At 43.3% G+C, this 137971-nt stretch overlaps 1 protein-coding gene across 1 annotated transcript; it reads left to right on the top strand.

Moving 5' to 3' along the window:
- Positions 1-59285: 59285 nt before the first annotated feature.
- Positions 59286-123607, top strand: Enpp1 (ectonucleotide pyrophosphatase/phosphodiesterase 1). Its single transcript, XM_032894897.1, has 25 exons — positions 59286-59496; positions 88211-88283; positions 89564-89680; positions 90811-90936; positions 92172-92232; positions 94581-94678; positions 96680-96759; positions 96903-97022; positions 97639-97748; positions 99448-99513; positions 99839-99911; positions 102618-102726; positions 104090-104221; positions 106200-106231; positions 106899-107026; positions 108391-108460; positions 109559-109646; positions 110455-110621; positions 111623-111674; positions 113119-113273; positions 114705-114834; positions 116020-116100; positions 116999-117131; positions 118813-118975; positions 122173-123607. The coding sequence occupies exons 1-25, from the start codon at positions 59311-59313 to the stop codon at positions 122341-122343; spliced, it is 2721 nt and encodes a 906-aa protein (XP_032750788.1). The 5' UTR covers positions 59286-59310; the 3' UTR covers positions 122344-123607.
- Positions 123608-137971: the final 14364 nt, after the last annotated feature.

Here is a 137971-nt window from a genome sequence, read left to right as displayed (position 1 = left end):
AGAATGGCTAACTGTTCAGTGCTAGACTTAGAAATACAAAGGCCAATCTGAGGAAAGCTCACATAAAGCTGTACCTTCTTCTGTGTCTCACTATTCCATTACAAGGAAACATGTAGGTCACGGGGTGGTACACACCTTTAACATGTGCTTGGGAGGCAGGGGCAGGAGAATCACTGTGACTTTGAGGCCATCCTGGCCTACGTAGTTCCAGGCTGGCCAAGGCTACAGAGTGAGACCCTGTCTGATAAACAAACAAAACAAACACCTCAGAAATATGCAACTCTGGGCTGCAGCTCTGTGAGGGTCGCATACGTGGCCTGCTGTATTTATGGCCTGGGTTCAGTCTCCAGCATGGTTGGCAGAAGAAAAAAGGCGAGAAAACAAGGAATACAACACATGGGAAATATTATTCTGGAAGAATAAATATCACGCTTTGAAGGACCATGGACCCTGAGGGAATTGAAACTTCAGCTATGATTTTCAGTATGACATCCTTATTCTACAATAAGATCTTACATTTTAAATCTAAGATATAAACACTACCTAGAACTATTATTTATAAAGACTATAAAATACATGGAAAAGCTGCAAAAAGAGCATAAAATATTCTTGTATGACATTCACTTGAGCTTCGCCCATTGTGAACATTTAAACTACTCCATAAGGATGTATTTACTCTATGTGTATATACGTTAAACATTATGTAAACACACTAAAAGAGCTTTATGACAGTACATTGTAGTCATCTGGCCCATCTACTCCCAAGACTTCCATGTATAATTTTCTAAGATCCAGGTACTAACACAATCAGGAAATTTAAGGTCAAGACTCTACTGACATGCACGTCATTGAGCTATGAAACTCCATCTTTAAATAATACCCTTCACGACATTTTCTCCGGTCTGGGATCTGAAGCAAATGTCACTGTGCTAAGCAGTCTCTGCTGTTTGGTGTTAGGAACGCAGCCTCATTTCTCAGACTTTGACAAATAGCATGGATGTTTTTGAATGTTTCTTCAGACGGCCTTCCATTAGGGTCTGTGTGACATTTCCTCATGACAAGGTTCCTGCTGTCCACTTAGCACCAGGACATTACACTGGTGACATTCGTCCTTAGTATTTGGCAGAAACATGTGGTGTTGATGTCTGTGGTGGTTTCTGAACCAGAGCGCTCACATGGTTGAGCTGGTGTTTACAGACTGACTATTGAGAACCTTGCATTTACGTATAGGTCAGTCCCAACATAATTACTAAGATACAGCAATGAATAACGTTGCAAATACGCACTTTTACGTTTTTGGGACATCTATCTTACAGGTGAATTCCATAAAATGGGTAATTTCTATTTCTATGTCCACAATTTAAAATAAAATGAGTATGTTGCTACAGATCTCATTATCAGGACTATGTTTTCAATTCTGAGTTCAGTGAAGCATGGTTTTCAACCCATTCAAAACTGAAAAGTTTCATTTTTAAAGTGGTATACACTCATTGCAAGACTACCCATACTATATAAATATGGAGTGTATTAAATACAAATAAATTATACATTTACATATGTAAATATTAAACTCATATGTAATCTTACCAACCAGTGTTTACAATGATTAAAACCTACTGACCCATGGCCCTCGGCTTGGCTCTCCTTTAAAACATAGTTTAAAATATGGGATTTAAGGGGTTGGGGATTTAGCTCAGTGGTAGAGCGCTTGCCTAGGAAGCGCAAGGCCCTGGGTTCGGTCCCCAGCTCCGAAAAAAAAAAAAAAAAAATATGGGATTTAGGAAAATGTCTGCTCAGATTACTATGGCTTAGAAGCAAATGTTTTTTTTTCCCCCTCAGATAATAGCTAATTTTTAGGAGAATGTGTTTTCAAGATTTAGAAATCCCTTTTTTAAAAAATAAAAAAAATAAAAGGGCCTGAAAGTAGAAAAGGGCTGGTCAGGGAGAAGGGATGGGGTCAGGGAGAAGAAGGGGTCAGGGAGAGGGGATGGGGTCAAGAAAGGGCCATGGAGTAACTATGTTGAAAACACATTGTTCACATGCACAGAATTTCAAAATGAAGTCCACTCTGTATAACTGATGTATGTTCACTTAAAACTTGGAAAAAGAAAAGAAAGCCCATTCTATCAAAAAAAAATTAAAAAAAAAAAAAAAAGGGACTTACTGAAGAGAGCACAGCAGCTGCCATGTGACATTTCAGCGAATGACTTGTGCTTTGCAGTCTGGTCCCCAAGACCTGTGTGGTAAGTGCCACATGTGTGGTAAGGAAGAATAACTTGAACATCCCTAAGGATCATACCTTGGTCTTTGCAAGTTGATATTTTACTTTCATAGAATAAAACTCAATAATTTCAGACAACGGGGTTTTCCTTTGTTGTCTGTTGGCAGTAAAATATGTAACTACGCAAATTTCGAAAGGCTTTCGTTTTTATTCTGTACAGAGTTTTGCCTCTGTGTACGCGCATCCATGTGCCACTTGATGCCTGGTACCTGTATTGAACAGAAAGCATCAGGGGGATCGCCTGGAATTGGAGTTACTGATGGTTGTGAGCCTCCGTACAGGTGCCGGACATTTTGAACCTGGATCTTCTGGAAGAGCTGCTGGGACTCTTAACCCTGAGCCATCTCTCCAGCACCCTTGAGAGGATGGAATTTTTTATAGATGGAATTTAACACAACTGAAATGCCTGCCATGGAGTAAGAGGACCATGTGCTACCGGTAGTTTTGGTTATATGTAGTTTGATAAATAAGCATATACAAAAGGGATATTTCTATGAGCTCCTATTTTACTGAATCAAAACCACAATGAAGCCCAGATATGGCACCCGCCTTCAATCCCAGCACTTGGGAGGCAAGTGGATCTCTGTGTATTCGAGGCCAGTCTGGTCTACAGAACTAGTTCCAAGAAAGCCAAGGCTACACAGAGACATCCTGTCTCAAAATTCAAAAACAAGAAATTACAATGAGTTATCATTGTAGAGAGGGGACTTTTCTAACGCGAGGATGTCAGCTAAGGTCTTGGGAAAAGAGTCAGAGAGAGGAGAAACTCTAAAGGTTGACTTATTTTCTAAACTTAGAGTTTTGAAAAATGTATTCTCTTGGCGAAATTGTATCCTTGGGGAAAAAAGAAACAACCCAGAAATGAAAACCAAAAAACTTCCAGGGACAGTTTTCAGAGTCATAATTTGAGAAAAGAGTCTGTTCTTCTGCAAAGACTTAGATATAACGGTCACTGGTTTCTGATCCGGGAAAGAGCACCTTCCCTGCTGTGTGGTTGGGTAGACAGATGAGGAAGGTGGGTAAAGACGTGTGCCTGTTCACATAAAGAAGCTCATTATTGGGGCTGGGGATTTAGCTCAGTGGTACAGCGCTTACCTAGGAAGCGCAAGGCCCTGGGTTCGGTCCCCAGCTCCGAAAAAAAGAACCAAAAAAAAAAAAAAAAAAAAAAGAAGAAGCTCATTATTGACCACCAGCGCTATCGGAATCTGATAGAAGAATTTCCACTAGTGTGTGACCATGCAGTATGCATAGATGGGGTTTCTGGAGGCCATGTTTATGCTTGTAAACTGGGCTGATCTTAATGCCTATGCTCCATCTGGTTTGGGGATTTGAGTTTATTTCAAATTAAATTGGGTTCGCTAAAAACATCCTCTTGCTCTGGGGAAATCTCTTTCCTCCTCTTCCATCCACACCCCCACATCACCATGGCTGTCGTCTGTTTACTTTTGGAGGGCAGGATATGGGAATGGAAATGGATTATAAACTGAAACAGTTGTCAAAAACACAAACAAGGCTCTCGGAGGAAATGACTTCCTCTTTACACTGTGTCCCTGGTGGACCACAATCACTCCCTCAGTCAGGGGACTGGGATTTGGATAAACATCCAGACGGCAGCAAACCTCAGCCCTTCAGTGACAGAGAATCGGGGCAATTTAGACTCATCCCAAACCCACAGGATGAATGTAGCTGGAATAACAAGTAGTAAAGTGTATGTCCCACTGGATGTGGGGCTAAAGGAGCGGCTCTATTCTGTCGTTTTCATGTTTCTTAATGAGCAAATTAAGGTTCCCAGATTTAGAAGTCTGGGGAGGTCACTGAGTGCATGGCTGAATTGTCAATGACAGCGCTTTCTAGGAGTGACAAAGGACTACAGGACAATTAGTTGATTGTCCTTAAAGTTAAGAAAATTTGCCATAGACCACTGCAGCGACTCCTTCTGTTTTGTCTCCTTACATGGTACCTGCCCTACTTGTTGCTAATAATCTCCTAAAGACTCCTCTAGCACGGCATCCTCACTTGAGCGCCAAGTGACAGCAGTGACTAGATCAGTTGTCCTCAGTCTTCCTTACGCTGTGACCCTTTAGTACAGCTCCTCACACCGTAGTAACCCCCAACCATAGAATTATTTTCATTCCTACTGCATAACTGTAATTTTGCTACTGTTATGATTAATAATGTAAATATTGGTGTTTTCTGATGGTCTTAGGCGGCCCCCCTGTGAAAGGGTTATTTGATCCCCGGGAGGCTGTGCGTTCATCCCTAAGTTTCAGACAGTGGATTGGGGTTAAATTCTGTCTCCCCATTGTAGACTCCTTACCTAGTACAGTGGAGTTTTCTCTTTTCCACAAAAGGTGATTACTTAGTATCTACTTCACAGAGAATGAGTTACTAGACACAAGCCAGGTTCCATGGGTATTGTATACACTCTTGATAGCGTAAGAAGCTTTTAGAGAGGAAACCAGGGGCGTCCCTTCAGCGTGGGTTAGGCACAGTGCCAGCAGATGTGTTGATGGTGCCTGTTGGTTGCTGCCTTTGATTTGGAAGTTTGACTCTCTTACTTCCTGTAGGATGAGTCAGTCCATCCTTACTGCTTGTGGTGGCCCTGAACTTTTCCTTTGGTCAATCTTGATGACAATCCCTCGTCACTGGTATATCCTTAAATCCTAAGGACAACTTTATCCTCCACATTCAGAGGCATAATTAATCCCATCACTTGAACATATTATAAACAAAACCACAAATTTACGCTGGGTCGGGCACTGTGGTTCAGACAGACTGGACACAGCAGTCGATTCAGATAAATCTTTCACCTCACCTGGATCGCCGCTCTGTAAACATGTTTGTTCTGCAAGGGTTCCCCCAGCTCTTCCCTCAGGTTCTGCCTTCAGGCTGACAGAGTTTAAACTGAACTTTCATACATCAAGAGCACCAATTTAGACTCAAGTCTTCAGTTGATGGCTACGATGAGAGGAATCCGTTGGAAGACTCGGTTGTCTGCCTCACTGACTGGGGTCATCTGCCTCATTCAATCCTCCAGCCCATGTCTAGCCTAGCTACGATTTTGTTGAATCTATCGCTTCTCTCAGTGTTTATTGAATAACTTGTATTCTGGGCACTAGGGGAGGGAACCTGGGAGGTACTGGGAGAGGAAAAACTAAAGTAGAAAGGCACAGTACTTTTAGACATAAAATATACTAGAAATGGGGCAAGCCAATTTTTAGTATTATTTCGTTAGTGTAATGGGAAATTCTTCTGGGAAGATTTTTTTTTTAAATGTCTTTCAGAATTTTCAAAGTGTGTTATGAAAACTATTACAGACTGACAAGAAGTTAAAAAATAATTGCTCAAAGGGCTGGGGTCGTTCTTTGGCCAGCTTCCCCAATGTTCACACCTGATGGGCCTACTGTACATATCAAGCCGTGGAAATGACACGGTACTGCTGATCACTCCATGGCCCTGTGCGGATGCCTTGTTGTTATACGCACTCACAGAGCTTTTGTGTCTAGCATTTATACAACACTGAGAGATAGTACAGTTGAACTAAATGAGGTTCAGAAAACAGAGGACCGTGCCTCAGTGTGCAGCCTCCTGCACTGAGGGCATGGATGTCCTCAGAACAACTTGATTCCATTGCCCTGAAAGCTTTTTCCTGGGAGCTCTCAACTGTTCCCATATAAGGTTTCCTACATTAATTTTAGTTCTTCCTGGCCCTTTTGGAAATGCATATTTCTTTAAGAAACTAGTTTTCCAGTTCTTATCTCCACACCCCTCATCAGAATGGATGCCAGCTACCTAAGAGTCACAGATGAGTCTGTGATGAGAGACGCTACCACTTGATAGTTGTATTTATCAAGGACGTCCAGCGCAACCAAGCAGCTAATCCACACTGCATAGCCCAATTGGTTTTGAGAAGCGATGGCTCATAAGAAGTCAAGTGTTGAAATCTAAAGTGTGTCTGTATTCTGAAGCAGGAGGAGCAGAGGTAACCTGTCAGCATATATCCTGAAACACAGAAATAGTGTGGGAGAGGACAGAAGAATAAAGCCATGTCGTGTTACGGGGACCAGTGAGAGGAGGCAGCACAGAGCACCCGAAGACTGGAAGCAGTTGTCAGAGTCAGCAGCAGGGCCAAGGCATGGAAGAAAGTTTCCATATAACTTCAGTAACCAAGCAGAGTCAGGATGACTCAAGCCCTGTCTGCAGTTCAGACGGATTTGATGGAAACTGCAGGCTAGGTTTTCCTCCGTGGCCACCCTGACTTTACGAGCCACGGCCCACATGCTTGGAAACGGTAAGTGGACAATTACTAGCCGGTTGTCGAGTGATGGCATAAATGGCTGGAAAAAAGCTCGAATTTGGATATGTGACAGTTGTCAAGGTAAATCTTTTTACCCTTTGGTTCTACGTAGCTTTAGATGCTGCTTGGCCTAGAATGGTTGCAGATGAGAGGAAGCTGTCTCGGTACTTCTAACTACAAGTCATCTTGATCAGCCAGAGGAGATATATAACAGTGTAGGATATGAGTACACAGCAGTGTAGGATATGAGTATACAGCAGTGTAGGATATGGGTATACAGCAGTGTAGGATATGAATATACATCAGTGTAGGATATGGGTATACAGCAGTGTAGGATATGGGTATACAGCAGTGTAGAATATGGGTATACACCAGTGTAGGATATGAGTATAGATCAGTGTAGGATATGCATATCTAGCAGTGTATGATTATAGGAACATAGCAGTATAGGATATGAGTATAGAGCAGTGTATGATATGGGTATAAAGCAGTACAGATATGAGTATAGAGCAGTATATGATATGGGTATATAGTAGTATAGATATGGGTATACAGCAGTATAGGATATGGGTATAGTATGTAACAGTATAGGATTTTTTTTTTGATTTCTTAAAAAAAATAACTGTTTTGAAAGGTTCCATGTGTTCTAAGAAACACTATTGCAATGTACTTTTTAAAACACTAACTATACTGCATTGTGTATCTCTAGCTTATGTGGAATATTTTGATGTACAGGGAAATAGTTACATAGTCAGGAAAGTTAATGTGTACATTGTCTCATATGACAGGAATGTGGATTTTCTCTCTTTAAAAAAATCCTGAGTTTTAAGACTCTATACAGGACAAGATTTCCGCACAAAGGCAGCTTAAGTTAGAAAGCTCCATCTTGTCACCTGGAGCTCCCAAGCTGTCAGTTCCAAAGTTTGGGGCAAGGGGAGGCTAAGGTCAAAGCTGAAAGAGTCCTTGTCTGTCTTTAAACTGGTGCTTGTCCACGTGTGTCTATGGGTATATGAGCGTCTGTATGTACCCACTTGGTGAAAGTAATCTTCTCTTAACTACAGGACTTCACTGCCACTACCACTACATACAGACACAGACACAGACACAGACACAGACACAGACACAGACACAGACACAGACACAGACACACACAGACACACACACACACACACACATACACAGACACAGACACACAGACACACACACATACACAGACATAGACACAGACACACACACAGACACACACAGACACACAGACACACACAGAAACAGACACACACACAGACACATACACACACACAGACACACACACAGAGACACATGCACACACACACAGACACACAGACACACATGACACACACACACATACACACATAGACACAGACACACACAGACAGACACAGACACACACATACACACACACATGTACACAGTCAAACACAGAAACAGACACACATACACAGACAAACACACAGACACATAGATACAGACACACAGACACACACACACACACACACACACACACACACACACACACACACACACACACATGTACCACACTCACACATGTATTTTTATAGCACCTATTTTAAATTTTATTTTATTGCCTTCCCCATTCGTTTTTATGTATACTTCAGGGATAGACTTGATTGACGAAAAATCATTAATTACTTATTTTTGTTGCAGTTTTGATGAGTGCTATTTGTGAAAGTCACTGTTGGCCATCTGCTTGGCTTTCCTTCCAGTAGCTAAAGAGCTCCAGTTAAAGACTGGATTTGAATTTAATAACAGCGGAAAATATTTTCTTTTTTGATGGGCAGAAGAGAGAAAGGAGTTTGGGGGTGAGCAGGAAGCTTAACTTTTCCTAGATTCGTGTGGGCAATGTGTGATGTAATTTATCTGCCTCGCCCTCATCCGCCTGACCCCTCACCCCTCTCTTTAGGCATTCTTCGTGTGACTTACAAAACGCATAGGATGTTGGAGTTGTTTTAGAGATGTAGCAAAGGGCCAAGTTTGCCTTTAGGATGGACTCATGGTGAAAAGGGCTCTTCCAGGGAAGTTAACGCACATCTGGGGCCCTTCGACATTAAACCAGCATTCCAATTCGTTTTGATTAAGCTTCTGTGGCTCTCTGCCATTCAATCCTTCTCTGTATTTTGGGAGGTGACTCCTTTCCCAGAACACATGCTTTACCTTATCCATGTCATTAACAGAAACTCAAACATGTTTAATTTCTTATGAGGAAATGATACACACTACAAAGGGGGCCGGTGAGTAACAAACTGGGGGAAATCAGAGTTAAAAAGACATGAATTTAGATACCTAGACTGAATTTAAAATGTCATCTTAAATCTAAAACTAACATTGTTTATTATTATTATTATTATTATTATTATTATTATTATTATTATTATTAACCAGAAGTAGGCAAAAGAAGCAAACACTTGTAATATGAAAGCAGGTGACTGCCAAGAGCAGCACCTACACCTTTCTGGTGCTACTCTGTCACTATATAAACACTTAACATAAACCGTGCAGCTTTAGTGAGCTACACGCTTTTCCATCATTTTGAAATCTATGAACTCAATTTAAATCTCAACAGACATCCACCCTGTTCAGGAAGTGAAATGATTCAGGAAGCTTTTGCCAAGTAACGTTATTAATGGCAACAATCTCTGAAGTGTGACTCACCTCCTAAGTCAGTCTCTCCTCTCTTACTCTACCCCTGCAGCCCCTTCCCATGTGGTTCCTTACCCATGATTCACTCCTCCTAGAGAGTCAAGTGTACCCTAGAAGGAAGGAGGCCAAGAGGAATGTGAGAGGAAAGAATCAAGATGTAAAGGAATTCCTGCTATTTAATTAATTTTTTAAAAACATTTATTTATTTATTTATTTATTTATTTATTTATTTATTTATTTATTTATTTATTATGTATACATCATACAGCTTTCTGCCTGCATGTATGCAACTACAGGCCAGAAGAGGGCACCAGACCTGATTATAGGTGGTTGTGAGCCACCATGTGGTTGCTTGGAATTGAACTCAGGACCTCTGGAAGAGCAGGCAGTGCTCTTAACCTCTGAGCCATCTCTCCAGCCCTTTAATTAATTTTTAACTACCAGTATATTGTCCTCCTTTTCTGCTCTGTGATGGGAGGTGGCTTACTCTGCAATGCAAGCCACCGGAAGCCATCGGATCAGTGGAAGCCAACTCTTTTTAAGCAGCTAACGATTTTCATGTGCCTAGAGGCTTACCTTCTAAGAAGCAATCTTTGAAACCACATGGCCACAATTGAAGGACTGCTTTATAAAATGTATTATAGCCTTTCCTGCTCCTTTAAATTGGCTGTTCTAAATATACCCAAGCATTTTGCCCAAGCCCCTGTTCATTAACACGAGTTGGTTCTGCCTTTGTTTAGTCTCTGTCTTCTACTTTGTTGTTGTTTTTTTTTTTCTCTCCTGTGCATACTTTTTCCCCCCTTCTGTATTTAACTCCTGCAGGTATGCTCTCTCCTTGTCTTCGGGGTTTTTGGGTGTCTCTCTTCTCCTTGCTTTTGTCTGATGGCTTGTACCCCTTGCCTCTTGTTTTTCTCATTTTCACGGCAAAATTGAGCCAGAGGCCCAATACCGTCTCCATCTAATTCTCTACATTAAAAGTCTTAATTAATGGGACACTCATCTGAGACTACATTCAGATACAGAATCTTTAGAGTGGTTATTAGTGACCATGAGCTCATTATGGTGGTCTCAAGTCAGTACAACTACTGTCTTATAGACAGATGTTGGACATAGATGATGATAGATGACCCAGTACACTTCTGTCTTATAGAAAGTTGACACGGATGGTTATAGGGTGGACAGTGAAGGGTGACAAAGCAATAGATGACCATGTACAAGGTCACGAGGCACCTCAGGGCCCTCAGGAGGCACCGACCCTGCCAACTTACCTCACAGTGTTCCCTAGACATGTGGGATAATAAAATTCTATTATGTAGGTGGCACAGTCTATAGTGATTTAATACTATAATTTAATTTAATAATATAAGCAATCCATATAGACTGTCTTAGAACTCATATGGAGCCTTAATGCCATGATAATGAATGACAAGCAGACATTTTTATTGGGACTACTGCTCTGAGTAGTTCTTATGTGCCTCAGAATATGAATATTAGTGACCTTAGTCATATTTTAGTGCCTTCTTAGGTGGTAGGATTTTCTCAAGAATTTTTTTATTCAATCAATGCATACTTATATCCTTTCTACCTGCCAGTCATTGTACCAGATGTAACATGATGAAGGGTTGGCAAATCCTCACGGACTTCACAATATTGAATGTGGGTGGCAGCCAAGTAGGCACTGGAAAATATTACAAGTACACACAGGACGGCAGGGAGGAGCAAAGGAGATGTGAGCACTTTACTGAAAACTACTTACAAAAATGATCATTCTTGGGCCCACAGGGGGAAGAGAGGAGAACTGAACTATACTCCTCTGACCTATGCATTAAAGCCCTAACCCTCAGTTGGTGGAATTTATAGACAGGCACTTCAAAGGTAATTAGAATTGGATAAGGTAATGAGAGTAGGGCCTTTTATACAAACCAATAAACTCCTGGCATTGAGAATACTGAGATGAAGCCACAAAGAGAAGCTTTGTCAGAAATTGGTCATGCTGGTACCTTGAAATAGGACTTTAAACCTCCAGAACTTGGTGCTAATGAACTCCTGCTGCTTGAACTACCCAGTCAGTGCTGTTTTATGGCATCGGTCAAGCTAAGAAAGGCCAGAAGCTAAGCCCCCAAAAGAACTCATGCCTCTGGGTTGAACTCTTATTCCTTTGTTTATTCAATTGCTCCAGCCTGTGTCCGTTTCTTGTCCTTCCTTCTAATTACGAACCAACCAATCACGATCAGAAACTGTCAAGGACGCTAAGGCGGTAGATAAGCAGGACTTGCTCTCATACAATGTACATTTTAGTGGAGAGTTAGACAGTAAACTGTATGCAAATGCACAAGATGTATGGATGCGTGACAGTTGTGAGAGTGCCAAGAACAGAAACAGGGACAAGGTGAGGACTCTGGAGTCCTATAGCGAGAACACACAGGGTAGGTCTATCAGAGGAAGACAGTTGATCCTGGAAAGTGAAGAGTTAGGTGGCCAGTCGTACATGGATCCGGGAGAGTATCAGACAAGATAGAACCTGCCAGGTCGAAGGCACAGTGAGAAATAAGCACTCTGGCAACAAAGGCATTTATATAGAGCCAATCAAAGGGTAGGACAGTGCAAAGGAGAGACAAGCCAAGTCCAGAGGGCTTTGTATGCCATCTTAAAGAACGTACAACAGGCTTCCGTGATGACTCAGGCCGGGGATGATGAAAACTTAGAAAGGAATGAAGACAGAGATTAAATAGAAACGATTTCAGCAGCTGCATGGACACAATGTGACATGAACAACAGGGACATCCCATCCAAGTGTGGCCATCTGATCTTACATATCTCATGAAAATAAATCTCGGAAGCGATGTTGAAAGTTTTAACAATGGTGCTATTGAAAAAGATGTTAAATAAGAGTACTGGAAGAATAAATATCACTTATTAAAATGTGTGCACTTAATAAAAGGTGTAAGTCATGTGTGACATAAACATTTGTGAGGGGAGATAGAAGGGGTTAAGAGGTGGTATATGAAAGTTTCTGCTATATTTATAATAGTTTATTACCTTGATAAAGAGGTAAATGCTAAGATTTATTGAAGCTGGGTTAGTGTATGAGGCTCTGGGATATGCATTAAGACTGCACTGTTATAGCAAAAATACCACTGACTGAGAAACAGATGCAGAAACAAGCTCCACATGGCTCTGGGGCCTGGAAAGTCTACCATCAAGGAGCTGACCGTTGCTATCTCTGAGGGCTACACCCTCGTAGACAGTCTTCTTCTCTAATCCTCATATAGGGGAAGGAGCTACAGGTGGCCTCAGCCTGTCTTATAAAAAGGATGGACTCCTCATTTGTGAGGCCTCCACCTCTTGACCTTGCTACATGTTAAAGAGCCCCGTCTTTGAATTCCACCTTGGAGATTAGGGTTGCAACATCTGAATTTTTCAGGACTCAACACTCAGACCATTAAAAATACAATGGCACAGGGCAGAGATTATAAAGTTGAAAGACTGTAAGGAGTGGTGGTAGCTTGTCATCTGAGGTCCAGAGGAATGTAGGATTGCAAATGGTTTGTGTACGTAGGTGTAAGGTGTGTGTGGGGGGCAGAGTCAGGGTATGCGTGTGCGTGCACACACATGTGTATGTTTTTAGGACGAGAGAGTCAGCCTCCGGCTGTTTTCGCAGCAGAGTAGAAGAGGCCTGCACAGGCTCACTTGTGTGAGTGGGCATATCAAACAACAATGCAACAATGGGTTTGATTTTTCCATCAAGTGCAGAGAGACAAGAAGGCAAGTTGTGGTGAGATTTAAGAACAAATTCTATTGCTCATGGAATAAGAAGTTGTCTAAAGTTAAGAAATAAAGCAAGGTCTTGAATTGTGGGGACAAGTTTATCATGCGGCTGAATTTCAAATACATGGAACATTATATGTGAGTCGACTATCCATTAGATCTGCCTAACCAATGCCCCCTACACACTTATGTCTTCCAACGTGTCTGCTTATCTTCTGTAAATTTATGCATGATTTCCATGCCAGTTGGAAGCTCACAAAAAGGAAAGAATAGGCATGGAGTTGAAAATAGAGAGGAGACGTCAGGCAAACAATCGTGCTCAGATTCTGGCTCCGACTTAGTGAACCCCAGAACCTTCAAGCTGGTTGTTTTACAGACTGAAAGCTATGACATATGTCAAAGTGTCAAAGAACTTCAATTTCCCAGCTCTACTTATTGAAGGAGCAGATAGGTCTCTGCAGGAAATGGGGTAACCGAAGTTGATGAATGACGAGTGAGACCAAGAGTAAACTGGATGCGGGGAGTACATTGCTATCTAAAGTCATTTTAGTTATTTTGGGTATGAAGTGGTTTTCTTTTTTTGTGGGTAACGTTGTTTTCTTCATCTTTCTTTCTGTGGCTCTCCCAGTGGGATAGTGTGCTTCCGGCTTACTGGAGATTGGACCTTTCAGTGTCCCTGGATGCGGACACTGTTGAGAATAATTTTAGTGGGATGGGGGACATCTAGTGGGCAAAGCAGCTTTGTGGTTAGACGCAGGGAGTCTAACAAAGTACTTAGCCTGATCTGGAAAAAAAATACTAGGATCAAAACAATCATCTTTCTTGTTATAGGATTTCTATGAGATCAGAGAAGTTTGAGATTTATAAAGCAACCAGACAAGAGCTGCCATTTAAGCGATGAATTGTGTTAGATTCGCATGTAAGTCTGTACCTCAGACGTGTGGGCTTTTATACTGTGAAAATCTTATCTGTGCTTTCGTCCTATGCTCTAAACAGTAGCGATGTTGTTCAGATCGTTGTGAGCTGGCCACTGCTCTGGGATATCAACTGTCTCTACCACTGTCTCGCCTCACAACTTTGAGATGAGGACACCAGAGGGAGAATCGTTTACATCTGGTGTGAATGATTTAGTCCTGATGTCAGTATATTGAGAGTCAGGTTATGATGAGACAGAGAAACCCGGCTTGCTAGCTCTGTTAGGACTATGTGGGGACTCTTCAGTTTGCTCTGTTCTTTTGAAAGGTCTTTATGCCCCTTTTCAGGGCTAGTGAAACTATTAGTGAATACCGTCTTTCTCTGGAAAGGTATTTCCAAAGCCTTAAATTAGTGTTTATTTTGAGCTTTGGCAATTTATCTTGAGGAGAGAATTTGGCTTAATGCTGCATGAATAACAGTTGTTGAGATGTGACTGACTATAACAAGGAACCTGATGATATAGGATGGTACCTAGGTTTTGCAGTTTGTAGGGCTGCAGCCAAAGAAAATGTGTAACCTTTTATGTGGAAAGTCAGACATGATGTGTTGTTGTTAAGCCAAGGCCATGTATAAGAAAAGGCTGCTATGAATTTGAGAAGGAGTAGGAAAAGGCTTGGGAATGTTTGGTGGAAGAAAAAAAATTATTATTAAGAATAATAAATATAATAAACTAAAAAAACAATAAAAGCTTTAAAGATGTATAAAATTACTAATGGCAATTGTCTCTGATTTCAAGTTTCCTATTTTTATGGTATTTATTTTCTGTACCTTCTGTAATTAATTTGAATCGAAACATACATATATAGATACATAAGAACACGAGAGGAGAAAATGCTTTGAAGGGGAATGCTGTTAATTGGGCTAGTTTGGGTCATTAAATTATTTGAGGGGCAGAGTTTCCACTTATCTGGAGGGCCTTTGATCACTACATTGTCCTCAACTCTCTGGTGAGAGGAGGTGTCTGCAGCTTGTGCGAAGATGAGGGGTAAAAACACATGCTAACCGTGGAACAGTGGATGCTCACATCCCCCTTCCTCCCCTGCACCCACATCATTCTCAATGGGAAGGAGGATATCTGTTTCACATGGTCAAAAGTACTTGACTCCCTGAGGCCTCCAGGGGGAAAGAAGGAGAGAGCCACACTTATCTTAACCCAGCAATCAACTGTGAGGTCTAAACCACAATGGCTCCTTTGTGCTAAACCAATTATCTTGGCGGAAAGGCTACCTTTGAGTAAGGCCCAACAGATGAGGCTCATTGATCCCCAGAAGAGCTTGGAGCTTTTGGCTAAGGACTCCTCTGGTGCTGCCAATACAGTTCCTAGGCTGCTGTCAGGCCCTTCTGGCAGATTTCTAAAGCTCAGAGAGAAAGAATAGGAAGGATGCGTCCTCCTTCAGCACATGGAAGCGGCCCGGAGCGCCTGCAGACTGAGAAGCCAGCTGTGGAAGCTGATGAATCATCCAGCAGGCTTGATGTCACATCTGTGGCTTATTATGATTCCCATCCTGGGTTTCCCTTCATTTCTAGTGGCTAGACATCCCGGGTTCCAGTCATGCAACTCCCACCTGGGATTTTCCTCTCTTTAAAATCCCACAGGTTGAGTCCAGCTCCTGGGTCGAGCTTAGGCAGGGGAATCTCAGGTGAGAGAAGCATGTGGGTGTGTGAGTTGACATTTCCAGGATAAAACGTTCTACAACAACAAACAAAAAGCATTCTACAACTCCGATAAAATAAAAAAAAAACGAAAACAACAACAACAAAAAAAAACCAAACACTGGTTGCAGAAAGCTGCTGCAGGGGCTGGGGATTTAGCTCAGCGGTAGAGCGCTTACCTAGGAAGCGCAAGGCCCTGGGTTCGGTCCCCAGCTCCGAAAAAAAAGAACCAAAAAAAAAAAAAAAAAAAAAAAAGAAAGCTGCTGCAGGCTTAGAATCAAATTATCTTGAACTTTAAAAAAAAATATTAAACAATTTTATACACATACATAAAATGTACTTGAGCATATTCCATTTTCTTCCCTTTCCCTTCTCCCACAGACCTGCTTCCTCTTTTTAGTTTCTCAATGTCATTTGGTCATCTACACAGGCATAGGTAGGAGGTTATTTACTTGAGGGAGGACAATTTACCAGTGACTGAATCAAGCAGGGCTATTGACTTCTACTTTTCCATCAACCATTAACTTCCAATGGCTCCTCGGAGAAGTTGGGGTCTTGTAAGCTCCTCCAATATCCATCCTGACATATTATTGGACCTAGTTTTGTGGAGCTCCTATGTGGATAGCCACTGATGTTGAGTCCGTGCGTACATAAAACAGAGGTCATGTCTGGAGGACAGTGCTTTATGGTATTCTTCCTATTCTCTAGAGCTTACTTCTTTCTGCACTCTTTCCCATGATAATCTATCTTAGAATACTTTTAGGTAGTTATTATTGTCTACCATCTGTGTATGGTCCTTGTAACTATTAGTAAAATGCTAACCTAATCCTTAGCTTCTCCCAACCCAAAGGCTGACAATGTCATTGAGGTCTACAAAGTCATCTGAGGCCCACAGTAGAGACTTCCTGGCTTGGCTGTAATCCACCTGGCTGTCTTAGTTACTTTTCTATTGCTGTGACAAAACGCCATGACTGATAGAACTTATAAATGAAAGCGTTTAATTAAGCTTACTGTATCAGAGGGTTAGAGTCCACGATGGTGAAGCAAAGTTATGGCGGCAGGAAGGGTTGAGAGCTCACATCTTGATCTGCAACCAGGAGGCAGAGAGGATATTGGGGATGTGGGAATGGTGCGGGCTTTCAAAACCTCAAAGCCCACACTCCCAGTGACACACCTTGTACAAGTTCACACTACCTACTCCTTCCCAAACAGTTGCACACACTGGGGATCAAGCATTTGAACTTACAAGCCTATGTAATACCTGGAATTAACCAGTAAGCCCCACGTACCGAAGGAACTTCCGGGAATCCTGGGATTTGTAGTTCTTGAAGAATAACAAAGCTTCATGGGAAAGTATGGTGGCCTGTGGGTTTGTTCTTATAAATGCCTGCAAAATGTGTCTCAGGCCGCTCAAGTAGAAGTTCCAGGGAGTGGTCGTGACCAAAGACCATCTTGGTCAGTGTTTAATAAAGCTTGTTTCAACTGGTTTTTCTACAGCAAATCTCAGGATTTACACCTGTAGGGCCATTATTATTCAAACCACCACATTGATATTTCACCGAAGTATTTGTTAAGATAAAAGTTCCATAAAACTGTTACTATGTCGAAACATGGATTTTTGGATATTCTGAATCTGTACTTCTGTGCATAGTCATTCTTATTTGGCTCCAAATTAGTGATCTTATTCCCTTTGAAGTGAGAGCTATGTTTTTGCATGGATAGGGGATAACAGTGCCAGGCTCCCGGCTTGCATCACCCCTGACTAATCATTGTCTGAGTGAAACTCTTGGTCTCATTCTCTGCCCTTGTAGAAGCAAGGAGAAAAATGGTACCCACTTCGAGGAGTTTCTGTGAACACCGAATTTGCTTGCAAACCTAAGGTGAATAGCACAATATTTATTTATCAGAAGTCAACATCAGCGATGAACAACTTTGGAGTACTGAGGGGCTGACTGGATTCAGGTTAGAAACCCTGCAGAAAGATGAGTGGATGGTCTATGGCCAGAATCAGCCATATTGGTGTTAGTCTCAAGATGTCCAAACATCCACAATTGAGTTCAACCTGGACTACAGGGGGATTTCTGGCAGTTAGATAAAAGCCAGCATTCCCGGGGAACCGGTGAAGTCAATTCCCATCTGCCAAATCCCGACCCTGAGTCATTTCCCTTACCCCTGGCCAGAGGGGACACACGGCACCTAGACTTGTGTGTCAAAGCTCACATTAGCTTCCAGTTCCTTCAGTCCCTACTCACGAGGACTGTTAATACATTTCAAAGACCTGACTCCAGCCCCTGATCCTTTTCACCTCTGTATGCTTCCTTCCTCCCAGATACCTGTTTGCTCTCTTCACAGGGCAAGCCCTCCCTCCCCTGGTTCCTGCTATTTTTCTTCTTTCACAGATAGCCCTGGTCATACACAGTCAGCTTTCCTTTTTCTCTGCTCTGTACCCTTCCAGATGCCTCTGGATTTTTTTCTCTCTTTTACCCATGATATGAGTCTTCCCCTTAACCATACCACAGACTGGACATGTCCTTGGTTTCTTTGCTCTGCCACTGTGCATAATTTCTGCTGCTGAAACTCTCACATAAAGTTGGAAAATGTGATTCCCTTCCTCTGCATCTGTCTAAACAAGGTCATCTAGGAAGACACTCTTTTAGTAAACACGACACCTTCCCATTCCATACCCACAAAGTTCAGTGTTTTAACAGCACTACCATTTAACAAAAATGAGGGTTTAGATATCTATTTTCTTAAATGTGTGCCCAAGAGCTCTCTTTTGCCACAGATCCTCACACATGCAGAACCCTCTGGGAAAAGTTACTGGAGGAAAAGAATACTACTTCTTATGTTGTTGGTCTTCCTGTAAAGCAAGCAGCAGGAAGAGCAGGATATTTGGTTTATTTGATAATAGTAGGGGGAAAAAATGAACTATTAGAAACTAAAAATAAAGCTAAGCCGTTCAATTCATTCAAACTGAGCCCTGTCGCCAACAGCAGCTGTTGGAAGGCAGTTTCCAGTGCAGGGCTTTCAAAGAATCTTTTCATATATTTCCTGAGGTCTTTTTGAAAGGGTTCCTTTCTTCTCAAGCACTCCTTCCGAGGAGGCGTCTATAAACCAAAACTAATTTGAAGGTAAGCACACTTTTTAAAGGCACAGAAGCCCAAATTCAAAAATGTTTATCGAAGATGAGTAATCGAACTGACCTTCTTGTCCGGCCATAGCAGGCTACCCATTTCCAAAGTGTAACAGGCATTGGAAAGTTCTGGAATCCCATTTACGAAGCAGGAAACAACTGCCACAGTGTGTGAGAGGTTTGTGCTGTGTCGTTCTATATTTTGGTGAGACTGGGCCACCGCGGGTCTGTAAGTGACATTTATAAGTTCTGCCTTCTATGTCCTTTCTTTTTTCTTTCCTCCTCCCTCTCTGTCCCTCCTTTACCCCATTAATCCTGAGATTCTCCAGAGAAATGCCAATTCCACCATTTTGGGCCAAATGTGAAACAAGCTTTATTAAATGTTAGATTCTGACCAAGAGATGGACTTTGGTCAGGATCATTCCCTGGAATTTCCCAGCTGTGATGGCCTCAAGCCATGTGTTGAAGGGATTTTTATTTTCCCAGAACTACAATTCCCAGCATTCCAATTCCTAGGCAGGTGAGGCTTACAGGTTAATTGGGGGCTGCTCTACCACTGAGTAGCACTACCAACTTTTATACCCTTTCAGTTCACAAAGTCACTCGAGATCACAGGAAGTGGGTTAGCACCCACACCCAAAGGGTCCGCCCTTTGGGTAAATAAGTTTCCTCTGGGGACAGTTTTTTTTTTTTTTTTTTTTTTCTTCTCTTATGTATCCTATCATAGACTGGCTCAAACTTTCCATGTAGCTAGCGAAGACTAACTTTGAACTTCTGACTTTCCTGCCTCTCCCTCCTCAGTACCAGAATGAAAGGTGTGCGCCACCCTGCTGGGTTTTATGCTGCACTGGGAATCTAATCCAAAACTAGGCAGGTGCTCTACCCACAGCTGCAGTCTAGACCTAGGAGTCTTAGCACGTCACACTTCCACAGTGAGAACCAATTGAGAGAGAAGCAGTTGGTTCCCAGCTCCGGCAGGTGGGTCTGGATACACAAGAGAGGTAGCTTTCAAGGACACAGGCGCTTTAAAGAGCCGTAGTTCGGGTCTTCATGCAGCACATGAGGATAAAAAACGGATAAAGCCTCTGAGGTGTTCCTTCCTGACACAGATCTCAGTAAACATCCAGCCTTTAATTCCACCTGAAGCACCCACTTTTTGTCCTGGAAACATAAAATTCCCAAATCTTTTTTCTTCTCACAGGCAAACACCTGGGCTTTTCTTTCAGCTGCGCTTCCGGGGCCAGACTCTCCGTACGTGGCATCCTCACTGTCCACTCCACTTGACAATATCAACTTCATTTCAATCACGCTTTCGAGCTGACCTCGATTCTCCTGTGAGACCTGCTGAGGTGGCCTTTGAGCCTTCTCTGAGCACGACTTCTCACACACAGACCTGTGTCACCTTCATGGTATACTCGCTGCGCTTCCGATCTACACCGAGGCGAAGCCGTCTCCATGTTTCACCACGCATGAGCCAAGGGTGTGTTATTTGCCAGGTCAGTGGAGACGATAGCAGCCCTTTGAGTGGCCCACAATCCTCTATGTCGAATATTTTTTCTTTCTTTCCCTAGTGTAATGGGAGCATTACTTTTATTTAGAGGCTGATAGAAAAACTCGTGGAGTTATTTATTGATAGGTAGGAAAAGGTACATTTTAATAAACCAACAAATTAATATTTTGCCCATTAGATGCAAGGAGATTGACTTCTTTGTGCACTTGTCTTAATATATTTGAGATTTTATTTTGGACAATTGTATACCTATATCTAATGCACTTGATCAATATTATCCTCATTCCCTTCTTTTAACCCCCTTCTAACACTTCTGGACCCCTCCCATCTTCCAAACACATCCCTCTCTAGGTCATATCTTTGTGTGTGTAGGGTTTAGTTAGTTTTCCTGAGAGAGAATTGCTACTCTCTCCCTTGCTGGAGCTAACTGCAGATAGCTCCTAAAGGAGCCTGTGCAGCCTCTGATAGGTCCATCTTGTGCTGGTTTTATGCAGGTAACCACAGCTGCTATGGGCTTATTTGGCTAACTACTATACCGTGTCTAGAAGACAATGTTTCAAGCACCGTGCCCTCCCCATCCTTATGTTCTTTGTACCCCATCTTCTATGACCTTTCGAAAGGGGTCAATCAATGTAGCTGTCCTGTTTATGGCTGAGATTTTAACAGTCACTTATTCTCAGCACTTAGGCTAATCATAAGTTACTGCATTGATTCTGCACCTTGTAAAAAGATGCTTCTCTACCGAGGTTGAGAGTAGCACTCTTCTGCACATGTGAACATGAATATTTAGAAGGCAACTGTGGTGGTTTGAATATGCTTGGCCCAGGAGGGGCACTACTAGGAGGCGTGGCCTTGTTGGAGTAGGTGTGGCCTCATTAGGAGGAAGTGTGTAACTGTGGAGCGAGCTTTGAGAAACCTTCTGCCTAGCTGCCTGGAAGCCACTCTTCTGTTTCCCTTCGGAACAAGATGTACAACTTTCAGCTCCTCCTGCACCATGCCTGTCTGGATGCTGCCATGTTCCTGGCTTGATGATAATGGACTGAACCTCTGAACCTGTAAGCCAGCCCTAATTAAAGGTTGCCATTTATAAGAGTTGCCTTGGTCATGGTGTCTCTTCACAGCAATGGAAACCCTAAGACAGTGACCTAAGTGGTTTTTAATAAATACATACTTTACTAGTTCTGTGGGCTTCTATTATACCCTGTGATCAGCTTAACACATGACTTAAAGCAGATCTCTTGACCTGCAATTTGCTACTATAGCGTTAGCGGTTCTGCTGTCCTTGTCTACTCCTGGACTAACACATCTCAGTCCAGTTCAGAGATAATAAGCAACTGGGGCTAGAGAGATGGCTCAGCGGGTGAGAACGCTTGGTGGTTCCTCATACGTCGGCTCATGACTGTCTATGACGACAGTTCCAGGGGATCTGACATCCTCTTCTGGCCTCACTGGTCAATATGTAAAGTTGGTGCACATGCACGCCTATAGGAAAATGCTTATACATATGAAGATAAAGTGACAAGGGATGGATCAGAGATCTAAGGAGCACAATTCTGCTTCACCTCTTGCACCACCACGTACCATGGTTTCCCCTCGCTACTACTAAAGTTGGCTCTACTCATCTTTGCCTAAAGCCCACTCTTCTTGAAATGAAGCTGAAAAGAAAAGTTGAACCTGCTTCTCTCTCTCTCTACTTCCTCTGTTGTCTGTCAACATTGCACAACACGCTGCCAGGAAATAGTCCCGTCTCCTGTTTCTCAAACTCCGAATACTATTAACGACGCTAGTTTGTTGCTGCAGGTCCTGGGGACTTGAGTAAATCTATCACTGGATGGTTGTGTCTTCCGGCTGCCATCTTCCCAGGAGTTCCGTGAGCTGCCCAGACTCTTTGGGGGAATCTGGAAGACTCTGGAAGAATTTACACCCTGGTTGAATTTGCTGGTCTGAATGGCAACTCTTGTGCCAAAGTGAGTCATTTTGAGTATTCAAACTACATTAAGTGACCGAAACTAGTTTGGGGAAAAAGGTATAGCATTGTATGTTTGAAACATATTTATTTGATGGCCTGATACACTCCTGGTAGCATTCTATGTAGCCAGGGATGACCCTCAACTTCGTACCCCAAGTACTGAGTTCACAGGCATACATCACCCTGTGCGCATTTAATGGGGCATTGGGAATGGAACCCATGGCCTTTTGCGCTTTACCAACTGAGCTACAGCCACAGCACAAAGCATTATTTTGTTTAAGATTATGTGCATAGTAGTGGGTATCGAGCCCCAAGGAGACAGGAGTGAACACGAGAGGAATCTGGGCTTGGGTAGTGTGGTAATAGATGACCATGTTAGAGGGAGGGTAAGCCTCAGTGGATAAGTATCATGAAGATTTGAAGAACTAAGGGAGGGAAAAGGGAAGCCGACCTCTGGTGACTGTAGTCAGATGAGGTGGCAGAGCAAAGACCGAAGCCCATGTGTGTCTGGCACTTCCTGGGGTAAGCAAAGAAGGCAGAGTGTAGTGCAGAGAATGGGGACAGGGGAGCAGGACATAAGTTCAGAGGCCGAGTGAGGCCCTCATCTTGTGCAGGACGCTGTTCTTTGAATTTAATGGGGGACCCGTAAGAGTAACTTTTATTCGCCTGATGTAAATTGTGCCGAGGCTTACTGCTGAGTAAGCTCTCCCTCTCTAGTTCTTTCTGAACTCTGGCTGGCTGGTTCAACTCAGCTGCCCTAGCTCAAAGCTCCTCTCCAAGCTGACTGATTCAATCCCGCATCTCTCAGCTTCTCACTGAATTGTTCTTCATGGCCTAAAACTATTTCTGAATGAATTTATTCCAATCCAGCTCATTCTTATTCTTTGGCTTCAACTGGCTCTGCCGACCTGCACTGAACTGATACAAAGTCCACTCCACTGCACTGCCTCTTAGCTCACTGACTTAGCTGAACTGACTGATTAGCACTCAGAGCTACGCACACCTCTGTCTCCTGAGTGCTGGGACTAAAGACATTTGCCACCTCACCTGGACCCAAGATTTTCTTTATCTGAAACTTGCTCTATACCATGCTGGCCTTGAATTCAGAGATCTGTTTGTCTCTGTCTCCCAGGATTAAAAGTTTGTCTGCATTCCAGTGGGATCACACAGATCTAGAAGCTCTTTGGATGTGATCCTTTGCCAGATCAGCCATGTTGCTGGATTAAAATTCTTCTATTCCAATTCAGTTTATAGCAGGTCCAGCCCATCATGGGGACAAAAGGTGCAAAACTACCAAGATTTAACCTCTGTGGCCTAAACAAAAGAAAGGAGGGGGGGCAAAATCTGCATGTTCCACCAAGAGGATGTCTTGGATCCACAGAAGAATTAGATGTAAGGATAGTGAAGCAAGAGATGTCTAGGGACACAGAGTTTTGTCCTGGGCAACTGATGTGATAGAGTCGGTGCCAATTAAAGACAGAAGAACTTTGAGGACTTCAGTCTTGGCATTTAAGCTTAGATGATGATTAGGCTTTTTTTTTCTGTTGTCCTATATTAATAGTTCCTGGCTGGTATCTTTTTAAAAAATTTTTATTAGATATATTTCTTTAATTACATTTCAAATGTTATTCCCTTTCCCGGTTTCCTGTCTATAAGCTCCTCTATGCTCTCCATCTCCCCTTCTTCTGTACAGGGTGTTCTCCCCATCTACCCCCACGTACTGCCCACCCCAGCGACATTCTCCTACACTGGGGGTCCAACCTTGGCAGGACCAAAGGCTTCTCCTTCCACTGGTGCCCCAACAAGGCTATTCTCTGCTACATATGCAGTTGGAGCCCAGGGTCAGTCCATGTATGGTCTTTGGGTAGTGGTTTAGTCCCTGGAAGCTCTGGTTGGTTGGCATTGTTGTTCTTATGGGGTTGCAAGCTCCTTCAACCCTTTCAATCCTTCCTCCAATTCCCCCCAAGACGATTAGGCTTTTAAATAGAGTTATGGAGTGATTAGGAGCTTTTAGGACAATGCATATGCATCTATTATTGCTTATCGACACAAATTATTTACATTATAGCTTAAATGATTGTTAACTTGGGATATCCTTTCTTTTTAAAAACTCTCTCAGGTTGGGGATTTAGCTCAGTGGTAGAGTGCTTGCCTAGGAAGCACAAGGCCCTGGGTTCGGTCCCCAGCTCCGAAAAAAAGAACCAAACAAACAAAAAAAAAAACCAAAAAAGCTCTCTCCCTCTCTCCCTCTCTCTGTCTCTCTCTCTCTCTCTCTCTCTCTCTGTCTCTCTCTGTCTCTCTCTCTCTCTCTCTCTCTCTCTCTCTCTCTCTCTCTCTCTCTCTCTCTCTCTCTCTCTCTCCGTCTTCCCCTCTCCTCCCTCTCTCTCCCCTCTCTCTCCCTCTCTCTGTCTCTCTCTCTCTCTCTCTCTCTCCCCCTCTCTCTCTCTCTCTCTCTCTCTCTCTCTCTCTCTCTCTCTCTCTCTCTCTCTCTCTCTCTCTCTCTCTCTCTCTCTCTCTCTCTCTCTCTCTCTCCCTCTCTCTGTCTCTCTCTCTCCCTCTCTCTGTCTCTCTCTCTCCCTCTCTCTGTCTCTCTCTCCCTCTCTCTCTCCTCTCTCTCTCTCTCTCTCTCTCTCTCTCTCTCCCTCTCTCTGTCTCTCTCTCTCTCTCTCTCTCTCTCTCCTCTCTGTCTCTCTCTCTCTCTCTCTCTCTCTCTCTCTCTCTCTCTCTCTCTCTCTCTCCCTCTCTCTCTCCTCTCTCTCTCTCTCTCTCTCTCTCTCTCTCTCTCTCTCTCTCTCTCTCTCTCTCTCTCTCTCTCTCTCTCCCTCTCTCTCTCTCTCTCTCTCTCTCTCTCCTCTCTCTCTCTCTCTCTCTCTCTCTCTCTCTCCCTCTCTCTCTCTCCCTCTCTCTCTCTCTCTCTCTCTCTCTCTCTCTCTCTCTCTCTCTCTCTCTCTCTCTCTCTCTCTCTCTCTCTCTCCTCTCTCTGTCTCTGTCTCTCTGTCTCTCTGTCTCTCTGTCTCTCTGTCTCTCTGTCTCTCTGTCTCTCTCTCTCTCTCTCTCTCTCTGAACATGCATGACATAGCGTGCATGTGGAGGTCAGAGCACAACTTTGTAGTGTTGGCTCTCTCCTTCTTCCTTTATATGGGTCCTAGGGATCCAACCGAAGTAAGTTCACCTCAGAGCCATCTCACCAGCTCTGCTCATTTCTTTGTAGCCACTATTAGTTTATATGTGTTACTTTGATTTCTTAAATAGTAACTACCACCTAACAGCAATATTAGACCTCCATGGGCAAGGGGATCACTGGGTTGCCCATTAGTCATTGTCTTCCTGTTGCACGGCATCATACCTGGGAAGAGGCACATGCCAGCAACCCAATGGATATTTGTTAAATACAGACATATTTAATAAAAGAACAGATTTTCTAATTAACAATAAGGACACTAACATGTATTGAGTTATTTAAAAACTTTAATTTTTTAAAAAACTTATAAACATGTTATCTTATTAGAGGCGTCTGCCAAATTTAATTCAGAATTAGAAAATTATTTTATCAGAAATTATATTCTTCTTAAATATCAGATACAAAAAGATGAAGTCACATGGAAGGCCTCGTGAAGCTCCACTCCTCCCTGAGTAGCTCTGGGTAGTTGATTGTTGCTCAGGGGAAGAGAGTTATTTGTTAGTGGTGGAGCCAAAGGTGCTCCATCTTAAGTAAATAATTCCCCACATATATTCATGCAAGCAACCTCATGAAATACAACAGGACACAAGTGTGCTAGGGAGTGACAGAGGTTGGAGACAGAGTACCTGGAAGGAGTTGGAGGATGTGGCGTGGTGTGTGCATGTGTATTGCAATTCTATTTCAATTAAAGACATTTTTTTAAAAAAGAAAAGGGCATTAAAAGGAAGGGGAACATGATCAGGTATGGGTGGGAGAAGACAGAAGAGAAGCCCCGAGGGCCAGCAGAATGAACGGAAATATGCAGCCTCTCTGGGGTGGGTGGTGGGAAGTGGGGGGATCTGCTACCAGAGACCTGGGAGGTGAGAGACTCTCAGGATTCAAAGGGAGGGACCAAGGATGAGATGCCCTACGGTGGGGAGAGGGAACTTGTAGAGTTTACCTCCAATAGAAAGATAGGACATCGAGTGGAGGGATGGGGTTGCCATCCCATAGTCAAAAACCCTGACCTAGAATTGTTCCTGTCTGAAGGAACTGCAGGGACAAAAATGGAGAAGACACTGAGGGAAAGGAGGTCCAGTGACCGCCCAACTGGGGATCCATCTCGAGGGGAGGCTCCAAGTCCTGTCGATATTATTGATGCTTACAGACAGGAGCCTAGCACGGCTGTCCTCTGAGAGACCAACAAGCAGCTGACTGAGACAGATAAGGATATTTACACCCAAGCATTGGACTGATGTCGGGGACCCCTGTGGTTGAATTAGGGAAAAGCTGGAAGAAGCTGAGGAGGAGGGAGACCCTATAGGAAGACCAGCAGCCTCAACTAACCTGGACCCCTGAGATCTCTCAGACACTGAGCCACCAACCAGGCAGCATACACAAGCTGGTCCAAGGCCCCCAACATATGCAGAAGACTGCATGGTCTGGCCTCGATGGGAGAAGATGCACCTAACCCTCAGGAGACGTGAGGCCCAAGGGAGTGGGGAGGCCTGGTGGTGGTGGTGGTGGTGGTGGGGACATCTTCTTGGAGACAGGGGGAGGAGGAATGGGGTGAGGAACTATGGGAGGGCAGACTGGAAGAGGGGGGTGGGCAACGACTAGATTGTAAAAAAATAAAAGTAATAAAATATACAGGTGAAAATAAATAAATATCTTTCTCAGTTTACTCAGCTGTATCACTTCGTGACATATGCCCAGAGGATTTGACATCCTACCTCACAGATAGCTGGTCAGCCATGATCATTGCTGGTGTATTCACAGTAGCTAGGGTTTGGAAGCAAACTAAATGTACTTCAACTAATGACTGGATAATGAAAATGTGGTGCATATATAATATTGCAAAGAAGTCACATGCAGATAAGAGTAAAATCACAAACTTTACAGGTAAATAGATTAAATTATCATAGGCAATAATGACTTACATAACCCATACTCAGAAAAACAAATGTTAGATGACCTTGTGTAAAAGAATTCAAGCTCCATACCTTGAGATTTGAATACACAGCCTCAAATAACTCCAGGAACCAGGAAAGTATAAAATGCTTGGCCCAGGGAGTAGCATTATTTGCAGGTGTGGCCTTGTTGGAGTAGGTGTGTTACTGTGGGTGTGGGCTTTAATACCCTAGTCCTAGCTGCCTGGAAGCCAGTATTCTGCTAGCAGCCTTCAGATGAAGGTGTAGAACTTTCAGTTCCTCCTGTACCATGCCTGCCTGGATGCTGTCATGTTTCTGCCTTGATGATGATGAACTGAACCTCTGAACCTGTAAGCCAGGCCCAGTTAAATGTTGTCCTGTATAAGAGTTGCCTTGGTCATGGTATCTGTTCACAGCAGTAAAACCCTAACTGAGATAATGGGCTTCTCTAACTAGGGTTGGGGAGGTAGATAAAGGCAAACGAGGAGTGAGAAGGGTAAAATAGTAGATTTCATTTCTTTCTTTAAGCAGAATAAAATGACCTTGTGAATGTGTATACATTTTCTTTATGTGTTCTTTTGTTCATGGATGTTCATGGCATCTATGGAACTTCCACTTCATTTTCATTGTAGAAAGACTCTATTTATGGGAGAAATGCAAAATAAAATTGCCTTTATAAACCACCCAATCAAAATGAGTATTATAAAAAAAATTCTGATAACAAATGTTGATAAGAATTTGCCAAAGAGGAACACTTCATCCTTGCTGGTGAGAATGAAGATTAGTGAAACCACTGTGAATCAGGATAAGAGATTTTTTTTTTAACAAAATGATCTATTGTATGTATTACTCGGTTATACTGTTTCTGGACATAGATCAAATGGATTCCATATCTTAACACAAAGGATTGCTTGTTTCGAATGCTCTCGTTCGCTCATTGTAAACCTCTAGGAGTTGGCCACTTTAAGCATGATCTTCAAGCTAACTGTCTCCTTTGCTAGCATGTATATGTGTTAGCAGCTCCTGGGACACGTGAGTGTTTCAGTTCTTAGTCTTTCCATCATGTTTATAAAGCATTTTAAATATGAATTAAAAAATAACTTGAATTTGCTTTTTTGACTAACATAATTTCCATAGTTTAAAACAAACGTAAAATAAATGTGAAGTAATAGATTATGAGCAAAAATCAAAAGTGAGAAATGTTTGTTAAATTATATGTAATGTAACCACATTTATTTATTAAGAGTGTAGCCCAATATCAAAAGGAAAATGCCAACAGTAAAGTTATCATGACTAAAAAAAAAAAACATGAAATATCAAAAACATTTAAAAGAAAGGGTTAAAAGAATGTGTACACATTACACACAAACACATATATACAGATATGAATTAGATAAAAAGTGTCCCCACTTTAGAATGAATTTCTGAAATAACAATGTATGGCGATGGAAAAACATCCATTCAACTTATAAAAAATCACAAGCAAGCAATATGGAACTTTTTAGAGCGCCACACAGACATACCTGAGATTTAGTTTTCTGTGAATGTGATGAGTTTAAGTGGAATTCAGTAAGCCAAAGAGTGAGGATATATTCAGAGGAAGTGTGTGAATGACCTTGTGGCAAAAGACTCTAGGAGTTTGCATTCTGAGATGCTCAAGTCTGTTACAGAAAATGATGTAGCTTTGCAAAACAATTGCGAGCAGTCCCAGGTGAAAACCTTCTCTGTGTTACCTGTCTTTGCTAATGAAGTGCAAGCTTTTGCTTGGGGAATGATGCAAAGACAAATGTCTACGCTTACTCAGTACCTTTTCTGGGTGATTTTAACACATGGTTGGTTGAATCTGTAGAAAAGCTGCAGATGGAGTGATTCATCACAACAGGCTTACCCAACGAGCCCACAAGGCTAGAGAAGTGTGTCTCTTGGAGTTGATCAGTGTCTCCCACCAGGAGGGCTTCTAGAGTCTCACCACCACTTGTCCCATGTCTACTGCGGTTGAGGGGAGAACCGTTCTCATCCTGAGTACAGGAGAAAGCTGAGTCACGGGTCAGTCTCACCATACACTGCCGCTGTGCAGTGGGGAGCGTCTCAGTCCATTTAGCTTATTTTCGTGATTTTTCCTCCTGGGCACAAAATTCTGAGCTTTTTGGTCGATACTGGACTCAGTAATGGAAAAACTGAAATAATGTGTCTGTGTTTAATTTTACAAGGCTCTCAAGCCAATTGCAGCCTATAAACCACAAACAAACCAAGGTTTCCTACAGCTTTGCGGCCATTGCTGAGAACATATCCCTCACCCAGCAGAGAAATCCACGAGGCTCTAACAATAGTTCTGATGATATCCATTTGTTTGTTACGTCTTAGTGCCTTGCTGTGTTCATTTAGCGTTTCCCAAGCCTCCTTCTGGAAAAGGAGGTGTAAGTGTGTGTCTTTAACTGTATGCAGTGCTTTGGAGTCCCGGGAACACTCCCTAAACATCCAGACATCACAGTTTTCATCTGTAAAATGTCATAGTGATACCTAGAGGCTGTTTAATAAATAAGTTAGTGCACATGAAGAGTTAATGCACGCTTCGCACAGCATCTGGGACAGAAGAAAGTCTTCATAATAGCCCTTAGAGTGGACACATTTTATGAAATGCTTGTGACTGTAAAGACAGTAAGGTAGACTTATAACACAGAGCATAAGTAATTGCTGTCTGTCTTCTAAATTCGGTGTGGGACTCAGAGTATTTAAGGGTTCCTTCCTGCAGGTACATGCAACCTACAACAGAATAGCCGTGGGTGTGGCCCAGTACAAAAATCATACATGCAGTTAAAACTTTTTGAGTTTCCTTTTGACTGTGTGGTTCTCAAGCTTGGACTTTGTAGATGACAACATTGTAATATCAAAAGGTTGGACATACTTGGATACTGTAATGTTATCTGGATACAATGAAACATGACATTAAAATCCCTATGGCATCAAAGGGGTTTGAGGGATAGCAAGCATTTTTATTTTATTTTTTCGATAAAACAAGATCAGGTAATGTTTTCCCCTGTTGACCCCATATTCTTAGGCTCGAGTGATCCTTCTTCCTCAGCCCTCCAAGATCGGGCAGCATTGAGCAAAGTAGCAGTCTTAACCAGTAAATGTTACTATTGTCTGGGAGGCACATATGTATTTAGTGTGGTGGCAGCATAATGGCTGTAAACACCAGGGACACCCTCAGGGACACCCTGTCACAGAGTCAGTGCAATTGGAATGAGAATTCTTGGCTTGCATCTCTCTTCTGCTCCAGGTCTGTTATCTCTTGTTGAATGACTTGATACAAAGTGCTTATCTCTAGTTGCAAATTCTCCTGGGCCCCCTTCCTGCCCTTGGATTAACTGGCTGTAAAACCATCAGCAAACAGTCTTCACAAGCTTCTATCTCCATAGCAACTGAGAGCAAATAAGAAAATACTTGTAAAAACTTGACTTCACTCCTATTCAAGGGACCAAGAAATAAGTTGCCTTAAATGGGAAAAGGGTTCAGTTAGGGGAGATGATCTAGATGTGTACAGTGAATCCTCTGGCTGTCGCAGAAATGAAGGATGGGAAGTCTCACTGGCTTCTCAGAGAGTACTGAAGAAGTATTTGGAGTATTCAAGATTTAGGAGGAGGAGGAAGGGGAAGGTCAGGTTGTTACTCTTGCTGGTCAGATTGTCTTCCAAGGGCAGCCTCTTTATCTCTTTCATCTATCTGTTTATCTTATCTATCTGTTGCCTGTCATTCTGACCCGCATTCCTGACTATCAGGCTGCACTGATCATCTGTGCAGTTCCTGGAAAGACCCAGCTGTTCTGCAGCCTTAGAGCTGTGCACCTGATGGGCACTGCTTCCTGTAAGTCTTCCCTTGCTGAACCTCCCTCCCCTCCTTCAAGCCTTTGATATCTATCACCTTCTCGGTCTCTTCCGGCTATCACAGGTAAAACTCCAACCGTCTCCAGCAACATCCTTGGCTCCCTCCCACTTTAATCCATTGAATTTACCACTTGTCGAGTGGTATGTATTTGTTGCCTTTCTACCCACATCTCCTCTTACCCCAATGGTCACTGCAACATTTAAAATGTCAACCAACATTAGGCTTCGATTACTTATCTGTCTGATCTGTGGTTGGAAATAAACATAAAGAGTTCACTGGTGATGGGAGCCATGAGGTAGGAGGACTGAAATACTGAGAATATCTGATGGGCAGCGTGAGATTAAACCCATTTCCAACCTGCTAGTTAGGAACTGGGAAGAGACTCACATACAAACAAAGGGTAGGTTGCATCCTAGAGTGGTCGCCACCAGAGCGAAGTAAAACAACCTCAAAGCTGGTGGCCTGGGAGTACAGGAGTTTCAGATGCAGAACCACAGGCTGTTAGAATGAAGGCCACACAGTCTTCGGATGGTAGAGGGCAGAGAAACACAGAACGCAGCAGAAACCAGGGCACCTGACCACTCAAGGAACTTGGGGACACCATTTCATAGAAATCTGGGTGTTCTAAAAGCAGTTCTGGATCCTTCTGGGAAACCTTTCTCCTGATCATCCGCCGTGGGCTTCCCTGAAACTCCTTCCACCACTTGCTTCGCTGGACCACATTAGATCTGGCTTTCGTTTTTCTCGCTTGCTACTGTTATTTTCAAAAGAGCATGGTGTCAACGCAAGTCCCACACAAAGTGAAACCACATGTGCAGATTGATTCCATCATCCATGGTGGCCCCAATTGTCGGATAAAAATCCAATGATACTTTTTCCCCCTTCATGTATTAGATCCCAAGTTGTCACAATCTTTTATTATGTGGAAGCACTAGAAAGGATGTATCATATTCCAATGAAGAAGCTTTGCATTTCATAGGTACAGTGTCAAAGCTAATCAGTGGCATTTGTAGTACAGCAATTTTGTGTTCCTAACATTAATGTGTTGCTAATGGGATATTGGAGCCAACTTTGGCTTTTAGGTCTAGGCCAGCATGCTACCTAGATGAGATGAGGCCAGCCTTGGCTAGGGAAGTTAGATCTGCCCTTTTTGAGGTTGGAGGTCTCTGTGCAGTAGAAACACAGTTTCTAATCACAGAACGTAAAGACCATAGGGTCACCTCTAATCATGGAGGAATTTCAGGGTTAGTACATCTTAGCTACAGAAAGATTTAGGAAGCTATAGAAAAAAAAAAAAAAACACTAGCTATGTATGATGGCTAACTAGTCATCCCTTTTGTGAACCAGAATGGATAATTCTGTCAAAGAGTAGAGATGTTCATTTTGATTCCCCGGCAGTGAATGATCAGACTAGAAAATATAGAGAACATATAGAATATGTAAAATAGTATTATAGATATAGAATGCGTGGTCCAGCCTTTCCTAAGTTTCCTAGTAGATATGACTTCAACTTTCCTATGGTTTTCTGAGACATTAGTACATTCTTATTCACCGGGCTTGCTTCCAGGACGTGGAGAGCAAAGAGTGATTAGAGAGTGATTAATCCTGCTCAAATGTTTCTGAGCACAGTAATGAAGTCTGGTTATGATGAATTTCCTTACGGTTACTTAGCAAAAGGCTTGCATGTGGACACACGCCCCCCCTCCTCTTCCCTTCCTTCCCTTCTTCTCATGGGTGATTGCCACCTCCTGGAGTCTCCTCTGTTTGCTCTACAGATACATAGGCTAGCTTCTTGTGTGGCCCAAAGGTGCTGGGGCCACTGAGCAGCAGAAAGAGGAAAACGAAGGGCATTGCCGATACAGACCTGGGCTCTGGGATGAAAACCATTCCCACAAGAAACTGAAAGGAGGGAAAATATTAAGAGTATCTCAATGTTCCAAAAGCCAATAATCAATAACACATTCACTTAGTTTCTCCAAGGTAGAACTGTATTACATCAATTTTTTTTTCCTACAAATCTACAGTCCTGCACACATTCTTTTCAGTAGTCTAATAACTACGGTATTCTACATGAGATTGCCGGTTTAAATACACGTGATCTCAGTGTGAACCCCAGCTGCCCCTGGGATCCTGGCCGTGGGAGAAGATGAGGACAGCTTGCTAGTTTGCTGCTCTCCGTTCAATCCACCTTGATTAACTCTTGGCATCTGGGTTCGTTCATGACTGCGTGGGATGCCAGGCAAGAAGAGGGACTTGGCTGTCTCACTAACGATTGGATTAAGGAGAACAACCAACTGGAATAATTCAATTTGGTACACATATTTCCTTCCTTCCTGCCATTCCCATTTGCCTGCTGTTTGTTAAATAAGGCAGATGAGCCCCAAGTCTACAATGTGGAAAATTTAGATGGAGAAGATGCTATGTAAACAGATCATGCGTTTGCTTAATGATTTTCCACGGTAAGCTTCTTTTTAAACTATTTATGTAGCCTCTGTCCAACTGCACATGTGTGTGCACATGTATATGTGTACTCGTGTATAGGAGAGGCCAGAGGAGGATGCCTTGCAACCTGAAGTCTCTCACTGCGCTTGGAGCTAGGCTGGCAGCCAGCACATGAGGGCTGGGGATTTGAACTTATGTAGGATGGTGTCATTATACAGGTGAAGGCAGGTATAGGATAGAACGAGGCCTGTCATTGGACGAGAAGGAAGGATGGGCGGGAGAAAAGTTTTAGAGAGCGGGAGGCGACTGGGGCGAGAGGAGAGGAGAAGCAGGGAGAGAATATGGAGGCAGGTGTTAAGATTCCTCTCTGCGCATTTACAGGTTGTTATGAATATTCTTTTTTTAAAAAAGATATTTATTTAAAGTACACTGTAGCTGTCTACAGTTCAGAAGAGGGCATCAGATTTCATTACAGATGGTTGTGAGCCACCATGTGGTTGCTGGGATTTGAACTCAGGACCTCTGGAAGAGCACTCAGTGCTCTTAACCGCTGAGCCATCTCTCCAGCCCTGTTATGAATATTCTTAAGGGATGGATGTGTACAGGGCTTTGTATTTCTAGGTGGGCAATTATATCTTATCAGTTGGATCAGAGGTTATTGTGTTGTGTGTTCTTTCATGTGGCGATTTAATTGAAGAGAGTATGTGGCGGCTGGAGACACTTGGCCGCCATGGAATTGAAATGTGTATGTCTGGTATGGTGGCAACCAGTCTTGGGAACTAGCCCGGTAGAGAGATTGCTGCCAGGCTCAGAGAGTAGCCATTGGCAGTGTGATATGGGATGGAGCAGAGTGGCTGAGACACTTTGCTGACTGAGATAACGATATCTAACAGATGTCTTGGGGCACAACAGTGCCGGATCAAGCGCAGGGGTAAAAGGCAGCATTTTCTTTTAATTTTACAGCAACAAACTTATGTCCTCATGTTCTTGCAGCAAGAGCTCTTACCCAGGGAGCCATCTCTCCTAACTTATTTTTAGCTCCTGGTATACACAGGAGAATCATTTCAAAGCATCATTTCACAGCAAAATGGCAACTTATAAGGACAAACAGAAAACCAGACCAAAACACCAACACGCTGAGATGAAGACAAGGCCACAAACAGGCAATGTCCCAGGCCAGCCTGGAATAACAGACCCAAAGGAAGCCAGGCTGGGGACACAGCCAGACAGGCAAGCAGCAAGGAAGCTTTATATTCTTTCTTTAGGAGTGGAGATAATTATAGTGTGTGTGTGTGTGTGTGTGTGTGTGTGTGTGTGGGTGTGGGGTACACACACAAGGCATGCTTGCACATGGGGATGGGGGGGGGTGGGGGGGGAGACTGGGGTGGGGTGGGAGGGAGGGGGGGGGTAGGGGTGGGGTGGAGGGGGTGGGAGTAGGGGTGGGGTGGGGTGGAGAGGGGGGGATGGGGGAGGGGAGAGGGGGGGTGAGGGAGGGGTGGGAGAGGGGGGGGAGGGTGGAGGGTGGGAGGGGGGGGGAGTGGGGGGTGGGAGGGGTGGAGGGTGGAGGCTGGGGTGGGGTGAGAGAGGGGGGGCTGATGGTGGGGTGGGGGGGGGTAGGGATGGGGTGGAGCAGCTCTTTATTGTAGCCCAGATCTCAGAAGAAAGCACTTTAAAAAACATATTCGAACTTTACAATGAAATAAAGGATCCTTTTCCTGCTCAGCATTCTGTATAATCATAAATTTACTTTGGATCTTCAGAAATGTCAAATTTACACCACCATCACCTCAGGGTGGAATTGCAGTTTGGAGTGGTTTAGAAAAACTAGCTTGCCTCCTTCATGAGTGCATAACCAGGGCATGGCCACACAGGCCCACAGTCCTCCTCTTGGAGGTTGGAGACAGAAGAATCAGAAGTTGAAAGTCATGCTCACAGACATTAAAAAAAAAAAAACTTTTCATAACATGAAAGTAGAGAAGATTAAAATGATATAATGCTCACATAATCCATTTGCCAAAATTTATGTAGTTTGAAACATGACAAAGTTTGAGGAATTTTAGAGGAAGTCAATGCCACACCGGAGTACAATGCTGTCTTTGGGAACTTTGCCTGTAACTTGAACTGCTCAGTAGTGACTGCAGCAGGGACACCATGGCTAGTCAAATTGGTTCTTAAATTTACAAAGCTGGTCAAGGGTAAAGCCAAGTCCTTGCTGTGAAGTCATATGAGGACTCAGATGAAAAACCTGGTTTCAGTGAGGGATCTGTCACACTAAACAAGGTGATGGTCCCTGAGGAATGACTTCTGAAGCTGACCTTTGACCTCCACACGTACCGCCACCCCACGCTTTCATATACCCGATCTTTTTTTGTTGTTGTTTTGTACTGCTGGGGGTCTAACAGGATCTAATGTAACTGGCGTTCCTCATATGTGCTAGATAAATGCCTTACTGAGCTACATCTCCAGAATCTTAATTATTCTCCTTTTTAACTTGTGGAAATCAAGTGAAAAATGAAGTCAAATGTCCTGGTTCTGGGCTTGCAACTGCTCTGGAGTATGGAGGACTTAACCCTACTCTGACTGCAGCTGTCACCTCATCTGTGACATTCTTTACTTGCAACGTTGTCAAGGAAACCTCTAAAAACAAGGAGCATGTCAGTTAGAACCCAGGGATACTGGGCACAACCTAACAATACCTCCATCCCTTCCTGAACCTACCTCTCCTCTCCTCTCTCTCCTGAAGCTAAATCCCCTAATTAAATACATATAACCAGGACAGTGAGGCGACCTAATATAGGGACATTTATTGACTTGACTTGAGTTCAGTTTCAGGAAAAGGTGATAGGAAAGAACTGAATGTCACGTGTTGTTTTATGACTTCCCAGCATTTACCCTCATACACACACACACACACACACACACACACACACACACACACACACACACACACACACACACACACACACACACACACACACACACCACACACGCACACACACACACACACACACACACACACACACACACACACACACACACACACACACACACACACACACACACACACACACACACACACACACACACACACACACACACACACACACACACACACACACACACACACACACACACACACACACACACACACACACACACACACACACACACACACACACACACACACACACACACACACACACACACACACACACACACACATAGGCACACACATATACATAGAGAAACACACACAAACACACACATGCACACGCACACGCACACGCACACACAATCTTTTTAAAGATCTACAATGAAGTGAGAGGGGTGTAGGAGTAGCAGTCAAACTGCTCACAACACCAAGACCTCTGAAGGTGGTTAGTGGAGCATGGTGTTCCTGGAGCTAGGCAAACAACAAAAGTACACCCCACAGATATCTGAACTGCAAAGGAAAGAACCCCAAGGATGAATGCAGACACCCCAGATCCCAGACATGTCACATCTGGTATAGTTGCCAGATCCAAGTTAATTTTAGAAATGTAACTCACCGACTTAAGGCTTAATCTTTCTTTTAAATGGTTTCTTTGACAACTTCATATATATATCTACAATGTATTTTAATGATATCAAGCCTAATCCCACCTAATTTCGTCTAGATCACCCTACCATATTTCCCTCTGTGTTCCAGTCAGGGCCGTCCATATATGTATGGATATAAAAATCATCCTTTGGATCAGCTTATCAGGGACCATTTCTCTGAAACAACTGACCCTACCTGCCCCAGAAACCTTCAGTTGCAGAAGCGCTCCCCCGTTAACGTTGCAGTTTTGACTGGTTTAGCGTAAAGTGCCTTCTCCATCCATGTTGCAATTTTAATTGGTTTAGTCTCGTGCAGGCAACCAGACTACCATGAGTTCCTACTGGCTCATGATGGCCCACTGCATCTACACAACACTGTTTTGAAGGAGTCTTCCCCAATCTCTGCTTCTTAGAATCTTTCTTCCCTCTTCCACAGTGTTTCCTGAGTGGGGAGGGTGTGTGATTGATGGGTCTGCTTTATGAGTGGGGAGGGTGTGTGATGATTGGACAGGTTCCACTTGAGGTTGGTATGTGACAGTTACTTCTACGCATTGTCATCAGCTGTGAATTTCTGTAGTCATCACCACGTACGACAAAAAGAAGCTTCTCTGACGAGGAGTAAAAGCTGCAGCAATCTGTGGGGTGTACAGATATTTAGAAAGCTGTTTGATACTGTGTGTACATTTAACAAAGTAATTGCAGTGGATTTTCTGGCAGATAGCCTAGGGCCTATGACTTCCTAGTCATGACTCACAGTATTGGGCATGAGTTTTACCTTGGGGGTGGGGTCGGGGGTCTTAATTTAAATCAGAAAATGGTTGGTTATCCTCCTTAGCATTCATGTCACTGTTGTATCAAGGGAATACTTTGCCAAGTTGGACATAAGTGTAGCTCAAAGAGTTCACAGCTGGATAAGACTATTGGTGACTGTCTTTGTTAGGGTTTTACTGCTGTAAACAGACACCATGACCAAGGCAACACTTATAGTTGCAACATTTAATTGGGGCTGGCTTACAGGTTCAGAGGTTCAGTCCACTATCATCAAGGTGGGAGCATGGCAGCATCCAGGCAGGCATGGTGCAGGCGGAGCTGAGAGTTCTACATCTTCATCTAAAGGCCACTAAGAGAAGATTATTTTCAGGCAGCTAGGAGGAGGGTCTCAAATCCCACACCCACAGTGACATACTCCCTCCAATAAGGCCACACCTACTCCAAATAGGGCCATACCCCCTAATAGTGCCACTCCCTGGGCCAAGCATATTCAAACCACCACAGTGATTTTTTTCCCTCAGCATCCTGTATAGCAACTTTTAGCACCAGTAGGAAAGAAGTTTCCCTATCAACACCAGACTTGATTCTCTCCTGTGACAGTAGCCATGTCCATTTTAAGAAATGTGATTACTGGGCAAACTCCTGGCCCTGATGCCTGCAAGGCAAGTACCTCATCAACTATACTATGTCACAGAGTGGGTCTCTCTAAGCTGATGAGATAAGATACCAGTGTCCCCTTACAGCAGGTCCATGTATTACTGGTTTTGTACAGTTGTCTTCTAATGAATCCACATCCATTTACTCTGGGGAAACAAAACCACCCAGACATTCCAAGAACAGTCAGTTCTATGTCTTACTTGACACCGCTATCCCAGGCCCCATCTCTCATCCTGTCCCATCAAGGTCTTGCCAATGACGAGAGCTCATGATGCCAAACAATAAGTGGGGTCTTGGCTCAAGACTGGCTCATGGGGCCAATGAATTAACAGTATACGTTTCGAAGTATCTTAAGGTTTAATAAGAAAGAACAGATGTGGCTGTCTCACAATGTTTATGTGAGCTCAGCTTATGCAGGGGAAAACCATCACACGATGTAGGGTCGAGTGACAACCTATGATGCTGCATATCTACATTGGCATCATGGAACCCAGGCAATGTAACCCCCAGGAAAAAAGGCAGAAATTAGGGACCACCCTAAGAAAGCCAAAAGATATCTGGGTAGTGGTCTCTTGATGGTCTTGACTGGTTCATGAAACTCATAGTCCAGTGTAAATCCTAGTACAAAATATCTCAACTGAATTTTCTGCTTTACTTGAATAAGTAGCTAGTGGTGGCTTCTCTTTGTGCCTTAAAGGGAGCTGAGAGTAATTGAGAGGACAGGAGTATTCAAACATAGGACACTGAAAAGTTCACATAGGCCTGCCATGACAAAACAGTGACAGATATTCCAAAGAACAAAATGTTAGAAACTTTTAAAAGTAACTAGTATAAACTGGATAACTAAACAAACAACTCAGAGGGAAGATTCTTTACAATACAGTATGATATAAAAACCCGAGGCCATAAAACTCAAGATTAAAGGTGTGATCACAAAATTAATAATAATAATAATAATAATAATAAGAATTACTTAGTCAAAAGACCAAAACAAAACCATGGAAGCATAGAGTTCATATGTCCAATCTAGAGTCATTTCAAAAATACTAGCTACTCTACTACTTATAAAAAATTTGATAGGGGTTGGGGATTTAGCTCAGTGGTAGAGCGCTTGCCCAGCGAAAGTGCAAGGCCCTGGTTCGGGTCCCCAGCTCCCAAAAAAAAAAAAAAAAAAAAAAAAGAAAAAGAAAAGAAAAGAAAATTTGATGAGCAGTAGCCCAATTTACAGAAAGAAATATAAATTCTTGCATGAAGGTTACTCCTTATAAACTGGACACAAATGACCATATATGGTCATCCTCTCCACTCACTTGCCAGGCAATGAAAAAACTTGAACAGGATAACATCAGATTTCAAGGAGCCCGATCTGGAGTTGGAAGACTGCTGGACCAACTTAACCCACCACCCTGGACGAACCTGGTTTCTAAAATTGTATTATGGCTACCACCATGGGTGTGTGTGTATGTTTGTGTGTCCCATGGTGCACACGCAGAGATCAGAGGACATCTCTGTGTGGTTGGTTAGCTCTCCCTGTCCGCCTTTGAAAAGGTTTAGAGAACCCTGCTCAGCCTGTTAGACTTGTAGCACTTGCCTTTACCTGCTCAGCCATCTCTCTCTGGCACCAAAGACCATTTTGTTATTATTTATTTACCTCAGTTTCCTCATCCAAGAGCGATGATGATAACAAGTTAATGTTGTACCTACTCCTCAGAATGAAGTGATTCGATGGACATCGGCCATTGAGGGCAATCACAATGACATAGAAAGCACCCTCGTTGCCATTTTGCCATATTGCAAAGTTGGAAGCTGCCACAGAAGCCCTCCTGCACTGCTTATAAAAACGTATCCTTAGAAATCAAAGATATGATGAGTAATTTGTCTGCTTGTAAATGTGGATGCAACCAAATAATGTTATACATGTAGGACATATAGCAGGCAGAGGGGGGTTGTTCTAACACGGTACTCCTAAGAGTGGAAATGACCTAACATCTGAGGTCCATGGGTAAAATGGATTGCTGTGACACTGCTAAGCACAGTTTATTCTCTGTGTGAGACGATGACCCATGCTGTGAGCACAAGGCTGACAGCTGCTGCACTGGTAAAAATACCAAGTATTCCAGAGTAAAGTCTAATCCCACAACTTAGCCCCAGTGTATGGTAGGTGCCTGACAAAGTGGTAGCTGGTATCATTTTATTATTTATCATTATCCCACAAGGCTCTTGGGAGCATTCATGGTTGTTTATCTCGGTTCCTAATGAAGTCATCTTTTCTTGGCTTTGCTCCAAAACGTAAACTGTATCTCATGGTTGCCGGCCAGACTGTCCTCCGACCAGTGGCTGCTTTCCAGCTGGCCTTAGTTAAGGCTGACGGCCAGAAAGCAGGCTTGAGTGGATCCTTAGAGTATTTTCTGTCTCTGTTCACCTCTGCTCACATCGGTGTATCTGCAAGAGGCAACCGTTGAGGAGCTGTTTGCCACCCATCTCCTGCGGTGGCATTGTCTCTGAACGGAGTCGGCTGCTGCTGTGTGGACAGAAAGAAACCGCCTGATACTGTGACTTACATGCTCCACATTCTATGTTTTGAAAAGCATGCCACAAATGTACTCTAGAAGACAACACAGGGAATACCCTTCGAGAAAGTGGAGCATGCAAGGTTTTGAACAAAACACCAATAGTACAGGAACTACCCCAAGTGTCAACAGGTGAACTACAGAAATACAGAATGTACAGCAAAGGGAAAAATCAGCAGAGTAAACAGGCATCCCATACAGAATGGGAGAAAATCTGACCAGCTACGACTCAGAAAAGAGTCGATCATCCAGTCTTTACAATGGGACTGGGAGTTATGGCTTTAATCCCAAATCTTGGAAGGCAGAGGCAAGTTTATCTCTGTGAGACTGAGGTGTAGGTGTACAGAGTAAATGCAATGAAATCTCAGACTACACAGAGACATCTTGTCTCATATGAACACACACACACACACACACACACACACACACCATACACAGACATCATACACATACGCACACACACCACACAAACATACACACCACACACAAACACACACACCACACACACACACACTCACACACACACACATCACACACACACACACACACACACACCACACACAAACACACACACACACACACACATACACACACACACACACACATACCACACTTTGCAGAATCCACAAAGAACTCCTGAAACTAAATGCTAAAAAAATAAAACTGCCACTAACAAATGGGCAAATGAACTGAAAAGTCAGTTTAGAAAAAAGAAAACAGGGTTGGGATTTGGCTCAGTGGTAGAGCGCTACCCAGGAAGCGCAAGGCCCTGGGTTCGGGTCCCCAGCTACTAAAAAAAAAAAAAAGAACCAAAAAAAAAAAAAAAAAAAAAAAGAAAAAGAGATACATGGGCCAATGGCAGTTCTGAAGTTTCAGGTCTCTATCAGGGAAATGCAAATTAAAAATACTTTGAGCTACCTTCTCATCCCAGTCTTTATAACTACCAACAAATCTGATAGTAAATTCTGGAGACGATGTGGAAAGGAAGGAAGGAAGTCTTATTCATTGTTAATAAAGGTGTGAATTAATACAGGCATTGTGGGCATCAGTCTGGAGATTTCTCAAATATTTTAAAATAGAACTACTGCATGACCCAGCTATCATGCTCTTGGGCGCATATACAGAAAGCTCCATACACTACTGTAGAAATGTTTGCACCCATGCTTTATTATTTAGAGCAAAGAACTTTATTACATATAGGTGTTCATTAAGAAATAAATGGATAGGGCTGGAGAGATGGCTCAGTGGTTAAGAGCACTGACTGCTCTTCCAGAGGTCCTGAGTTCAATTCCCAGCAACCACATGGTGCCTCACAGCCATCTGTAATGGGATCTGATGCGCTCTTGCGGTGTGTCTGAAGACAGCTATAGTGTATATTTCATATGCATAAAATAAATAAATCTTTAAAAAAAGAAATAAATGGATAATGAAAAATTGGGTGCTCCCCCCGTGTGTGTGTGTGTGTGTGTGTGTGTGTGAATGCTATTCAGGCTTAAAGAAAAGTGCAATAAAAATTTGTATAAAATTTGATGGATTTAGGATGTATAATATTAAGTGAGGTCACCCAGTCTCAGAGAGAAAATACCACAGGGTCTCTTTTATATGTAGAATCTACCATTAATATACATATATATGCAATCAGCTGTGAATATGGGTACAGTAGAGCAAAGAGAAAAGAGAGAGCAAAATGGCTAAATATTAAGGGAAGGGGGAGGACTGAGTAACGGCTGGGACTTACAAGAGAGGACATAAACCTGCTTCCCTGACTCTGTCAAGGAAATGTCTCTGTGTGCCTAACTTTTACTGTGATGTCCTTGGTTTCAAAATACACGTTTAACATAGATTCATCCGCAGACTCATGTTCGATGAAATAGATTGAGCCTTACATGCAAATAACATACTTGAAATATTTGTGCAGCTTTCGTTGTGGTGACAGCTCCCAATTTGTGAGGTTTTCCTTCAAGACGGTGTGCAAGCAGCGTTCTTTCTGTCGGAGTCTCACCTATATGCACCCGTTTCCACGTTAGCATCAATAGCCAATAATTGCTTGAGACAAGGACACTGCAAAGTAACACAGTGGTTTCAAGCATGGCCACGGTGGGTTAGCTAGAGGTGGCCGATTGGCAGTTGGGTGTGCTGAATGCAGTTTTTTTTTTTTTTCCAGCTCGTAGTACTTCCAATTTATAGTGTTGCATTAGGATATAGCCAGCTAGCAAGTCATGGAGCATTTATGCTTGAAAGTGAGCCTTATCTATTCCCAAATGTGCATTTTACATACCATCATGGCTTTGACACCGTGCCTAGCTTTTTAACATGCATAAACTCTGAATCACTTCTCAAAGGTATCTTATTATTTCCTGCCCTTTGAAGTTTGTTTACTGATGGATTCAAACACCTCCTTTCTCTGTGATTTCCAAACTGTTCCTGGAGATGTTTGGGGCTAAACTGGGCAGTGGTAGCACAAGCCTTTAATCCCAGTATTGGGAGGCAGATCTCTGTAAGTTCAAGGCCAGTCTGGTGTACAGAGTGAGTTTTAGGACAGCCAGGGGTTCATGGAGAAACCCTGTCTCAAAAGTGAAAAGAGAAAAAAAAGAGTGGGAGCTAAGAAGTGAATCTTCAGTTCATGACTCACACATATTGAACCTGTCTCACTTTTCCTGTGTGCAAATTTATGTCTGTGCTTCTGTTTGTGCTTCCTTTATTCAAGTCTTATATGGCACTCAAATCTTGGGTCAAACATCAGTCCTCTAACCACAGTCTACCCTGCAGACTGCAGACTGATTCAGACATTCCCGAGATATGTTCGTCTCGCCCATTGCACTTTCTTACCACAGTGTCACAGCCTATGAGTTGTAAAGTTATGTTTTCTGTATATAATTCAATCTCTTTCCAGCATGCTCTAGTCTCACTGTGGGGCTGATAGTCCTTTAGTTAGAGCTCAGACCTGGGTCAGCTCTCTGCCTACCATACAGACAGTAAATGTAGGGCTTGGTCTTCATGTGGGTCCCGAACACCTGGAGCAGGGCGATCCCAAAAGCTTGCCTGTCTGTGGGGTATGTTCTTCTAGCTGGGCTGCCTTGTGTGGCCTCAGGGGGAGAGGAAGTGCTTAGCCTCTCAGAGACTTGAAGTGCCAGTGTGTGTGTGTGTGTGTCTGTGTGGTGTGTGTGTCTGTGTGTATGTGTGTGTGTGTGTGTGTGTGTGTGTGTATGTGTGTGTGTGTGTGAGTGTGTGTGTGTCTGTGTGTGTGTGTGTGTGTGTGTCTGTGTGTGTGTGTGTGTGTATGTGTGTGTGTATGTGTGTGTGTGTGTGTGTGTGTGCGTGTGTGTGAGTGTGTGTGTGTGTGTGTGTGTGTGTGTGTGTGTGGGTGTGTGTGTGTATGTGTGTGTGTGTGTGTGTGTGTGTGTGTATGTGTGTGTATGTGTGTGTATGTGTGTGTGTGTGTGTGTGTGTGTGTTGTGTGTGTATGTGTGTGTGTGTGTGTGTGTGGGTATGTGTGTGTGTGTGTGTGTGTGTGTGTGTTTATGTGTGTCTGTGTGTGTGTGTGTGTATGTGTGTCTGTGTGTATGTGTGTGTGTGTGTGTCTTTGTGTGTATGTGTATGTGTCTGTGTGTTTGTGTGTGTGTGTCTGTGTGTGTCTGTGTATGTGTGTGTGTGTGCATGTGTATGTGTGTGTGTGTGTGTGTGTGTGTGTGTGTGTGTATGTGATACCAGGGAACCTGCTCAGAGAAGGAGGGATGGGATTTTATATTTTGGGGTTACTGGGAGGGGGGCAGTGAGCAGGATGTAAAGTGAATAGGTAAAAAAAAATGAATAAAATTTTTAAAAAGGAGAATGAATAAAAGGTGAAGATTAATGAACAAGACTGAAGTTTTTTTCAGCAAAGCCATAGTGTGGTGGTTTGAATAAGTTTGGCCCATGGGACTTGGCACTCTTAGGAGATGTGGCCTTGTTGGAAGGAATGTATCGCTGTGTAGGCAGGCTATGAGGTCCTACACTCAGGCTCTGCCCAGGGCAGAAGAGACCCTCCTCCTGGCTGCCCGTGAGACAATCTCCTGGTTCCCTTCACATCAAGATGCAGAACTCTCAGCCCCGTCTCCAGCACCATGTCTGCCTGCTGCCATGCTTCCTGTTATAATTATAATGGACTAAACCTCTGAACCTGTAAGCCAGCCCCGATAAAACGTTTGCCTTTATACGAGTTACCTTGGTCATGGTGGTATCTCTTGAGAATAAACCAGAAAACAAAGTCTGCTGGGCTTTTTTGACATTTCTTTTGTCAATGCAATGAATTTCTTTACCTCAGCCTCAGGCAGACGCTTTGGAAAAGGGCACAAGGCAGCATCATTCTTCACCTATGAATGATGTCCAGAGTTCAAATCACCCTCAGCACCAACGTCTTCCCTACTCCTACCAGGATGGCCCATTAAGTCCCACTTAAAGCATTCCATGACTTTCCAAACCCAAAGTCTCAAAACCCACACACCTCCAAACAAAAACATGGCTTGGCCTATCACAGCAAAACCCCAGTCTCGGTTGGGGATTTAGCTCAGTGGTAGAGCGCTTGCCTAGCAAGCGCAAGGCCCTGGGTTTGGTCCTCAGCTCCGAAAAAAGGAAGGAAAAAAAAAAAAAAACAACCAAACAACAACAACAACAACAACAACAACAAAACAAAACAAAAACCCTCAGTTTCTGGAACCAACATCTGTCTTAGTAAGGGTTTCCATTGCAGTGAAGAGAGACACCACGGCCAAGGCAACTCTTGGAAAGGCAAGCGTTTAATAGGGGCTGGCTTACAGGCTCAGAGGTTCAGTCTGTTAGTCAGCAGGAAGCACGGCAACACACAGGCAGACGTGGTGCTGGGGGAGGAGCTGAGTTCTGAATCTTGAAGTGAAGGGAACCGGGAGAAAAGTGTTTCATGGGTAGCTAGGGGGAGGGTCTCTTCCTCACCTGAGATAGGACCTCGAAGCCTGTCTACACAGTGACACACTTCTTCCTAACGGGCACCTCCGTTTCCCAGGGCCCAAGCTTATTCTACCCACCACAGACAGCTGCCGTGGTTGTCAGTTTCCATCCCGAATCTGCTCGGTGTGGTGGGAATTCAAGTGTGTTGAACACACGGCTGTCATTTCTGAAACTGAAAGTGTATATTCCCTCAAGTACTGTTTCTCACGGTTTAACTTTTCCCTGCGTTGTGTGAAGGGGAGATTGAGAGAGGAAGATGCCGCATACGCTTCTGAGTGCGTACGTGTGAATCGATGTTTTTAGTTTCATTTCATTACTGTGAGAAAATACCTGAGCAGGGAAGGAAACTTTCATTTCGGATTACAGTTTCAGAGAGACTTTGTCCCATCGTAGCAGAGGAAGGCATCAGTTTGTGACAGCCAGGGCATGTGGTAACCAGACATTTTGGTGGAAACTTTCCTCAGAAGGCAGCTGACCAGGAAGAATAAAGCTTGGTAGAAGTAGGATTGGATTTTCTCTTCAAAGTCTGAGCCCTGCCCTACTCCCCCCCAACCCCCTGACCAGGACGTACTTTCAGAAATTTACACAGCCTTTTAAACTGTCCATCAACTTGGATATTCAAATCATAAGACTGTGGGGACATTCTAGAGGCAAACCATAACAATATGTATTTATAGAGAGTAAAGTTGAAGTGTTAGATAGACATATATGTGAAATAATTTTATATATATTATTAAGTAGTATTGTATATTAAAATACACATTTGCTTGAGTTTATTTGATTTCACCAATACAGTTAAATTTTGACTATAAATTTTCTGTTTCCATGTGGTGGTGCGTGTATATGTTTGTGTGGGTATATATGTGGGCTGATGGGTGTGAACCTGGACGTACACTCGTGTGAGACCAGAGGTAATATTAGGTGTCCTCCTCAGTTGCTCTTCATCAGAGTGTTTGAGACAGGCTCTCTCACCAAGCCTGAAAGTAGTGGCTTTTTGGCTAATAAGTTGCAGACATCTCTTGTCTCAACTGTCTCAGAGCTGGGGTCATAGGCACTGTGGTGCCCGTGTGGGTGCTTGAGGATTTGTACTCGGGACCGTCTACGTACAAGGCGAGTACCTCAGCGGCTGAGCCACCTTTCCATCTCTTGTTTTATAAGTCTTGGTAAGCAGACCGTTACGTTCAGCGTTCTGGAGCTCTGGAGGCAGAGGCAGGTGCTTCTCTGCGAGTCTGTGGCCAGCCTGGTCTGCGGAAAGAGTTCCAGGACAGCCAGGACTATGTAGTGAGACTCTTTCTTGAAATGGATAGGAAGAGATCAGGGGGAGCGAGGGGGGAGGAAGGGAGAGAGAGAGAGAGAGAGAGAGAGAGAGAGAGAGAGAGAGAGAGAGAGAGAGAGAGAATGGAGGGGAGAGAGGAGGGAGGGAGAGGGGAGAGGGGGAGGGGGAGAGAGAGAGGAGGATGGGGAGGGAGAGGGAGGAGAGGGAGAGGGGAGAGAGAGAGGAGGGATGGAGGGAGGAAGAGAGGGAGGGAGAGGGAGACACAAAGAAAGAGAGAGAGAACTATCCGTAACAAATGCTAATTGCTTATGAAATTTCCATGTAAATTTGCTATTTTTGCAACTTTAAGACATCTTTGAAAGAAACATAATTATCCAAATTATCCAAAATGGGAGACTTGTAGATTTTTTTTCTGTTCTGTTAAATTGATTTTAATTTCTGTCTCAGTGTTTCTCTTTCTATGATAAAATATCAGGGGCGACCTGGGGAGGAAAGGCTTTATTTCGTCTCTCACTTCTACACCGCAGTCCATCCTGGAAGGAGGCCAGGGCAAGTACTCGAGGCAGGAACCTGGAGGCAGGAAATGAGCTAGAGACTATGGAGCAATGGTGCTTAGCATCTTGCTCCCCATGGCTCGCCCAGCCTGCTCTCCATGCCCCAGAGTGGCACTGAGCATGGTGAGCTAGCTCTTCCCTTACCAGTCATTGATTAAGAAAAGCCCACAGGCCACTCTGTTCAGGACAGTTCTTCTTAAGTGGCTCTAGCTTGTGTCAAGTTGACAAAACCCAACCATCACAATCTTGATCTTTAATTTTTTTTTTGATACCTAGTAATCAGAGTCTCCCGATTTAGAACCCCATTGGAGATTTGCAACCTGTGAATTATTACCGTTCCATTTACCTTATTCTTATTTTTTAAACAAATTTACATAGTTATGGCTCTTTAATAGTGATAGTTTGAAAGCTTATTCTTCCTCTCCGAGATGATTTTCAAAACGGAATATTTTTACCCACGGCAACACTAACGCCAACCTTTCTTGGGGAGTCAGATTATCACAGCTTATCTTTGTTACTTTATCAGCCTCTTCAGAGCTCCTACTGTAGTTTTTGAATTGTAGAAGGAGATGTGTGAGGAGGTGGATGGCCTCATTCAGTTACCCTGTTCATTCTGTTCCTAGGGTGCCAGCCGCACATTCTGGTCTCTTCTGTCAAGCAGAAACAGGCGTCAACTGTGCCAAGTTTTGTCTGTGCAGTTCCTGGGGCACTGTGCCACCTCACTTCTGTGAGTCTTCATGTCTGCTGTCCCTTCCTTCCATTCTTTGACTAAATCGCACTGGCTTTTTAAATTTACCCAGAAGTCACTGCCCTCAGGAACTTTGCCACGACCTCTCTCGTAGTTAAGATTTAAGTTTTGGAAAGGAATGAATCCAATAACATTAGGGCATGGCAAAATAGAAGGGTGTGGTTGTAGGAGTAAAGGAAGAAGAAAATCCAAAGACAAGGAGCAAGTTAGGGAGGAGTCCTGTAGGATCTGGGTAGAGCACTGAACATCAAGGTTCTTCCTCGTCTGCTCTCGCGCCAAGCGCCCTTCCTTCTGCGCTTCCTGTCCTGTGTCTGTGAGACTCCTTTGCTGACTCAGTCCAATACTGTTTCCGCTTGCCTCGGTTTCTGCGTTTTGGCTATTGTGATGCTTTATGGAAAATGATCAGGAGGCAGCAAATTCCAGAGCTGAAGACAAACAACAACAACTACAACAGCAGCAACAACAACAACAACTACAACAGCAACAGCAACAACGACAACAACAACACTTAGTCGCAGCCAAGTCAGTCAACTGTCCAGATCTGTGAGGCTTTCTGAGAAAGTGGAGGCTTCTCAATGCCCTCCTTAGCTTTGAATAACGACACGAAGACCTGTATGCTTTTTAATAAGCTTCAGGCATTCTAGCTGGGCCGGTTCTGAGCTGTTCTAACTGGACAATGCTGGTCTTAGACTACAGCTCAGCTTACTTACAAGCCACGTGTCTCCATTATCTGACAACCTAGTATCACTTCTTCATTCATGCCCTGCTGGCGTCCCTCCCGAGACCCTCTCCCTTTTTCTGGGCTTGGAAGGCCCACCTTCTCCTCTCCTGCCCAGCTATTGGCTGCTCAGCTCTTTATTTGACCAATAGGAGATGGAGGAGTTCAATGTTTTTACAAAACACAGAGTCGTAATAACGACAAAGCCAAGGTCCCGCAACCACATCTCCGTGTACAGAAATCAGCATTCGAGTGCACAGTGCACAAGAACATCCCTTAATAACATTCGCTGCTCTTGTTAGTCATGAAAGTCGGCACAGAGCCGTGGTCCAGAGGGCATGAGGCACCTACTCACGGTGACCAGTTTTGGAACCGTTTTCTAGTGCGTATGACACACAAGATAAGCAATAATGACCACGAGACCTGTGGCCCTCACTTTGGGATTGGTTACTTTCCTGTGAGTTCCCAACAATGCTTTCCATCGTGTGTCCCTTCACGCACTATAAGAACCTTTGCAGGCATGCTGGGCTAGAAACTTCAGGAAAAGGAAAGATGATCTTTTGTTTTTCAATCTTCATCGTCTCCCCAGAGTCCTTGGTATTCTACAGGAAGTAAATAGATGTGCCTTCCAAGGCGAGAGCGCTGACATTTATTTATGAACACTTACATCATGATCCACATTATTTTGGTAGTTTTGCAGTAATTAATTAAACATGTGAATATAATAATTTATTGCCTGTCTGTTGTGGAGTCTAGGAGCCCACAGGCTGTTTTATTCTGTGATAACATTCTCTACAGAGTGTCGGTTTTCTGCTCACAAAAGGGATATAGAGTCAGGCAGAATCTCACCTTCAAACTCCACTCAGTCAAACTTTCAAGCAGCTTTTTTTCCTCAAAGGCTTCCTCCTAACGAAATATGAGGTGCAGACTGTTCTGCATATAAATCTGGTTACATCTGGACTTTCTGTACTTCTGGTACTTTAGCTTGAATTAACTGAAAGTAAAAACAATGAAGGGACTCTCACAGACATGTTCTATATGGCCACCATTGAGCTGATATCCACCAGACGTGTACACACAGAAGAAAAAGAAGCTAGCTAACGTCAGTGCCAACATTCTTTTTTTTTTTTTTAATTAGATATATTTCTTAACCTACATTTCAAATGTTATTCCCTTTCCCGGGATTCCTGTCCATAAGCTCCCTCCCCTACCCCTCCCTCATACAGTTGTTCCCCCCATACATCCCCTTTACTGCCCCCCATATTCCCCTGCACTGGGGGTCCAACCTTTGCAGGAACAAGGGCTTCCCCTTCCACTGGTGCCCTAACAAGGCTATTCTCTGCTACATATGAAGTTGGAGCCCTGGGTCAGTCCATGTATAGTCTTTCCGTAGTGGTTTAGTCCCTGGAAGCTCTAGTTGGTTGGCATTGTTGTTCTTATGGGGTTGCAAGCTCCTTCAGCTCTTTCACCACTTCCTCTAATTCCCCCCCAAGGGGATCCTACTCTCAGTTCAGTGGTTTGCTGCTAGCATTGACCTCTATATTGGACAGGCTCTGGATGTGACTCTCAGGAGAGATCTATATCCGGTCCCTTTCAGCATGCATTTTCTAGCTTTATCAATCTTATCTAGTTTTGGTGGCTGTTCTTAATGTGGACAATCACAAGCAGAAGAATACATCGAGTCTTATCATTCAGTTGTTATAACCTTAACTCAAAATGGGTTAAATACAATCATGTGATACCTAAAACCAAGAAAACGGGAAATGTTTCAGAACATTGGGACGGGTGAAGAGTTTCTTGGCTGAGACTCCAGAAGGACAGGAAACCAAGGCAGAAATAGAGAGATGGGAGCAGGGAAAGTAAAATGCTGTAATTCTCAGGCCGTGATCCCTGGAGTGACCAGACAAGCTGTGAAATGAGGAGAATGACTGGAATTCTGCATCCAACAGTTGAAATCTGGAGCACATCTGATGGTTGAAATTGGTGTGTGAAAGAGCTAGAACTCAATAGCAAAATAACAACACCCCCGACCCCGGTACTCCTCAAAATAAGACATTTGAAGGAAGAAAAGTATTTAAAGATGACACACGTTGCTAATCACCAAGGAAACACAGACTGAACCGTATGCCGATATCCCAGCACAGCTTTTAGGAGTGGCCGTAGCCAGCCAAGAAGTGTGTGGAGAAAGGCAGCCCATCTACTTGGTTGCTGATGATATAGCTTAGTCCATGCTTTACAGGAAATAGTTGCTGAAAAATTAAAAAAAGCTAAGTGTGGAGGCTCCTACATTTGATCCCAGCACTTGCGAGGCAAAGGTAGGTGTATCTGTATGAGGTCAAGGTCAGCCAGGGCTCGTAGTGAGATTCTGTCTCAGACAAACTATAGAAAAGGGAAACGTCCATATGAACCAGAAATCTCACACATATAAGTATGTACTTAGGAAAGTCCAAGCAGTGTGTTGAAGAGACATCTCCATGACCTTCTGTGTTCATTTTTCACACGGGATATTGTGATATGGAAGTAGTACCTTACGTATCTAGTCATTGAAGAATGTGTAAAAGAATTATGGTATAGACAGACACACAACGGATCGCTCTGTGGACATAAGAGAAAAAAAAAAACCAAAATCTTGTCATTGTGACAGTGCAGTTGGTTGGAACTGGAGACCATTATGTTAAATAAGCCAGAAGCAGAAAGACAAGGGCTGCAGGAACTCATTCCTGAACTGTGAAGAACATGGATTGCTGAAGGGACCACAGGCTGAGGAGGGGAGAGGGGAGGGAGAGAAGGACAGGCAGAGCTTGATGAGTGGACACCAAGTCACAGCTAGGAGCAAGTCATCCGTCTGTCCTCACCAGCCCTGCACAGTAGGGCGGGCGTGTGTAACAACATCAACTGTATTATTTCCAAAAAGTACAAGGAAGGGTTTAAGTTGTCAACAGGAAGTAGACACTTTAACTGATTTCAACATCATACAATATCCAATGCTTCAATATTAACTAACCTAAACAAACACTAAACTCATACAGTATGGCGTCCATTCAAGTGGACGACTTTTATGTTTTTACATATCTGGTAAAATATTTACAAATTCAGGGGGAGAGACAATACTTTGTCACCCATTCTGTCAAAATAGTTGTTAGAATGGGGTGGACCAAAAACTACCGGGTGATTCTTAATAATCACACTTTCTCTACACACAGTTACAGTTTGTGTGTGTGTGTGTGTGTGTGTGTGTGTGTGTGTGTGTGTGTGTGTGTGTTTACATTTTCCTTTCAAAAGTTTATTTGGTTGTGGAGTGTGAGAGTGCCTCCCCCTTTGCATTTTGTTTTAGTCACGTATTTTCAGGATGTAAGGAATGGCCCCCAGTGAGTCCCTGCTCCTGTGGACCGAGGGAAAGTTGAATCTTCACTGCGTGTACTGTGACAAGCAGTTCCGTGAAAAGAGTTAGGGGACGCCCTCAGCTGCACAGTTTTATGGAGTCTTTAAGTAAGATGAGCTGTAGATTTAGGGTTATTAAGTACATTGAACAGAAAGCTAGGGCCTGTCATGTTTTCTCCTCTCATTCTGAATGGGCCCTCTTGGAGGGGCGTCAGTTCCTGTCCTCCACGGTGAATGACAGGTTGCTTCCGCTTAAGGCGTAATGGCGCAGTGCGTTCCGATGGTTCCTGAGGCAGAACTCTGTGGTGCACATTGAGTGCTCTGTAGGAAGAGAAGAATCTAGACGTTCCCACGTGCAGTGAAGGATTTGGCACGCTCTCAGTTAGGGCTTATGAAATAAGACTGGATCTCAGTGTTCTAGACAGTGATTCTTGCACCAAGGGTCAAACCTGACTGCTCAGAGTAGGGTAGGATGGAGGGCGTGGCTTCACCCAGAAGCACCTGCCGCTCTACCACAAACCGAGAGGGAGTGCAGTGAGCTATATAATATTTCTGAACCTTGGTGGGGCCGAGAAAAACAAATCAGCCATGACAAGAATCATCTCCGAACTATTGCTCATAGATCACATCAAACCAGATCCTGACTATAGACAGTGAGAATCTGTAGCGAGACACATAGAAATCTGTGAAGGAATCAAGGAAAAGACCACCTACTACTGCGTGAGAGCCCTGCCCAATTCTTGCATGGAAACATCGGGGCATCATAGAAACAGATAAACTAACAGGAGAGACTAGTATATTTATTTCCCTGAATAACTCTAAAGAGATCAACAGATGTGAGGTAGTGACATAACTCTTAATCCCCATTCAATCTCTGGTGATTCAGGAGGACAGGATTTAAAAGAAATAACTGGATTGTATGCAGACTCCTTAAAACGTCAAAGGATCTCCAGAGAACAGGCACAATGTCCACCATATGTATAAAATGAACGGTGCTTTGCTAGCGATTTCTTGTCCCAGGTAAAGCTGCCCACGGAGACTGAATTATGCTCAGAGCATTCCGACTTTGAATGAGGAGTCAGAGGTTATAGCTGACCCTGGTTATCTTTGTTATCTAGCATGAAACCCTCATTGTTCCAGAACAACACACTAGTTATACAGTGGAGAACGAATCCCTCCCAGTCATCTCCAACCTCAACTCGCTTCCACACATTTGCTTGGTAATTCCTAGGGGTCACTCTAAAGACACAGAAAGGGATCCTGACAACGTGAGTCTGCCCTTTCAGAGCAGAGACAGGTGTGGGCAAAGAATCCCTAGCCTAGATTTAAGATGAAGACTAAGGGGACACGATTTCTCTACAGGTCCACTGGGTCATCCCTAGGACAGAGTTTGACTTTTGCGAATCAGGATCTGTTGCTGTCATAGGCACTCTTTGTGGATATCCACTATATTTTGAAAATATTGCCTATGTTGTGAACATTTAAAAATTGAAACAAATATAGAAACCACCTGATATCCAATATGTAAATCTCTATTGTGGATTTTCAAATGTAGAAGTATGAAAAGATCAACAAATTCTCTCCCCCCAAATCCAATATAAAAAAATGGACAATACTCAGTTGGGCATGGTGGCACACACCTTTAATCCTAGCACTTGGAAGGCAAGAGCAGGCAGATCTCTGAGTTCAAGGCCAGCCTGGTCTACAAAGTTAGTTCCAGGACTGCCAGGGCTACACAGAGAAACCAGGTCTCAAACAAAACAAACAAAGACAATATTCTCAGTAACTACTATTTTCCCTTCTAGTTTGTATTATGTATATTGCATATACATAATTTATATAATTATATATATATTAATAGATAATATATTATGTATAATTTATCCATGATATATAATGTATATGGGTACAGTGTAAAGTCTATGTTAGAGAGAATTGGATAGCTACAGAAATTTATGTTTAGGAAATCTTAGGACATCTATTAAACCAAATCAAATAAAACAATCAAAGCCAGTAAGTCACAGGTTACAAATAAGTACACAAAACTCTCTCGTGTATTGCAATGAACACTTAGGCCATTTTAATTAAATGTGCAACTAAAAAATGATTCCAGTTATAACATAAGAATATGGATTACTTAGGAAAAATAGTCAAGCAAAAGGGATGGAGACTGAATGGAGATGACCTAAGGGCAATGTCCATCCTGAGAAGAACTGAAGGCCGCCTAAGTAAGCAGAGGCCTGTGCGCATTCACAGATCAGTTGACACAGCAGGTAGAGCACAGTTCTCCTCAGCATGATTCAAGGGTAAGAATGATCCCATCAGAAGAGGTAGACTTCTTGAGAACAGAAGTTGACAGTGTGTCCTTACACTTCATCTGTGCACTGATAAAGACACCTTCACTTTACTAGATGCTTTCCCAGCCTGCTGGGTAACCTTGACTATCAACTTGACAGAATGTAGAATTATCTAGGCACACCTCTGGCCTATGCATCTGCATTTTTTTCCCCAAAGAGGTTTACCTAAGGGGAGGATCTTTTTTGAATGTGGGGAGCACCGTCTCATCGGTTGGAGTCCTGGACTGGCTAAATAGAAGACAGCAAATACCATCATTCATCCCTTCCCTTCATGGATACAATGTGACCAGGGACCACGTGCTCTTGTGCCACGCTCTCCCAGCCACTCGAACTCTGACCCCAAGTAAACTCATCCTCTTCTTTTCTCTGTCCGGAATTTTATCACAGCAGTGAGAAAAGTAACTGACACAATGAATCTTTTATGTGTCACAATGACAGTTTGACGTCCTGCTCAGGAATCCCTTTTCTACTCCTGGTTGTTTACTCTGCAGAAATAGAAATACCAATTCTCAAGGACATACTGTGAGGGTCCACAGCAGCAGTGTTAGGCAAAGTGGGAATGATACAAACATGCAATGGCTGGTGAAAAGATACAATGCGGTAGGTACATCCTCTCAGTGTAAAGAACCGCTTATATATATACATATATATATATGTATATATATATGCACAGATGGACTATTAAATGTTTTTTCTGAGTGAATGAAGTCGGACATAAGTTACTGTAGAATACTATTTATATGAATTTCTCAGAAAAGACAAGCTCACAAATGAAAAATAGAGCAAATCCAAAAGTTAGGGCTGAGGTAGAAGCAGTATTTTTAGATTTATTAGTTGAACCCCCTTGTTGAACCCATGGCTCAGAGGACCTCTCTTCCACAAGATTATGAATAAAATACACACAATTTATGAGATAGTTCTGGATTCGTGTAGGCATGGTGATTGGGTGATTTAACTGTGGAAAGAATAGACTGGAAGTTTCAGATAAAGTTGGGGGAAATGCAGAACAATCTCTTGGCACTTAGAGAGGAAAGTGAAATTTCCTATCAGATTGTAAGTGAAGGAATTAGGGATCAGAGACTAGGAATGTGTTCACACTCACCCAACCTGAGCTGCAGAGGGATTGCATTTAAAAATAAAGGAAAGAAAAATAAAGATGTCATACAAAATTTTAAAAACGAAAGCCACGGTATTATTTTTTCCTGGACCTCATACAGATGAAAACCCTCTGTGGCTTTCTTCTTTTAGGCCTGCCTTGATGTTTTCAATGCTAGATTGGCCAAGAGGACAGAGCTGCCGCTGCTGCTAAACTCATCAGCGGCTTTCAAAGTTGAAAAGCAAAGATGTTTCTCAGCCTTGGGCTGGCACAGTTCCAGGGCAGATGGATTGGTTCAGTTTGGTGTTTTGGCCTTAGCAACATCTATCACTTCAGGTGCCAAGATGGGCAAATGTAAATATTTACAAGTTACAATAAGATAAAAATATTTTCCATTCTTACAGTACCATCTCTGCTACTGTGCTAAGTTGAGTCCTTAGGCCCAGAAGCCAATGATTTAGGCCCAGAGACCAAACACTAATTTTTCACCTTTCGTGTACCCGGAGAAGCCATGTTGATGTTTTATGGGCCGTGATCTTATTATACTTTGGAATAAGGTGCTGTGGCCCTAACCTCTCAGCATAAACGAGACTAAGGCAAGACTTTATCAAAGGCAGTGCTATGTCTGTGGCTAAACAATATGAGGGCATGGTGGACATGGCTGTATTCTGATTTTACGGTTTTAATTAGGTTTTCATAACTATCTATAAAAACCCAAATGGTGCAGGCTAGAAGTCACATCCTGGTGGCCTGTCTCCCAGGTATTTGGTTTTCAAAGTGTTTAAAAACTCTGTGTGTGTGTGTGCGTGCGTGTGTGTGTGTACACAACATTTTGTGATCTAGAGAACTCACAACAACATTTAAATTTTCTGTTTGTTTTTTAAAAAAAATCTGAGTCTCCCCTAATCCTTGTATAACCCTGGCAACTGTTGCTTACAGGCCAATATGCTCACTGTCTTGTCTATAGGGGGCGGCCTTATTCCTTAACGGTCCCTGGTTGTCCCCAGATGCTTGAGACATTGCAACCTTGCAGATAGCATTGACTTTTCCAGTGAGGACAGCATAAATGTCATTGATTGCTTTGGGTTGCCAACAATACACTTACTCCATTTTTCTTTCAGACTCAAGGCCACTTTGGAAAGTGTCTGTTGAGCGCTTTTAGAAAATTTGACGTGTATTTGGCCAGATTCAATGGAGCAAAACTTTGGCCTTTAATCTGGTTTCTGGAAACATTCTAATTAAAAATCAGAACCAAGTTTGGGGTAAAAAAAGTATGTTTGACTATGAAATGGTGAACCTGCTTCTTGTGGGTGCTTGGTAAGCTGACTCAGTGGTGATGAGAATAAAAAATAAACTAAAGATTGCTTTTGGGGTGGCTTTTTCTCCCACTGTCAACCATTGGTTCTACTAACCTTATACTCCATGTGTGGCTTGAGGACCTATATGCAGATCCTTCTCTCTACTGTTGATCCAACTCTGGCTAGACTTGCTTGACTGACGATATATATATTCATGTTTTTATACATATGGCATTCAAAATGTTGAAAGTTTCATTATTGAATGTCTGAATGAATGAAGTCAGTATAAATTGACACATTGTTTTAATCTCTCTCTCTCTCTCTCTCTCTCTCTCTCTCTCTTCTCTCTCTCTCTCTGTGAGTGTAAGTGTTTGCATCTGCACATGTGCATGAAAGTGCAGATCAAAGCTACTGTTGGTTGTCAATCTTCTGAAGCACAGCTCACCCTTTTCTGAGACCCTTTCTCACTACCCTTGAACTTAGCAAGCAGGCTAGGCTAGGCTGGCTGGTCAACCCTGGGATCCATCTGCCTCTGCCTCCCAGCTTTGAGATTACAAGCCCAGGCTACAGGGTTTTTGGAGTCTGGGATTTGCACTCAGTCCCTTTTACTTGCTAGTGCAAAACTTTGCCTGCCGATTGCTCTCCCCAGTCCGTGCTGACAGTTTTAAAGGGGACAAACCCGATTTCCACCTGTTAAGCATCTATTTTTCACATGGGAAGGTGATGCATGTAAACAAAGCAAGTAAAAGACGACTCGTGAATATCTGATTTTTTTTTCTTAGTCCCTGTGTTCTGTCACAACGCTTCTGCTTTTGGGTTCTGGGAGGTGTGGTTTTGCGGATGGGAAGGAGCGTGAGAAAGCTGAAGAATCAAAGGTGAAACAAAACCCAGCAAGAGCCTACTGCTCACATTCTGCTTCAGAAATAAAGCGCATCAAATAGAGTCAGAGTTCTTGATACTGCTCATCAATTAAAGCGCCGACCTCAGAGGAGGAAGACACAGACACCCGGAAGCTCCCGGAAATCTAAAATAGCTAATAAGTAAATATATTAGGATAGTAAACCCGGACACCACACATCCCCTGTGTGTGTTTGTGCAAACCATCGGTGTTGTGTAAACCCTGTGTCCCACGTTTAGCAGCTCCAGGCAGAGAATTTTGGTTTGCACTAGTGGGAGAAAGAGAAAGTCACCTCTCCATGCCCCCCCCCCCCGTTGCATTTCACCGGTGAAACGCACGCAGGTCTGCTCTGGGACACCAGGTCTCCTGCCTTAGAGACCTGGGTGGTGGGGAGCGCTGCATTCTCTTCTGGCTCTATTCTGGGGCTCCATGATCTCATGGCCTCTACAGACCACACAGTGATTCCAGTCCAGCCCTCGCTGGGCCACGCGGGGCGATTCCTGCAAGGGTTCGTAGGGTGCCACGATCGCCGGCGGGGACAGGGTTTGGGGTGGAAGTTAAAGACACGCCCACGTCAGGGACCCAAAATAGCCCACGCGCCCAGGGCCCGAAATCAGACAGGAAGCCAAATAACCGGGGCGTTGAGCGGCTCGGGCCAGAGCGCCGGCCGAGGGCTGGGAGCCAAGGGTCCGACGGGGGCGGCGCGGGGCGGGGCGGGGCTGCGAGCCTATTAAAGCTCGGCCCGCGGGGGCAGAGCAGGGCGATGGAGCGCGACGGCGAACAGGCAGGGCAAGGGCCCCGGCATGGGCCAGCGGGAAACGGCCCCGAGCTGGAGTCTCCAGCCGCCGCTTCGCTGCTGGCGCCCATGGACCTAGGGGAGGAGCCGCTGGAGAAGGCGGAGCGTGCGCGCACCGCCAAAGACCCCAATACCTACAAAGTGCTGTCGCTGGTAGGTCGGTGCTCGCCGTGACCCCCGGGAGGGAGCCAGGGATAGAAGAGAGCACGGGCAGCACCCGGCACCAGAGAGCGTGGGCTCCTCCTGCGCCAGCACGAGGTGATCTGCAGGGTCCTTACCCCTCGCCCAGCAGGAGCGGGCTGCTAAAATAGTCACCTTGAAATACCGTCCTCTTCCCTCAGAGAAGACAGGGAAGACAGGATATTTAGAGGCAGAAACGAATGATCAGCTAGTCTTGGGATAACATAGCGATGTTTGTAGCCTTTTAGGTGGCCTGGCTCGGTGCAGGTGGTGCTTGTGGCTTTAGATGAATTCATTCCCGTTGAAAGATTCACCACAGCTTTTAAAAGTATCAGGAACTTTAGAAAACACCCTCGTTTGGCTTTGTCGTGGTGTTTCCCGGCAGTTGTTTGGAAGCCCCATCGATATTCATGTTTATGTGACTGGGAAGAGGCCTGGGATTCAGTGCCCGCTCTTTTAACCACCGACAGCGCTGTTTGTGTTGCCGGGCACAGCTGCCGGCTATGTCCCTCTACTATTTTGTTAGGACAGTTGCAGGATCCACAGCCAACTTTTGGAAACAGGACAGCGATTTTCATTCCGGATCTTCCTTGGGTCAGAAAGGCTGAGTCCCATGCTCCTTCTAAGTTTGGTGGGGACTTCCATTATTCTTCCCCAGCTCAGTTTGTTGTGGTAAGATGAGAGCAGAGCGCATGGTTTCAAAGGTACTGGAAGCGGGAAATAAATTCAGAACTGAAGGAAGATGTAGTTATCTTATAGTATGTGCAAACCACAGCTTTCTGTGGATAGCGCACCTCAAAACATACAGTTACACATTATGGCCTTTGCACTGTTTTGTTGAAAATCTCCTTTCCGATGTTTAAAGTCTCCCTTTTGACATCATTTTCATTTCCACTGTCCTTAAGGTTCTATGCAGACACCATAGCACTTTGAGAACCAGAATTCCTAGACTTGAGAGATGGTGTCATATCCTTAGTTTTTTAAAAATAAGTCTGAGGTTCAAAGAAGAAGTCTGTCAAACCACAGGCTGCTGTATCCCAGGGTATAATTTTGTATCATATGTCACTCATACGATATTGATGGGCATTTATTTAGTTTGAGCCTAGAAAGTCTTTTTGGTGTGTGTGTGTGTGTGTGTGTGTGTGTGTGTGTGTGTGTGTGTTTAATGGAAGATCGCAGGGCGTTACAGGACTACTTAAATTACTGAGTATCAGTATCCTGAGCTACTATGAGATACTCAATAAAGACCCACTGAGTATTTATGAAATTACAAGACATGTTTATAAACTTCCTATAAGTCTTTCAAGGGTTCCCAGCTATTGAATTCCGTTTTGCTTACTTGCTTATAGGCCCACAATAGGTGTCAACACAGGTTCATCTTTAGAACGCACAGCATTTTCACTCTGACACCTGCTGTCAGTTGGTTGAACAGCAGCGTTCCATCATTAGAAGTGGCTCTGAAGGTGCACCTCAGAAATTGTCATTCCTGTCCCCTAGAAATTCCTCAAACAGGTCAACTATGAATGCTTGGTATATTTGGATACAGCATATCTTATGAGTTAGAAAGAATCCTCAACTCAGATAATTTTTAGAGATTTACGTATTTTTAGTTTATATGTGTGCTTAGCCCATCCATCTGTCCGTATGTCCATCTGTCTGTCTGTCTGTCTGTCTGTCTGTCTGTCTATCCATCTGTCTGTCTGTCTGTCTGTCTATCTATCTATCTATCTATCTATCTATCTATCTACCTACCATCTATCTGCTCCACTCTAGCTATCCAATGTTCTCAGCAGAGGCCCAAAGCAATGTAATGGAACCTGTAGTTCATATGTATATGTGTGTGTGTGTGTGTGTGTGTGTGTGTGTGTGTGTGTGTGTGTGTGTATGTTGTGTTTGTGTGCCTGGTACCCACAGAGGCCAGAAGAGGACGGCGAATCCTTGGAACTGTAGTTTATAGGTGGTTGTGAGCCACTATGTGGGTACTGGGAACTGAACCTGGGTCCTCTGCAAGAGCGGCAAGGTACTTACCTGCTGTCCCATCTCTCCAGCCACAGCTTCATGCCTTTTGAGGGACTAATGAGAAACAAAATATAAGCCGCTTGGTTTCTCGCCGGAGCTCTTCGTTCAGGACCGAGCTGGAAGTGAAACCTGTTTTTTCTCTTTTCCTCCTCTACTTTAATAACCCTCTATCAGAAGCCCTCAAAGGAATTTGACAACTGTCATCAAAGAGCTCTGGGATATGTTTTCTAGAGACCGCCATAATTATTGGATTTATCTTGTTTCCCCTTTCAGATCAGGCATCAGCGCATTTTGTATGAAGCTGAAGAATCAGGTTGAACTAATTGCATCCTGGGGTTAGGATCAGGGAGGCCCCCACTCCCTGGCCACAGGATTCTAACCGGACAGGATAATCACAGGGCTGCCTTGCAGAGGGAGGAGGGAGCAGTGGTGACTGTGAGCTCTTCCCAGATTTTCTCTTATTAATGAAAAGAATGTAGGTAACAGCAGAGTAAGCGTGGAAAGGGGATCTTGTCCTAGCCTTGCTTGCCCAGGCGATGCTTGCCCAGGCGATGCTTCATCTTAGGACTTTGGGCAGTGGTAAGCATTCTGCCTAGGTACTCAGCAGGACTAAGGAAACAGCGAGAGAGAAAAACAAGCCCTGCTTTCAATGCCCTCTGTGACGTGTGTGAGCATTCCCTCGATGCTATGAACTACGTTGGTAATTAAGTTGCCGAGAGAGAGAGAAAAGGCTGCGCAGAGATCATGGTACAGAGATCAGGGTACCAGAGGTTCTATTACATTCCGGCCTCTGCTGAGAAAACTGGGTGGTGGCTGGAGTTGGGGAACGAGTACGGATAAGAAAATATAGATGGAGCCCAGGATCCCACAGTTGCCTTCGAGTGAACACCGTCCATGACCCACGAATCTCCCATGGGGTAGATTCACAAACCTACCGCCTCCTAATAGCACTGCCCTGTGGGCTAAGAGTGTTAGCTGGTGAGGCTTTGGGTAGATATTTGCAGTCTGATGCGTTAGGTGCGAAATGCCTTTGCTTAGTCCCAGATCACGTTTGAACTGAAATAGTCACTCTTAAAGTTGGGCTCGGGTATTTGTCCAAACTCCCATTGCTCCCTATTCTAGTTTTAAATGGACTGGTAGCTTTCAAGTAGTGTGTGCTCTAGTTAGGCCTTCGAAAGCATTAGTTTTATGAGTTTGTGATTTTTCTCCCATAATTATGAAGATAGAGATTTGCTACACGACACAGGCTTGGCTGTTGGTGTTGGTAACTGAAGACTGTTTTTGCCTTTCTTAGAAAGAGTTCTTTCTAAGAAATAGAAGTTGACCTTGGTCTACCTAGACTAGTGGTGTCAGGTTAATTGTCTGTCTTCCTCCTCTTCCCATTATCTTTCTGCTACAGTGTCCAGACTAACTCTCTCAGCCAGGTTTGCATCGACATTGTCCACTGACTTTCAAATTTAATATCTGCCCACTATGGCTTTAGTGTTTTATTTCAGAATGACCATAGGCTGGTCAAAGCTAGAACAGTCTAAAATTTGTCTCTAAAGGTGTTTGTTTTGTATGCTCTAATGTGCACGGAAGGCAGAGGAGCCCGGGTTCTTTGTGTTCTTATTGGGTCCCTGGCTGAGCATTTGGTTGGTTGAATGAATTCACTACACGCTATATTTCTGGTTAGAATCATGGAAAGACAGAATGCTCAGTTATAAAGCCAGAATGTAAGGAATCCAAATATGCCTGGCACTTGGCCGTACCCTCTGGGGTAGGATAAAACGGGGATAGTGTTTTATTTGTATGACGGTGATGGAAGACGTCATGAATGGACAGGGTGAACGGGACCCAGCATGCCTAAGCAGAGCCCCGGCTAAGCCTGCCATAATTTAGGTTCAGGATCAGAAATGTTACCCTGAGCTTCCTTCCCTGTTGGCACATACGACTCAGGTGTGGCCAGACCAAGGTATAGGGAAAGGCCAAAACAAACCTCCCTCATTTATTCGAGGACTTCTTGTGCTTTCGTAACTCTGTTGTCTTGTCTTTCCCTCAGTTGGGCCACAGAGTCTCCTGCAGATGTTTTTTCTGGGTCTTGTCTCCTGGTCCTTGTCCTCTGCCTTGAGGTCCATTCCGTTCCTCCTGATGGGTTCTATAGCCCAGCATTTGTGCCCCACCTCGTCTCTTTCCTGGGAACACAGCTGCCTTCTCAGCACCCCTTTTATTCCTTTTCTATTTCACTTTGCCTCTTCCCTGTCACTGAAACATCTTAATCATGACTCTAGACAGCTGCCATATTGGTCACGTTGAGCATGTTAAACACCATGGGTCGTAGAGAGCTGGAGGCCATAACCATTCTAGAATATAGATAGAAGTTTATCTTTGCCAACTCCTTATTTTCCTCCAACTACTTTTTCTTTTCTGGAAACAAATATTTAAAATTAAAATAGTTCTACTTTATAAGCAGTATTATTTTTTGAGCTTGATAAGATAAGTACTATTGAAATCTCTGTGTCTCGGTGTGTGTGTGTGTGTGTCTGTCTGTCTGTCTGTCTCTCTCTCGTGTGTTTAAAGATTAGCAGATATATTTCATCTATATTACAGGTTTTAGGTGACAAACCACAGAACCTAGTCATGATTCATAACTTAATTTTTTGTAAGAGAGCAACATTTCACATTTCAAAGAACTTATCAGTGAATAAGCTTTTGGAACATAAATTACCTAGAGAACTGTCTTTAGATAAAATAAGCTTGCTTCCACAGACTATGAAGTATGTCTCCCTACCCCCCGCCCCCAAGATGGTCAATAAGAAACTTTGGGCTTTTGGGGTCAACACAGAACATAGATTACCTATATAAGCATAAATCTGCATTAAAAGAATAGATAATCAAAGCGTTGACTCAACATGAGAAATACCTCGCTATCTAAATGAAAGTTATGCATTTAGTAAGGAGAGAAAGAATCTAAGAGGGTTTTCCAACACAGCGACAAGAATGTTCTGTCAAACATTTACTGGAACACGTGACCGCAATGTTTTAGTTAGCAAAGGCGTCAGTTGAATACAGTCTGGAATAGCTTTTGTTTTCTCCTTTTGTTTTTTAGGAGAATTGGTGGAAATGTGGGTGTTAAAGTCTTGATGGTTATAAATGTTCACTCAGTGTAAGGAAGTTTCAAAAGCATTTTCCCACATATGTTTTTATTGACCTGTGGTACATGAAGTTTGTACTAAGAGAACAGTTCCATCTTGCACTTAAGGAAATAGGAGTCTTTCAGGATTCTAGAATGTTTTCGTGCCTGCAGACCATTGCAGACCGTCTGGGGTTGCCTTAAAGGCAGAGACTCCAGAGGTCTCAAGTTCTGATTTGGAAGATCTGGAAGTTGTGGAATGCATCTAAGGAGTATGCTCATGCGTGTGTGTGTGTGTGTGTGTGTGTGTGTGTGTGTGTGTGTGTGTGTGTGTGTAAGGAGGGTTGTTACAGAGAGAAGTCTTTTGTTCTGTTGTTCCTCAGTTACCTTGCTCTTCTGGTTTAAGAGGATTCCTTCAGTAGCTTAGGCTTCCTCGCAGCCCAAAGGCTGGTTGTCCCTATCTCCCCATCTTGGGGATTATAAGCACCTGGCTTTCCTTTCCTTTCTTTTTCTTTTTTCTTTTCCCTTTCCCCTCCCTCCAAACTCCCTCCCTCCCTTCCTTCATGGGTTCCGGGGACTGACCAGAGGGCCCTGCTCTGACACTGAAGCTCTTCCTAAGCGATCCTTCCAGTCTGGCATGTGCCATTAATAAATAACTAAGGGTATTCAGGTGCAGGCTGTTTCTTTTCTCCACTTCTCGAAATGAGCATTGCTGAGCAAACCCACGGCATTAGTTATATGGAAACCTTAGCCCTAATCCCACCTCATCTGTTCTCCCTCCATAGAGAACAAATGACACCTCCAGATGCATCACTTCTGACTACCCCTGTGTGTCCCCTTCTTTTCTTTGTGTTTTTTAAAATAATGAATGATAGAAATCTAAGAGCTTATTAGTGTGGTGATGCACAGATTGCTTATATGGTGAGATGTGTTTCTCTTGATAATTTCCTCAGGAGCCCACGATCTGTGCATGTTTAGTTACTATTGATTCAGCAATTGTGTGTGTGTGTGTGTGTGTGTGTGAGTGTGTGTGTGTGTGTATAAGAGAGTGTGTGTGAGTGTGTGTGTGAATGAGTGTGTGTGAGTGTGTGTGTGAGTGTGTGTGTGGTGTGTGTGTGGGTGTGTGTGAGTGTGTGTGAATGAGTATGTGCATATGTGTTTCTAATGTTCACAACTGAGCATGTCACTGCTTAATTTTCTCAGTGTATTATAGGACTTTGCAATTATTTAACTGTCAAACATCCTCTCCAGTTGTGATTTGGGAACCATAAAGAATGTTCTAGCTTGTTCCTGTGCAAGACATTTTTGAGAAGAAATTTTTTGGTTTCTAAAGCTAGTTTCTTGCCATTGGGAGAATTTGTTGGCATTGGCACACACCTGTAGACTTAGGATGGCCCACCTGAGGCCTGTAGTCTATTAGAGAACAAAACAGAGACTAGGTAGTTTTTATGATGACATTATATGTGATACCAGAGTTTTCCCAAGTAGAATCTCACATTAATCTAGACCATCTTCGTGTGATTTTATAAGAATGCTTATAATTCAAAGGCGATACAACTGGAGCAAAGTTTCAGCCAGAACAATTAGGCAATAGCTCTCAAAATGGGGTTAGCAGATTCTTGAGAGTTCCCTAAGGAACTTGGAGGAAGAACTCTAGCTCAAAGTTTCTTCTTCTTCTTCTTCTTCTTCTTCTTCTTCTTCTTCTTCTTCTTCTTCTTCTTCTTCTTCTTCTTCTTCTTCTTCTTCCTCCTCCTCTTCCTCTTCTTCCTCTTCCTCCTCCTCCTCTTCATCATCAAGGTTTCACTGTCTCCCTGGTTATTTTGGAATTGCCTGTGTAGACCAGGTTGTCCTCAAACTCATAGAAATCCCTACTGCCTCTACTTCCTGAACGTTGGGATTAAAAGGTGGGTGCATCACACACAGCACAAATCAGTCTTACCCTAATAGAGCAGGAAGATGTCCCTTGTCCTTTTGCCATGCTGTCTTTGGGTGATAGTGTCTTAATACAATGGAGAGAATGAACCCATTGGTGCCTTGGTAGAAGGAGGTTAAGGCAGTGTGTGTGACAACCAGTTGAAACGAATCCCCGACTAGCTTACAAACGAATGAGACTGTGAAGATGGCTATTTCATTTGGCTTTGACAATTCTTGGGGCTCACCCCCCATCTACTCTTCTAACTGCTGGCCTGGCCTCCTCCCCAGCGATGTTCCCCAGATACTTGCTTTTCTCCTGGCCACATGCTCGTTGAACATCCTCCCTCATGGTGACTTCCTCCTCTTCTCCTTCCTTCCTTTCTCCTCTCTACCCCTAACCAGGCAACTCAAAGCCCCACCTACCTGTGATCCCTCCAGTAATTGGCTATAGCCAATCTTATATAGCCAATAGTTCAAGGGACAAGATTGTAAAAGTTTGTAAAAGTGGAAATTCACTGGTTGGCCTAGACCTAGAATTTAGCATTATTACTAATAGCAACAGACCAAATCTCCATGGCAATGGGCTCAATTAGACAAGTAGTCATGGACTTCTATTTAAACAGCAACAATACTGCCCCTCCCCCCCAAAAAAAACCCCTTAACTTAAAAGAATGTATTAGACGGAGCAACAAACGTGTCCCTATTACACTGATTTTATTAATCTAATTATTAAAGCTTAGCCATCACTAATTTTTTTGTATGATGGAGCTGAAAGCATGCATATAACACGCCAGCCAGTGATGGAAGAACAGTAGTTTTCTGCCAGAAACGAGAGCCTGCAGTTAAATTAGAACCAGATGGCTTCCTCTGTTGAGGGGCAGTTTACAAGCCTGTGCCGCTATACCTGGCTCTTTAAAATGTGGGTCTTGTATGGCAAGCAGTTTCCATGCTGGGCGCTGAGCCTCCTCCTTGGCCTTTACAGGTTCCAGTCACTTCCTCATGTGCTGCGTCATGCGGTCTCATCTGCATTCCCCCTTGGCTGGAGGTGGAAAGTCACGCCTCGGAGAAGGTCGAGAGGTTATCTAAGATCGCAAAATGTGTAGCTCTGTGGATCTCACCTGTGCGGTTGCTGGTGAATGGTTTTAGAGTCAGACAAAAATTAGGTTTCAACTAATATTGCGATTTGCTGATTTCGTAAGAGAAGACTGTGTCCTGAATATCAGCTTTCGCAGCTGTGAAGCTAAAACCTCCTTCCGTATTGTTAAGAGAGTCGGATAATATATCCAAGGTGGCACAGTGTGTTCCCTAAGCAAGTATTGTGGTTAATAGTGTGACCTTGTAACAGCTCAGTGTCATCCCTTTGGAATTTGTAAGAAATCAAGTGTCCCAGGCCCTACTCCAGACCTCCTGGGCCATCATTTGCATGTTAAAATTTGGAGTGTCCCAGCACACCTCAGGTCTGAGGTCCAAGAGCTGGGTTTTTTGTTCCTGGGAGTTCTGATCAATAAACAACCGTGCCATTGCTATCAAGCATTAAATACAGCAAACAAGACAAAAAGACAAGTGTTTGATGTGGCCTGGATTGTGGTGAACTGGGTTACGCTGGTCCTACTTCTAATGGCCCATCTGCTTCCCTGGACAGCAGTGGGACATGTGACAAGGGACTCTTTCCCTCAAGGCTCAGTTTCCCTCTTGCAGGGAGTTAACTCTGCCTGCCCTTGCCTGTGGCTCTTTAATTACCATCCTCACCCTGCTCTGACTTGCCCCTTAATTGCTGTTTATTGCTCCAAGGACAGCCAAGTTTCTGCTATGGCCATCTGTAGATAGCAGATGTTTTTCTGAGTCTGCCATTTATCTATCCAAACACCATATTGATTTTTCTTACAGCGTGCAGTCAGGAGAGCCCTCCAGTTACTCCACTGTAGCACACTCTGCATAGCAGGGCAGAAACTTGACACAGCCAAGAAAAGGTGCTCTTTGGGTGAGGTTGAATCAGATTAAATATTGAGAATCGAGTTGGTTCCACGATTCTGCATTGTCCAAAAACATCGGCTTTCAGTAGAAATGCCACCCAGCATCATAGAGATTTGAATTTCTGAGATTTAGGAAGTGTAAATAAAATCTGTCCAGGTGGGAGAGTGTGGAGCACTGTGGATAGACAGACTCCATCTTCGCTAAGTTTGGGTTGCCCAGGGAAATGAGTACAAAACCATTTGTATGTTATTTATTTAAGTACCTTATACAGTCAGCTTGAAGGAAGGTGCTGTGAAGAACTCCAGCAGACACAGGTATGTATGCATTTGTCATCCTTTGGAAGCAGAAAGAAAAGGCATTACTGGTTTTTCTGGAATGGTTTAAGCAAAGTGAAGAGATCATGTAGAACGTAGACTAGGCGTTATTGTTATTTGATATTTATTATTGGATAGTCTTTCTCTTTGAACTCTTTGTCAGCTCGAGAATAAAAGAAGTCAAGATGTCTTTCCCAAGTGTTTCAGCTCTGCTCACACAGCCTTCCGCTGTACTCAGCTAGGAGATTGTCTCCACCTATTATGTCTGTCTGTCTGTCTATCTATCTATCTATCTATCTATCTATCTATCTATCTATCTATCTATCTATCTATCTATCTATCTATCTATCTATCATGTCTCTATATCTCTATATCTATGTCTCTATATCTATCTATCTATCTATCTATCTATCTATCTATCTATCTATCTATCTATCTATCTATCTATCTATCTATCTCTCCCTATCATCTACCTACCTGCCTGCCTATCTCTGCTGTCTGTCTGTCTGTCTTAGGATTTTCATTGCTCTGAAGAGATATCACCAAGGTGGGGGCATGGCAGCATCCAGGCAGGTATGTCACAGGAGGAGCTGAAAGTTCTATATCTTGATCTGAAGGCCTCTAGGAGAAGACTGACTTCCAGGCAGCGAGGAGATTCTCAAAGCTCACTCTCACAGTGACATACTTCCTTCAACAAGACCACACTTCCTAATAGGGGCAAGCATATTCAAACCACCACATTATCTCTCTCTTTTCTCTCCACCTATCATATCATATCTATCTATCTATCTATCTATCTATCTATCTATCTATCTATCTATCTATCTATCATCTATTTACCCATCTATCCATCTATCATCCATCCGTCTGTGCAATGAATATGTGTGTACATGCATATAGATGTCAGAGATCAATTTTCATATCATTCTTCAGGAACTAGTCACCTTCCTAAGAATGGCTTTGTTTTTTGTTTTATTACGTTTACCTGTTTCCTTCTGTGTGTGTGTGTGTGTGTGTGTGTGTGTGTGTGTGTGTGTGTGTGTGTGTGTGGTGTGTCACTGCACACATGTGGAGGTCAGAGGATAGCTTCCTGGAGACTGTTCTCTCCCAGGGATGGAACCTAGGTCATCAGTCTGAACAGCCAGCACTTACCACTGGAGCCATCTTGCTCAAGGTCCTTCACTGGAGCTTCTGCCTGTCTCTACCCCTTTAACCTTGGGGCTATAGATATTTAGCACGTGTCTCACATGGTTGCTGGTGACTGACTTTGGTACCTCAGTGAGGGTTCACGATTCACTAAAGAATGATATCACAGACTCAAATAGTATGCAAAAGCAAAGATTGTTTTATTCTGCAGAAGTCCAGCATGCTGGGGTCTACCATCTACCAAGATGGAGTTGCCCAAGTGAGCTCACAGGTCTGATTTAAAGCACATTAAGGGAGTTCCAGAGAGGGGGTAGGTGACCTTTTTCTTAATCTGTTGGCTCTATACCTAGGTACATTGCAGAATCATTGCTGGGGAGTAAGGGTCATAGAATTGTTTCTGGGAAAGTCTAGAAACTGTTGCTGAGGAAGTCTGGAAACAGTTGTTGTCCCATTGCTTTTACCAGAGGCCAGATGGCAGAGCAGCTTCTGACTGGCTGCCTGAGGGTCAGTCTTCCTTCCTTCCTTCCTTTCTTTCTCTCTTTCTCTCTTTCTTTTTTTCTTTCTTTCTTTCTTTCTTTCTTTCTTTCTTTCTTTCTTTCTTTTTGTTCTTTTTTTCAATAACTGACTTGCTCAGTTCTTGAAAACAGACATTTAGGCCTAGTCTCCTGAACTGCTAATTTGAAGCTGGTCGTGGAGTCAGCCTGTCTCATCCCCACATTCAGTAATGGGCCATCTCAATTCCTTGAGATGTTTTTTTATGGGCTGATATTGTTGTTTGACAATCATCAACTGAACAGTGGAAATCCGCTCTTTAATAAAATTAAAGCATTGATTGTGCAGGGACTGAAAGTCAAAGCCAGCATCAGTGGAATTAGAGGCCGAGACAGTTGAAGAGGGACTCACACCAACCCTGAGACTCTTCTGTTTCTATTCTTTCGTCGTAAAGTCTCTTTCTGACTAAGGCCATGGAGTCTTTGACCCATCCTGAATGGTCAACATAGAAACAACATTCCTCACCTAAGGATGCACGGAGTCCTCCCTGCTGGAGGAACAGCAAGGCTAGACCTCTTGTGTTCTGTAAGAATACTTCTGCCAGGGAGGACAGGGAATCCTACAGGGCCAGGATGGACTTTTCCATCTCCTGTGTATCTGCATCTATCACCATCTGTAGGACTTTTTAATTTTTACCTTGGAGTATTAGTGATGAGGATGCTACAGTAGCAGCTCTGGCCAGCCCTATGCCAAAGAGAGAACCTAGTAGCAGCAGAAATGGCCACCCTTTTTACTTGATTGTTTGGAGAGGCTAGCTGGTTGATGACGTCCTCCCCAGAGTAGTAAGTCCCTATAGGTACAAGATGTACTAGGAGACAAAAATCTTCAGTTGTATTTACAACTAGGCCATAAATGCATGGGATAAGCCCTGAGGTACAGGCTCGCCAAGTGTTCTCTGGGGACAGCATGTATCCTGCAATGGTAGGGGTTACAGTGCGGTTGCAGAGGTGGGAATAGGCTGAGAGGGTACCTTACCTTGTTTCCAACGCAGAGTAACCAACGGTTCTGTATTAAGTCCGGAGTGAGGGGTGTTAAGAACTAGCGTCCAATTGGCCTTCTTACCAGTCATTGTGAACTTGATGGCGAGGTTGTTGCATTGTCCCTGGGGGAGACCCAGATACTAAAGGGACTCCCAGTTTATCCAGAATTGCAGCATTAACACGGGAGGGGTGTATTCATGCCCTGATGCTATCTAATCTTAAGAGTTGTAGGCATAGTCAGGATCACAGAGCGAGGTCTTTTCCAGAGAGGTTCCAGAGTCTTGTGGTTGGCTATTTCTCTTAATCCAGATTTAGTTACGTGGTTCACAGCAATGGGGGTTAGGGGAAGGAGCAGACTTGTAAACCTGGTAGATGGCAGGCCAGAGTTGCTTCTGGAGCACAATTATTTGGGGTTATTCACCCAAGTCCTCATGCGGTGCCTCGTCAAAGATGTTGGGTGAGTTCTTGAATGCGTGAGTCAGGCCAGTCCGTGTCAGTGGCCCCCAGAAGCCTCTCTTCAAATCTTGCATTCAAAGGCAAATAGAGGCTGGCTTTGGGGCTCTGAAGCTTCCAAGGGATGTCAGGGGCAGCTTGGTTAACAAAAACCATGATCATGGCTGACTGGTGCTCTCGGGCTTCTGGGTCAAAGGAAATGTAGGTCCTATTGGCTTTAAAAGCTCTAGATATTCCCCGGGGTCCTCATTCTTTCCCTGCATCACCTGACTCACTTTAGATAAACTTGGGGGCCATCTGGCAGCCTCTTGGAGGTCCCCCATCAGAATCTGGTGGTAGACCTGGAGTATCTCCTTACCTTCAGCAGTGTTAAAATCCCACGCAGGTCAAAGTCAAAGGAAAGACTGCATTGATGTCAGCCTGGTCTTGAGTGGGCAGCCCATTTGCTCCTGGAACCAATTTCCTGGCAGTTTCCACAATCCCCTCTCTCTCCTCTGTTGTGAAGAGGTCCTAGAGCAGTTGCTGACAGTCAGCCCAGGTGGGCATGTGAGTCAGCATGATTGAGTCTAGAAGACCTGGGAGAGCCGATGGTCTTTCTAAACATGGGGAGTTCAGCGACTTCCAACGGTAAGGATCCGTACTGAAATGGTACACGTCACGAACCGAGATTTAGGCCTAGTCTCCCGACTGCCAGTTTGAAGCTTGTCATGGAGTCGGCCTGTCTCACCTCATGCTTTGAAACACTTTACACAAGCTGGTTATAGTCTGTCTCCTGGGAGTGGTCTTCCCATCTCCTCTCCTCAGTCAACACCAGGCTCTCTGGGATCTAACTCAGTGCAACCTCCCACATGACATACTCTCTTTGCTGCATTCTGGTCCATCTCACATGTCCCTAAAGCACTCCATGGCTGTTAAGTCATGTGGAGGCCACGGCGCTTAGTGGTTAGGGGACAGACTTTGGAATCAGAACGCTGCGGTGTTGACTTTACCTCTGCCAACGACTGCTGTGTGTTCTGGGCAAGACCCCAACTTTTCCTGTGTCTTAGTTTCCTCACCCATCTGAAAAGGGTAACGGTTGCCACCTTTATGCCTGATAAACTCCAGATGCAGAATTTGTGTTTACTGTTCCTGTGGGGCTTTGTGATTTACTCACTGGGAAGTTTGAGCTCCTTGGGTAACAGTGCTGTCTGGACCCCAGTGCTGCTCAGGCACCTGGAAGACACTCGCTTTGTTCTCATCGTCTACACCCAGGGGCCTAGATGGCTGTCCAAGAATCACAAAAGGGAGTTATCAAGCAGCAGCTGTGGGAAATGCTGCCCAGAAGCTGTACACAGGGTGGAGCTTGGGGAGTAAGATTGAGGTCTTGGCATGAAGAGGCTTCCCTGAGGAGGCAACAGGTCTGGAGAAAGGGATCTGAAGGAAGGCTGGGGCCTGAATAGAGGCCCTGGAAGAAAGGAGCATGTGTCTCAGTCCCAGCCCTGGCATTGCCTGCTATGCGTGCGGAGCTCCTGTTTGAGAACTCTCTGTCTCTGTCTCTCTCTGTATCTCTGTGTCTCTCTGTCTCTGTCTCTCTGTGTCTGTCTGTCTGTCTTTCGTGTGTGTGTGTGTGTGTGTGTGTGTGTGTGTGTGTGTCCTTAGGCCTGTTCCTGGCAGGATCTTGCAGTCCTTCTGAACTGCGTATTTTTCTGATAGTTGTTTGGTTTTGTTTTCTTCTTTGGTATTAGCAGCAAGATAAGGTCTGATTTACATTTTTAAGGATCATTTTAGCATTGGTGATAAGAACAAAATGAAGCATGGGTACGGAAAGATACACTGCCTTATTTCTATTTCTGGACCACTTTGTAACTTCTCCCCCACATGTGGTCATTATATTAACATCCTGATGAATTAATATTAAATACAGTAAAAGTTCATTATCCAAGACACGTTTCCAATGCTGTTTTACTACAACAATGATAAATAGATAAACAGGTAGATAGAGCGTTTCTGTTGTGTTAAAACTTCTCTTGGACAGCACCTAGGCATTGTGATATCATAGAGGTTTTGTTTGTGTAATGTGGGGATCAAACCCTGGGCCTTGTACACGATAGGTAAACAGTGCCACTGATCCATGGCCCCAAAGTTCTTTTTTCTAATCCTTTATCATTCTTCAACTCATAATAGTAATAATAATAATAGTAATAGTGATGATAATGCTTAGCATATAGCGCTTGTTAAAGATACATTTACTAAGAGAAGAAAACAAATTGAAAGGGTTAAGCCTGTGTTCTTATAAACACGCTTTCGAGATTCTTTACCTACATGAATGTGTATAATTAAGTTGACTGAAGTCATAATAAACATGTTAAAAGTCGTGTGGTTGGAAAAACCGTCATTCCTCCCTAATCATAGACCCACATATCCATTACCTGTTTGTAAATTCTGTCCTTAAGTTACCAATGGTGCTGTGATGGAGCAACTCCTGGGCCTTTCTCAAAGGTTAAAGGTTGCTTGGTCTTCGTTTATACTCTTGCCAATAAAAAGAAAAAAAAAACCCTGAAGTTTATTTGACGTTCCCTCTTTGTTTCTATTGAGCCTTCTTTATTATTAATTGCATTTGTCTTTTGGCCATTTCATGCCTGTACATAGTGCACTCTGATTAATCTCACTCTCATTCTCCTACCTGCCTCCCACATCCCCCAGTCACCCTATCCTATACTCCTCCCTCCTGCCTCCCACATCCCCCAGTCACCCTATCCTATACTCCTCCCTCCTGCCTCCCACATCCCCCAGTCACCCCACAGTCCTCCCTACCTGCTTCCCACATCCCCCAGTCACCTCACAATCCTCCCTACCTGCCTCCCACATCTCCCAGTCACCCCACAGTCCTCCCTACCTGCCTCCCACATCCTTCTCTACTAATCCCTTTCTCACATTCATGGCTTTTTGCTTTGTGTTATGACTACTCTGTTAACCAGAAGGTCTGTGTGACCAGGGGTTTGGAACTGTTCATTGGAACCTGGTGGGTACACACTGAGTACGACAATGTCTTCAATTCATTTCAATAATAAATCCGTTGGTAGTCATAAACAGCAGCAGAGAGGGTAGGGTCTCCTGTGCCCCTGTTCACTGATGTTGTACTCTGTGCTCCCATATTTTGTATCCTCTCACTTTCCTCTAGTCTCCTGCCATTGTTCTCCATTGGCTTATTCTGGCTTGAGCCAGGGAGTCTGGGTAATGGGGCCAGGCAAGGGTCATTTCTCTTCAGCTCCAGGTCAGCAGTAAGCAGTGTTACAGCTTTGGTGTCCTTGGCTGACAAAACTGGAGACAGACTTAGAGATCTGGAGCATTGTGCTTGGGTGTGCAGGGTCTGCTCATGGGGAAGTAAGCACACAGGACTATGCAGAAGAGTGAAGGTGAGCTCTGGTGTTCTGTGGATGGTCGGTAGGGGCCATGTTCAGTGGGCACCATGTGCTGTCCTAAACGAAGATAACCCTTCGAGGCTGTGCAAGAAGGATCAGCTATCTCAGGAAGAGTGTGTGACCCTATGGCCTTCTTCAGCCAAGGCAATCCCTGTAGACCACTCCCAACAGCTGGAGTAGAATTCCTTCAGCCCTGGACAGTTAAATCGGAGTGTCTAGTACACTTAGGAAACAGATGTGAAAATCAAGTCCACACGCTGATAACACATTGCCAAAATACATAAACATTCAAACATTCAACTCGTTTTTTATCACATAACAAAACCATGGTTTATCATTTCCACACTCCAACCCGTCAATCCCTATGAAATGAAAATATACAGATATTTAAAACTATTCATTAATAAACAAACGATTAAAAAATCATGCTATATGCGAAGAGACGAATTGATACTGCATGTAGATTAATTTCTTAGTTAAGTCTTCATAGCTGCAGTAGAATATTGATACATTTTAAGAAATGAAAGTAGACCGAAGGTTTTAAGCAAATCGGAAATTTGCAGAAGAGTGATTCTGAATTTTTCTGATTTCCCTGCTCCCCAATAAATACTCTATTTTTTACAACAGTTTTAGGTTTCCAGGAAAGTTGTGGGGTTTTTTTGTTTGTTTTTTATTTTTTCCGGAGCTGAGGACTGAACCCAGGGCCTTGCGCTTGCTAGGCAAGCGCTCTACCACTGAGCTACATCCTCAACCCCATCCAGGAAAGTTGTAAACCTAGTCCAGGGAGATCCCACGCCCTTCACTGTGGCTGACAGAGACAAGCACAGTACATTTCCAGGGTCCCCTTCTGTTGTCTTTATTCTTCTAGGACCCCCTCCAGGAATGACAGTTTACAGTGAATATCCCCACTCCAGCTTCTCCCCCTGAGTGTCTCAGACTTTCCTTGATTTGGATGACTTGGACAGTGAGGAGAGGATTGTCGTATTCTGTAGAGTGTTCCTCATTTAGGATTTATCTCACATTTTCCTCATGATTAGACTTGGATGGTGAAGTTTCAGGAGGCAGTCTGAGGGCTAAAGTGTTGTTCTATACATTGTACATGTGAATGTGGCTTATTCTTCATTTTGTTTTTATAAAGACAGTGTTTTTTCTTTGGGTCCATTTTCATATTATTCCTTTGGAAGGAAGTCGCACCTTACCTTCTGCCTCCTAAGTGCTGGGATTATAGGTTTTGGCTACCATACCTGGCCATATTTCACTTTGATCGTCAGGTATCATGATTAAACTGAATTAGAGGAAGTTCAGCTGGATGTCTGCCACTACAGAGCTGCGTCTACCCAGAGACAGCATCAGATTTGCAGCTTAGTCTCCAAAATCGAACCCCCTTCCGGTTTGCCTGTTTGTTTAAACCTCAATTTGTTGTGGGTTATCAAGCTCAAATTGTTTTTACCCTGACTGGCTCCCGGTCTCCTTGGCTTCAAGCAGTTTGCTGGAGGGGATCACATGCCTCAAAGAAGCACGTTTATAGTTATTATAAAGGATATTGCTGAAGGATGTGGATGAAGAGATGTGTGAGGCAAGGAGTGTGAGAAGAGGGTGGGGATTTTGTGCCCTCTGTGGCCCCTTACCAGGAACCTGCCGGTGTTCGGCTGTCTAGACCCTGTTCATTTGTTTCATGGCTAAGGGCTTAGTTTCCAAAACTGGACCTACTTTCAGTTTACTGTCATAAGCTTCAAGTTCTTTTTACCCTGTGCTTCTTCTGATGGCTGACATGAAGTAAGGATTCTCCCAGTCTCTGTCTTGGAAGCTCTCTGGACATCGTCTTTCTGGATTTTAATGGAGACTTCGCTTCATATATGATTGAGGTATGGACAGCCATGTTGAACTCTTGACAAGAAGGGGAGCATTTACTGCTAATACACTGAAGTGGATGCCCAGCAAGGCTTGCTGCAATTCTCTGGCCTCTTTGCATAGCATTCCTGTCTTCAAAGTAGGAATGAGGTTTCCTTACTCCAGAGTAGGTAAGACACTCCTTGCGTCTTAATGTCCACTATCAGGCAAAGGAAGGTCACATGATTTCTTTATGGCTAGACAGACAGATTAGTGTTTCAGTGACCTGCTCTGGGGAAGAGAAATACTAGTTTCTGAAGGCTTGTAAGACAGAAATAATGGACAAAGGCTGAGATAAGTATGAATGTGGATACATTTAATATCACAGGCTGTTGGCAGGTTTTCGCTGTTATCACTTTGCTCTAAATGTCTTTATGTGTGTGTATATCCTTGTGTGTTTATGGGAGTATCAGCATTGGAATCGTAGGGTCAAAGAGATCTTGTTTTGAGTTTTGATCCAGTTAAATGATGGTCAAAGGAGCTGACGCATTTGTGAAGACGTGATGAAAACGCCCCTGGCTTACCTTTGCCAACTGTTACCAGTTACCAGTAATTACCAGCTACTGTAACTGTTACCAGCAACCACTAATTGCCAGTTACTGTAACTGTTACCAGTTACCTGCCTTTTTGGTGCTTGTTAATAATAATTTAAGTTTTTGACTTTTTAAAAAAATTTCTTTATTTATGTATGCGTATGGGATAGGGGATAACTTCTGGGAGTCAGTTCTCCCTCTACCTCGTGGATCTGAGGGTCAAACTCAAGGTCTCAGGCTTGGGCCAGCTCCTCTGTCACCAAGCTGTCTCACTGGTCCTAGATTTTTACTTTAAATGAAATCAAATACTTACTATTTCACTCTATATCCTTAAAAACATGTCATTTTGATTTTCGTTTATGTGGGTACATGTTGGTATGTCCATGGGGTTCGTTCGGAGGCTAGTAGAAGGCATTGGGCTTCCGGGAGCTGAAGTAACAGGCAGCTATGAGCTAAGCCCTATGGGAACATCTACTGATAACACACTGAGTGTGAACGCCCAGCAAGCCTGGCCTCTTTCTACGGCATTTCTTCCTTCAAGGTAGGAATGAGATTGCTTTCCTCCAGGGTAGGAATGAGGAGTGTCTTGTTGTCCACTATCAGACAAGGGAAGGTCACATGATTTCTTTATGACCTTAGGTCTTGGGCGAGCACTTTCAGGTACTAAACCATCTCTTTAGGGTCTCATTTTATATCTTTAAATTCTTCACCTACCGTTTTATTTATTTTTCTCCTGGACACCTCCTCCCCCAGCTCACGGGGTTAAAAAATGTTACATTTGTTTATTTATTCGTGCATAGATGACACCGACCTGCTGCAGCTTGTGCACGGGAGTCGGAGCACAGCTCGTGGGAGTCAGTTCTTTCCGTTACCGTGTGGGTGCAGAGGATTGAATGTGGGTTGTCAAGCTTGCTAGGAAGAAGTGCCTTTACCTGCCAAGCCCCAAACCTCTCTTTTAAATGGGTAACGCTTCCTCAGGATCAGAAGTAAATAGACTATGTAAAGAAAGGTCACAAAAACATTCTTTATGCAAAAAGCTCTATAGAAGACAAAAAGAGTAAAATTATCAGAGCAAGAACACACTGGTGATATTTGCTGATTCCATGGTCGATCCAGGACACCCACCTGAAGTGGGTGGGGCATAACCTGAAGTCCTCCTGTGGGAGGCTGCACCTGAGATGTGCCTTGTAGCCTTTTGAAGATTGGTCCTCCTTTGCCTTTGTGGGGTTTGCAGCGACCGACGGAGTGCCTTGATGCTTACGCCTCAGGCTTCAGTGAAGGCTTGGAGGGATGGCATCAAAGCTGAACGGAGACATTGCTTCACACTCTCGGATGGATGCTTTCTTCTCGGGCCTTTAACTTCAGAGAGAAATGGTCTGTGCGAGCACACAGGAGACACTGGAGGAGCCTTTGCTCACTGGGGCGGAGGCTGCAGACACGACTTATTCTCCTCTTTGAAGATACTTGGTACTCATTAAACCCAAATGATTGAGGAGAGTAGATAACCCGGTTCTCTGCAGAGCTCACCCAACAGAGTTCTCATTTGAAGGACATGGCAAAGGTGAGCTCCCAGTCACCTTCCTCTTCTGTGTCAAAGCTGACACTCAAGGCTTTGTAGTGTATCCCAGTGGCCCATGTTCAAGGGAGAGCCCTCACTGTTACAAGATATTAGGGATGAAGTTGTTGGGGAGAAGTAGATTCACAGATAGTGCGCTCTTTGGCCAGGGGAGGGGATGGTAGAGGGGTGTGTGTTGGTCAGAATCATCGCATCCTAAATGTAGCTTGTGTCTTCACTCCGCTTAGTGGCTTGCTTTGCAGCGGCCTTTGTGACTGCCCATAGTTCTGAGCTCCGTTAATGGGGTCTGGCTGTAATTTGAAGAACATTCTTATAGTTTGATTTGTATTGTTTCTTTCCTATGTTTAAGGGCTAGCCTTTAAATGTGATATTTCCTTTTAAGCGATGCTCCTCAAATCTTTTTTTTTTTTTTAATTATAATTTGCAACTCCTCTGCTTTCTGAATAGAACTTTTCTTCAAGGGCAGATTTACCAGAGTTGTTCATCGAAAAGCAAAGACAGAGGAATGTAGATGTTGGCTCAAGGGCCTAAGGTGCCAACACCCTTTTTGATTCTTAATTGCAGTTTATAATCTGATAGAGTTCTGTGAGCAAGACCAGTCCAGCCAACTGTGCTGTGTTTAGTTAGTAAATAAATGCTTGCACCGGATTTTCTGTTGTCAGAAAATCTATTAGCTGCCAGCTTTGTCTCCGTGTTCTTCATTCATGAGAGGTGAGCTTGGGAAAGTTGAAGATACACACTATTATCTTTCTGGATACACTACTCATTCCAGTCTCCGTGAGTGACACATAACAATCGACACATAACAATCTAAAGTGCTTCTACTAAATAACTTAAGAGTTTGTTTTGTGCTTTAATCACAGACTTTTTCCCCATCTCCTTTCTTCCCTCTTTTGCCCTTTTGAAAAGGTGTGTGGCTACTGGTGATTGATTGATTGATTGATTGATTGATTGTACAGGAAGTAGAAAGGATATCAACCGACTCTACTTGGTTCAGTGTTCATGACACTATGATAGATTGTTCTCTCGGAAGACTGTCTGGGTGGCCTGGTTCTCTCAGCATCTTGGATGCTCTCCGTGGGATCTCTGATTTACTTCTTGCCCTGGGCATGTCTGGGAACTTCTTGTGTGTTGCGTTCAGGGCTTGGCCCTTTCATGTGTAGAAAATGAAACAGAACAGAAGCCAGAAGTCCCAGTAATCCTACGAAGCATTCCCAGACCTCATGGCTGCTGGTTTTCTAGAAGTTGCCACAATGTAAACCCCAGGAGGTACTCACTGGCTTGGTTCTGTTTCCTGGTCTGTCTCTAGTATGTCCATCGCACAGTGGGGGTATTGTTCAGGGAAGTGCTGATTCAGTAGATTGGCTTTGAACCGTCTTGCGTGAAGCTGGGGCTCTTTTTTGCCAGGCAGGTGTATGCTTCTCCAGTGTTAGTGTTTGAGGGGGATCTGAGTGTGAGGTTTTCCCGGCTGATGCGCCTGTTCAGGCCTGTGGCCTCTTTCTCCCATTTCCAGTAACATGAACATTTTCACCCACAATTCCACTCTAGCTGGGGAGAATCTACCGATAAGTCAAACAACTCGAGGGAGATGCCCATATGTGGGTAACAGACACAAAGGGTGTCCACACTGCCTGGATAGAGCCTCAGAGGAAGATTATGATAGATGCTTGAACTTCACAATATTTAGAAGATCTCCAATAAAATGTTAGCCTTTGTATGTCCTGCGGAAGTTGGGTTTACTCCCCTCCAGTCGCCATCCCCAGCAGAGGAGTCCTGGGAAGACCAAAGTGCTGCTTAGGCCTAGGTTCTTGCAGGGATGGCTTTCTTTTGTTTTTAACTTCTCTCGCAGTTTGCACAAAGGTTAGAGGTCCAATAGACAACATATCCCCTTGATCCATTTCCATAAAAACATCAGCATCCTTTCTCCTCTGTTATGCTTGGGTGGCAAATGCAACGGTTGTCCATTTCTGGATATTTTTAAATGTGTTCATTGTGGGATCAGTCATAAAGACACTTAACAAATGGACCAACCGGGTCAAGTCAAATGTGGGAAAGGGGGTTTCTGCTTCTTTCCCTTAAATTATGTTTTTATTCAGGCCCTTCTTGCTGGTTTTCAGCCTGGGGGTTTAGCGTGTGCAAGGTGCCTTGTCAGATGTGGAAAGCACAGAAGTAAATAAACATGTCTATAGCTGCCTGGAGCTCACAGTCAGTCAGAGACAGGCAAATAAACAAACCCAAGCCTGAGGTCTGGGTTCCTGTAACCTAAGGAGGAGACTGATCCAGATGAGCAAAGAGCAGTGTCCTTCCAAAGGGAAGCAGACAAGCCAAGACCTCGTCTTGGTATGAGACGATGCAGACTCATACCACAGCCTTTCAGCATGCTGCCGAAAGACTTTTCTAGAAGTTTCTAGAACAATCCATTTGTGTTATTTCTACAGCGTCTCCTCCATAAAACCTGTGTCCAACTCCTTACTGAGTTCGTCCTGCCACTTTTACATTAAACGCCGTGGTCCTTGGTGAATTATTCAAGTCTTCGTAGTCCAGTTTCCGTAAACCAGTGTAATCATCATAATCACCCTGAGAGTGCTCTGGGGAGGATTAAGTGACTTAATCTAAAAGTCTAGAAAGCATCAGGATATGCTGTGGAAGTTACAGGTGTTATTTTCTCAGATTTATACCTGCACGGGGCTTCTGGAGACCCCGTGGCGTGTACTGTGGTTCTATTGGTCAATGGTGAGGTCGCTCCTTGCTAGTTCGTGTCTTTCTCATTGATGTGAGGCTCCTTCCGGTGCTGTTCTCGCTAGACCGTTGCTCAGAGATTAAGGATTTCACTACAGTGCCTTCTGTTTGCTTGGTCTTTGTGCTTCTCCGTTGAACCTCGTCTCATCACACACCGCAGACAAGGTAAACACTTGCTCGTTGATAGAGAAGGAAATTACTTTTCCCCTCCAATTATTTTTTGTGGCCTTGTTACCTCTCCTTTTGGCTCTCCACAGGGCTACCAGCATGTTAGCATCTTTTACAATTTTCTGCTGTAGCTCTTGTCAGATTCTGTTGTGTTAATTCATTTCAATGCCCATTGCCCTGTTGTTGTAAAAATAGAAAAAATAAAATGTTGTCTTTTTACCCACTTTAGGTCTGGCACTGCAGTGCCCCGAGATATCTGCTAGATGTCTTCATCTCAGTCAGCAAAGTGTCTCACCCGCTCTGCTCCATCCCATATCACACTGCCGAAGGCCTCTCTCTGAGCCGTCAGCAATCTCTCTACCTATCTAGTTCCCAAGGCAAGGTTTCCATTCCAGAAACACACATCCCAACTCTGTGGCGGCCCAGACCAGTCGCTGCACACTTTCTTACACTTAAATCGCTACATGAAAGAACACACAACACAATAACCTTTGGCCCAGTTAATAAGATATAATTGCCCACCAAAACATACAAAGCCCTGTACACATCCATCCCTTAAGAACATTCGTAACAACCTGTAAAGGTACAGCGTGGAATCTTAACGTCACCTGCCATATTGTCCTGCCCCAGCTTCTCTCCCTGTCCCTCCTCTCTCTTCCTCCTTTCCGTTCCAGTCTCCTCCTCTGCCTTCAAACTTTTCTCCCGCCCATCCTTCCTTCTCGTCCAATGACAGGCCTCCTCCTATCTTGTGCCTGCCTCACCTGTGACATCATCCCACACTGCCCCACATTTTACCTCTTCATAAACTCAGAGTTGCTTCCATTGCTGTCCTGGCCATGGACCTGCCAGGGCTGCTCTGTCCTGGTCAGTGCAGGGACTACACACAAGTAGGCATTCACATCTTGGTGAAGACTTGATTACAAAAAGAATAATGAAAACTAAAATCATGCTAATGTGAAGCTGGCAAGACAGCCCAGTGTGGGCAGGCACTTGGTAGCTAGCTTAAAGAGCTGGGTTCCATTCTCAGAATCCACATGTTAAAGATGAGAACTGACCCACATGTGGGAGTGTACACACACACACACACACACACACACACACACACACACACACACACACACACACACACACACACACACACACACACACACACACACACACACATACACACACACACACACACACACACACACATACACACACACACACACACACACACACACACACACACATATACATACACATACACACACACATACATATACACACACATACACACACATACATACACACATATACACATACACACACATACACATACACATACATACACACACATACACACACAGACATACACAGACACACACATACACACACCCACAACACACATATACAGACACACACATACACACACCCACAACACACATACACATACACACATACACACACACACACATACACACACATATACACACACACACACACACACATACACACACACACACACACACATACACACACACACACACACACACACACACACACACACATACACACACACACACACACACACACACACATACACACACACACACACACACACACACACACACACACACACACACACACACACACACACACACACACACACACACACACACACATACACACACACACATACATACACACACACATACACACACACACACACACACACACACACACACACACATACATATACACACACATACACACACACATACACACACATACACACACACATACACACACACACACACATACCACACACAGACACTACATTATAGGTAAATGTAATATAAAATTAATGCTAGTGTGTTTGAAGGAATCTGTGAGAAAAACAAGGTTTGTGAAAATGTCTGTTTTTTTTTTCTCTCTCGGTTAATGTCAAAGAAAAACGTAATGATTTAGTTAAGGATTACTATTAAACAAGCAGGAAGCTAAAAAGTAAATATCCTTTAATATAGAGGCAAAACTTTGATTTTTTTTTTAACCTCATGTGTCTCAGATTTCTGGAAATTTTTTTCTATAATTTTCAAGAAACTATCAAAATATAAATTGACTTATTCAAATTATAGATGGAAAAAATATCAAAATATAAAAGTGTCTAAATCGTTTCAGAGGTGAACAGAGGTTGTTGAGGGGTTAGACCTGGCTCAGTTCCCAGCATCCACATGGTCCTCACAACCATTTTTAACTTGAGGAATCTGGTGTCATCTTCTGGTCCCTGTGGGCAGCAGGGTGCATATACATACTGTGAGTGATACATTCATACACATAATAAAAGATATTAAAATAAGTGCCCAGTGAACTTTGACCTCAGATTAATCTATGCTGAGAAGAAAAATTGTGAGTCAGAGTTCACAGTTCTGAAAACGCTCCAGGGAAATTTCCCACTAAAATGATCTTGACTAGGTGTGCTACAATAGAATAACAGACACCACAAAACAATTTTTTTGTGTGGATATAAGGATACATGAAGAATTTTTGATGTTATGCATACACAGTTTAATTCTGTGTTGCACATTATAAAATGTAAATACAAGGAACTTAATTTTTGACAATGAAGAGCTAATCACTAAAAGAGAACTGTGTACTTTCCGGTAGTTGATAAGCGGGCAGGGCGTCACGTATGCACGGTTACCTGTTAAATGGTTAAACCAATGGGCACAGTTTAAATGGTCGCTCACAATCGACTCTTTCCACCCCGTTCTTTTCCCTCCATTTCTCCCACACAAGGGCTCAAGTCTGTTTGATCCTACTTAGCTGTTCCACCCACGCTTTGACTCCCAAGTCTGTGTTTCTTCTGCTTTGTTGATTCTCCCTTCCCAGTTCCCAGGCTGTGCCAAGTTTTCAGCCAGGCTCCGCCCCATTTCTAGACTTTCATGCCAAGTTAGGCCCATTGTGATCTACATAGGTCAAGCTGGGCTGCGGGAACCTGAGAGTCTTTCCGGGTCTGTTCCCGATCACGTGGTGGTCCTCATCCCTGCCTTTACCGCCAGAGCTCTGCCACGACTCCCTCACTCCAAGTAGTGCTCCTGGCTTGGCTGACTTTGAGCTGCTTCTGCCTTCCCATCACCCAGGCTCTTGGCATATGAGTGGGTCTTTTACTTTTATTTGATTTTTTTATTTTGCTCAGTCTTCTGTCACATCTCTCCCTGAGCCTAACTCCTGGAGATGCTTCCCCAGTAGAGAAAAGAACGTGACGTTTTGAACCAGTTTTCCTGTTCTGTTCTTTTGTGTGTCGAGTACAGTTTTGAAGTAACTGCGCTCAGATAATCGTTGCCCGCCTGTTACTGTATAGGCAGTGCTGCTTTCCTGGCTCTCTGATACGTACAATTTCACTCGCCTCGGCTTAATTAGCTAACACTGGCTTGCCAACAACACGGTTTGAAATTTAGGTATAGTAACATCGAGTAATTGCATGACATACTAACTTTGTTGCTAGCCCAGTAGTGGGCAGAGAATCACAGATGCAGATTACCAGTAGCCAGTCCTATTATATATTTTAGAGCCTGTCAGTGATTGGTCGGCAGGTACCTGTCGGTCAGTTCACACATAGACGGCAACGTGTGTTTGTGCTGCCTCCTTAGTGACCAGGGTTATGCTTATGTGACAGTCTGTAACGGTGGGCAATTGAAAAGGCAGTTGATTGATAAAGCAAGTGGAGAAATGAACAAAAAAATGATAGTGCTGGAATTGAAATTCGAACAAAATATAAATGGAGTTTGGGAGGGTGTGGCCTCTGTGGAACTGTTGACATTGTCACAGTTTGGTGGATGAAGACAGGAAGGCGGAGGAATGGAGTGGAGGCTGCGTCATGGGCTTATATGAGGAGAGTGGCTGTGCCAATAAGAATGGGGAGCCCTAGGAGAATCGACAGTAAAGTCTTTAGTGAGGGGTCACAGTGGGATAGCAGTGTGAACTTAGGAAGGAAAACGACTCCTCACAGCGCAGAATCGATCTTTATTTCATATTGTAAGTTATGTAAGGGATGGGAGGGGAGCAGGCACACAAGTCCAAACTGCTCTAGACGAATTCTACAAAGCAGACATTCGTTCTCTACTGCTCTAGTGTTTGGTGTTAGTGCGTGAAATATAGACTAGTGGTTCTGCTAGCTCACCCTCTAGATGGATAGCCTACAGCAAAAGAGGTTTTGATGCTTTGAATAGAGGCACGCTGACTGCCTTTCTGTAGCAGCATGCATGTATGTCACCGAATGAACAGTTCCGGAGAATTCCATCAGCGCCCTTTTCTGATAACTTCACTCTGTTCGTTTGACCTTATGTAGTTACCACTCACGTCTTCCTCTGATAATGCCTTATTTTTATGGATATGCTAATAGTTCTGTAATAATAATAATAATAATAATAATAATAATAGGCTATACATATACAAAACGAGACATACAGTATATACAAGTATGTGGAATACATCAGTGGAGAACTGAAACTGGGGTAGTACCGGATTCTATATCTATCCATCAATACAGTTATATTTATATCTATGTATATGTATTATCTGCATTTCAGTCTATCTATCTCATATTTTTCTCTCTATTCATCCACCGAAAAATTTAAAAATTAGGCACATACTTACATTAAAACTAATAAAATAACATCAAAACAATAAAAACAGGCATGGCAAAAGAGTGCCATAAAAGTTACAGGAGTTTGATTCTTCTCAAAATACCTACCATACTGTCCTGGTCTTGCTTGTGTTGAGGCAGAGCGAGGTGCATACTGGAGGCTCTGGCTCATGGCCTTGGGCTGCTATCATGGGTTCCTTGAATGCAAGCACTACAGTACTGTGTCAGGGGATATATATGGTATATGTCCACGGAGAGACAGCACAATGACAAATTGTATGACTACTCAGAATAGTGTACGATTTAAAAGACATCGTTATTTCTGCGATTTTCCTTTTAATATTTTTCTGATGATGTTTGACTGTGGGAATTCTAGTTGGAAAGTGAAGGCACAGGTCAGGGAGAGTGCTGTGTAAATGTCTGCTGTTTTTGTCTTCACCTTCCCTCGCACGCTCCCAAGCTCCTGGAGGTAGCTCTTACTCTTCCCTCGGTCACCACTTTTGTGCACAGTCCTTTCTCTGTGAATGCCCTGTGAGCTGACATTTCAGGGTGCTTTGAAGGAAATGCTGACTTGAAAAAGGTGGGCGGGAGATTGTTCTGTGTATTATTTCCCTCTGTCTCCTGACCCTCAAAACTTGTTAATGGTGTTAGGGGTTTCAAGCTCAGTCTACTTCATTTTAAATATTAAAGGCAGGGATCATGGGGAGGGAGAGGGTGAGGAAACAGAACGCCTGGAAGGATCCTGAGAGATTGGTGCAGTCTAGTTCTCTACTTTTACAGATGAACAAGCAGAGGCTTAGAACTTATGAGCTAACCCTCAGCTCACACTGACAGTTCATGGTGGTGTTGCGGCCCAGTGGTCAACCCCATGACTAGGCACGGTGCATCTGAGGGTGCTCTGTTAGGGTTAGGTTTGTGAGTTAACAGGTAAAAGAGGCCTGGAATGTTCTAGACGGCTGTAGGAAGTAGAGCCTCTTCATAGATTTTCTTCTTTGAAGGATTACAGCTTTCTTTCATGCTAATTCCTTTGTGTTAGCCAAGTGTTTCCTTCATTCCATTAACTTTGGATGACTGAGGAAGTTGCCAATTGACGTTTATCTCAGAATAGGACTTAAATCACAAGTGTGCAGTTTGAAATGTTCAAAAAGTGAGCGTATCCCCGTGATCCTGTGATCAGCTGCCACATCCAGAAACACCTTCACTCACAAAGTTAGAAGCACTGGAAGGAATGGAGTTGGGGCAATAGGAGGATTTCAGAAGACCCTAACGGTCTTTTTCTCTCCTTACAGGTTTTGTCAGTATGCGTGCTAACAACTATTCTTGGTTGTATCTTTGGGTTGAAACCAAGCTGTGCCAAAGAAGGTAATGAATACTGCGAGGCTCCGTGTGTGTGTGTGTGTGTGTGTGTGTGTGTGTGTGTGTGTGTGTCTGTGTGTCTGTGTGCCTATGTGCTTCTCTGTGTGTGTGTGTCTGTGTGCCTATGTGCTTCTGTGTGTGCTGTGTGTGTGTGTCTGTGTGCCTATGTGCTTCTGTGTGTGTGCGTGTCTGTGTGCATTTCTCTGTATGTGCATATGTGCACACTCACATCTGTATGCATATGTATGTGCATGCGTGTGTAATTACAATATGACTGAGGTAACTGTAATCTCCAAGTCCTGCGCATGCTCCCCAGATGTTGACGATTTCTTAAGTTCGATGCTAGTTTAAGCATTCTTCCTGAGGCCCTATCTTGTTTTGGCCATACAAAGTGTTTTGTTTGTTTGTTTGTTTACAATTTTTTATATTAAAATATGGAATAAAATCTGTGACCAGAAAAACAATACCCCCACCCCAACCAAAACAACCCATGAAGACATGACCCTCAGAGGTGCCTCTAAGCCCCAAGGAGTTGGTCACCAAAGCAGCTCTGGAGGTTACTAGGAGACCAGTTAGCATCCCTAAGAAACCAGAATCTCAAGAGAGTTTTAAATATTTCTTCCATGTAGTTTCAAAGTAGTAACGAAATCATCACACTTCTAATTGTGTTTCTCTGGTATCAAGAGCGTGTTCTACACAGCACGGAAAACCCACCATATAGATAAAGAAAGCAAACCACTGGTCATTCTCTTGATTGGGAAGTGTCTTCCCCTGTACCCCATATGGCAGGGTGTCAGTGATTCGGTTTTCAAAATTGAATACATTTTTGTCCTGCTGAACTATTCTGCTATTATATTGTTATTCATCTAATGTTTAGTGATTGTTTGAAATATGCCAATTTTAGCTGTCCGGTTAGGATACCCTAGAGCAATAGGTGGGCTTTGTATTACCTGTGCATTTGTTCATAAAATGAACTAATTCGCCTCGCATCAAAGAAATTGAAAAATAGCTATTTTAATAGCTGAGTTCGGGGTAGCGTGCACTCTTTTAACAGTTGCCAGATGTTTATGAAGCCACAGCAGTTACTGTGGTTATACGCCCCGCCCCCTTCCTCCGATAGGTTCTAGGAAAGTCAGTTTCCTCACTCTAGTTGATCTTTGTAAAAATGCCTGGTTTCTTAGCGACAGATGTGAGTTACACTCCATGGTGGTGGCGTCTTGACTCAGGTGTGCCTTTAGCTGGTGAATGTTTTGTAATTTTGTGATTGACTTATTCACAATTTTCAGTGAAAAGTTGCAAAGGCCGCTGCTTTGAAAGGACGTTCAGCAATTGTCGCTGTGATGCTGCCTGTGTCAGCCTTGGGAACTGCTGTCTGGATTTCCAGGAGACCTGTGTGGAACCAAGTATGATGGGAGAAGGGGCGGGGTTACGGGGAAGGGTGCAGTCACCGGAAGGGGCAGGGTCACTGACGTCAGGAAAGGATCGCCAGGAAGCTGTGCATCTTCTTGTCTAGGTTGGATTAACTCAATGTTTTTTCTAGACATCATCCATCTATCCATCCATCCATCCATCCTTCCATCCATCTATCCATCCATCCATCCATCCATCCATCCATCCATCCATCCATCCATCCATCCATCCATTCATTTATTGAAACAAGGTCTCTCAGTATGTATCGCTGGTCATCCTGGAACTTGCTATGTAGACCAGGCTACAGTTGAACTCACAGAGATTCACCTGCCTCCGCCCGAGTCCAGCGCTCAAAGGCATATCTTCACCATACCCAACTTAGTTTTTTTTTTCTTTTCTATTTTAGAGTGTACATGTTTTCCACTGTAGCCTTTCCCTTTCAACACTTAAAGAAAAATCTTCACTTCATCTTTGTTAAATGCTTTGTGGCTAACAAAACTGCGTATGTGTTTAATGTGTGCCAAAACTTTGTGGTTTAATTTTTTTTAAATGCAGTCTTAAAAGAATGTGAGTGTTTCCATTATGGATCTACTAAAGAAAGAATCCTTGCCTATTTACTGAACATTTTAAAAATAAAACCATTGAAACAGAAAAAATTGAGATAGGAGTCAAATATAGTTTTTTTTGTTTTGTTTTGTTTTGTTTTGTTTTCTTTTTCTGACACAAGAGTCTCGTTCTGTAGCCTTGGCTGGTCTCCAAATTGCCATTCCCCTGCCTCTGCTTCTTGAAGACTAGAGTTACAGTTGTTTACTAGTATGCATAGTTCTAGATTAGACTTTGAGAACCCTGAAAATGGCTGCTGGGGGAAGCCAGGGGTTTTGTATGATTGTACAATAACGACGGTGCGCCCAGTTTAAAAGCAATGAGATCCCGGGTTTCTAGTGAAATATTATCTGTGGGCGCCTGCATGTTTACTGTTCAGAAAGGGTGAGCAGAAGCGGAATCGCAGGACTCAGTTATAAAATCAGTTGTTGTCTCTTATCCTCTTGTCCAAGATGGGGTTGGTTTCACGGGAAGTGTTGAACTTGAGCCCTGAGTTTGTTTGTCTGATGTTGGTTTCCAGCACATATATGGACTTGCAACAAGTTCAGGTGCGGCGAGAAGAGGCTGTCCAGATTTGTGTGCTCCTGTGCGGACGACTGCAAAGCCCACAATGACTGTTGCATCAACTACAGTTCAGTGTGCCAAGGTCAGCTTCCCTACACTGGGCTCTCCTGGAGCCTGGCATCCTCCAGGACCTTTAGGGGTGGGGTGGGGTTGCATCAGCATTGTCTTTTCTGGGAGCGGCTGTGTTCACCGTTACTACAGTAGTGGTTGTGTTGATGGGCCAATTACATTTGCTGAAAGAGACTCGTAAAACTTTTATTACAGGATGGTTCTAATGTGTGCATGAACTAAGAACGCATGATGCCATCTGGCTAGTTACTATCCATACACGGTTGACCTTGTTTTACCTAAAGCCATTTTTCTATTCTTTTTTTTCCCCTTCCATCCTCCCCATGCTGTTTTGATGGTGCCTGCATACTTAATACTGTACTTGAGTAAGGATCCTGTTCCAGTTCTGGCCAAGGTTTCCTTGTAATAAAGAAGCACAGTCTTGGTCATGTAGCAAGGGCTGGTTTGATGAGACCAGGCACATTCAGGGTGGAATGGCTGGAGATGGGAAATTACTCTGAAGGGTACCAACAGTGCTGTAATGTTTTGCTCAACGATTACGAGGCGTCTTGAAATCTCTAACAGAACCTGAGTCTAAATGGGAGGGAGCTAAGCCGCCAAAGTACCAATTGTGTAGAGAGGCGGGGACAGGCTATACATTCTGGCTGAAAACACTAAGATTTAGAAAGCAGGAATGATATCTCAGTTCTTACAAAGACGGGATAGTTGCCCTTGTATTTCATGGAGACAAGCTGAATAACCTGTGAGGACACTTCAGCCCACCAGTGCTAATTCCCTTCTATTTTAAGTCACATAGTGTTTGCACATAACCTGTGCCTACCTTCACACATACCTTAAATGCCTTGCAATTACTCACAGCGCCCATGAAATTCAGGAGTTATGTAAACAATTGGTGTCCAACACCACTCAGGAAATGAAAATATAATGTTCCATACAGATGCAATTCAAACAAATAAATATTTTTCATCCACAGTTGGTTGAATCCGTGGGTGCAGGATATGCAGACACAGGGCAATGAATAGTTAGTATATTTGCATCTTGCAGTTCTGCATTTCGTTTTCTTCTGTTAACTTATTTTGGAAACAGAGTAACTCTATATTCGTGGTCTTTTTCTAACGTCAGTGCCTCGTGATGTCTGTTTGTTTTGCTTTGGGGATCTATGCTCTTCTGTCTGAAAAACACTGCATTCCTGCCATTATCGAGTGGGCTCAATTTATTTATTTATTTATTTTTTTGAAAATATTCCAGAAAAGAAGAGTTGGGTAGAAGAAGCCTGCGAAACCATCGATGCACCGCAGTGTCCAGCAGAGTAAGCTCATGTCCCCAGACACATATTTTCCCCTTTTTGAGAAGGGTCATTTCTTTCTCTTTCTAAATTAAGATGAGAAATAGTAATAAATCACTGGCTAATTAAACATTTGCCTTCACCAGAGCGTGTTTACTGTGGTACGACGTCACTCTGGAAGCCAGTAGAAAGAGACATACCATGAGTAACAGTGGCTGTTGTCAGTGAGTGTGGGTGATGAGGTTGTAGCCTTCTATGGGAGAAAACATCTTGACTCTAGTTTGGAGTTTCTAGTGTTGAACTTGTAGCAAAATATAGCTCTTAAAAATTCTTTTTTTTTTTGCATTGGTATGCAGTTTTGGCATATATAACACATTTATGAGAGGGAATTACCTGACTTTTGTAATTCATCTGTGTTCTTTTTTGAACTGTTTATGTCAAATTATTTATTTATTTATTTATTTTATTTTGAGACAGGGTTTCTCTGTGTAGCCCTGGCTGTCCTGGAATTCCCTCTGTAGACCAGGCTAGGCTATAACTCTGCTAGAGATCTGCCTACCTCTGCCTTTTTAGTGTGGGGATTAAAGGCATGTGCCACCACCACCTGGCAGAAATACATATTTTTTAAACCAGTTTAAAATAATGTCTTTCAGACTTTAAAATACTTTAAACCTGTATTTTTATCTTATTTTGTTTATTATGTAATTGGTTTTATCATACAACCTTTTTTTAAAATTTGAAACAGTAGTAACGACAACAAAAACTAAGCCTAAACTAAATAATTTCATCAGAAGAAAGGGGTTTTTTTGGGGGCGGGGTGGGGATTCCTCTGTAAACTGTTTTCTAAATGCCAAGAGAACTAAAATTTTAGACTTGCTAAATTTTTCTTTTAAAATGTTAATCATTGCTCTAAAATGCAACGTAAAATCTTTACTGGAAAATAGAACTCCTGTCATAATTTGGAGCATGTTATTTTGGGAAACTTTATGTCAGTGTCTTTACCCGGTGTTCCACTGACCCAGACTTTATGGCTTTGGTTGATTGACATAGTTCTGTGCAGTGACTGAGAGACTACACACGGTTGGTTTACAATCGCCCAGGAGGACTAGGCTATCAAGAGTTGTTACTGAAAATTGTATAGCAAGATTCTTCCTTTGGTGTGGCTGCTTTTGGGTCTGGATGTTTTGAGATTCTAAAGTTCCGAGGAATTGCGAGAAATGTGTTCTGTTATTTACTTATCTAGTAATGGAGCTTTCCACCATCCTCAAGCAAAACTGCCGTGACTCAGTTTCTGAGCCATGGGCTTTTTTCTTTTAATCCAGGGCTAGCCATTCTCTTTTGCAGAGTATACCTGATACAGTGTTTGATGTCCTGTTGGGCTTTCTGTGGTACAAACCTTCTGTGTCTCTCTGTGAACTCATGTTTCAACATTCTTGGGCACTTCATTGTTTAAATATATGAACACTGTGTCTCTCGAGCTTCTGCACCATGTACTTATCTCTTTGAAATATATTGAACTTAAATATTAAATATGGCCAGGGAGGCAGCTGATGGGCAGAGCGCATGCCTAGCCTTAGTGAGGACACACCTGGGCTTGATCCTCAGCATATAAAAGGAAAGCCACGAAGCCAATGAGGCACTCTGCTGAAGGAGGGACAGAGGTTTGTTCAGAAAAAGAATTAGTGGAGAAGATGTAGTTTATTTGTCAAATTTAGTTTCTTAGTAAGTATAAAAACCTTATAATATGACAGTATCATTTGACCAAAATTTTGGAATGGCAGGAACTGTGATTGAAGTTTCTCTGTTGGAGCTCAAAACAGCATGGATCCTTTATAGATATTATTGATGATACATGCATGTGAATTACTCCTTGATAAAGTATGTCTACGAATATAAATGTGCGGAGGACGTTCTCTTGTGTACTTGCTGACTTTTCAGATTACCTCGGTAGCAGGCTGACCTCATTGAGAAACCTTCATTAGGGGTGGAGCCAGGGAGAGGGTGGAGCCAGGGAGAGGGTGGAGCCAGGGAGAGGGTGGAGTCAGGGAGAGGGCGTGGCCAGGAGTGGAGCCAGGGAGAGGGTGGAGCCAGGGAGAGGGCAGAGTCAGTGAAAGGGTGGAGTCAAGGAGGGTGGAGCCAGGGAGGGTGGAGCCAGGGAGGGGCAGAGTCAGTGAAAGGTGGAGTCAGGGAGGGTGGAGCCAGGGAGGGGCAGAGTCAGTGAAAGGGTGGAGTCAGGGAGAGGGTGGAGCCAGGGAGAGGGCAGAGTTAGGGAGAGGGCAGAGTCAGGGAGAGGGCGGAGCCAGGGAGAGGCATCTTCATTGGATGTTTTCTCCTTTTGTCTCTTTACACAGTTTTCTTTCACTCTTTACCAGGTTTGAATCACCCCCTACTCTCTTGTTTTCTTTGGATGGATTCAGAGCTGAATATTTGCACACTTGGGGTGGACTTCTTCCTGTCATTAGCAAGCTGAGTGAGTAACTTCAGAGTTGAGTACTGAAGGGTCACGACTTCGGAGATGGATGAGGGAGGGGGGATGTTTTTGGAAAAGTACTGCTAAGCCTCTGACTGTTTTACCAAGCTTCTCCATTGCAAAGCAGTGGACTTGTGAGACCACTAGTGTTGATACTGTAGATCTTGGAAACCGCCCCCAAAATACTTCTAGTTCAATCGGTTGTCCTTGTATCTGAACCCTGGACTGTGGCCACTAATATTTATTCTTCTTGACAATTTTGGAAAAATATTTACTTACTTCCTGAGTTTTCATGTTAAAATGGAATTGCAAAGGTCGACCATTTTGGAAACTAATATACAACTCTTGTAGACTATTAGCTTCTGTCATCATTTGGGTCAAACTGAATAGCCATTCAATTTTGTGTTTTATTTCTTGAGACAATATTTTATGTAACCTAGGCTAGCCTTAGACTTGCCATGTAGGTAAAGATAGCCTTGAATTCCTGATCTTCCTGGCCCAACTACCCAAGTACTAAGGTTATAGGCGTGTCCAGCCATGCTCACCTTCAACTTCATCTTAATTAAAGCTCTCATTGAATGGCTATTCTCCAAAAATGAGATAGGATACTCTCTTCTTCATATCACAGCTGAAGCTTTAAGTCTTAATTTTAGTAAGTCAGTTTAAGTTTAGTAATTACTGGAAGTGGGAAGAGCATGAATGGATGTGACAACCGTTAGACTTCGTTAGTTGTTAGTGCTTGGCAGTTGCTGTCTTGTTCTATGTTCCTGAAATAGAAGTAGATACGCAGTCATGTTAGCATTCTTCTGGAATTCTAAAATATCTCCTAGACAAATACACTATGTTGTTTAAAACCTTAAAATTACTCCCAGTAAGTGCATATATGTATCATTACGCTGTGGTGATTTAAAATTTTCCACTTTTAATGTCTGCTTGGAAGGTAACGTTTTCACTAGTCACTTGGCATCAATCAGGCCTGTGGACTTGGAGAGGTATTAGTCAGCCCTCTGTCCCTTCCTGAGGCATGGTCCCTGAACTCAAAGTTAAGGAGCTGTCCGCACCCATGTGTAACATGTAAACCCAATCAAGGCTTAGCCAAACTACAGCATTGGGTGACTGGGAGTGTTAGAGCTTTGTGTCTGATGACTCAGAGCCCTTAGAAAGCTCATCTATAGGCAGACACGTACCAATCTGGGAACCATGTTTAGATAATGCATTTCAAGTGCTGGGGTCATCAAGTGTATGTTCCTCCCCCAAGAGTAGACAGTGGGGAGGAGTGAGACAAGGGGCTAGACCAGAAGGAAGTCAACAGCATCTGACTCCTCTGTTCCCCTCCACATGTCTTTTGTTTTTAAAGTAACTAAGAAGTTCATCTGTGGGTGGTTTGTTTGTGCTGTATAGCCAGGGACAATGCCACTTTAACTACTGTGTCTTCGTCTTCATTTTTGGATTTAGCTGGGAGTGCAGCCACTTTTCCTTATGGTTACTGGTCTTTAGTTATTTGAACACTAAGTACTAAGCGTCGTGTTACCACATCTGTCCATCTATTCAGACTGCTGGTGATTGGAGGAAAACTGCTTATGTGACTTAGTCACTTAACTTATTGTTTTTCTAACAAAGAATCTAAGGTCTGTAGTTGAGGCTCAATGGTAAAGGGCTTGCCCGGCATGCATGAAGCCCCAGGTTCAGTCCCCAGGACTGTATAAACCTGGCATAATGGTGGACGACTGTAATCATAGCACTGGGGAGGTGGAGGCAGGAGGCTCCAAGGTTAGCTTCTCCTTTGCTGTGTACCAAACTCGATGCCAGATTGGGTTGCACAGAAGCAAGGGAAGGAAAGAGAAATAAATAACACTTTATTTCCTTGTTAATAAATTCCTAGCAGTCGTGTTACTTTTGACTCATGCTGAATTTCGATCTGGTTGTTTGTTCTGTGTTCTGGGATAATTACTTAATGGGATACGCCTAATAACAATTTCTGCTGTTTTGTTCTCTGTCTAGAAAACTGTGGAACGTACACTAAGAACATGAGGCCTGTGTACCCTACCAAGACGTTTCCCAATCATTACAGCATCGTCACAGTGAGTAGGCATTCCGAGCATTCTGTGATTGTACCGGGAAGACGTAGCTGGAGCACTGTGCAAGGGAGTAATTCGACTTCAGAAGAGGATGAGATGATTTGTTTTGGAGTGTAAGCTATAACCTGCACTTGATCTTTCCTTAGGGACTTTATCCAGAATCCCATGGCATAATTGACAACAAGATGTATGATCCTAAAATGAACGCTTCTTTCTCGCTTAAAAGTAAAGAGAAATTCAACCCTCTGTGGTACAAAGGACAGCCGGTAAGCTGTTTGTTGTGGCTACTAAAATAGTTTTTATTCATACTTATTTTAATCAGAGAAAAGTGAAATGATTCTGTAGGAATCTGGCAAGCTGTATTATCTTTCTTGTGGAGTGCAGGCAGCTGTTGACAGTCTCATATGTATGTTTGTATGTATGTATGTATGTATGTATGTATGTATGTATGTGCGATTGCACAGTTTACTTTAGAGATAGACTTGGGTTGTACCAAAGTTCTCTTTCTCCCAACCTGAGCCTTCTCTCCTCAAGTTCTAGTTGTTTGGCATGAGAGTTTTTATTACTTATTATTTACCTTACATGTTTATAGTGCATAGTGTAATAATTTGATGTGGGTACATACTACAGAGCGATCAAATTAGTGTTCTTCATATTTTCAGCTTCCTAAACAATTAATTTTTAACAATAATGTCAAGTAATGCTAAGGGGATATAAATGTTAACTACCATGGTTTGCTAGCATACCTCATATACATGATTAAGGTAGCCTAACTGCTGGACTTTGAAAACACTGTCACTGAAGAAGAACGTGTTCATATCGTTCCATCTCCTTAGAGGTTGATATCTTTACCATCTAACTTCCTTCCATTCTCTTTTCCAGATCTGGGTGACCGCTAATCATCAGGAGGTCAGGTCTGGTACATACTTCTGGCCAGGATCAGACGTGGAAATTGATGGGATTCTGCCAGATATCTACAAAGTGTATAATGGGTACGCGTAGGTGAACTTCCCCTAGATTTTGAAACGTAGTACAACTTCTATTTTTCTTTACCCTTCCTTTCACTCAGTCCCGAGTTCCAACACTCGAAAGACACTCTAAACTAAAGATCTTCTGAATAAGAACTTCTTTAGAGAGTTTTAGATGGTGCTGAGTAGAAAGTAAAATCAGCCAGCTTATAGATCACAGAAAGTGTTCTGATCTCTGAGTAGTGGTTTTGTCTCTAATGAGGTAATCTTGGGCGTGTTGGTGTAGGGCTGTAATTCATGGAGCAAGGTACTGAGGCAGGACGGTCGTGAGTTTCAGGCAAGCTTAGACGGCAGAGTGGAATCAAGGCCAGTTAATGTGAATGCAAGGCTATCCGGAGTTTCATAATCAGAACTCTGTTTCCAATAAGACAAATGAAAAACAGTACAGAAGGAAGGAAGGAGAGAGGGAAAGAACAAGAAAGGGAGGGAGAGAGAGAAAGACAGAGAGACACAGAGAGGTCACAGTGGGAACAGTTCTGAGCACAGGGGAGCTGTGTATTTTAACTCTAGAAAGTAAGATAACAAGAGAAGAAAAAGAGGGGTGCACTCAAGAATCCATCAGCAGGAGCTCCGGCATGGGGGACACAACATGAAGAGTGCATAGCTAGGAGCTACATCATGGTGGAGTCTGGAACATTGTTTAAAAGAAGATTGCTGTGTTCTGTATTTCAATTTCTAAGTTCCTTCAATATATTTACTCTCTAACATGAGGGCCTATGAAGATGGCCTCTCTGGTTGATTTTCAAAATCATATGGACATTTTAGGGAGGATTTTCTTCCATTGACTTTAGCAAAACTACCAAAGTAGTTTCTGTGGTACTTTTGAAATTTATGATCAAAGGGCTATATGATATATAGAATGTCAAAAATGGTCACAAATGCCAGACGAGTTAAGGACAGTCCTTTCTTGGTCAATTCATGGTACTGTGTGTTCTGTGGGGCTGACGGAAGGAGAGTGTGTGGTCTGTTCCTGTCTCAGCTGCTCACCATGGTTTTATTTCATGGATGGAGTGCTCTGTGAGATCCAAGGTGCGTCCCGCTAGCCTAGGGGAGCCCACAGATCCGTGAGGGGCAGCCTAGATGTAGTAAAGGGCACAGCTGATATATATGGGGTGAGCAGGCTTTGGAAGGACTATGTTAACAAAACCCAGTGGCCAGAGGAGGCAGAATTAATTTCATCAAAGGAAAGTTGCCTGGAGGACTATAGAGTGTTGTCACTGTGTCTGTTTTCCAGTCACCAGTGACCAAGTCCCTCTGAGACACCAGTTCTTCATGTGACAGTGGCTGTTCTTAACTGAATGTATAATACCTCAAAAGAAGACAAGAAATAATTTTTTAAGGCCTATCACCTTTATTTGTATAAAGTTAAACGCTGGTCTTCATTAGAAAAGCAAATTTAAGTTTGAAAATAACACCTTCTTTGTGTGTGTGTCATAGGGTGGGGAGTCTAGGGCAGGGCCTTTCTTTATAGACCTCAAACTACAGTTCTGCATCAGTTTCCTGATATTGGAATTATAGAATGGCAAATAAATCTCAAAAATTTCAAATGCAGCAGGTGCCTCTGCTTGCTCAAAGATCCCTACTATTTCCAATAAGAAAAAATGTTTATATTTGACATAGAGTTATTGCAGATTTGGCTTAATTTGCTTCTCCTCGATTTTAGGTCAGTACCATTTGAAGAAAGGATTTTAGCTGTTCTTGAGTGGCTACAGCTCCCTAGCTATGAAAGGTATGTGGACGGTTTCCGGCACAAAGGCCGCTTTGTTTTATAGACACCACGTGCTTCTATACAGACCATAACAAATCTCTTGTTCGCCCCGATGACTTACATCCAAAGAAACTGGTGAACAGTCACAGCTGCGTTCCGAAGAGCCCCAAGCTTGTAAACAGCTCCTTGGAGTTTTAGGGACGCCACCCCAGGGCTGTAGCCTTTTAGGGACATCATCACCCCAGTGCTGTAGGATTTTAAAACAGGATCAACTGTTGAATTATTCTTTCCACTCTGTTTTTCAATGTGTTCGTAAAATATTACATTTTGATACTGTTTGATTTAGACCACACTTTTACACTCTGTATTTAGAAGAACCAGATTCTTCAGGGCATTCACACGGACCAGTAAGCAGTGAGGTAAGTTCACTCTTAATAATAATCACTTCGTTAAACTTAGTATTCTTGCAGTGGACTTCAAGAACATTCTGTAAGGTACCGTGACTTCTGGAAAGTAAGATGTTATGGTTTTTGGGAAGGACGTCACATAAAATTCTAGGTCACCAGAGAGAACAATTTAAACAAAACAAGAGCTGAGAGAACTGGTTTTTGCTTACATTTTTTTTTTTACAGTGCTCTATTAAACTGTTGTATTAAATTGTGTCTTCAACTCTGAATCTTACGTCCTCTCTCTCTAACCTTCATATCCTCTCTTTGCCTTCAAACCCGAGAGCTCTGTGAGAAGTCTTTCAGTACCCAAGACTCCAAGTTTCTGTGGAACCATCCTCTTCTTATTCTTGTTAGGAGACACTCTCCTGCCTCTGAGCCATGCTTCTGACAGAGCTGAGACTTGAAAGCATGAAAGACGCTATCAAAAGTGAAAAACCAGGCAGTCAATAATTATTTGTGTTAGTTACGGTGACACTAGAGATGGGAACCAGTCACCTATGGAGTCAAGATCATAATGTGTCTTGTTCAACCTGCCATCTTTTAGAAACATAGCCAGTTCCTGGCCATAGTCACCATAGCTTAAAGCGACACTTCCCGCTTTCTGAGTTCACATCACCATGCCATGGTGTATAGAGCATCAGCTCCCAAGGCGACTTGAACTTCTTCCTCCTTGTATCCCTGTTCTATTTTCTTCTGATACGTGAATTCTTCCCAATGGCCTGAGATATGACTAGAAATAGAAACTAAGGGCTTGGGAATCCCGTTGGACATAAGATAAAGAAGTGTTGTCAGGTCTATTATCTCTCTCCTCCTTTGAGTCCAGGACAGACTACAAACCCACTGCCTTCCTTAGTAGTTAAATCTTTACCCCACATTCCTACTAATTCCCTGCCCAGGTCATGGAGGCTGTATAGTTTATGAGTCTTTAGGATTCTTTACCACTTGTCCAGATGGAAGCTTGGTCTGCTATGTCTACTGTGAGCTCTGTTTTGGGTAGCCATGTCTGTGCTCCTTGGTGTCAATGCAAGATGATTGCTAAATGTAACCAAAGGGACTAGGCACCCCCTCCCCACAAGCACACACACATACACACACTTGAATTAAACATCTGAGGAGACCATCTTTTCTTGTTTTTCTGCCCTGTGCCTGGCATGGACTTGAACCCTTTGAAAGAGCAGATACTATTCTGTGTTGCTTTCCTGTCAGACAAAAGAGGGACCTGTTAGTCCTCAGCCAGGTCTGTTTCTGTCCCTTGTAGTTTTTCTATCCAGATGTGTGTCCGGTAGCTCCATGGCAGATCGAAGCTCCACTGTACAGAACTCTGACTCTGTCGTCAGCAAAGCAGACCTGCTCCTTGCTAGAGGCAGGGTTTTGATGAAGCGTGACCAGACTGGCTATCTCAGTAGGACTAGAGAAACTCTTCTCATGATTATTGCTATGGTTTAAACAATCGACTGGGCAGCTGGTGCGATTTTCATTATTTTACTTATTTTTTTTCCCCCTCAGAGGTGAGGATTGAACCCAGGGTCTTACACTTGCTGGGCAAGTGCTCTACTACTGAGCTAAATTACCAACCCTTATTTTACTTATTAATTTGTATTAGTTCACTGGTGTGTAAGACCCATGCCAAGGTCATATAATTAAGATCCAGGCAACCCCGTCTGATTTGCTCATTTTCCTGCTTCTTTTCTAATGTGTTCTTGTTCTGGATGAAGCCCACGACTTTCCAAGTCGTATTCATCACCTAAATTCAACTCTTTTAGTATTACTGGCACCTGAAACCCACTTTAATACTTAAAACTTAGATCCATGTCTCTTGGCTGTCTTCCTGTGAGCACAGGGTCGTATTGAAGGATCCTACCTTTTATTAATGTGAGGTAACGTGAAGCTGTAAGTGATGATATAGTACAGAGAATATAGGCAAGACTTTCTTTGTATGGCTTTATAATGCACGAGGAAAAGAAAATGCCAGAAAGCAGCTTACCCAAACTCTTAACCCTTCCGTAGCCTTGGACTATCAATGTATAAGACAGATGGGTTTCGTGAGGGAATTCCACTCCTGAGAGTTGTAAGGTTTTCTTTAAGTAAAGAGCACTACACAAAGCATTTGTGGATTAATTCTAACCCCTGTGAAGATCAGGAAACCTTGTGCTCATACAGCGACCATCTAAATGATTAAGTGGAAGTTGACAGTGAGAAATGAAATGCTAATTAGGAAGGCATTGGCGTCTGCCCAGGCACTGCAGACTTGAGTGAGTGTTATTTTGGTTTAACTGCGTCTAGTCTGAGTTTGATACTCGAATCTCAGGGAGGGACTAGGTAATGGTACCCCCAGAGTGTAGAGTTGAGTAAATATACAATCTGGATCATTTGACTCCTAATTATTGGTAGATGTTTTATGATCCTGACCTGTATTAGTCTAATGTGTACATATCATAATTTATCAATGCCTCAATAGCCCCTTCCCTCCCTCCCTCTTTCCCTCCCTCCTTCCCCCTCTCCCTCCCTCCTTCTCCCTCCTTCCCCCTCTCTCCCTCTCTCCCTCCCTCCTTCCCCCTCCCTCCCTCCTTCCCCCTCCCTCCCCCCTCCCTCACTTTCAGTAGACCATGGTTATTTATGTAGAAATAACTTTAGCATAAAGTGCATCATACACAGTTGCTTGCTTGCCGTTCCTAGGTCATCAAGGCCCTGCAGAAGGTTGACCACATAATTGGCATGCTGATGGATGGCCTGAAGGACCTGGGCTTGGATAAATGCCTGAACCTCATCCTCATTTCAGATCACGGTAATCTGAGTTCACGCGTTCACTCTGTGATTAAACAGTGTGTCTTTTTTTTTTTTTTAAATGGCTCGATTGAATCCCATTTCAATATTTTTACTGAATGTTGTAGATAAAGCTTTTTGCTTTGAAATGTGGTTTTTTATGGGTAGGTTTTAGGAAAAATACATTAAATACAAAATGCAAGTATAGCATAAAATTAAAGAAACATGTGAACGTCACCAGCCATAACCTATCTGACCTTTTCTCTGATTTGAGAAAATCCTACACCAGAATTGAAAGTGCTGAAAATAATCTCCAGCATTAAATTCGGGTACCTACAGTTTAGCTTTCACTGGGACACGTTCTTAAATATCTCTTCAATTCGTTTTAGCATGATAAATCTGACTTCGAAGGTGGTGCACACTGCTTTTATTTTAGTTTCTCACAATACAGTTCACTGTCTAAGAGCTTTAAGTTATTTCTTGTGCACACACTTGTGCACAGCGCCATCCATACACGGAAGTAGTAATTGGCGCTTTCTGGCTCTGTTTGTTAATATCGCTTGTTTTTGCTTCAGAAACAGTTGTGGGATGCTGACTTAGGAAACAGTCCTACCACAGTATACCACAGGGGTCTCCCACGTCAGGGGTATACTCCAGTTTAACAGGAGGCATTTTGAGATAAATCTCCCTCTTCACTTGTGGAAAGACAAGTGATGTCCGGCTATGCCCATGTGGTGATTGCGTAAGGCCCCAGGGAGAAGGAACCTTCAGTTAATGCCAAATTTGGGAATGAAGAAATAGGAAAAGTGTGGAAAGGCTGGAGAATTGGCCCAATGATTAAAGCGCTAACTTCTCTTACAGAGGACCTGGTTCAGTTTACAGCACCCACATCAGGAGGCTCATAACACATGTAACTCCAGTTCCAGGGATCTGTATCCTCTGTGGGTACCTGCACACATGTCATATGTATATATGACACACACACACATTCATACACACACATATGTATGTGTGCATATATGTATGTAGAAATGCACACTCATGTGGGCACATGCACACTTGCATACATAAACTAATAAACATTTTAAAAAGAAATATAGAGAAAATATACACCTAGCTGAAAGTTTGTGTCTTATCAGAAGATCAACTAATATGAGTACCAAATTCTGTGTGTCTAGATAATTGGTTAAATCCTGGAGGCGTCAGGTGGCCGAGGCGGGCAGATCTCTGTGAGCTCAAGGGCAGCCTGGTGTATGTGATGAGTTTCTCAATAATAATAATAAAAAAAAGAGACAACAACTGATTCTGGAAGTGAAAGAAATTATGCTTTACGTGTTATTTTCTTTAGTCACACTACAACATGGCTTGTGATTTAATTCTTCCAGGCATGGAACAAGGCAGTTGTAAGAAGTACGTGTACCTGAATAAGTACCTGGGGGATGTGAACAATGTCAAGGTTGTGTATGGACCTGCTGCTCGATTGAGACCCACCGAGGTTCCGGAGACATACTATTCGTGTGAGTGAAGCTGTGTGCTAACTTGAGATATCACTAGAGAGAATGTATCCATACATCCATACATGTCAGCCATAGGAAAGCATGATGAAGTCTCCACACATGTTCTGTATGGACCATCATTGGAGGGAAGATAGGGTAACCATTCACCAACTATATATTTTCGGACCAGACACTATTTGATGATCTTAATATAATTTCATATTACAGTATATAGTCTACTTATTAAATTTTATACACTGTTCATGAGAACATTTCAACTCTATTTTTAAACATTAAATAATGGCATTCCATTACAATAACCACCATTTTAGAATATTATTGTTACGAAGAGGGACGCAGCAGAAATTATTCATGCCGTACGCAACCAATTTCTTTACTAAGAAACAATTTCCCAAAGCAATAGCACCTTTTACAGAGAGGGAGACTAGCGATTTCATCTTCTTTTTCAACCACATTGGAACTCAAACCACCAAGACGTTTTTAAGTTGGTTTCTTTGCACACCAAGCTCACATCATGATTGTCTCTGATCTCCATGGCCCTTTTCTGATTTCCATCTTTGCTTATCTTTTTGATATAATCAGTTTTGATATCGTTGTGCGATGGGAATATAAATGTGTCTGAATTTTCAAAACTGGGTTAAGTTTGGGTTCTGCAATGAAGTAAATTTCTGTAGAGATGGTTGAATATTTTGCCACCAAATTATCCTCCAAATAATAGAGTTTTATAGTCAGCTGCAGCTCACTTCCTTTTCGTTGGGCATTATAGTAATTCAGGGATGAGTTAAAACACACAGGAGATCATGTGAGTTACACACAAAGACTGCGTGACTTTGTAGGGATGTGGCCATCTGAGAATGGCAGTATCCAAAGGAAGGCCCTGGAAACATTTTTCACAGATTCTGAGGCACACGGTGCCTGGCTAATAACCTGTTGGAGTGTGTCGAGTGACATTCCTGGGTGACATTTGGCACAGGGTGGTCGAGGTTGACTACAAACTGAGTGGTGTTTGGCATGTGGTTCGGCCTTAGCCACATTGTTCCTGTCAGGACTCCAGATCTCCCAAATTAAAGCAAAAGCTGTGTCTCAATCTATCTGTATACAGATGTATGGATTTTTTTGTGTAGGTAATTTTCTCAAATGTATGTAACTAAACACAGAACTAAAGGGACTTTTAGAAAGCTAGAGAGTTGCGGGTATGTAGCACAAACTACACCAGACAGTCTAATGAACTCCCCGCTTAGATCCAGCGTCTACACTAATCTACCCTCCTTCCCCTTTGTGTCTGTTTCATTTGAAAATTCCATCTCCTTCTCTACACCACAGCTCATTTCTTCTCTTCAGAGACAGCTTGCTAAGTTCGGAACACGTCTTCCTAAGTACTTTCTGTAATGTATCAGAAACACATATTTTTATTATTATGCAGAGAAGGTGTGCTAGATCTGCATGGGTGGACCAGCCGCTGAAAAGTCAGGTGGATGAGCGGGCAAGCATACGGTTACACAGATGGATGGTTGATAGACAATATTAGTTTCCCTTTTATACAGCAGTGTTACACTGTGTCTTGGCCATCGGGACAGAGTGGTACCTAAGGACTTGTCTGCTCTTTTTAGTGGTCATGCACTGACGTAACAGTGAGCTGTTAGGAATCAGCTTTGGGGCTGCGGGTGTAGCTCCTTCCACAGAGAACTTGCTTAGCTTGCAGGAAACCCTGCGTTTGACCCCCAGTACCACAGAAATTGGGTGTAATGGCACATGCCTGCAGTCCCAGAGTTGTGGGTAGGAGGATTAGAAGTTCCAAGACATCCTCACTACACAGCGAGTTTGAGGCCAGTCTTTGAGAGTCTGTTTCAAAAAAGTGAGAGAAAACTGCACTGTGATATTGCACTGGTAAGTCTGAGTGTAACAGTACAATGCTGGGCATCTCGTGTTGTCTGCACTTTTAATCATTAGCTTTTAATTCTTTTGTTTGTCCCTTCAGTTAACTATGAAGCCCTTGCAAAAAATCTTTCTGTGAGTATCTTAACTTTTCATTATTTAGTTATTGCTATTCTTAGTCATATATATATATATACATATATATATATATAAAATTATATATGTATAATGTAGGTCATGGTGTCCTACTGTGCTGCATCTTGGTTTTGATTTGGTTTATACTAAATATCTATTTTAAAAATATATCTTTGTCCTAGTTTGTATATATATGCAAGGAAATGCATGTTTATATGGATTTGTGACATATTGTATATGACATATTTTGAGTACGGACAGACAGACGTAATGTTGCGGGCATTTTGTAGAGGACATATTATATATATGTATATACATATGTTTCATATTTTATACAGTTTAAGTATTGAAGAATTTTGTATAGCTGCATTTAACAGGCATGTGAAATAAGGACATTAATTGTAACCCCACTGTAACCCAGTGACACTCTTAGAATCCCTGGTCTTTTGCTCAGTAGTCATTATAATTCCCAGTAAAGGTTCCAGTGACCACTCAAATTCCACAACAATAAGAAGTATTAGTTTCCTAGCTGTACCTGTGTCTTCCAGTCAGGCTGGTAAAATGTTTGTGAGTCAAGTCTACCTGAAGTTAAGGGGTTTTCGAGATATTTATGCCCCAGATGATGTAAGAATAATGGTTCCATTTTGTTTGCCTTTTGCTCTGTCAGTGCCGGGAAACAAACCAGCACTTCCGGCCTTATCTGAAACACTTCTTACCCAAGCGCTTACACTTTGCTAAAAATGACAGGATTGAGCCGCTGACCTTCTATCTGGACCCTCAATGGCAACTAGCCTTGTAAGTTATGACGACATTCTGGGCGTGTGCAGCCTTATGTAGTAGCCACTGTGGGGAGGACTTACCCCTTCCTAACAGTACGTGTAGGGTGTTCTTCACTCCAACTCTAAACTCTGAAGATGTCGAATTGGGTAATTCTTGTCACCGTGAGCTGCTCAGTTCATTGTAGGACCCTGTACGTGGTTTTAGCATTCAGTCTCGGTTTACGCAAGTCTGGAAGGTTTACAAGTGTTACCTAACATCTTCTGGGGGTGCACAATCAACTCTGACTGAGGTCCTTGCTCTGGCTGCTCCTGGTGGCTTCTAATGATGACATTAATGCATTGCCCACACCACCACTGCTCTTCCATACAGTAGTTCTTTCTCACAACCCCCCAAGTTCGGCAGTTGAGAGCTCTCTCATCTCTCTCTGTTAAAGAGCTCTCTCTCTCTCTCTCTCTCTCTCTCTCTCTCTCTCTCTCTCTCTCTCTCTCTCTTTTCTATTTTTCGGAGTTAGGGACCAAACCCAGGGCCTTGCATTTGCTAGGCAAGCGCTCTACCACTGAGCTAAATCCCCAACCCAAGAGCTCTCTCTTTAACAAGCTCGCATCTTGGTTACACATAATCTCTCCTTTTCATTTTCTCATTCCAACCCATCAAGAAACCTCCGTTTGTTGGGGACACATGCCAAAATATATGCATGATTGATTATATTCATACCTCAGAACTTGACCATTACATTATTTTGGTAATCACCCACAAAACCATTAATTGTGACAGCTGTCCCTGCCGAATAATGCTCGAAGCAGCAAAACAGTTCAGTCAACAGTTACCCTCTTCCCCCTATCACAGAGTGAGGCATTTAGTCCAGAAGATGCATAATGGGCCAGTCGTTCCTCTCAGGAGGTTTAGCATAACTGACTAAATGCTTATATGAGGGCTGAGCATACAGCTCAGTGATAAAATGCTTGTCTAACATTTATAAGGCTCTGGGTTCAATCCCCAGTGCCTCCAACAATGACAAAATACTACATCTGAGTATTAGTATAAACCCATCATTATTGAGGTTTTACAAATGACCTAGACGAGAAGTTGAAGCCAAGTGGAGTGAAGATTAATGCCTTCTTAAAAATCATAGTCAGCGTTCCAAGACCCTTCCATCTCTGTGCTAAGGCTTGGTCACCTCGGTCTGTTGTTTTATGAATGGATCGGCTCCATGCAGAACAGTGTAAAGAATAGTACCCAGGAGTTTTGAAGTGAGGTGGCTTTAGTTTATGTTGATTTAACAATAGCCACTTGTTCTTTATGAATGAAGATAGCAGTGCGGCTGAAGTTTTGTCCAATGATTGGAATCATATTACTAATTTATATATTTCAAAATTCAGGAATCCGTCAGAAAGGAAATATTGTGGAAGTGGATTTCATGGCTCTGACAACCTGTTTTCAAACATGCAAGTGAGTAAACCTTTTATACTCCACCGATGGCTTTTCTGAAGAAAGCCAGATTTAAAAAAAAAAAATCCAAGTCTTACAAGAAGAAACCGAATGTGTAGGGGAAGAGTTACTGAGCTTTGGTCCTCTGTGAGGAATTAGAGTCTGCTAGGGCTTTGTATTCATGTTTCTGTGGGTGTGTGATTTATTGGCCACCTTCCTAAGTGTCTAATGATAATTTTGAATATATCTGTGCTCTATGAACTATTGACTCATGGTAAACATCAGTGATTTCCGGCGATCACGTTCATGATCTGAAAAGAGGAGGTACTGCCTGGCATTTGCCTAGCATTTTAAACTTTCTTCTGAATATAGTTATAATCATAATCAAAAGGTTTCCCCATAGCGCTCTGTGAGGTAAGCAGTGTGAGTTTAAACTCCAGCTGTGGGGGCTGGAGAGATGGCTCAATGGTTAAGAGCACTGACTGCTCTTCCAGAGGTCCTGAGTTCAAATCCCAGCAACCACATGGTGGCTCACAACCATCTGTAATGGGATCTGATGCCCTCTTCTGGTGTGTCCGAAGACAGTGACAGTTTACTTATTTAAATATAATAAATAAATCTTTAAAAAAAAAAAAACTCCAGCTGTGGGGAATGGGATCCCCTCTCTGGCCTCTGTGAATGCCCCCACACACACATGTGTCATATAGTCACATAGACACATACACAGAAACACAAATAAAAAATAAACAACGAATCTCTTTTATGAAAAGAAAAGAACATCCAAAATGCAGAATTCCATCATAAATATGGATTCAGAAGCCGTGGATGATAAAATGACTTCGTCATTCACTCTGTTCTGATTATCAAGCCAACGATTATAGTAAAAGTAAAAGAAATATACTAGGTATCTTTATACACAATGAAAATTAAACAGTGCCCAAGGAAGCCCACTAGGCATGGTGGTTCCCTTCTTATCTTACATAGGTAACTATATACGTGTGTGTGTGTGTGTGTGTGTGTGTGTGTGTGTGTGTGCAGTGCAGCCGATATAAAAATTTGACCAGCTGCATGCATAACTGAATTAAGCTGATAATCTTTTTGTATATCTGGTGAATTTAGGCTATCTTCATTGGCTATGGACCTGCCTTCAAGCACGGTGCTGAGGTTGACTCCTTTGAAAATATTGAAGTCTATAACTTGATGTGTGGTAAGTGTGAACAACCATTCTGATGGGAGTGAGATGGATGTTCCTACGGAAGACCTGAGCTTGGTTGCCAGCACCAATGTTAGGTGACTTACAACCAGCTATAACACAGCTCTTGTGGGACAAGTGGACATTGGCCTCTGTTGTCACCAGCACTCACATGGACATACTTACATAGACCCACATATACATATGATTAAAAATAAATATGATCTTTTTGCGCTTTTTTTTTTAGCCCTGATTGTCCTGGAACTCTCTATATAGATCAAGCTAGCCTTGAATTCAGAGATCTGCCTGTCTCTGCCTCCACGTGCTGGGATTAACGGCATGGGGCATGCCAACCATCTGGTTAAAACCAATGTTGAATAAATGAAAGGTTCAGGAATTTTGGTGGCATAGCACTTGTGCCAGTATCAGGACACTGTGGGTGGAGAGATGGCTCTCTAGTTCTTCCAGAGACTCAGGTTCCATTCCTAGCACCACCATAAAGATGGCTGACAGAGAAACAGCCTCTAACGTGAGCTGCAGGGGATCCAACACACTCCTCTCCTCCACAGACACCTACACTCAAATGCATGCACGTGCACACACAGGTATAGTTTTTATAGAATAATTACAATAAAATAAATATATATGAGTGAAGAATCACAGGGTCCTATAGTTTGAAGCCAAGCACAGCCTATCTTCATTCTAGTTAAAAAGAAAGAGAATTAAATACATTTAAAACAATAAAATGAAACTCACTGTACACATCAATTTATTTGGTCTTGAGATGTCTGGGTAACTCTTTACCTTTCTTGGGACTATGCAGATTTATTGGGTTTGATCCCAGCTCCTAATAATGGAAGCCACGGCAGTCTCAACCACCTTCTAAAGAAACCCATTTATACCCCAAGTCATCCCAAAGAAGAGAGCTTCCTGTCCCAGTGTCCAATCAAATCAGTGTCCAGTGACCTCGGCTGTACATGTGACCACTCAGTGAGTATAGCTGCGAAGCTTAATGTACATGTGTGTGTGTGCATGTGCGTGTGTGTGTGCGTGTGCGTGTGCGCGTGAGTGTGTGTGAGAGAGAGAGTGTGTGCATCTTTCTCCTCCCCCTCCCCCTCCCCTTTCCCTCTCTCTCTTCCTCCTCCTCCTCCTCCTCCTCCTCCTCCTTCTTCTTCTTCTTCTCTCTCTCTCTCTTTCTCTCTCTGTAGAATATATTATAGAAAAAACTAAGATGAAATTAAAATGTAGAAGTTGGATAGAAGTTAGTGTAACATGTTTATTAAGCATGTGTACGCTTACTTTTAAATCTAAGGAACGCATGCAGACCATTTCTTAGACATCACCCCCCCATTTACCTTCCGAATTTTTAATCTCTGGTTATTATGACTCCTTGAGGACAGGTGGGCTGAACTGTAGAGGATTCTTTGAGCAGAGTAAACCTATGTAACTGAATGTTCCTTCTCTAAAATTAAAGGCCCAACCCCCAACCTAATGCAACTTTAGGAGAAACACGTGTGTGTACGTGTGTGTGTGTGGTTTTTTGTTGTTGTCCTTGTTCAAATGGATATAACACACAGTTCCATTTTCATTAGCGGTAACTGTCCTACTCTTAGTGATAATACCTTGGCCGTCATAAGAATGTAAAAGTACCCAGTGATCTATGAGCCCAGTGACAGGACCCATGCACTTAGTAGTTAGAGCTTATTTTGTGCGTCCTCTTTTGTTTCCCTTTGGTTCAGACTTGGAATAGAGATCAGATACTAAAGGACCCGGATTTACAGTTTCAGTTGCCACGGGTAATTTTATCTCACGGCCACTGTTGCTTTTCCTCTTTCACCCCCCTGTCAAAGGAGGAAAGCGTCTCACACGATATTCTGTACATTTCTTTCTGTTTCCTCGTGGATGAGTTAAGCTACAGAAATGATGCAGTACAGAACCAAAGGATGTGCTCGCTCGCACTCCTTAAAAATCCTTTCATACACCTCTTTTAGATTGTGCCGATCATGGACTTCAAGAAGCAGTTCAATCTGACCACGGATGCTGGTAAGGCAGGTTACACTCAGACCTGAACCGTGGAGGCAGGTCCTTCTCTGTGCAAGTTTCAGAGAGTTGTTGGGTGGGTGTGGGGCGTTCTTTACAAAGACCCCAAAAACACAGAGCTGTCTGATGAATCAAAGTTTTCTCCGCCAAATAGTCCAGCATGTTATCCATAAGGCAAGAAATGTTGTCTTATATTGAGGAGGTTAAACACGCTGTTCTGTGAAAGCCATGTCTTTTCTGCACATGCTGAAAGTGTTTTGAAATTTTAAAGATTTTCGTAGGTTTATGAGAAAGCTTAGATTTCCATTTAAAATACCTGGGAAATTCCTGTCCCCTTGTTTTAAAATTAATTCTAACAAATTACAGATTGATTTATCTATCTAAAGTTACTTCCTCATACATTTTTTAAAATCAACTTATTTTTTATTTATTCTTTTCTCATAGCTTTCCAGTGAAAGCTATGACTTTGTAGACAGCAGATGCAATATTTTCTAATTGTGACTTGGATGCTCAGAGGTGCTTTGGTCCAATCTCTGGTCTTTAGATGATTTGACTGATGCTTTCTCCTTGCTAGAACAGAGGGATGAATTCTACATTAAGCTGCCTCGAGCTGGTCTTGTAACTGTTGGGATTGGGGCAGTCTTTTATCCCCAAGGTGGCACAGTATATGATAAAGACTGATGCCTTGAGACCATGGCAGGACTGAGTTTGCGGGCTCAGGAGCAACGTGATGGGGGAAGTGTTTACTCCCCTCAAGCCTCTGTCATCTCCTCTGTGAAATACTTCTTAAGGAGATGTAGGAAATAAGTTGAAAACCGTTCTGCAAAGCACCTGACCCTTAGAGAAAGGGCATTAAGCCATTGTCTACAGTGACGTCATTATCTGCCAGTTGTCCCTAGTCTTTGCCTTCTAACTAGCCCCGGTGCCTTCTTCCCTCACCAGTCACTTAGTGAAGGGTGATTAAAACGGTATTAAGGAATTTCAGGGACTCGTGATGCAGTTAAATGAGTCGACCATGAACGCATGAAGTCCTGGGTTCAGTCCTCCAGTGCCACAGAGAATTAGGCATGCTGCCACACACCTGTAATGCCAGCCCTCAGGAGGCAGAAGCAGAAGCCCTGGCTACACCCTCACTTCGGTACCAACCTGGGCGAACCTGAGACTTTGTCTCAAAACATAATATTTATTTGCTTATTATTTAAGTCCTGGTTAACAAGACTATATGGTAATTCAAGGTAGTATTCTCTTGTGATACGTTTTCTCTTAAAACATAACATCGATATTTCAGTAGAAAAGGCGAAGTTTCATGGACTCGCACTTATGTGTGGTTCTGTACCCTGAAGCATTGGCGATGGGTTTATGGTTAAAAGCGGATTTCTCTCTGTGCCTCAGAAGAGGAGAGGGTTACAACATAAATTGTGGTCTCGTTTTCCCTTTATGACCCAAGTCGAGGATGTTTACTCTATGACTGTGCCCCACGGAAGGCCCCGGAATCTGCAGAAGCAGCACCGCGTCTGTCTGCTCCATCAGCAACAGTTTTTGACTGGGTACAGCCTGGACCTCCTCATGCCCCTGTGGACGTCTTACACCTTCCTCAGTAATGCAAGTATCTGTCCCGTCTTGCGCTGCGTTGAAAGCGGTTTACTGCTGTTAATCTGCTACCCATTCCTGACGGAGGTGGGGAAGCCAGAAGTTAGGGCGCAGTTTTAGTTCAGCCACTATCTGTCTGTGTGGCTGTGAGGCTCTGACTAAACTCAGTAGCTGATTTCCTTTACCCCCCTCCTCGTTTTTTGATTTTTCAAGACAGGATTTCTCTGGTTGTCCCGCAACTCACTGTGTAGACCAGGCTGGTCTCGAGCTTAGAGATCTGCCTACCTCTGCCTCCTGAGTGCTGGGATTAAAGGCTTGTGCCACCACACACGGCTACCCTCCCCCCCATTTTTAATATTGTGTGACTCTGATTTATAATCCTAGGAATCAGATTGGCATTAAGTCACAATTGCTCTTTTTGAGAGGAAGGGATGGCTATCTGAGCACATGGGTGGTCTCCAAGTGACCAAGTTTACAGAGACCCCTGAGAGCTCAATCCAGTCACTGCCCTCACCTGAGGACCCCAGCATGGAAGGACCAGCAGGCATTTTGCATCCCGCTCGTGCTCCTGCCAACAACAGAGAAGTGGGGTCTTGAAAGATCATGGACAGATATCCCAGAATAAGTCAGTCTCCTCCCTCACTCCATCCCCGTGGTGCTTACATGGAAGGAGAATGGTAGAGGAAGCATGGGCGGTTGGCGAGCCATAGAGATGCCCTTAGGGATTGCAAGGGCATTGACGAGAGCTCCACCGAAGGAAGCAGTTAGACTTAATAAATAAACTTAATGCTGGTCCTCTCTGCGAGTCCTAGAGAAAAAGATAGGGATGGGCACGTATGTATATAGTTCCTATTAAAATACTCATTTTTATGACATTCACATTTGTGCAAAATTTCTTGAGCTTTTTAAAAAAATGTTTAAAGATTCCCTTTAGTCAGTTTCTTCCCTCTGCACTATGTGGTGTTCCCCATGTTTCCTGTGCACCGGCCTTTATTTATTGATGGCTATTGATTGTGTTTGATTCTGGTTTTCTTATCCAAGCAAAGCTATGAGAAGTCACTTTCACTACGACCCCTGAGAGCTTTACCTTGGTGTTCCTCCCCCTCTCCCCTGCCCCCACCTCTCTCTCTTTCTCAGAAACTTTTGGCTGTATTTTTAGATTTGGAAGAAGGAGAAGATTTCCTGGAAATTGACTTTTCTTTATCTCATGCAGTGTTTAACACCGTAGAAACAAGCTGTAACCATCCCTGCAGAAGACACTTGCATGGAGTCTTCCCATTATAGAATGTGTCTGTGCTTTAGATAGAAAAGACCCACAGACCGATGGGAAATGGGAGAGCGTTGTGACTCTGGGCCCGGGCAATGCAGCTTGCTTCTAATTCATTAGCTTCAGTCTCCGTTCCACGCCCGATACCAGCTGACTCTTCACCATTTGTTCCTCAGGACCAGTTCTCCACAGATGACTTTTCCAACTGTTTGTACCAGGACCTTCGGATTCCCCTTAGTCCCATGCATAAATGTTCCTATTATAAAAGCACTTCCAAGCTCAGTTATGGGTTCCTCACACCACCGAGTAAGTACCTCAGCCCCACGTCTTTTCCCTCACCCCAGCTTTTCTCTTTGCTGCCTTATGACTCTCTCGTGGGACCGCGGGTGTGGCTTACTGCTAGAGAACTCTCCTGCATGTAGGAGTCCCCGGGCCAAGTGTCAGCACCAAATTAATGATAGCAATAATGAAAGTAATAAAGTATATTAGCAGGAAACATCTTCCGTGTAGTCGGTGGCCTCGTGTAGAGCCGTTTTTGTATCGACTAGTGAAAATGATACATTAGGAACATAACTAGGGAAACATTACATTTTTCTGAGGCCTGAATGTCTGATTTATTGTATGCTGTGTGTTTGGGGAGTTATTGGCTTTATTATGCAAATGCTTCAGGTAGAAGACTCTGTCTTTTCCCTGCATTTCCATGAAAACTAGGAAGTAAAAGACTGTATCCAGGTCTTAGGAAGGAGGTAACTCAACCCCCTCCTCTCCTTCCGGTCCCACCTTCACAAAACCCTCCCCCTGACTCCCTCCTCTTCTCCTCAGAGAAGGGAAGCCCCCCCTTGGGTACCAGCCTGCCCTGCGTCATCAGTTCACAGCAGGACTGAGCACATCCTCTCCCACTGAGGCCCACCCAGATCCTTAACAAGAAGGCTTTTTAAGGCCAGCCTTAAAGGCAAAACTCAAAAGGCCCCAGGTGCCCAAGCCCTCAGCTTCTAGTCCAGCCCTGCGTAAGTGCCTGCAGACAGCACTTGGCCACTGGACTGCAAGAGAGCAAGTCCTAGCTCAGTTTACACAAAGAAGCCTTGTGAGGCATGCCGGGACAGACTCCTGGCTTGTTTTCTCTGGGTGGTAGGTGTTGTGCTGAAGCCAGAACTTCTGAACTTTATTCCTTTGGCTGTAAAAAAAAAAGGTTTGAAGAGTTTGTAAACACAATACTCTTTCAGTCAAAATAAAAGAAATAAGGTAAAAGTCTGAAAGGGTATGGTTCTCATTAACATTTCTGTTTCTTTGACAAATGATCAACACAAAGAAATGAGGTTATATTTTTATTTTTCTAAGGAACTTGGGCAAGTGTATCGCATTTACTGTCTGCTAGGACCTGGGCAGGTTTTACAGGCTTCGGCTGACTCTCAGCTAACTCTCCACCCCAAGAAATTGCAAAAACATTCTTCATGCCGCATGAAAAGAGTCATTTTCTTTTTTTCCTTACAGGACTAAACAGAGTCTCACGTCAAATATATTCTGAAGCCTTGCTTACTTCTAACGTAGTGCCAATGTACCAGAGTTTTCAAGGTAAAAACTTTTAACGATGGCTTGAGTATATGCAGATTTAGTCAACATAATATAGTTTATAGTTTTGATTAAATGTGTAATTATCAAACGCACTCTTCAGGTACTTGAACACACACACAAAAATCTATAAATCTAAGAGATCTATTCTAGTATATGTTTTGCTTTGTATTTATATGTTAGAAGCATTTTTGGCAAAAAGTATATGGTGTATTCTCTATAGGTACATAGTGAATCCAGTAATCTAAGATAACAGCTTTCGGTAGGGTTCTTTATTTAAATAAGTTTGGGTAATTGTTTTCATTTTAAAAGTTAATAGATTTCATAGCCCTCTTGGCCATTTCAGTATCTGATTCCTAAAAAGGTAAACAGGCACTCCTACATAAACTTAGGATACAGAATATAAAATATACCACTTTTTCTTTTCTTTTCTTTTTTTTTCAGAGCTGGGGACCAAACCCAGGGCCTTGCACTTGCTAGGCAAGCGCTCTACCACTGAGCTAAATCCCCAACCCCCTAAAATATGCCACTTCTGAGGACACTTTATTTGAATTTTTGTCTATGACACATGTATATTTTCAGAGGACAAATTCAATTATGAGGAGTGAGTGTGATTCATTGTGCCTCTTCGGTGCCTAATGTTGACACGCCGCCATTATCCCTACAGCTTACAGTGCATATTTCCCAATACAGAGATGGCGTTGAATCCATGCTTACGTTTTAGTCTTTCTGAAAGCCCACGTGAATCATACATCCTGGGCTTGGCACCAAACTGAAGCCAATCTCTACCTAGTCTTCAGCTGTCACAAAGACTAGCGCTGCTCTGCCCTGCTCGCCAGTTCCGCACAGCAGAGGGGTGTGTCGATCTTTTGAAATTGCAGCGTCTTCTCTCGTCTTTCAGTTATATGGCAATACCTTCATGACACCGTACTGCGAAGGTATGCCCAAGAAAGGAATGGCGTCAACGTTGTCAGCGGCCCCGTGTTCGACTTTGATTATGATGGACGGTATGATTCCTCAGAGATCCTGAAACAGTAAGAACCTATTTTATCCTCTTCAACGTAGCTGTAGAGGGAGATTTCCATCTAGTCAGCAGACCCTTTCCTATACAGAGCAACTTGTGTGTACGTAGGAGACACATCACCCAGAGGTGTTCTGAGAGCCCTATAATAGATATGATGCTCAGTTTCAATTGGATGTTTTTATCAATGAGAGAAGTCACGTCTCCCCGTTCACGGGCCCTGTGTACATGCTGACCCCAATCTCTGGTCTCTGTGTGGCTCAGTGCTGGGATGCTTAGTTAAGAGTTGGTCACTTAGAGCAGACACTGAGAGCAGTGCTAGTACGGTGACAGACATGCTGAGTGGAGGGGTAAGAAGGGACACGTAAATGCAGAGCCATAAGTCTGATGGCCTTGAGTTAACACCACAGTATCAAATCGGAAACGAAGAAACTGTCAATGGAACTGGTTTCATAAAATGAAACGGGGCTATTCTGAAACTGGTTGATGCTTTTGACTCTTTTGTGGGAAAGAGGCTCGGGGCAGGATTCAAATTCAGGATCTCCCACAGGAAGACAGGCACCCACCACTGAGCTATGGGCCTTACCCTGGGTGATCTCTATTAAAGCAGTAACTTAGCAGCATTTTCTAAAGAAAAACGGCTCCTGCAGCCGCAATACAGACACCGAACACTCTACGGAGATTTTTTTGACCCTCACAGAGAACTCTCTCATTGCTTTACATCTTAGGAGCACGTCAGTTTGTAAAACATGTACTTTTAAACCGAGTCTACTATTTTAGGTTTTTGTGTGTTCACTTGTTAGCAGCGGGGCTTCCCTACGTAGTCCTAGCTATCTTGGAACTTGCCATGTAGACCAACCTGGCTTTGAAGTCACAGAGATCCACCCGAGTGCTAGGATTAAAGGTGGTTGGCAACACACCCAGACGGCTTAGCTGTGTCAATTGAAGCAACCTTTTTTTCTTTTTAAACATAGCTGGCCTGTAAGACACGTTGTGGAGGTTGTGAGAGAGACCTTATGTGCCCCCCCCCCAGCCTTAGCCAGAGCTCTTGTTTTCAATGGATGTTACAGGTTATGACTCTACACGGGGTCACATTTGGGAAATAGTGATGCCTTACATTTTCCCCAGGAAATGAGCACAGGTGGAAAGACAGAGGTCTCAGCCTTAACAAGGGGCGGTGGTTAGTCTGTGATTCTTTTTCTCAGTTACAATTGGGAATACAAATAGAAATTCGGTCACAGGGAATGAGAATTCACGACATGTCCTCTCTGAAGGGAAGGAGGGGCTTTGGTCAATTATGGTGTGGCTGAGAGAAGACCATTGATGTTGATCTAGAGTTAGAATATTGGTTGTACGTTTGTAAGTGTTCAAGGATATAATATATGTATATATAATATATGTGTATATATATATGTATATATAATATATGTATATATATGTATATGTATAATCTGAATATTCTTTAGATAGAAATGGAGAAAGTCGAATTTTAATAGAAAAGTTACTTGAACATTCTACTTATTAGCATCAATGATTGAAGTATCGAGGTATCACAATTATTTAACTCTTTATAACATGCTTATTTAACTAGATGTAAACTTTAGCTGTGTCTTAGTAAAAGCAGGCTATACTGAAGTATTATTAGAAGAAAGATAAATGTTTCTTAATGAAAGTGAAAATCGCATATTTTACAGAAACACCAGAGTCATCCGCAGTCAAGAAATTCTGATTCCCACTCACTTCTTCATTGTGCTTACCAGCTGCAAGCAGCTGTCTGAGAGCCCCTTAAAATGTACAGCCTTAGAGTCTTCAGCCTTCCTATTGCCTCACAGGCCTGATAACATCGAGAGCTGTACAGTAAGTAACCTTCCTTGCCTCCCTCCCTCGAACACTGACCTGTGTGTGCCTTGCGTTGCTCAGTCTGGAACAAACAGAACTCCTCAGGGTACATGGGCTTTACCTGAAGGTGTTACATGTGGGCCTTGTTTTTTATTATATTGTTTACTTAGAGAGAGCATGGTGCGTGCGTGTGTATGTAAGTGTGTGTCTGTGTGTGTGTGTATCTGTGTGTCTGTCTGTGTATGGTGTGTCTGTGTGAGTGGTGTGTGAGTGTGTAAGTGTGTGTCTGTGTGAGTGTGTGTGTGTGTGTGTATGTGTGTGTGTCTGTGTGTGTGTGTGTGTGTGTGTGTGTGTGTGTGTGTGTGTGAGTGTGTGTGTGTGTGTGTGTGTGTGTGTGTGTGTGTGTGTGTGTGTGTGTGTGTGTGTGTGTGTGTGTGTGTGTCTGTGTGTGTGTGTGTGTGTGTGTGTGTGAGTGTGTGTGTGTGTGTGTGTGTGTGTGTGTGTGTGTGTGTGTGTGTGTGTGTGTGTGTGAGCGTGTGTGTGTGTGTCTGTGTGTGTGTGTCTGTGTGTGTGTGTGTGTGTGTGTGTGTATGTGTGGCTGTGTGTGTGTGTGTGGTGTCTGTGTGTCTCTGAGTGTGTGTGTGTGTCTGTGTGTGTGTGTGTGTGTGTGTGTGTGTGTGTGTGTGTGTGTGTGTGTGTATGTCTGTGGACATGCTTGCCTTTGTGCATTAGGCATGTTGGAGGCCCATGGATGTGTGAGAAGTAGATTCTCTTCTTCCAACATGTGGGATTTAGGGATTGAACTCAGGTTGTCAGGCTTGGTGACAAGTGCCTTTACCGACTCAGAGCCCTTCTCAATGGCCCTTACATTGATCTTTGAAAGTGACACATTTTTGTAGAAGACCACCTTGTCCTTGGGCCGGAAACTTCCAATGTGGATTAGTTGCTAAGGTCTAGATTAATTCGTGATAGGAATTTTCTTGGATCCCAAAGCTGGACTTGTAATCTCACTATTATAAATTAGTGTTAAATCTATAGCCAGAAAGCATTTAAATATGGTTCTTTTATGTCTAACTTTATTATGATCTTTCTTATAGTATTTGCCATTCCAGCGGGTTTTTTTTTTTTGAACCATTGTTGATTTTTTCATCAATTCTTTTCCTTGAGATATTAAATTGCTAATAAATATACATCAGTCGTCCAGAATGATGCAATAAGTATTAAACAGGAAATCTGTTCTGGAGCAATAGCTGAAACATCAGTACAGAGAAGCGAGGAAGGAGCCGCCTATGACAGGGTCAGCTGCGTACTGCCTTGGCGTGGTACTGTGATCAGTGGAGCTGCAAGGGACCCAGGCCGTTCGCCTCTTCTGTTCCACTCTGCTTAGTCCATGGCTTTGCCCCACATGAGCTAAAAATGACTCCTGCTTTTCAGATTTCACATCCGAATTCTGCACCAACATGCCAGCGGGGTGAGGCAGGCCCACATTTATCCTTTCATCAAAATGTTGTTAGGGGCTTGAGTCAGACATCCCAAAGCTGTTCTACTCTGCCATTCCAAAGAGGAGTGCCCTGCAGTTGTTAATGGGAACGTTGTATTCAGTTCTTTAATGGCAGCATAAAAGACACTAAATCTTGCATGGGAGCCAGAAAGAGGGTTATTTTAAAGCTTGTTACACAGTTACGGATCCTTCTGCTTCCCCTCGGAAGGAGTGACTAAGCCTGAGTTGCGCTAGCCTGAAGAAACACTCTGGTCCTGTGTCCTCTTCCCCCATTCCTAAGAATGTTGAAACAAGTGGACACTGCCTGCTGATAAGGAGTTCACGAGTCCCACGTCTGCTGCTCCTCCCAAAGCCAGAATAAGGGTTGTGGTGGGGAGGGAACTGGGCAGCAGGAAATTTAAGCTTGACAGCAAATGGGAGGTTGCTGGTCTGCTTTTATGGGAAAACGCTGTTTATTATTTTCTGGTCCCAAGAGTGCATGGAGCTTTTAAAACAATTACATTTATTAATAAAGTGTGTGTGTGTGTGTGTGTGTGTGTGTGTGTGTGTGCGTGTGCACGTGTGTGTGCAAATGCCATGGGGATCTCAGAGAACATCTTTCAGGAGTTGGCTCCGTCCTTCCCTGACCTTTGTCCTGAGAATTAAATTCATGCAACCAAGTTTGGCAGCAAGGGCCATTCGCTGCCGAGCCATCCTTCTGGCCCCCGAGGCCTTTTTGATACATGTCTTTGCCCTTTTCGCGTGGCCGTTTTCAGAAATGCTTATAGCAGATGGCTGTATCATTTCTATACACGTTATCTGATTTAACTACGATCTCTACTTCCATGGACTAGAAAGTCTGCCTTTGGTTCTTTTCTGATCACACATTATCTAGGTCTTTACCCTCTTCAGAAATGAAAATTGATTTTATGTGTTTTCAGCCCCATTTTCATGGACCATAAAGATGACATGCCTATGGTAGCCAGAGTTGGTGTGATATAGTTACTCACGTCTTTATACTTGATCTTTAAAACCACCCTGGCACAGGGCCAGGAGAGATGGCTCAGTGCTTAAGAGTACTGGCTGCTTTTCTAGCGGCCCTTGGTTGGAGTCTTAGCACCTACATGGTAGCTAGCAGCCATCTATAACTCTAGTTTCAGGAGATCTGATCGCCTGTTTTTCATTATGGACAGATAATGCATTCAGGAAAAAAAAATAACCCACCATATATATAAAAATTAAAAGTAAATAAATCTCAATAATAAAATTAATAACTAAATAGATAAATATACCCTCCTAGAAGATATGATAAAGGAATACAAATTTACTTGTTAGGTTAAATTTCTAATAGGACATTCACATGACCAGAACTTGGATCTATTTTCCCCACATTTTTTTCTCTACCATGTTATATAGTTCCCATTTCTGGTATTTTTTTTTAATACCAGAAACCTCTAGGAATGAGTATTCTTTTAGCCATGCAGTGTGTACCCATCTGTTCTCAGTTTGCTTCCTTTCCTGTAATTCTGGTCTATCTAATTCAACAGTCATGCCTATTGTATACACTGGAAAATATGCTACTCAAAAGTGTGGATTATGCCTAAAATGGGTCCTGTGCCTTCTGTCATTTCCCAGCCTAAAATGTCCTAAGTAAATAAACTGAGAAGAGGGGACCTTATTGGGAATGTGGACTGAGTGTTCTCTGCTGACCATTCTTCCTCCTCTGTCCGTCTAGCATGGAAAGCGGGAGTCTTCATGGGTTGAAGAGTTGCTGGCCTTGCACAGAGCTCGGGTCACAGACGTTGAGCTCATCACGGGTCTCAGCTTCTACCAGGACCGACAGGAGTCAGTTTCAGAACTGCTGAGGTTGAAAACACACTTGCCAATCTTCAGCCAAGAAGACTGATTGTTTTTTTATTAAAAAAAAATACACCATAGATCTTTTTGAAAGAGTCTTATATTTTATACAGTCCTCTACACTTTTGCAATGTTTGGAAGCTGTAAAGTGGAGTTAAAACTGGGAATCCCATGTGGTGCTGGTGTCTCCGGGCTGTGTGAGGACTCCACACATCTGCAGAGTGTTCCTGTCCTGTGCCGTGCAGATTTCCTGTCTAAGAATTAGATGTGTTCCTAATGCGCTGGGAGTAAAGACACCACCTCACACCCAGAAGTGCTCTTGGGTCTCCCGTATGGGACAAGGGGCAGTGAACATGGTCTGGGGACCTGATGTTGGAATCGTGCTATTGTTAATAAAACTAGGTAAAGGACTGGGGTAGCTCATGACCCATTAAGGAAAAGGGAAAACTGTCCTGGATTAATTTTTATTTAGAGACTGAGTTTTAATTCAATGAGGTCCTATTTCTATCTTTTCTTTCTCCTCCACCAATAACCAAATAGTTGGCCTTGTGCTTTTAAAACAAATTGTGATCAGATCTCTTCAGGTGTAGTGACTTGCAAAAACTGGACTTTGATGGAAAATTTGTGAGTTGAGTGTATCTAGCTTTTATAAAAAATCAGACTCTACATTTGTACACATGTACAAGTGTACACATGTACACCTGAACAAGTGCACATGTACATGCTCTTGCACATGCATACTCACACAAACACACACACACACACACACTCACACTCACACTCACACACGTGTACATGTGCACGCTCTTGCAATACTAGTCCCAGTTCTCTTCACTAGAAATAAATGAAGACCAAAAAAGAGCCCTGAGCATGGCTTTCTCAGGCCATTAAAATTGGGCTTCGTTTGGGTGAAACCCCAGAGAAATATTGGCATTTACAAAGTGACATTTTTCCAATGAGAAGAGTGTTTCCTCGCGCAAGAGACCAGCCAGTGGGAGAAGGACTTTACCTGGCCTAGCTCTTCAGTTTGAAGCTGTGTCGATAAGAAGAGAATGTGTCACCCCTCACTCAACATCTTCACTATGCACACAACGAATGACACGCTGATGTAATTTCCCCTCTGCATTGATTCTGCCCTTGTTCCAACCGGTGATCCTCCAGAGGCTGTGTTACATTTTAGGTTTCCTGGGTCCATTTTGATATAATATTACCCTACCAAAGACTTTCATATGTCCTTCCTAGGATAATCATTCCTTTTGTCATCTGTAAAGATGTTTAGGTAATAAAACGTGCAATCAACATTGACGTGATAACTTAGAAGGTGGTGTTTTGTTTTACCCATAGGCTCTGGTGCGTGTATCTCTCAGTCTGTTCTTTCCACCTTTGGTTTCTGCCAGTCTGTCTACGGTTTTGTTTGGCTTCATATGTTACCTTTCATTGTATCCATTCTGCTGCTGTTCTCAGTGGGTTTATACATAAGCTATTGTTTTATTTGTAAAATGTTACTTGTGTCCTGCCTCTTTATGTCTTCTCTCTGCTGAGAAGTGTTATTCCATTGACTATCAAATTCTTTGCTTGCTTCATGTGGGCTTGCCGTTGCTGGTTGGAGCATTTTTATGATGAAGTTGGATAGTTCTTGGTTCGTCCACATTTCCTGTATCAGTCTTTGTTTCTATCAAGAGTGGGTTTTTCTTGTCCTCAACTTATTTTTCTGCTTCCGATGATTGTTTTAAATTAAAACCTGGATATTTTAGGCATTCTGTCTTAACACCCTGCATCCTGGGTAAGTCTCCTCTGACGTTATTCCTGCAGGAATACTGGGGGCTCGGCTTCCTTCCTACAGTCTGGGAGCTGACGTATTCCACCTCCTCCATTGATACTGGGATGAGAGGAGGTACGCAAGGTGGGGATTCAACTCTCTGCTCGTTCATTGCTGATGCCTCCCAGGCTGAGATGTGAACCGGACCACTTACTGCTTCTGGCTGGTCTCCGGTGGTGCTGACATCCTGGAGAAAACTTCATCCCCACTGGATGGGATGACACTCTCAGACTGCTCAGACCTTGCGGGCCCCGCCCTGGCAGTGGAGCTGTTAAGCTGAGGCCCGCTTCATAGCTTGCCGAAGGTAGAAGTGTAGGTGCCACACCCTTCCCTGGTGTGTGTGTGTGTGTGTGTGTGTGTGTGTGTGTGTGTGTAGGTCTTCTGTGTGTTTCATTGGTGCAGAGTAGATTTTGCTGAGTCCTGCTTTGTCCTTTGGATGGTGAGAGCCGGCCATGTTTTCCACTCCCTGCCCAGCCCCCCCCCCCTTTCTGGCATTTTCATGTTGCTTCTTCATCAAGCCTGAGGTATATGAGCTAAAAGGAAACCTTGGAACATAGTACGTTATTCTTGAGTCCCCAGGTACTCAGTCTGCCTATGTATTACTCAGTCCTCCTGGGTTTGTTTTATGTGTGATATAACAGCTTTGTCACCAGTTAGCAGGATAAGTGCTTCACTTTTGCAGAAATGTCTCACAAACTATGTCTATGTCTATGAATGTATATAATAACACTATTAGTTACATGTCCCACTCGGCTTGAAGCATCCTAGTGGGGCTTCATTAAATGGATAGGTTCCCATTCTCTGAGCTAGACACCAAAGTTGTAAAGAGGAACTGGCTACAGTTCCTATAATCTTGAGGAAACAGGCCACAGGGGCAGATGTGTGAGTGGATTCCTAAGGAGTAGAAACTGATGGTGAAATATGAAAGATATTAATTAATTAATTAATTAATTAATTAATTCAGAGTCTATAGCTCTTAGAGGCTACCTGTAGGTGATGGTGGCTTTATCCTACTTTTTCTGACAAGGACTATTATGCAGAATGACACACACCCCCTTTAAATCCTAAATTTGACTTCTGTACCTTGGGAATCCATACTTCTTTTTTTTTAATTAGATATATTTCTGTATTTACATTTCAAGTGTTATTCTCTTTCCCAGTTTCCTGTCCATAAGCCCCCATCCCCCTCTTCCTCCATACAGATGTTCTTCCTCCATCCATCCTTACTGCCCACCCCCCATATTCCCCTGCACTGGGGGTCCAACCTTGACAGGACCAAGGGCTTCCCCTTCCCCTGGTGCCCCAACAAGGCTATTCATTGCTACCTATGCAGTTGGAGCCCAGGGTCAGTCCATGTATAGTCTTTGGGTAGTGGCTTAGTCCCTGGGAGCTCTGGTTGGTTGGCATTGTTATTCTTATGGGGTTGCAAGCTCCTTCAACTCTTTCAATCCTTCCTCTAATTCCCCCAAAGGGGGTCCTGTTCTCAGTTCAGTGGTTTGCTGCTAGCAGGCACCCATACTTCTTAAGGAACGTAAGTAAATTCCGAAGAAAATGGCCTGTGTAGTCAGTACCTTTATTGCTGAGAAAGAACCAGGCAGAAATTTTTTAAAAGTGTTTTCAAGAACCAGAGATGCAGACAAGATGACAGTTGGAAGAAGGTAGAGGCTCAGAGTCTGTGGGGAAAGTGCATCTGAAGTGTTCTGGGACTGTTAAAATGGAGGCTGCGGAGAGGCACGTGCTCAGGAGACGAGGGGAGACGGCGTGTTCAGGAGATGTGATGCGATGAGGCAGATGACTCGCGTGAGAAGTTTGGTCCTCCATGACTTTTTCTATGTTATTAGCCAGGGTAACTTCTGTCCTGTGGGTACATGCTTATCTGCCAGATGAACTAGCACTTGAACTTTGAAACAATTAAGCTGATTACCCTTCGTGTAGAAGCTTGTAACAGGAAGAGGGTGATGGTAAATGCATTCCTAAGCTATAATTCTAGCATGACTACAGAGCAGGGACGTTTGTGGGCTGCTTTTGGTCATTCTAAATATTGTAAAAAACAAGAAATTCTTCTATAGGATGTGGGTGTGTCTATACTAAGAAATGTCAATGTCTTAATAAAACTTTAATATACCGAGTCTTGGCAGCTTTCCTATGTAGCTACGTGTGAGGGGCGGGATGGGGGAGGGGTGGAGCTCCCCACAGGGAAAAAAAACGATCTGGAGTCCAAGCATTGTTGACATTAAACCACAGCTGCATTGTTGGGGGGAGAAAAGGAAGTAAAGTTCACAGAGCAAACGCTGCCAGCCTGCAACCTCTGTCCTCTTTGGGGGCAAAGGCATGTGACTGTCATTCTAGTGTCTAGAATAGTCTGTAACTAGAGGAAAGGTGCTAACTTGTGACAACTATAGACATCTTCAGTGTGAAATGTTTGCAAGTATCCCTTCCACTGTAAGTAAGGATTCAAGAAAAAAGGTGGTTTACTAGAAATTGTATCTATTATCGGAGACTATAAACACATGAAATATGTTTGGTACCAATGGAAGAATCTGTCTGGATGCCACAGAAATTGACATAAAACTAAGGCTCAGTTTTTTTTCTCTGGTAGCTTTGTGTATTCTCAGCTTCTTCCTGTTTTGTGGGAAGATTTCTTATCAATTTCCAATGCAACTGACCTGTGCTTTACTGTTTTCCCAATGCTGTTCCAATTGAACTCTATGCTGAAGTGTAAACTATCAGGTCAGGGGACAGTCTCAAGGTTTTGATAAGAATAACTAATGCTTTCACTTTAAATTCTAATCTTGTTACCTATCAAAAACTCAGAATTCAGTGTCTGGGGAGATGGCTCAGCAGTTAAGAGCATAAACTGCTCATCCGGAGGTCCTGGGTTCACTTCCCAACAACCACATCGAGGCACACAGATGTCTGACTCCGATTGCTGGGCAATCCCGAAATCTCTTCTGGCCTCTGCAGGCACTGCGTGGACGTGACGCACGCAAGCAAGAACCCTCAAACCTATAAAGTAAGAAGAGTAAGAATTCACAAGTAGAATCCGTTTCAGTCTTCACTTACACAGTAAAAGTACAGAACACGCTTATATAGGAATAGAAGACTGTTGATGATATCTCAAGAATTTTATCTTAGAATGACCAGATGTTTTTCACTATAGAAAATATTTATGGCACTAGGCCCGGAGGCACACTCCTACGTTCTCAGCACTGGGAGACTGAGGCAGAAGGATCACGTGTTCAAGACTGGCTTGGGCTATACAGAAAAAGTGCTGTCTGAAGTTTTTTTTAAAAAAGCAGAACTGTTTACAGCTCTACAAGTACCAGTGTAGTAACTGGGTGCTGCCCATGGCAAAAAGGCCTCAGAACTGGACGTGCAATATGGAGAACTAGAAAGTGTTTTAAATGAGGTAAAATTTCTTAGTCTAATGAGTGTGTCGGATTGCTCAAATTTGCAGTTTTTAAATACTCTGCACGACCCCTCTAACTCTGGCTTCTTATCTTTCGCTCTGTACCTGGACAAGGTTGCTACTTTGAAGAGCTACTCATGCCTCTTGAGTTACAAACGGATACAAGTTTGCCAATCCCGAGAGCTCCCGGCACTTGTATCTGACATGGCCACTTTGTTTCCAACGGCTCATTTTAATCCAGGAATCTGATAGCATTCAACCAGAGCAGGACTAGCAGTGGCTTCCCAAGTTGTGCTGATTATACCGTGTCAGGGTGTGAGGCATTCAGGGTAAGTTGGAGCTGAGGGGAGGGCAAATGGAATTCCTGTCCCTCTGTGCTCATTTGTGAACATTAACCTTGAACACGGGTTCTCAAACCACCTTTTGGGGGTCAGATTTCAGATATCCTACATATCAGATATTTACATTATGATTCCTAACAGTAGCAAAATTATAGTTACGAAGTAGTAAAGAAAATAATTTTGTGGTCACATACCATGAGGAACTGTATTAAAGGGTTACAACATTAGGAAGGTTGAGAACCACTGCTGCAGTACAAGGTCTGTCAGACCCTTCTAGATATAAAATAGCAGACAATCCATGCCCCAAGGCTCCTGGTACTTCTTGTGTGGCTGTAACATGGGTGGGTGGATGGATGGATCATATCAAGAAGTTGTATCAGACCCTAGCCACAACAGCAAGTACATGCTTGCTAATGGAAGAATCTACAGCCACCACAGGGAAGACAGTAGTTTCAAGAGTGTTCAGTTGCAGCCAGTTATCACAGGGACAACTTCTTCATCTTGCTGGCGGGAGCAAACTGAGTTCATGGTCCCAGATCCACAACCAACTCCTTGTTCTCTTATCAGCTTGAGTTACGTGTCAAATATCCAGGATGAGGTCTGACCACCAAGGCTCTGAGTCAAAGGCCTTGAAACCAGGTGGCCAGGGAATGTTTACTTGTTTCCTGTCACTTGCTGGCCCCAAGTCAGGGAAAAAAAAACCACAATGAAGCATTGTCAAAATATGATTGGACAATGCTGCAGCCTAGCCCGTTTCTCCTTGATTTGTGGCTTCATCCTTAAATATGCTGTGTAACTTTTCCTCATGGATGCAGTTCAGCTCTAGAGTCTGCTCTCTGGCCCCGATGGGTCAATAACGGCATGATTATAACACGTCTTTGTCATCTGAATTGACCTGGTGTTTGATTTTGTTGGATTTAAGTGGACACCATAACACATTCCAGTAATAAAATGCCTAATTAAGGCAACTGAAGGAAGAATGCATTGATTCTGGCTTTCAGTTACAAGGGAATCCAGGTCATTACCACAAGGAAAGCTTGGGGTGGGGCGGGGGTGGGGGCTGAGGGCTGGGGGCAGATGGCTATCGCTGCCAGTATGGAAACAGAGAGAAAACAGGAAGTGGGGATCAGGCTACAAAAACCTCAAGCCCGCCCCCATGTTTCCTCCCGTTAAAGTGCCATCTCCGGCAGGTTCCATGACTTTCCCAAACACTACCAGATGGAGGCGCATTCAAGTACAAACCTATGGGGAAGGCACCACACTCAAGCCATGGGTTGTCTGGTTATAAGCGTACAGAATCCTTAGCGTCTACAGAGGTCCCAGGGACCTGCCATGATCTCTTCTTAAAGAAAAAGCTATCACCACAAACGTCATGAGACAACAGATGCTGACTAAGAAATTATGCCACAGAGACTATCTCTGCCTGGGCTCCCTGCTGGGCCTGTTGTGATTGTAGCCTTTGAACTGGTTCCCAGAGCTGTAGCCGATAAGGTTTATGGTCTGTTTCACAGGGATTATAATTTGGTAACACAACATACATTTCCTCAGTGGTTATAAGCATGTCTTCATATTGATCTATGATTTTTTTTTCAGATATTTATTATCATGTCGTTAAAGTCATATGTTACTAAAAGCAGAAATAAACAGTATATCCATTTCTAGTACACACATATATCTGGGGGCCTTAAAAACATGCTCAGGTGAGCAAAAAGTGTTGGATCATTCCTACCAAAACATCTACTTGAGTGCAAACACATTGCAGGAGGGCTGGGGGACAATTGTACAGGAAATACGGTTGGTATTTTCATTTTGTATATTCATTAAACTCTATTTTTTTTTTTTTGAGGCAAGGTCTCATGTAGCCCAGGCTGCCCCCATTTCCTCCTTCTCCCTCCCAGGTGCTGGGATTACAAGAGGGCTCCACTGTGCCAGCTTTAATGGAATACTTTAAAAGAAGTTTATTTAGACATACTGTACCAGTACACAAGTCAGATTCTTTTTTTTTTTTTTAAGTCAATAAAAGTAAAATTGCCTTTCAAGGGTCTCAGGGACCCCCACCCTGGGGAAAGTCTGCTGCCCCCTGAAGGGAAAGAGGAAAGAAAGCCTTTTCTGGCTTTTGCCTTCCACATAAAGCACCCCAAGGAGCTGTAGCACACAGACAGCAGACACACTCGTTTGGCAAAAGTGGCCATGTGTGCCCCACCGACTCACATCAGAACTTCTGGAAAGAGACAAAGAGCTGGGAGCAACCAGACAGCAGCTCTCCCAGACAGCAGCTGAGACAAGGCTGCCATCAGCTTTCTGACGTCTTCCCAGGGAGGAGAAACCTTTCCCCACTACTTCCTGTCGGTGAAATCCAGGGTAATGGGATGAACCTAGGCTCAGGTTCTGAGAACTAACAGGGCCACGTGTCTCCATAATCGTCCTGTCCTTCGGTGTCCCGTGGAAGGCTGACAGAAACAAAGGCTTCTCTGAGACAGATCACGTGATGCTGCCGCTGACGTTTCTGTCACACCTGCTGCCACTGCTTCTTTCCTTCAAACGTTTGTGCTGAATGAATTCCATGCTCTCCCAGTAAGTCTGTAACACAGTCACACTCTAATCCTACCCTGGCGAGGAACTTCAGCCTGTAAACAAGATGTCATGGTGTCTGTTTAAAACCGCACTTACCATGTTCACGGTCACTCATTGACGTTTCTGTCCAAACCAGAATAGTGACTTTTGATTTTATTTTAGTGTGTGTGTGTGTGTGTGTGTGTTTGTGTGTGTGTGTGTGTGTGTGATGTATGTATACACGGTGTGGCCGGAAGCATACATGGAGGCAAGAGGAGGAAAGTGCTCCACTCAGTTCTTTAAGAAAGAGTCTCTTACTTTATTCAGAGCTAGGGTAACAGCCAGTGGTCCCCAGTAACCTCCGATCCCTGTCTATCAATGGGGGATTAAATAACGTACCTGGAGTCTTACATAGGGGTTAAGGGTTTGAACTAAGGCCCTTTGTTTGCACAGCAAGTGCGTTTACGCACTGAGCCATCTCCTCAGATCCCCCAGAATAGATCTTGGAATGAATGTGCTCTTGGAGCACCAGGCACAGGAAATCACTACTAAAGAGAAGGCAGAACGAATCAAGAAAGGCTTCACTTCTTGACTGAGGAGTGATCATGTGGGTTATGGCATTCGTAGGAAACAGATACAAAATTCAACAAACACGGGAAAACATTTTCAGTCATTTATAAGTCGAAACTATTTTTCTGTGCTGGGCCCTCAAGAATAGATGCGGTGTTTCAGCCATCACAGGGAAGGTGGGGCCCCCGGAGAGTCGTATCTTGGAGATATGACTCCAAGCACACAAACTGTTATATGCCATCTAAGGGGGAGCTGGCGATTTGCTTCAAAAAATAAATAAGAGTTCATAAACTATAACATGAATTTCGGGACTTTGTTTTGAGGAAAGCATGGTGCAATTTTAGGATAATGCAGTGATGTCAAATCTGAACATTGGCTCATTAGAGAAATTATAGAGAACTCATACAACAGGCCAGGTTCCTGCAATCTGGCACTTGCCTTCCTTATCAGAGGGGAAAGCTGTACAGTATATAAATTGGAAATGGTAGCTTTCTCAGTAGCAGCGGAGACTGGGAAAACAGAATGCCCCACCCCCTTCTTTTTGCCTCTGGACTCTTCTGTCCCCCTCCTTTCTTCTCCCTTCTCAATTTCTCTTCCCACTCTTCCAGTGGCTCTCAACTTTCCCAAGGCTAGACCCTTTAACACAGTTCTTCATGCCCTGGTGAACCCCCTATCATAAAATTATTTTGTTGCTACTTCACAACTGTAACTTTGATACTGTTATACATCATATTCACAAAGTATCTGATATGCAGGGTATCTGGGAGGCCACCCCAGGGTCCTTTGGCCTTCAGGTTGAAAACCATGGCGCTAGAAGCCATGCCCTGGAAGTAGGGCACGGTGCAGCAAGCAGGTCCCTAGGACTTAACTGTGCTGCGTAACTAATGTGTGTAAGGAACCTTGCGAGACCCTCCATCTCCACGGCAGTCGCTCAAAGGAAGCACAGTCTAGGTTTCAGGTAAAAAGAGATGGTGTGAAGACAGAGGCCATGCTGGGCGGTGGGGGGAAAGACCACCTCAGACTGTCGGGCTTTTGCAGGGCTCCTTGATGCCCCTTGCTGCACTCAGAAGAGCCACCTGGCAGGGCACAGATTGTCCTTGGGATTCTGAAATGTGGAAGTTGTCACATAAACCCAACGCATCGATTTGTTGTGAACCCTAAGTGAGATCAGACAATTTGTGTCGCAAACCTGTCCGAAGAGGGGATGGGTGACAACCCACAGCCTGTTTCCTTTTCTTTTAACTTACATCTTGTTTTTTGAAATTAAAAAATGATTATATCGTTTTCTCCCTTTTTGTTCCTCCCTCCTACCCTTCCCATGTAGGGCACCCATCAGCCCTCATGCTCTCTGAACACTTTTCTTCTTCTGTAAGAAGATTGGTAAGGTAAGTTGGGCTTCCAAGGGATGTGGGCAGGAGCTGTGTCTGTATTTCAGCTTTTGGTGTGGTTTTTCCAGAGCAGTGGCAGTGGAGGTTTATATCATTCTCGTGTCCCCCTTTTCCTTGTAAGACAATCTGCCTCTTTGGACGTATTCTGCCCACTATCCCTCGAATTGTGTGAATGAAACTAATTATGGTCTCCTATAGTCAGGGGTGGCTGCCACAGTTTTACGACATCGTGACCTTAAAACCCAGTAACCAGCATTGGCAAGTGCTGCCCATCGGGGCCAGAGTCTGTGTAATTCCTCGGCTAGTTGACATTTGGAGAAGCACTTGACCCAGATAAAAAAAAGAATAGGTCTGGTTCTGCTTCTTTATGTGTAGATGTTTGTTCCTTTAAAGGGCACACGCCATTTCCACCTGTGTGCTGGTTTCATATTCCTCTGTAGACAGCAGCAGGACTCGCCACAGCCAAAGGGAGCAAAGAACGTGGGTGTTCACCTGTCAGTGATCAAAAGATGGTGTATGGATGCACACGGTGAGATGCTGTTGCAGCATAATTTAAAAAGTGGCTTGACTGGTCCCCAAGCATCACCACTCCTCGCTGGGCCCCTGGTACTCTCGGACCCGGGCAGTTGCTTCCTGGTGTTAGTTCTGGCCCCAGCGGTCTCTCCACTCCCATTGCTACTCACCCTGGCTAGCCCTGGCCAGGGCTATATATTAGCGTGGAGATTATCGGAAGTTAGGGAACCGTAGCAGGGGACAAACAGTCGGTCAGTGCTGTATAGGATGAAAGCTTTGTTTTGTTTTTGAGACAGGGTTTCTGTGTAGGCCTGGGTGTCCCGGAACTCACTCTGTAGACAACGCTGTTCTCAAACTCTTTGCCTCTCGAGTGCTTCGATCAAAGCTATGCGCCACCACGCCCAGCCTAGGATGAAAGGTTTTTGATATCTTTTCCCAAACAATGATAATGTATTTAATGCTATTGAAATGAACTTTCCTTCAAATTAGTTAAAAGTAGAATTTTATGTTTTGATTTACAAACTATCATTTAAAAAAAAAATAAGTGAACGTTAAAGGTTGCATTGACATGATAGATGCTAAGTCCTGGGTACAGATGGAAAACACGCTTGATTCTTACTGATATGAAACAAACAAACAAACAAACAAACAAACAAATCAAAGAACAGTAAAAACCACCCCCAAGTTATATCACGGGGCCGCATGAATGTGAGGAGCAGAAACAAAACAAAACAAAACAAAAACGAACAGGGTCTCTCTGCGCTAAGGAATTGTTCGCCCCCTGCTGGCCAGTCTTGGAATTGTTCTGCTTGAAGAAAAAGCATGGTAGGAATAAGAACACGTTCAGTTAAGTTGTTCCTGTTACTAAAAGGTAAATATTCTCATTCACCAAAATGTTCTGTGTATAAATGTCAGATTCCTCACCTGTCCCTGAAATCACTCACTCATTCATTCCTTTGTTTATTAAAATGAACCCACCAGTCTTTACTTAACTCTATGTATTGTGACACTGCTGATGGACTTACTGCCCAGAGGAGTGCAGACACACGTGTCATGAAATCAATGTTGAGGAATTATGAGTGTGATAGACGACAACTCGATTCCAGAGCATAGGAATTGGGAAGATGGAATATTCCATAGTTCAAGAACACCCATTAAGCTCAGAAAGTAAAAACTGAAAGGCTTCAGGAAGTCCCCGAAACTGAGCAGATACATCAGTCCCCTTCTTCCTTAAACATACATAAGCAGTAAGGACTGCTAAGAGACACCGAGATAGACCAGCTAAGCCTCCTGGAAGACCAGAGGCCAGCCAAGCTGCGAATACAAGACAGAGACAGTAACCTGTTGTGAATGAAGGAGTGACAAGTCCCATAGGTCCGTAATTAGCAAATTTATCCATACCTTTAGAATCTGCTTTAAAAGCATGTGTGTTTCTATGTAATTTTATCCCATGTGTAGATCTGTTAAATATCAATACAGCCAGGGAGGAGAATTATCACATTCCCACAAGTTTTCAGGCCCCCCCTATTCTAACCCACCTCCTTCTTCCACCATTCCTAAATCCTGGAAACCAGCAGTATTGTCTGGTGAATTCTTGGGGAGACACTACCGAATGTCTACTCACTCCAGATAGGGAACCAAGAGCAGACTAAGTACAGGAACCCCTGAAGTTCAATTTGATGAACCAATGAGTTTTACTAAGGTAAAGTTTTATAGTTGCAGAAATGACTCAAAGACCACCGTATCACAAAAGCCCACCTCAGTATTGATGACAACTCACAAAAGCTGGGAACCTGGAGTAGACGCACAGCAGCTGATCTGTCTCCATCTCTCTTCAGTCTTTATTGGTTATGTCTGTTTAAGGAAGAAGGGGCCTGGTGAATCTGGTCAGTTTCAGGAACTTCCTGAAGACTTTTTGCCACCTGAGCTTAATGAGCGTCCTTGAACAATAGACTATTTCATCCTCTCTTACCACATCTTGTTGCCTCAGCTCTCTACCATGCTGCATGTAAACTGTCAGACAACAGTTAGTCATCCAGACAACAGTTAGACATCTCTGGATGACCTGGGATGCAGAGACATGTAAAAACCAGCCTTCGTGCCAGTGCAGGAAATTCAGTTATCATTTGCTTGTAGCCCCTGTCAGGATTAGTTGGATGTGTTTCTGTGGACTCAAGTTAGACTATCTATTCTGTCCCCTCAGTCTATCCTACCTTGGATACTGTCCCTTTGTGTTTAGTCTTAAGATCAGGAAGAGTAAATTCTCCCTGTTTCTTTATTTTTATGTTTGTTTTGGGTGCCTTAGTTTTGATCTCTTCAAATTCCAAGACACTCACGACTTTCTCAAGGCACACATCCTACTGAGTTTTGACAGCAAAGGGGACAGAGAAGGGCCACTCTAAGCTCTATACTGTAAGAGTATACGCTTGTACTTGAAAAGGATAGGGGCCCTTGACTCTGAGTCATGAGAGCCTATCTGTACTTTCCACCGTGTGAGGGAATCTGGATGTGCATACTGTAAGCTGCCCAGCAAGTCCACGTTGTCAACTGACTGGAGTTAATCTTTAACCTAAAGGTAACTCGGATGATTGGGAAGAATCATTGCTCAGAGGCTAGCCTGGGTGTGTAACACTCCCTGCAGAAGGAAGGATGATAGTGTGAGGGGAACATGTAAGAGGAAATAAGGAGAAACACACCAGCACAGCATTTCCTAAAGACAAGGTGGACCGAGTGACCAGAGCGGCAGGACTAAATGTTGTTCTGGTTTCTTATAAAACATGCTACAGGAGGAAGTCATGCTTCTCCGCCAGGTTGCCAGTCCTCTGAGGGAAGCACTGATCTTGTCTGCTCATTCATTGCCGTATGACTGATGAACAGCAAGGTTTTCTGCTCTGGTTATAACCGGAACAAGGCAAGATGTCTGTGTCCTGTCAACTCTCTGCCACTTCAAACAGAGTGCTATATGTCCCAGCCGGTGGAATAAAGGAAAAAGGAAATAAAATAATACAGGTTCAGGAAGGAGAAATGAGACTTTAAGTTTATAGATGTCACAACTGTTTATATACACAAACGCCAGTGAACCTACAAACAAAGTCACTAGAGAAGTGGTTCTCTGCCTGCAGGCCACAGTCCCTGGGGGGAGGGGTCACATATAAAATATTTACATTAAAATTATAACAGTAACAAATTGTTATGGGTTGTTATGGTTGGAGGTCACCACTGCCTGGGATGTATATGTCCTATATGGGATATCATTATTAGAAGTGAAGGAGTCGATAGTGTTTCTGTATTAAGTGACTGCAGGATTAGGAAGGTTGAGGACCACTGCTTCAGTGCTACAGAGAGCTTTCAGCAGGGCTTCGGGCTGTGACATTGCACTGATGAAGTGACCTCTGGTGTCCGTTTAGGGAGACGAAGTCGTCACTCAGTTGGTCAGTCTGTGATTACATCTGATCCAGTCTTTCTTTTGTGAGTGTCTGTAGTGTTCGCGGCCCATTTCTCTTTATTAATACCTAAGTTCTCATTTTCTTTTAGCAGTTGTAAGACGCACTGTGTTTGAAATATTGGTTTCAAAGTGGCCATTACTGGCATACAGAATTAATATTATGTTCTGTAAAATTGTCTTATATCCCACAACTTTGCTAAACTCATATTGGCTCTAGTCTTAGGGTGATTCTTAAATCGCTCTGGTGTTTTCACATAGACGTCTCCTGTGCCATTTGCAAGTGAGAGAACGTTCTTCCTCGTTCTCTGATGTCTGTGGCCTTGTTTCGTGACTTGATGCACTGAACTGACCATGACACATGGTGCTATGCAGCTGAGATTGTACACCAACCCCTGATCTTGCTCCCGGCAAGGACAAATGACATCTCATCGGAAACTGTGTTTTTTTAGGTGGTAAGGACGACAGTATTCTCTCAATTGCTGGACTGACCATATAGCTCCATGGTAGAGCCTTCTCCTTGATACATAGGCCTAGATCACACACAGACACACACAGACACACACAGACACACACACACATACACACACAGATACATACACACAGACACACACAGACACACACACACACACACACACTCACACAGACACACACAGACACACACACACACACATGCACACAGACACACAGACACACACAGACACACACAAGGGACATACACACACAGCAACACACACAAACACATACACATATAGATATACAAACACAGACACACAGACTCTCACACACACCCAAGACACACACTCATACACAGACACCCAAGACACACACGACACACAGACACACACACACATACACACACACACACACACACACACCCCTAAGTGCATTTAACATCACCTAGAAAAATAATACTAAGAAAAATTTGTACTCTGGGGAAATTTTAATATAACTACATTATTTGTAATTAATTTTACATTGTAATTATATGAAAGTCAGTGATAATTTAATAATTGCTTCTGTGATGACCGCTGTGTCTTCTTTGGGGGTTTGATTTATTTATTATTTATTTATTTTGCCTCCATACTCTGACGTTCTCATCCTAAGGAAGGGAGTAAATTCTATTTGACCCTTACAATTATATTTGACGTAGAATTGAAAACCTGCAATCATTTTGCCAAAAATTCATCTCTCACATGACTGTTAAAATACAATGGATATGATGGGACCTCTGGAATATCCTAATATCTGTGAAGCGTCAGCCTTCAATATGGTTGGCTTAGGCGATCTTAGGGTCACTTGAAGCTGGCGTGTTCGTGAACACAGGCGCCCCATAAGTTGCTTGGGAAACAAGTATTGCTTATTCCAAAATCCTAGAGCTTCATATCTGAGCGTCTTCTGAGGGATCTCAGCAACAAGGAGGACTCACAGGGAGGCCTGGCTTTCTGGAGGCTCAGTGACGTCTGGGCTTGTCGATGGACTTATCAACATGAACGTGAAATGTTTGGAAGGACCGTCAGTGGATTCAGCGGCCACCAGGGACATTCGTCAACAGGTCAGACCTTGTGTTCCTAGTGAAACAGAAGGCGGAGGACAAAGAACTGAAAGCAATAGGATTCGGTTGCTTTTCCAGATACTTTGT

The sequence above is a fragment of the Rattus rattus genome, chromosome 2 (genome assembly GCF_011064425.1).
Source record: "Rattus rattus isolate New Zealand chromosome 2, Rrattus_CSIRO_v1, whole genome shotgun sequence".
Taxonomy (NCBI): domain Eukaryota; kingdom Metazoa; phylum Chordata; class Mammalia; order Rodentia; family Muridae; genus Rattus; species Rattus rattus.
The sequence above is the reverse complement of the archived record's forward strand: the minus strand, read 5'-3'. Positions and strand labels throughout refer to the sequence as shown.

What these genes read in the sequence shown, in the direction of transcription:
- Enpp1 (XM_032894897.1), top strand. Translation starts at nt 59,311, where the DNA reads ATGGAGCGCGACGGCGAACAGGCAGGGCAAGGGCCCCGGCATGGGCCA. An exon ending in ACGGACCAGTAAGCAGTGAG is followed by an intron (nt 99,912 to 102,617) that starts GTAAGTTCACTC and finishes TGCCGTTCCTAG; the next exon opens with GTCATCAAGGCCCTGCAGAA. An exon ending in AGTCTATAACTTGATGTGTG is followed by an intron (nt 109,647 to 110,454) that starts GTAAGTGTGAAC and finishes GGGACTATGCAG; the next exon opens with ATTTATTGGGTTTGATCCCA.